Raw genomic sequence first — 131,137 nt, forward strand, 5'->3', positions numbered from 1 at the left:
CCTGCGGTCTCCTCTCCAACTTCTACCGCAGGGTGATTGCCTCTGTTCATTCTAATATATTTACATTGCGGTTTCGACCCCCACCCGCTACCCTTCTGGGGGGAAGGTGGCCATGACACTTCCGGCAAGAAACTTGTAGGGCCCCAAACTTCCCCTCCCAATAAATAGGAGGAGTCCCTTAGATGATTGGAAACCGCCCTAGCTAGGACCCACAAACAGAAAAAGAAAAGACACCCCTAGCCTCTTGGCAGTTGCCATCTCTGGGCCTGCCCGCTCTCCTACCTTGAAAGTGTACGGTTCTTAAAAAGCTTCTTTGTGCTTGCTGCCTTCCTTCTTAGCTGTCTTTATTCAAGCGCGGATCCTCAGGTTATTCTTTCGTGGGGAATCCAAGAACCGAGACCTCCATTCACACAATGCAGAATCTCCCACCGGTAACATGAACAACTCCTCAAGTTACACACGATTTCATGGTTCACGGTGGTCCGTACTTTTTGTTATTTAAACTAATAGCTGCATAACCCATGGACGTTTCCTTTGGGATGACTTCCTAGAACTACAATTACAGTTTTTCAAATCTCTTCCCTAAATGTCCAAACGTGTCCCTGGAGAAGCCGATACCGCAAGGAATTCTGGGGAACGTAGTTCTGGTTTGGGGCAGGCAAGACCTCGGCGCTGAGTAGAAACACTTCTGGAGGAAGTCGCTGTGCGTGAGAAGGAGACGAGACGATTTTCCGCAAACGTCGCTCATGTGCGCCTGCGCGGTGCACGGGGGCGTGACTTCATGTTCCCACGCGATTGGTCAGCCGTCTTCCAGGCACGCGCAGACAGCCCCCTCCCCCGCCCCGCCTTTCGCACGGTCCTCTGGGAGTTGTAGTTCAGACTCCTGCCCCAACACGGCCGCGGGTCGTCGGTTCGGACATCTGAGGCCGTCCTGGCCTTCGGCTCTGGGCTCGGAGGATGGATCCAGGACCCGGGACCGACACGGCGCCGCTGGCTGGCCTGGTCTGGTCGTCGGCTTCGGCGCCTCCGCCACGGGGATTCAGTGCGGTGAGCGACGTCGGGGGCCGGGGATCAAGTGGGGGGCACGGGATCAAGTGGGGGCACAGGCGGCCGCGTCGGGGTAGGATCCTGGCTCTGACTCCCGTCCACATCGTAGATCTCCTGCACCGTGGAAGGGACGCCCGCCAACTTCGGCAAGAGCTTCGCGCAGAAGTCTGGCTACTTTCTGTGCTTCAATTCTTTGGGCAGCCTAGAGGTAAGGGGCGCCCATCTTCGGAATCCCCGGGGTCAGCCCACTCCCCCGTCCCTTTGCGGGGCCCTCCGCCAGGGGCGCTGTTCCTGCTGCAGCATGACTGTCGCTGTGTCCTCCCCTTCCTCCCTCTCAGAATCCGCAGGAGAATGTGGTGACCGATATCCAGGTCCTGGTGGACAAGAGCCCCCTCCCACCGGGCTTTTCCCCGGTCTGCGACCCCCTGGACTCCAGTGAGGCCCGCGTCCGAGACTGGGGGCGGGGTGGGGGGCCGCGTTCGGGTCCCTGTGGGCAGGACCAGGGAGGGGCGGAGGGACGACAGGCACTTGTTTTCCGAGCCTCGACTGCCCACTCGATGCACTGGGTAATGACAGAGCCGGCTGAGGCGTGGAGCTCTGCTCCAGGGCGGGGCCACATGCCCTGCCCTGCGTAAAAATGTGCCATTGGCACAGCCTTTGTCCCAGAGTAAGAGTCATGACTTGTTTTATTACTGTTCCTGCTATATCTTCTTAACTGGTAGCCAAGTAGAACCCTCGCCATTTCCACGCCTTTTCATTCCCAGGCTTTTGCACACAGTTTTCCTCTGCCTGGAGCACCTGTCTTCGACTCTTGGGGCTAGTTAATGCTTGATTCTCCCTCAGGTCTCTGTTTAGTCCCCGCCCCTTCTGACTCCTATAGCCCTGGTGCTGCCCTTCCAGCCCTGACCACCCTGCTTTCCAGCCACCTGGCTCTCCCTGCCTCTCACTGTGTCTTGTCATGTGTATTTGGTTTTTTTTATTTTTTATTTTTATCTTTTTATTAAATTTTTTTTTTCAACGTTTATTTATTTTTGGGACAGAGAGAGACAGAGCATGAACGGGGGAGGGGCAGAGAGAGAGGGAGACACAGAACCGGAAGCAGGCTCCAGGCTCTGAGCCATCAGCCCAGAGCCTGACGCGGGGCTCGAACTCACGGACCGCGAGATCGTGACCTGGCTGAAGTCGGACGCTTAACCGACTGCGCCACCCAGGCGCCCCATATCTTTTATTTTTGAGAGAGACAGACAGAAAACTAGCAGGGGAGGGGCAGAGAGAAAGGAAGACACAGAATCTGAAGCCGGCTCCAGGCTCCAAGCTGTCAGCACGGAGCCCCACACGGGGCTCGAACTCACAAACCGCGAGATCATGACCTGAGCCGAAGTCGGACGCTTAACCGACTGAGCCACCCAAGCACCCCTTGTCATGTGTATTTGACTCTCAGGGTGTATCTATTGATATTAGAGTCGGCAAACATTTTACGTACAGGTCCAGATAGTAAATATTTTAGGCTTTGCAGGCCAGAGAGTGTCTGTTGCCTTTTCCCTCCATAATCCTTTAAAAATGTGAAAACCGTTCTTAGCTGTGCAAAAGCAGATCTTGGCGTCTTTTGGCTCACGGGCCAGAGTTTGCTGACCCCTGGATTAGAGGACTAAGGAAAAGTGAGGTTGGCAGGGCCAGGATGGGCACTCAGTTCCATCCGATCCCACAGCTACCCACCCTTGCCATAGGGGTGCACGGTCACCCCATGAATGCTTCTCCATGTCACCAAAGATAGGCCTGCGCCAATGGCCCCGAAAGGCTACATGGAGTCCCCTCCTACGGCTATACCATTCATGACTCAACCACTGACCTAAAGCTATCCAGGTAGCTGCCTTAAATAGCACCCTGGCAAGCGTCATCCTGGAGCCATCTTTGGGTCCGTTCTCTGCTTCTTTCCTCTTCTCACTCCCTTGCCCCCCACCCCCACTCCCAGAGGCCTCTGTGTCCAAGAAGAAACGCATGTGTATGAAGCTGGTGCCCCTGGGGGCTGCAGACACAGCTGTGTTTGATGTCCGGCTGAGTGGGAAGACCAAGACGGTGCCTGGATACCTGCGAGTAGGGTAGGGTCCCCCCCTTACCCTCCCCCCACCTCTGGCCTCCTCCCTTGCCCTCCAAGTCCCATATCTGCCCTGCTGACCCTCAGGGAGTCTCCTGAGGTCTCCTGTGCTGCCTTTTTAAAAAAAAATTTTTTTAAGTTTGTTTCGAGAGAGAGAGAGAGAGAGAGAGAGTGCATGAGGGGGTGAGGGAGGGGCAGAGAGCGAAGGAGAGAATCCCAAGCAGTCCCCGCAAACCGACCTGGGGCTCCAACCCCACACGAACTGTTGAGATCACGACCTGAGCTGAAACCAGCAGCGGGATGCTTAACCGACTGAGCCACCCAGGCCTTCTCGTGTGCCTTCTACCGCTTACCTGTGCCTCAATTTCCACGTGTTAAAGTCTCCTTACTTATTTATTTTATCTGGAGAGGGAGGAGGGGCAGAGAGAGGGGAAAGGAGAATCGCAAGCAGGCTCTGTGCTGTCGGCTCAAAGCCCCACGTGGGGCTCGATCTCACGCACCATGAGATCAGGACCTGAGCCGAACTCAAGAGTCCGATGCTTAACCGGCTGAGCCACCCAGGCACCCCCTCAATTTCCGCACCGTTAAAACAGGAGTAATTGTATCGATCTTGTAGGGTTCTTGTGAAGAGTGAGTTGATGGGTCTGAAACGCACACTGTGGTGATCTGACCCAGCAATATTTTTTTTTTTAATTTTTTTTTTCAACGTTTATTTATTTTTGGGACAGAGAGAGACAGAGCATGAACGGGGGAGGGGCAGAGAGAGAGGGAGACACAGAATCGGAAACAGGCTCCAGGCTCCGAGCCGTCAGCCCAGAGCCCGACGCGGGGCTCGAACTCCCGGACCGCGAGATCGTGACCTGGCTGAAGTCGGACGCTCAACCGACTGCGCCACCCAGGCGCCCCGAGACCCAGCAATATTAACTAGGGTGTTGCTCAGGGTGCGGGCTGCGATCCTGAAAGGAAAATCCCCCGAAGGGCTGGGGTCACCCCATCAGGCTAGGACCCCTCCCTACTTCTCTCTCCTTCTAGGGACATGGGAGGCTTTGCCATTTGGTGCAAGAAGGCCAAGGCCCCCAGGCCGGTGCCCAAGCCCCGAGCTCTCAGCCGGGACATGCGGGGCCTCTCCCTGGACCCACCTGCCCAGCCCAGGTGAGTCCTCAGGCTTGGGAAGGGGGCGGCCATGGGGGGAGTTAGGCCTGACCTGTGCTGTCCTGCCTCCACCAGCAAGGGCGGCTTTCCAGAGCGGACCCTGTCCCGGGTTGGCTCTCGGGCATCTACTCTGCGGAGGAGCGACTCCATCTATGAGGCCTCCAACCTCTATGGCATCTCAGGTGAGCGCAGAGCAAAAAACTGAGGCACGGGAGTGGGGGGTGGGGGGGGGAGGGCAAGGCTTACCCAAGGTTGAATAGCCAGGAAGGGGTGGAACCAGGGTTGGAACCAGGCCTGGGCCTCCCCCGTTTTGTAGAGATTGGGGGGTGGGGATGGCGCGAGCCTCTCTGCTTAGGGTGGGCGGCAGGCGGGCCTCAAGTCTCCTGTGCCTCAGCCTCTGTCCTCACTCGCTCTCCTCAGCCATGGATGGTGTTCCCTTCACACTGCACCCGCGATTTGAGGGCAAGAGCTGTGGCCCCCTGGTGAGTCTACGCTGGGCGCTGGGGACGCCTGGGTCTGCCCCTGTCAGTGGCAGGGAGGGTCATCCGTGCCTCCAGTGCCCCAGCACAGAGGTCCATGTTCCCGGGTTGGAGGAAGCTGGAGGGTCTCAGGCTCGGAATGGGGCATCAGGAGGGACAACCGGATACTGGTGGCCCCAGGCTGTGGCAGGAAGGGTGAGGGGATGTTCAGGCCAATACTGAGGGAGACCCTCCTTGAGGTTCAAGGAATGGGGGTTCCAGGTTGGGGTCCCCGCCCGGGACTGATCTGCCTCTGCCCGCCAGGCCTTCTCCGCCTTTGCCGATCTGACCATCAAGTCACTGGCGGATATTGAGGAGGAGGTGGGTGCAGGGCCCAGGGTGGCATGCTGGGGTGGGGGGGTTCTCTCCTCCCTTCCCGTCGCCCCAGGCTCCCCCAGCCACACCCCGTCTCCCAAAGGCTGGAGATCTCCGAGTCCCTAGTCGTTTCCACCCCCTCATTCACTCTGTGCTCTCCTCGCTCCGCCTCCCCAGTATAACTACGGCTTTGTGGTGGAGAAGACTGCGGCTGCGCGCCTGCCCCCCAGCGTCTCGTAGCCCTTCGTCAGCCCCAGGGAAGAGCCCCGCCCCTGCCGGACACCCGGGACTGGCAGCCACCCCGCCCCACAGCATCTTGGGAATCTTGGTGGCGCAGGGCATTTTAGACCCTCAGCCACGCCAGCGGAGCGACAGCCCTGGAGAAGGGAGCAGGACAGGTCCGCTCGGTGATGGGGTCTCTCGCCCCTGGGCCCTGCAGGGCAGGGGTGGGGGCTGGACGGAAACCAGTGCCTTCAAGTCATTTGTGTCAAAACTCTCTGGTGCCTGGAGGCCACGCGGGCGTCCTCCTGGCAATAAACACCGCCCTGCGCTCGCCGTCTGGAGTCCTGATCCCGGCCGCCGGTCCTCTGTGGCTCAAAGTGTTCACCACGCACGCGCGGCACGAGCCAGGGGGCGGAGGTGACCCCAGTGCAGGACATCTAAGGCGGCGCTGCCACCACCCGCCTTCTACAGAGGGGGAATCAGGCTCCGCGAGTGCCTGAGCCGGGGACGTGGGTCACGGAGAAGACCTGGTCCGCCCCTCCAGCATTGCGCAAAACGCGAATAATCGTTTCAGTCACATTTATATTGCGGGGACCCCAGCCCCAACACCTGATGCGCAGCGTCTCTTTCAGTCTTCCCGCACCCCGGTAGGAAGCCCCGGTTTTGTTGCGTTTTACGGAGCGGGAAATTGAGGCAGGGGCCGCTAAGGTCACAGCTGGGATCTGAACCCAGGGCCTGCTGTCTGAACTTTCGAGCTGCTCTACGTGTCTCTTTTCCTCTGCCGGGTGACGGGTACGTTCCGTCCATTCTCATTATTGGCGGTAATTAGGTCCCTTAATGTCAGCGAAAACTGAGGGAGTACCGGATTCCGTGGGGGGTTCCTACCAGCCTTTGGTCACATTTTTGTCAAGCAATCGGTACCGGGCCTTGTTTTGTGTGTGTTTCAAGACCCCGTGTTTAATACATACTGCTGATTAGTTAATGTTGAACTTCCCGCCGATAGCGCTGTTAACTTATGCCCGAACAAAGTTCATCTAATCCACACATTTTCTCCAGGAGGCACATCCCTGCCTTCTTGCGTGTGGGGACATTAGGTAGCACGAAGCACTACACGTGGGGACATTTTTATTTTTATTTTTAAGTTTATTTATTTTGAGGGGGCGGGGAAAGGCAGAGACAGAGGGAATCCCAAGCTGCCTCTGCCCTGACAGCACAGAGCCAAGTGCACGGCTTTAACCCCCCAACCATGAGGTCGTGACCTGAGCCAAGTCCGAGGCCCCGATCAGGCGCCTCGGGGGCTTTCTTAAACAACAAAGTTGCCGATGAAAAAGCACAACGATGTGAAAAGCCTGCCACTAGGTAGACCACAAAAAGGCCACCTGTTTACGGGTGAAAACAAGACGCCAGAGTGTCACCACGTTCCCCCTCAGCTGGGAATGAGTCCCCCAGTGATTCAAACTCCCCCCCCCCCCCCATGCGTGTCCTTGAATGGCCACAAAGTGTGCAAGTATTGGCTGGGGGGTGGGGTACAAGTGAATTTCAGCCAGTAGAACTCACAAATACGGAATCCGTGAAGAATAGGCTGGACCCATTTGTTAAACGAATAGCCCCAGACTAACACCATTTTTCTCCCACATCCGTGCTCCTTCCTTTAATGCTCTGTCTTCCCTAGGTCCCCACAGCTTCCGGGTGGCCCAGGTCCTGCTGCGGTCAGGAACATCCCCAGATCTCTGTGGCTTCGAAAGGCTAAGGCTTAGTTTTCATTCATCCCACGGGCCCATGGCAGAGCAGCCCCAGACTCGGCTGGTCACAGTCCCTGAAATCCGCCTGAAGGGGCTGCCACCATCCCCTGGCGACACTAGGGGGCGGACTCCAAAAGGTCTTGCACCATCAGTTAAATGCCCGGGCCTGGAAGTGCCTTTGTCAAAGTTCTGCTCACGGGTCATCGGTCAGAACACGCCCCACTGGGCCCCCAGAAGGGTTGTGCCACCAACTTTTTTTAAAATAATTTTTTTTTAATGTTTATTTATTTTTTTTTCAACATTTATTTTATTTTTGGGACAGAGAGAGACAGAGCATGAACGGGGGAGGGGCAGAGAGAGAGGGAGACACAGAATCGGAAACAGGCTCCAGGCTCTGAGCCATCAGCCCAGAGCCTGACGCGGGGCTCGAACTCCCGGACCGCGAGATCGTGACCTGGCTGAAGTCGGACGCTTAACCGACTGCGCCACCCAGGCGCCCCTTAATGTTTATTTTTGAGACAGAGAGAGAGAGACCGAGTGTGAGTCGGGAGGGGCAGAGAGACAGGGAGACACAGATTCGGAAGCAGGCTCCAGGCCCTGAGCTGTCAGCACAGAGCCCGATGCGGGGTTTGAACCCACGAACCGCGAGATCATGATCTGAGCTGAAGCCGGAGGCTTAACTGACCGAGCCACCCAGGCGCCCCTGTACCCCCCACTTGTACCCCCTGTCCTGGGGGTCTGAGGGGAGAGACAGCAAGCTGTCCCGGAGAGGTGGACGAGGGGAAACCGTAAAATGTGCCCCCTCCCCCATACACTTCAGCTGCCTTGGGAAAACTAGGCCTTTGGTCGAAGACATCGCCCCACCTCTCCCCTCACTGGGCACAGACAGCACCTGCCAGGTCCCGCCCAGGCTGCTGTGGCGCCGGCCGTGGAATCTGATCTGCCCGGGAAGTAAAGGCTGTTTGTTCTCTCTGGTCGCCTTCTTGGCCACCCTGAAATCAGCTTCAGATCACTTTCCAGGGCATCCGCGGGTGACCAGGGGCCCCCCAGATGAGCCGTCCTGGCCTAGGATCCAACTGGGCTTGCTGTCATCACTAGGCCAATGACCCTGCAAAATCCCAACCCTCTGGGCCCCACAGGGCCTCAGGACAGCCTGGGGAAGGTCCAGGAGAATCGCCATGGAGCCCACCCACCCACTCCTGACTTGGGCCACATCCATCCTGACTGCTATGGCTGAGCTCACATCTTGGGCTACAGAGAAGGGAGCCAAAGCTTTATCCTTCCTGCCCAGGCACTGAGACTGAGGCGTCACAGGGCAAGATGAGGTCCCAGCTGCACTGCTCACTAGCTGGTGACCCTGAGCTGTGGCTTAACCTCTCTATACCTCAGTTTCTCCATCTTTCCAATGGCAATCTCCATGGTCCTTACCTCTCAAAGGTCCTTACCTTACCTGACCCAGGGATCGAACCCGTGAACCGGGAGATCATGACCTGAGCTGAAATTTCATTGCTAGAGTTCATGGTATGGATGTACCAGTCTGGTCACCTGTTGATGAGCACGTGGGTTGTCTCTCATTCGTGGCCACTGAGCAAAACTACTCCGAGCACTGTTGTACGCGTCTTTTGAGGAACGCACTCATTCCCGTTGTGCAAATGCCCTGAGTGGAGATTGCGGGTGGTAGGCGAGGCCTGGGTTCATCTTCAGCAGATACAGCCAAGCAGATGTCCGAGGCTCTTTGGACCAACGCACCCCCTCACTCACAAGGAATGAGAGTTCCAGTGACTCCGTGTCTTCACCAACACTTGGCACTGTCCGACTTCGGCTCAGGTCATGATCTCACGGTGCGTGGGTTCGAGCCCCGCGTCGGGCTCTGTGCTGACAGCTCGGAGCCTGGAGCCCGCTTCAGATTCTGTGTCTCCCTCTCTCTCTGCCCCTCCCTCACTTGCACTCACTCTCTCTCAAAAATAAAGAAATAAACATTAAAAAATAATATGCTCATAAATTGTTTTTTTGTGTGTGGGGAGGGGGGATACGCCCCTTGCTGTGCTGAGCCATTTCCTTCAAGGTGGCCTCTGGCCTTCCATTCTAAATGTCATTAGCACAGAGGACGCCAGCTGCATTCTGCCACTTTCAGCAGATTGCATGTGCAGAAGAAGTGAAGGAGGGAGACCGGTTGCTGCCTCAAGGGGACAACAAGAGTGATGCCTGTGTGAGTCAGGCATGGTGTTTGGCACATGGTGGGCATCTAAACATCAATAGTTCTTCTCATCCAGAGATAGCGTGGTTAAGTGCTTTCGGTATCCCTCCCCCGCCCCACTCATGCCTACTGTTGCAAAAATGCAACACAGCTCAAGCAGATGCTATCTGTGCCCCCCCTCCCATCCATCCCATCCATGTTCCTCTCCACATGATGAATGTCACTCGCAGCAATTATCTGCAACCTTGCCTGGGGTTTGTGTGGCCACAGGTGTCCAGCTGGTGCGTAGGGAAGACCAGAAGTATGAGGGGTTAATCTCTCTCTAAGCAATGCCTGATGGTGGTCAGAGGATAAGCACCCCAGCCCTGATCCCTTGTGTTGGGACCACTCTGCTGGGTGTGCTCTATGCTGTCTGCCAGAGTTCCCCAGCAGGAGGGAACCCTGGTTGCCCCCCCCCAACCCTGGGCACTGTGTCCTCACTGGTGCCCCTGAAGGGCTCTGGGACTTCCTGGCATAACCTCCCACATAAGCAAACCACATCCCCCAAATCATCTCAAGGTGTGATTCTGAGGATCCCAATCCAAGGCTACGTCTTTGAGAGACGTTGTCCACACGCTAAGTCCCACCGGGATGCCAACCACTGCTTTTGTTTGCGTGGCCTGTGAACTGAATGGAGACATCGATACCCTTTCTGATTTGGTCCTCACAGCTGTTTGGTGGAGAAGGTTACCTGATTTTATTAAAAAAAAAAAAATTGTGTTAATGCTTATTTGATTTTGAGAGAGAGAGAGAAACAGAGCACGAGCGGGGGAAGGGCAGAGAGAGAGAGGGAGACGCAGAATCCGGAACAGGCTCCAGGCTCCGAGCTGTCAGCACAGAGCCCGACGCGGGGCTCGAACCCACGCACCGCGAGATCATGACCCGGGACGAAGTTGGCTGCTTAATTGACTGAGCCGCTCAGGCGCCCCCAAGGTTACCTGATTTTATAAAGAAGGAAACTGAGGTTGCAGGCTGCATGACTGTTCGCTGGGCCAGATCTGTCCCAGTTCCCGGAGCACCAAACCCTTATCGGGTACCCAGGACACAGAGCAACTTGAGCATCTGGTTCCAGCCCCGAGACAACCTGATTCCGGCTGAGATACGAGGACGCTTGGCACCCCTTCCAGGGCACGGCTGGCAAGGGGGGCACGTTTCGGCCGGGCTATGGGCATTGTTCCCAGCCGGCCTTCTGAGCCGGAAACTTGCATAGCTTCCCAAGAGGATGAGCAGGGGTCAGACTGGGATGAGGCTCGCGAGCTCGTGGGGTGCAACGTTCAAGGAGCTCGTTTTAGTTCAGAGGCCCATCTGCTCCCACAGGAGGCCTGAGAGCAAGTGCCTCCTTAATTATTATTATTTTTTAATTGGGGTGAAATTCACATCACACAGAACTCGCCATTTGAAAGCGGACAATTCAGTAGCATTTCGTGCACTGACAAGATCGTGCAGCCGTCACCACTGTCTAGTTCGAGAACATTTTTTTTTTCTTTTTTAATGTTTATTTTTTGAGAGAGAGAGAGAGACAGAATGTGAGCGGGGGAGGGGCAGAGAGAGAGGGAGACACAGACTCGGAAACAGGCTCTAGGCTCTGAGCTGTCAGCACAGAGCCCGACGCGGGGCTGGAACTCATGAGCTGAGAGATCATGACCTGAGCTAAAGTCAGACGCTTAACCGACTGAGCCACCCAGGCGCTCCTAGTTCCAGAACATTTCTATCACCCGGAAAGGAAACCCTGTCCTCACGAGCAGATAGCAGCATTCTGTTCCTCCCACCAGTCGTCCGTCTCTACGGATCTATCTGCTCTGGACGTTTCCTACGCATGGAATCACACACTGCGTGGCCTTTTGTGTCTGACTTCTTTCCCTCAGCGTGATGTTTTCACGGTCACCCACCTTGCAGTGCTGTGTCAATGCTTCGTCCCTTCTTACGGTTGAGTAAATATTCCATTGTATGGATCGATCATATTTTTTTACCCACTTACCTGTTGAGGGACACTTGGGTTGTTTCTACCTTTTGCGACCAGTGCTGCCGTGAACATGTTTGCGAAAGAGTTTGTCGGAATCCCTGTTTTCAATTCTTTTAGGCCTCCAATTTTGCACCCACACCCGGGTCCTTGCCCTGGGGACGAGGCTGAGGGGTCCAGCTTCTGGTTCCCCTGCCCGCTGCAGGAGATGAGGCACTCCTCCCTGGCAGACAGCTGTGGTCCTCCCTCCTCTGCTCCTCTCCCACCCTCTCGGAGCCCTCGGGGCCTGCCCCATTCCAGGGGATTCTCCGAAACCGCAGTTTCCAGGGTTTCTCGGTCACCTGCTCTGGCCTGGAGCCCACTGTGAACTTCCAGCCATCGCCACCACGTGGCCTCACAGCCTGGGCCTCGGTCTTCCCATCTGCAAGTGGGGTTGTCCTGAAGATTCACCGGGGCCAGGAAGGTGCCTGGCATGTGCCCGCAGAACCAGGCTTGTGAGAAGGATGGGACACTTATTCTTTTGTTTGTTTGTTTTTTAAAGTAAGCTCTAGGGGCGCCTGGGTGGCGCAGTCGGTTAAGCGTCCGACTTCAGCCAGGTCACGATCTCGCGGTCCGTGAGTTCGAGCCCCGCGTCAGGCTCTGGGCTGATGGCTCGGAGCCTGGAGCCTGTTTCCGATTCTGTGTCTCCCTCTCTCTCTGCCCCTCCCCCGTTCATGCTCTGTCTCTCTCTGTCCCAAAAATAAATAAACGTTGAAAAAAAAAATTTAAAGTAAGCTCTATGCCCAACGTGGGGCTTGAACTCACGACTCCAAGATCAAGAGTCACATGCTCTACTGACAGCCTGTCAGGGGCCCCAACATTTATTCTGGTTGTATCTTCACTGATATTTATCATGCTCCCCGAGAACCTATGTTCCTGGCTACCCCACATGTCAGGCACCCTGTGGAATGTTCGAGTGTGTTCTCTCCCCACTCCCCCAGCAAGGAGGTGTTCTGTGCAGCTTCCTGGGAGGTGGCAGCCAGAGTCAGTGGGCCACCTGGGTCTGGGTATATCTGATCAGCAGGGTCCCTGCCAGGGTCACGCTTGGGGACTAACTGCCTCCCCCCGCCCCCCCCCCCTGCCGCCACCGCTGGGTGCTGTCACCTCTCTGACCTTTGGAAAGGGTCCTAGGGGGGCTTTGAGCCACTATGTGGCTGAGTCACCTCTACTCCGCGAGCCTTGGAGTACCTCTGTGGTCCAGGAAGGGACATACTGGGAGAATTCTGGGGATATCTGTCCATTAGGGGTTGGGATGAAGGCCAGGCATCCATCCCCCACCCCCCAGTGAAATTTACATACATGAGGATTTGTGGGACCTGGGTCCCTGACTGAGGTCTACAAGGAACATACCCTTGCTCCCCACTTCTGCCTCCTCACCCCCACTCCTGTCACTCCATCCATCACCCCGGGCCTGGGCTTGGCCACACAGCATGTTTGGATGTGGCTCAAGTGACAAAGGAGATAGTGAGGGTCGGAGTTTATTTGAGGGTCGTGCAGAACGGGAGGGGGGGGCAGGGCCTCTGGAGACCCTGAGGGCTCTGAGTTATCCACTCCAAGCCTTGTCAGTTTCGTGAGCCCCAGAAAGTGGTCATGGACCCCGCCTTTTCCTGCCACCACGCACCCCACCCGACTGACAATGGCACAGGTTGACATGTGTGGAGGACCTACTGTGCACAGGCACCTGGAATGGCTTACACCGAGTCTCCCAGGAGCCCTAGGAGAAGAAGCTGCTTCTGTCCCCATTTTATAGACAAGGAAAGTGAGACACAGAGCCGCGAAGTCTCTGCCACAGCCAGAAGTCTGGGTCCAGCCCCTCAGGTTTACCCGTGGCCCTGGGTTGCTCTGAGCTCAGCACACACAGATTTCAAATGCTCACAGCCCGGAAGACGTTGCAGAGTCTGAGACTTGCACTGTCAGCAGCACGGGGGTTACAGAACCCAGGTTCAAATCCTGCCTCTGACGCTCAGTATTGGCCATGGGACTCCTGGTGAGTCACTGCCCCTCTCTGGACCTCGGTTTCCTCATCTGTAAAATGGATGGAGACATTTAGAGAACCACGGCATAAGCCCAACCCTCCCTCCTGCCTATAACATCTGGATAGCTACATTTCCCAGCCTCCCCTGCCGCGAGATGTGGCCATGTGACTGTTCTCGCCTGTGAGGTATAAACAGGAGGGCCCCCAGGCTTCCCGGGGAGATTTCCAGAAGATACCGAGCCTGCCCTGGCCTCTGCCTTTCCCTCTGAGAGGAGATGAAGGCTGGAGCCCTGGCAGCCATTTTGTGCCATGAAGCAACCTTCAGGACAAAAACCAGGGATGCTGTGAACGGAGAAATCAAGTCATACTGCTACTATGGCTGAGCCTAGACTTATCTTTACAGAATCCTCTTCCTGCTGCCTGATCCCAGGTCTCTGTCCCTGGTCCCTGGGTTCACACCAGGGTGGAGTCCTTCCCTGAGCCCCCTGGCCTGTGGCCCAGCATGCTGCGCATCTCATGGGTGATCCCTTCCCAGTGCCCCCTGCCAGCTGACAGTGTCCGGTGCATGCGGGATAAAGGCAGGCTGCCCTCCCAGCCTCCTCCCTTGGCCGTAGGCGCTGTAGCAGCACCCGTGGGTCTGACGGGGTCCCCAGGTTCTGGGAAGGATGAGTAGGGGGTCCGGTGGTGGGTACCCTGCTGGGGCTGAGCCCTGGGGCTGGCCTTGGAGACTTCAGCAGGACGGACAGGATCCTCTTCAAAGTGCGGTGGGGACAGTTCGTGGAGGCCACGGCGGGTGGCCCGGGCAGCTCGGACCAGAGTGTGGGTCAGTGCCGCCACCAGGACCAGAGCACCCACTCCGAGGATGGAGGCGGCGGCTGCACCTGTCTCGATCTCAAAGAGCAGCAGGGCGTAGATGGACAGTGCTGGAAAAACAAACGGCTCTCATTCACTTAGTCCACAAACGTTTGCTCCCCAAACCCTGGGAGAGCTCCCCAAACAGAGGGCAGTCACAGACACCCACACAACATGCTAGGCACACAGCTTCACCCATCTAATCTTCTCACATCGTTGTTACATCCATTTCACTATAAAATGGCAAACTTCCGTGCCTTATCATGTGTACTTGACTACAACTGAAACAACCCAGATCTCAGGCTTTCTGAATCCTGGTGATTAACTTTCAGTGAATCACAGCCCCTCTCTGGCCTCAGGTTGCTGGTCTGAACAAGACTGTTGCTGACCTGACCTTGAGGACCGACCTGTACTAGTTTTCTGTTGGCTTGTCCAACGCCCAGTTGGCATCATTCTTTTTGGTGAGGACCGTCCTGTGCATTGTAGGACACTGAGCAGCTTTCTACCCACGAGGCACAATAGCGTTCCCTCCTGCCCTGTCATGACAATCAAAGATGTCTCCAGATATCGCCAAATGTTCGCTGGGTCAGCAGAATCAGTTCCCATTGAGAACCACTGGTCTAGTGCTTACCCTCACCCTGATTGCTAACGTAAGAGCACTGACCCACCTCTCTGGCATCAGTGTTATGTATGGTACTAGGCTTGGCCAATCAGAGCATTGATTCCTCCGGTTATAGTGATTGGTGCAGGGCTAGCACATGATCCGAGCTCAGCCAATCAGAGCCTGTCCTGGGACTGCTGACTGGGATATGGGTAGGGAGGAATTTTCTTACAGCAGCAGCAGGGGACTTGGTGGTGGAGAAGCCCAGAGTGAATGGAAGACTTCTTGACACTTTGTGGGCTGTTTTTATGCTTTCTTCAGCTCTGCACTTTTGTTTAAAAAAAAAAAAATTGGGGGCGCCTGGGTGGCGCAGTCGGTTAAGCGTCCGACTTCAGCCAGGTCACGATCTCGCGGTCCGGGAGTTCGAGCCCCGCGTCAGGCTCTGGGCTGATGGCTCAGAGCCTGGAGCCTGCTTCCGATTCTGTGTCTCCCTCTCTCTCTGCCCCTCCCCCGTTCATGCTCTGTCTCTCTCTGTCCCAAAAATAAATAAACGTTGAAAAAAAATTTTTTTAAGTAAAAAAAAATTGTTTTTATTTCATTTTTCAGGGGGGGCAGGGGCAGAGAGAGAGGGAGATCTGAAGCAGGCTCCAGGCTCTGAGCTGTCAGCACAGAGCCCGATGCGGGGCTCGAACTCACGGAGTATGAGATCGTGACCTGAGCTGAAGTCGGACGCTTAACCGACGGAGCCACCCAGGCGCCCCTACACTTTTGCTTTTAAGATGCCACACTGCATCATGTTTGACATATTAAAATGAGGCCAAGGACCTTTTTTGCTCTAAACATTTTTTAAAGCGTGTGTGTTTTGCTTTGTTTTTTTAATTATTCTTTTGGCTCTGGTCAGCAACGATGGCTAATTGGATGATTGGCTGGACGTGGTCAGGAATTCTTGCTGAGTGAGGTCACCTAACCTCAAAAAAGAATCGAAATGGGAGCTGAACAAATTCTTAATTTAACACTTAATGAGGCTGACATGGTTACCTTTTTTTTTTCTCTCTTTGCGAGTTTTCTTGTATATTAGAACGAGCATATCTTATTCTCCAAGTCTCCAACTTTTTTTTTTTTTTTTTTTTTTTGCCAGCCTGTGAAAAGGCTCAAGGTCGTGGGCATCGTGTCAAAAGCACTTACAGACACAGGCATCTTTCTCAGGGGATAGCAGATTAACAGGTGACGCAAGAGGCATTTCCGATGACCGTGTTTGATCACCTGGGTCCAGATGCACCTGAGGCCAACCACCCGTGACCTTTACAGATACACGAGTCACCCCCTTCACTCTCCTTTTTTTTTTTTTAATTTTTTTTAACGTTTATTTATTTTTGAGACAGAGAGAGACAGAGCATGAACGGGGGAGGGGCAGAGAGAGAGGGAGACACAGAATCGGAAGCAGGCTCCAGGCTCTGAGCCATCAGCCCAGAGCCCGACGCGGGGCTCGAACTCACGGACCGTGAGATCGTGACCTGAGCTGAAGTCGGACGCTCAACCGACTGAGCCACCCAGGCGCCCCTCCACTCTCCTTTTTTTTAAAGAAAACTCACATCCGGAGCATTTTATTAAGTCAAGCAACAAAAGTTCTGCAGGGTTCCCTGCACGTGATATACCCGTATGTACCCCTGTATTCCCATAATGAACCCTAGGCTCGCATCTCACAAAGAAATATTTTAAGTATATCTTCTAAACTTCTGTTGCTCTGTCGCAGGAATAAGAGTGAGGCAATCATCGCAAATCCCTTGTTTTTCATTCAGCTGGAAATTATTTTCTTCCAGTAAAACAGGTCGCTTAGCGATCTAACGTGTGATTCAGCACCGAACCTGCAGCCCCATCAACACATTTTCCAAGATGAGAACAAAACAGAAGATGTCAGGAGTCTCTTTAAAGAGACTTGATGATTTGATTCCTTTACGAGCAAGCGTGGGTGAGAGACTGTTGAGCTAAGAAAAGTTATTACAAGTCAGGGAAGGAAAGCCAGTGCGGCACGTTCTTTCTTTTTGCTCTGCTTCCTATTTTGGGATTTACAACTGCATTTCTGGTTTATAAAGCAGTTTTTTTACTTAAGGCATTCTTGAGCTGGAGGTTCTGATATTTATAAGCAAATGGATTTTGCTAAGACCAACCTGTGAAACACTATCTCTAGAAAACCACCAAGGACATGGACACTTTTGTTCAAACCAGACGTCGAAAAGCTGATGAATCCAAAAGGGTTCTGAAGGCAACTACTGCTCGTGGACCCCCCCACCCCCACTGGAGTCAGATGCTTTCATGGGCTTTTGCGGGGTTTCACCCTGAATGCCCTCAGCGATTCTGTAAGGCGGGGACGGTACACGTCCCCACTTTACCGGTGAGGAAACCGGGACGCAAGGGAGTCTGCCGAAGGTCCCAGAGCAAGAAAGTGTGTCAGACAAAGCCACCCCAGCCCGGGGCTCTACCCCCCACATCCCCTCCCCCGGCACGCACCTGCTAAGTAGACAGAGACCCCGCAGCAGAAGAGGCCAAGGGCCACGTGTCTGAGGAGGCGGCAGTCATAGAGAAACCAGTCAGACCTAGGAGGGTGGGGGGGCAGGAAGAAAAAGGGCTCAGGGGGTGGGGCTGGTGGGGGGAAGCCAGGGAGGAGAAGGAGGGGGAGCTTTGGGGGATCTGAGTTCTGTGTGAGGACCTAACCATCTATCCAGCCATCGGTCTCTCCATCTACCCGCTCATCCATCCTGCCGGGTAAAGGTCCACTACCATTTACCACCCACTAATTTCCATCGGCTGTTCAACCACACAGCCAGCCAGCCATTTAGCAAGGCCCTATCGATCCATCCATCCACTTGTTTAAACAGCCACCGTCTGTCCATCCATCCTTCACCCACCCACCTCCCGCTCACCATCAGATCGATCCGACCACCTATCCACCTGGCCATTCATCCTTTGCTCACCACTCACCCATCCACCACCCATCTCCTGTGACCCATCCACGCACATCAGTCCATTCACACATCCAGCACTCACGAAGCAGCTATTATGCGGGGACCCTTGTTAGACACCTGCCTTCCGTTGTTTTACAGACCACAAACTTATTTGGGACACGAAGAGACGGAGCTCAACTTGCCATCAGAGGTGACAGAAACAGGGATTCCCGAGGGCTGTGGCGGACCGAGGACTTAGTTTTGAGCCTGGCCCTGGGCTGAGTGCTTCGCCGTGTGCATTCTTCCTTCCCCACTCCTCCAGGCTTAGGAAAGCCTCTGCTATCACTCACCTCCCACCGACACAGTGGAAGTGGCCTCCTCTCTGCGCTCACCTTTTTTGCACAGTGGCTGGAGGGGGTGATTTCAAACCTAAGTCAGGTCACATGCCCCTCCTTGCTCACAACTCTCTCAGGCAGAGTAAACCCCAAAGTCTGCACCACAGCACAGAAGCCCAGGATGGTCTATTTCCTCTGATTTCCTTACCCTTATCTCCCTCATCTCTCCCTCCAGCCACACCAATCACCTCGACCTCTAACACCCCAAGCTCATTCCTGCCCCAGGGCCTTTGCACATGCTGCCCCCCCTCCCCCCCATCACAGTCCTCCAGATCCACTGCCTCTTTTCCTCTTTCAAGTCTCAGCGCAAGCCTCCCCAGATGGTCCCGCCTCAACCACACTTACCCTTTCCGCTTCCATCACATCACCCCATTTTCTTCCTTTCCCAGCATTCAGCCTCACTTGACATTTCTGATCTGGCTTGCCTCTATTGTCTACCCCACCAGGGCCGGTCTGGGTCCACCTGGTTCCTGCTGTGTCCTCTATTTCCAGTGCTGGGTCAGCCCCCTGCAGGTGCCCAATACATATTGGTCGACTGACTCCCTGAGCTATCGAATGAATAGGTCTACTCCAAATGGTGGACGTTCCCATCTGCTCAAATCCATGGAATCCTGGACCAATGATTCTGGCTCTCCTCCCCGGGGCATCCTGGAGGGAAACACTTGGATGTGGGGCAGCCGAGTCCTTGACTCAAGGAAGGTCCCTCACTCTACATTCACTGCCTGCCCCCCGCCCCCTCCTCCCCCCCCCCCCCACCTCCCCAGGGTTCATGTTCCGGAGCTCAGATGCCCGAGCCAGGGCACAGGCTCTGTCTCTATCAGAATCAAATTCAAATCCAGTCCGCCCACTTCCAAATCAGGCAGCCCAGAGAGATCAGCCGACCCTGTCCCCTGTCGGAGCCGCAGTTACAAAGGCAGGCAGTAACGTTCAGCCGCCGCGGGGCGAAGGGGGTGGGGGGACTTCACGGAGCTAATCCTTGGAAAGCAAGAAGCACGAAGAGTTTGGGGAGCTAGCTGACCCTGGGCCCTCTATGAGCCTCAGTTTCCACCTCTGTAAAATTAGCACCTGCGGTAAATTTTCAACTACTATAGGATGGAGGGAGGGAGAGGTGATAGAAGTTGGGGATGGAGAGAGAAGGGAGGAAGGCAGGGAGGGATGGAAGAAAGGAGAAGGGGAGAGGGGATAAGGGAAGATCCACTCCCCCCGCCAAACCCCCCGCGCAACCTGAGGCCCAGAGAGGGGCGGCGGCTCGCGGGCTCGCCCAGCCCCCAGGCGGGCGTGGGGGTGGAGGGGCTTGTCCTACCTGCCGGGACCCGGCCCCCGCGCCAGTTCGGCGCCCAGGTGGCCGCAGAGCGCGGCGAGCAGAAGGCTGGTGAGGCCCAACACCAGGGCGAGCGCAGCAAGCGCGGCGGCCAGAGGCAGCAGCGCCCCGGCCGCGTCCTCGGGCAGCCCTGGGCCGGCGTCCAGCTCCGGGCCCAGCCCGTCGGTGCGCATTCCCCGCAGCTCCGCGCGGCCCGCCTGCAGCTGGAACAGCAGCTGCGCTCCCAGCGCCGCCAGCACCGCCGCCGGGATGCCCAGCAGGGTCATCGCGGCCAGCACCCGGCCCCCGTAAGACCGGGCCATGGTAGGGGTCCCGCGGGCCTGGGTGGGGGGCGGTCGAGGAATAAAAGAGATTTTTAGCGGCAGAGAAGTTGGGCGGGAGTCCAAGGGCCCCCAGGAGTTCCGAAAGGGGGCGGGACCGCAAGGGGTGTCTGAAAATTGGGGGGCCGTAGGGGGATTGGGACGCCGATCGCAGCGGGGATGAGGAAGCTCCGCGAAAACTTGGGACAAAGTCTTTTCTCCTCCCTCTGGGGTCCCTGCGGGCGCCCCCTCCCGGCCTCCAGGTCCTGGCTGGGCGGGGCCGGCGCGGGGCGGGGCGGGGCGAAGAAGAAACCGAGGTGGCCCCAAGAGCTGCAAAAGCTCGGTGGCCGGATCCAGGGAGCCCCACAAGTCCCTAAATTCATTAAAGCGACCCCCCACTCCGCCCACTGTCTTAAGCACCTGTTTCACTGTTTAAAACAAAAACAAACAAAAAAGGAAGCTTGAACAAATTTGTAAATCATTCACTTTTTAAAATTCTTTTTTAACGTTTATTCATTTTTGAGAGACAGAGGGTGAGTGGAGGAGGGGCAGAGAGAGAGGGAGACATAGGATCCCAAGCAGGCTCCCTGCTCTGAGCTGTCAGCACAGGGCCCGGCGAGAGGGGGGGGGGGGCTCAAACCCACCAACCCTGAGATCATGACCTGAGCCACCCAGGCGCCCCTTAAATAATTCACCTTGATATTTGGTCTCTTACCTGCAGTTGGCTGTGATTTCCCCTCTGTTCAACCTTTTTTCAAGGCTTTGCAGAAATGTTGCCTCCTGGGCGAGGCCCTTCTGGACCCCCCTTGAGTGGGCACCCCTATATCTTGCTACAAGTCTTTGGTTATTATTTATTTTTCAGTTTTAGAAATTGAGGTGAAGTTTACATGACATAAACCATGCTGAAGCGGACAATTCAGAGGCATTTAGTACATACGCAATGTTGTGCACCCATCATGTCTGTCTAGTGCCGGAATATTTTCATCATCCCTAAGGGAGACCCCCCTTCCCCACCCCCCTCCTCCAGCCCCTGGCACTGATCTGCTTTCTGTATCTGGGTTTGCCTGTTCTGGACATTTTCTATAAATGGAGCCCGACGGTATGTGACTTTTTTGTGTCCAGTTCCTTTCACTGAGCATGTTTTGGATGTTCATCTATGTTGAGAGCACGTATCAGTGTTTCATTCCTTTTTGTGGCTGAATCGCATTCCACGGGGGTGGACGGACCACATTTCGTTTATTCATTTCTACGTTGTGAAGATGCACATTCAGCCATTTGTCTGAGTCTGTTTTCATTTCTCTTGGGCGCCTACCTACTAGTGGAATTGCTGTTACCAGCAATAATGTGATAATTATATAGTTAACTTATCGAGGAACCCCCAGACTGCTCTCCACAGCGACTGCACCATTTTCCCTTCCCACCAGCCGCGCGCCAGGGTTCCAATTTCTTCATTTCCCTGCCAACGCTGGCTATTTTCTGGTTTTTGATTATAGCCATCCTACTGGGTGTGAGATGGTATCTCATGGTGCTCTTGATTTGCGGTTCCCTAATGGCTAATGATGTGGAGCATCTTTTCATGCGCTTGGTTGGTCATCTGTGTATCTTCTTTGGAGAAGAAACTGCCTGTTCATACCCTTTGCTTATTTTTGAATGGGTGGCCTGTCTTCTTGTCCCCCCCCCCCCCCCTCCGGGCAGCACTTTGAATCTTCTGAAGCCCTTCTGTTTCCCGGAGGTCTGAGCGCCCCTTCCTGTCCCCCCTCCCCCCGCGCTGGGGGTGGGTCCGCTGTTTCGGGGACAGCTGGATGTCTGCCTCAAGTGTCCACTGCTGTGTCCCTGTAGGCTCTGGGAGGGCACTCTTCGGGAAGTTCAGGCGTGTGCTCTGCGCAGGGGTCTCAGAACAGCCCCCCGTCCCCGCCCTCCGCCCCGCCCTCCCCCTCGGGGTCGCTCTCTCTCCTGGGACCGCGTTTGCCCCGAGCCGCCGGGTCCACGCGGTACTTGCAGCGGCGCAGCGGCTCGGTGAGGCTCCGGGGCGCGGGGTCGTCCAGGTCCTCGGGCTGCAGGAAGTTGCGGTCCAGCACCTCCGCCGCCTCCTGCCAGTTGGCGAAGCAGGCGGGTCCCAGGCGCCGGATCTCGTCAGTTGCGTCGCGGGTGAGCACGTCCCCTCCAGGCTTGAGCACCACGACAGCCGGCAGGCGCTCCACGGAGAACTGGCGCCCGAGATCCCTGCGGGGCGGGCGGGTGAGTCCGGTTGGAAGCCCGAACCCGCCCCTGAGCTGGGGAGCCACACAGCCCTCCTCCCGGTACTTACTGAGCACCTGCTGTGTGCACTACCCCGTGCCGGGCGCTGGGGGAGCCCAGAGACGGGACCAGGCCAGGCCTCAGTGGCCTCTGCACTGGGTGTCCAATACCTCAGACATGCTACCGCCTCAGGGCCTTTGCACTGGCCATGCCCTCTGCCTGGAGCACTCTCCCCGGACTTCTGTGGGTTAAGACCCTGTATGCTGGGTAGCCAACCTCAAATCTCAATGCCTCGCTCTCCCCTCTGCTGCGCTGTGCCTTTTAGCATCCAACGCACTGCACCCGTTTGTTTTTCCTCTTTTTTTTTTTTTTAAGTTTATTTATTTTGAGAATGTGAAGGAGAGTGCTAGCAGGATAGGGACAGAGAGAGATAAAAAAATCTCAAGCACTCCACACTTGTCAGTGCAGAGCCCGATGCGGGCTCGAACTCAGGAACTGTAAGATCATGACCTGAGCCGAAGTCAGATGCTTAACCGACTGAGCCCCCCAGGCGCCCCTATTTTTCCCCTTTATCATTTTTGCCCACCATAGAATGTAGCTTCACTAGGGCACAGATTTCTGTCGCCATTCACCTGGGTCCCCAGTGCCTGAAACAGTATAGGGCACAGAATTGAGGCTCAGAAACGGTGTGGGATGAATGAATGAATCAATACTGATAAATGTCATAAAGAAATACCAAGCTGGGTAAGGGATTGGTGGTCAGGGAGGGCCTCTCCAAGGAGGTGATCTTTGAGCTCAAAGCTGCAGGATGAGGAGGGCACTGGGCGGCCAGGGTCCCAGGCAGAGGACACAGCCGTGCAAAGGCCCTGAGACGAGAGGGAGATTAGAGTGCAGCCTTGATCAGAGGCCCTGCAGGCTCGTAGTAAGGAGTTTCCATTTTGTCCCCAGTATGAGGGGAAGCCAGTGAGGAGCCATCCACGATCCCAGGAGACCCCAGACCAAACCTCCCATCTGGACCAGAATCACGCACAGACATTCTGAAGTACAGGGGGAGACCACACTGAGCCCATCGTCCACAGTTGTTAATTTCCATCCACTGGGTTTTTGGGTGGCCCTTTTCCGGGCCTCTGCACAGAGAATGCATGGCACTTGTAAAGTCACACAGGACTTTACAGACTTAGCAAAAAGAAATACAGGACACCTGTTAAAGTTGATATAATAAATAAAATAAAATAAAATAAGAATTATATAACAACATGCAATATGCGGGACATACTTATACTAAAAACACGTACTAAAAAATTATTCATTGGGGCACCTGGGTGGCTCAGCTGGTTAAGAGTCTGACTCTTGGATCGGCTCAGGTCATGATCTCACAGTTGGTGAGTTGGAGCCCCGTATCACTGATCTTGTGAAGCCTGCTTGGGATTTTCTCTCTCTCTCCCCTCTCTGCCCTCCCCCACTCGTGCTCGCTCTCTCTCAAAATAAATACATAAAATTAAAAAAAATATTCATTGTTTTTGTGAAATTTGCTTTTAATCGGGCATCCTGTGTTTTATCTGGGGACCCCGTATGCGGGTAGGGTAAGGAGTAGGGCGATGGGGACTCGCTCACCCTCTGTCCAGACATCTAGCCCCATTGAAGGTTTGATTGAGAGGACCCTGCCTCAAACAAAGTCAGCAGGTCAGTGTTTGGCTATGATGCCCTCACAGCTGGCATTTCTGCCCTGGGTTAGGGAAATGTTACCAGTTTGCCAGAAAGATCCCCCTCGGCTGCAGAGGGGCCAGGGGGAGTGAGCAAGTGTCCAAATCTGATAATGTTGGATGGACAACGAAGGTCTCCGGAAACTTCCAACTTGTGGAACAAAATTAATGAAATCGGTAAAGTGTCACAAAGTCTGAGACGCCCGCTCAAATGGTTCAGTGCACGCTCCCACGTGTGCCGAGAAAGAAAATCTGGCAAAATGTTAACGATTGTATTGTTGTTTCGTTGTATGCTTCTTCCAACTTAAAAAGAATTTTTTTATTGTTTTATTTTATATTTGAGAGAGTGAGAGAGACAGAGCATGAGCAAAGAGATGGAGACAGAATCCGAAGCAGGCTCCAGGCTCTGAGCTGTCAGCACAGAGCCTGATGGAGGGCTCGAACCCCCAAGCAGTGAGATCATGACCTGAGCTGAAGTCGGACGTTCAGCCGACTGAGGTGCCGCACAGGCACCTCAAAAAGAAGGAAAGTTTTACCGCAGAAAAGGGGAAGATTCTTCTTCTTTTTTTTTTTAACATGTATTTATTTTTGAGAGAGAGAGAGAGAGAGCGGGAGGGAAGGAGGGGCAGAGAGAGAGGGAGACAGAAGATCCGAAGCAGGCTTTGCTTTTAGTTCAGCCTCGATGTGAGGCTCGAACTCATGAACCATGAGAACGTGACCTGAGCTGAAGTTGGACATTGAACCAACTGAACCACCCAGGCATCCCTGGGGAAGGTTCTAAAGTAGGAGCAAACTGCGATACCGTTTATTGGGCAGCTCGGTGCAAAGCTCGAATCCACTCACGTCTCTCTCTCCTCCGATGCCCTCCCTGGCTCCCAGCTACTCTGAGGACCACACTCATACTTGTAAAGATGCGTTTGTGGCGCCACCTGAGACCTGCAGACCTCTCACGCCTGTTACTCCTTACAGGTCCCCGAATTGGCTGTTCTTTGCCTGATGGCCTCCCAGCCTTTATCTGTGCCTTCTGCCTGGAAGCCCTTCCCTCGCTTCACTCTTTCCCCTCCTATCCTCCCTTGGCCTTGGGGTCTCTCTAAAGGCACTGCCTCAGGGAAACATCCCCTGACCCCCAAACCTCAGCAAGGTCTGCCCGTTATGTTCCCACGTGGTATCCTCCCTTTGTCCTCGGGAACACAACTGCAGTTTGTTATTATGTGTTTGAGTCTTTGTGTCATGTCTGTCTCCCCAGGTTGTAAGCTCCTTGGGAGCTAAATGGAAATGGGCATATGCACCCCTCCCCCCTGTGCACCCCCCAGGCTGGGTGCAGAGTGCCACACAGGCCGAGCTCATCAATTCCAGATGGAAGGGAGGCAAGAATGAACGAATACTTCACTTTCAGCAGAAATAGCTCCTCCTCCAGGAAGCCCTCCCTGGCCTCTTCTCCCATCTCACCTCCTCAGGTCATCCTCGAAGGGCAGGAAGAGCCACTTTTTCGGCATGTCCCTGAGGAACAGATCCTGCTCCTCCTCTGTGGGGTCCTGGGACACGTACACCAGGGCCAGCTGGGCTGCCCGCAGCACGTAGAACTCATCTGTGAGCCGCACGAAGAAGTCCCTGAGGATGGGTGCGAAGGCCTGGCACTGTGGGCATGACCCAGCGCCAAAGAACAGCAGCACCAGCCGGTTCTCCAGCCTGCGGCTGAGCTCAGCCTCCGTGTCCAGCTCGTCCTGGTCGCTGTTGTTGCGAATCAGGACGCGGCCAGAGAACAGGGAGGCCATGGCAGCCCCGGCCGGGAGCTGGGGACAGGGTGGAGGGACTCTGTGTGGCCCTGGGCCTGCTGGCTGGCTTCTGGTCCAGGATTAGGGATCTTTAAGGAGGCCAGTTCAGGACCTCACTAATCTGCCTACACCGTGACCTGATTCTGTGCTGCCTCCAAGGGCAGAGACAGGCCCCTGTGGGCTCCTTCTCTGGAGACAGCTAGAAACCCAATCCATTAAGGCACAGGATTGCAAAGGAAAACGGTCATACTGATATACGGGTGTGAAAATATTTTATTACGTTGTGACATAAAAATACATGTGCTTCTTTGTGAACTGAATGCATTCAGTAATCCTGATTCATGATGGGTCTACAAAGTATTGTGATTTCTTTTTTTGTTAATGTTTTATTTTTTATTTTTGACAGAGAGAGAGAGAGAGAGAGAGAGAGAGAGCATGAGTGGGGGGGGAGGGACAGAGAGAGAGGGAACGAACTCACGGACTGCAAGATCATGACCTGAGCTGAAGTCGGATGCTCAACCGACAGAGCCACCCAGGTGCCCCGAAGTATTGTAATTTCTTTTTTTTTTTAATTTTTTAAAAATGTTTATTTTTGAGAGAGACAGAGACAGAATGCGAGTGGGTTAGGGGCAGAGAGAGAGGGAGACCCAGAATCTGAAGCAGGCTCCAGGCTCTGAGCCGTCAGCCCAGAGCCCGACGCGGGGCTCGAACCCACGGACCGTGAGATCGTGACCTGAGCCGAAGTCGGATGCTTAACCGACTGAGCCACCCAGGCGCCCCAATAAATTATTTTTTCAGTGTAAAAATTAATAATGGGAAACCACACTAAAATGGAAGCGTGAGGCCAGAAGGGGGAGCTCACACCCTACCACTCCATATCAATTACAGGAAGCGGTGTCAATTTCAGAACCTCCAACAGGGGAATCCACAGGAAAGAATGATCAATTACAGTTCTCAACAGGAAAAGAGGGACATGCCCTCTCCTACAATAAGTCAACTACCCCTGAAACTCAGCCGATTAACCATCATCACCCTGAACTCCTGCTTCTCTTTGATGGACTTTCCTTCAAAACAGCCCCTCCCAACTTCCTCCTTCTCTATAAAATAATGTTCATCTCCTTTGTTGGAATAGCCTACGGTTTTTGCCATAGTTTGCTTCTCCCGAATCACAATTCTCTGCTATAGCAAATAAACCCATGTTTTTTTTTTTTGCTAGTAAACTGACTTTACTTATTTATTTTATTTATTTTTTTAATTTTTTTAACCTTTCTTTATTTTTGAGACAGAGAGACAGAGCATGAGTGGGGGAGGGGCAGAGAGCGAAGGAGACACAGAATCCGAAGCAGGCTCCAGGCGCCGAGCTGTCAGCACAGAGCCCGACGTGGGGATCAAACTCACAAACTCTGAGATCATGACCTGAGCCGAAGTTGGGCACTTAACCGACGGAGCCACCCAGGCGCCCCTGTTTATTTGTTTTAATGTTTATTCACTTTTGAGAGAGACGGAGACAAGAGTGTGAGTAGGGGGAGGGGCAGAGAGACAGAGAGAGAGGGAGACACAGAATCTGAAGCAGGCTCCAGGCTTTGAGCTGTCCGCACAGAGCGAGATGCAGGGCTCAAACTCACGGACCATGAGATCCTGCCCAGAGCCGAAGTTGGATGCTTAGCAGAGTGAGCCACGCAGGCACCCCACTAACTTTATCTTCAAAGTTAATAGAAGGTACTGAAAATAAACATGTTCAGGTTTTTTTCTCCACCTTCCTGAATTCAGTCTGGACAGCCCACCTTAAGATCCCTTGGTAAGGTTGAAGACCATGGCCACAGTATTTTGCAGCCCCTTCTCATTAGGAGGAGATGGAAACTAGTTCCCCTCTCCTTGAATCTGGACTGGCTTCGTGACTTGCTTTGACCAACAGAATGCGGCAGAAGGTGTGAGTTTGGAAGATAAGTCTTATCCTTACTTCCCACTTTGATTCTCTTGGAATGCTGCCTCCTGATGCCCCATGTAAGGAAGCTGATCTAGCCCAGGAGCTGACAAAGCTTTTCTATAAAGGACCAGGTGGTAAATGTTTTTGGCTTTGTGTGCCATAGCCACAGTTCCAATAGGACTCTCTACTTACAGAAGCCCAAGTTTGAATTTCGTAGGATTTTCACGTGTCAGGAAATATTAGTCTTTTGATATTCTTCAACCATTCCAAAGTGTAAAAACCATTCTCAGCCTCTGGTGAACCAGATGTGGTCTGTGAGCTGTGGTTTGCAGACCCCTGTTCTAGCCTATTGGATAAGAGGTCACATGGCGGTATTGACCTTAAAATGAAAACAATTATTTTTTTTATTTTTTATTTTTTGTTAAATTTTTTAATGATTTTATTTATTTTTGAGACAGAGACAGACAGAGCGTGAACGGGGGAGGGTCAGAGAGAGAGGGAGACACAGAATCCGAAGCAGGCTCCGGGCTCTGAGCTGTCAGCACAGAGCCCGATGCGGGGCTCGAACTCACAGACTGTGAGATCATGACCTGAGCTGAAGTCGGATGCTCAACCGACTGAGCCACCCAGGCGCCCCAGAAAACATTTATTGTACCAACAAAATGGGCTTGTTCAGGAATAACAGAGAATTGCAATTCGGAACAAGCAAGCTACGCAAAAACCACAAGCATGTCAGGCAAAGGAGAGGACTGTGATTTTTTGGAGAAAGAGGAAGTTGGGAGGGGTTGTTTTGAAGGGAAGTCCATTGGAGTTCAGGGTGATGATGGTGTCTCATTGGCTGAGGCGATTGAGTCCAGCAGGGGGACTGCCCAGGCAGACAGATACAGTTGATCCCTGTTGTATGAATCCACTCCAGTTCGGGGTGATCTGTTACACAGCAATAGCTAACTGGGACACCAGGTCTAGAAGATTTTTCCAGGTTTAGAAAAACATGAGAGACTCTGAAAGAAACTTCGGATTGGCTTTAAACAATAAGAAAGGAAGTCACAACATCTCCATTCCCAAGACGTAATTCATGTTGTCAAGGTTTTGTGAATGACCTCAGTCCCGATATGTCCTTGTTAGATTCTGTTTAGAAATGGTTTCCCCAGATTTTCCTCACTCCCAGGAAGTGAGGAACCCCCAGGAAGTCTTGTGTCGTGAGTGCAAAAGATGCACCAAGAGTAAAATGATCTCAAGGACAGAGGACTCTTCTATAATGTTTGTGAGGTGCCAGGCTTCTGTTCTCAGAACAGAAAAGAAATAAACATTAAAAAAAAATAAACAAATAAAAATGTCTCCAGGCATTGCCAGGTGTCTCCAGGGGCAGTTGAGAACTACTGCGTATTTATTTATTTATTGAGAGACAGTATGAGCAGGGGAGGGGCAGAGAGAGAGGGAGACACAGAATCAGAAGCAGGCTCCAGGCTCCAAGCTATGTCAGCACAGAGCCCCATGTGGGGCTCGAACTCACCAACTGCGAAATCATGACCTGAGCTGGAGTCGGACGCTTAACCGACGGAGCCACCCAGGTGCCCCGAGAACTACTGCTCTAACCCTTTATTCTGTTGTAGTGGGTTGAGTGGTGGCCCCCAGAGAGATCTGTCCGAGTCCTAACCCCGGAACCTGTGACCGTGACCTTATTTGGAGAAAGGGTCTTCGCGGATGTAATTAAGAATCTCAAGATGAGATCATCTTGGATTATGGAGGTAGGTCTTAAATCCAACGGCAAGTGTCTTTGTAAGAGACAGAAGAGGAGACACACGGGGAGAAGGCCACGTGAAGACAGAGGCAGAGTGACGTGGCCACAGCCGAGGAATGCGTGGATCCTCCCCTAGAATTTCCAGAGGGAGTGTGGCTGTTGACATTTTGATTTCGGACTTCTGGCCTCCAGAACTGTGAGAGAATAAATTTCTGTTGTTTTAAGCCACCTGGTTTAACACTTTGTGATACTTTGTTATGGCGGCCGCAAGAAACGAATACCCCTACTTGTGGTGGGCACATGAATTTGGCAGAGAGAAATTGTTCACTCCCACGCGGTGCTCATGGTCTGTTTATAATGAAACCCCCAAGCTATGATCTTTCAGTATTTTACTTTCAATGGATGCTTCATTTCTCTCCTTCTGGAAAGTTCTAAGAACTCCCTTCGCTGTGGCCTGCACCCCAGGGAGGGAGATGCACGGTTGGCTGTGCCCCTACACCCAGCATGTGCCTGGCCCATTCATTCCGCAGATGCGAAACCCCTAGTCAGCCGTGGCGCAGTGGTGATCAAGAAATATTTGATGCGCGGCGTTCCAGGAGGAGGGCATTATCACCCAAGGGCAACCAAGGTACAGAAGGGAGAGGTGACCAGTCCAAGGCCACCAGCTGGAGAGGTGTACAACCTGAGTCTGTCCCCGTCTCCAGGCCTCAGTTTCCATTTCTGTGAAATGGAGGTAAGACAGGGCTTCATCTGGAAAACCAGGCGACAGTTGTATTTCAGAACTGGGAGTTTTTGGTAGCTTAAGAAGAGTAATTGAGGGTGAAAGCTGCTGTATCTTACGTGATGCCCCTGGGGCTCTCGGGACAGCCCTTAAGCAAAGGGATACATAAGGGATAAACAGGGATACAAAGGAATAATTGACCACTGAAAGCAGTGACAGCAGACTGGGTCAGCACAGGGGGAGGTGGTCCCTCTGTAACCGGAAACTGGGTTCTCCTCCTGGTGGGTGTCCAGCTGAAAGACAACCAAGCCAAGAGTGTTTTGGAAAAGGAAGGGTTTTATTTGCAACAAGTAGGGAGACCACTGAGGATATTTCTCCCAAAGCACTGTCCCCGCCCTCCCCCAGACAACAAAATTGGGGAAGTTTGAAACTAAGGGTACATGCATATTCATGAAGGGGCTTGGCAAAGGAGAGCGCTGTAGAGAAGTGGGGCAAAAGTCATCGATGTTTGAGTGTTCCAGGGGTTTAAACCCTGCAAAGATTCAAGAGTGTGGTGGGTCCATCTTTCCCTCTGAAACAGCAGCGGGAGTTTTTTACCACCAATGTATTGTCTCTGATGTGGTGAGGTTGTCCCCTGGCCGGGTAGTGGCTGTTTTCAATTCCTTTTGTTCCTTTAAAATCGTTAACTACGGAGGTCTTGTGGTTTTAACAGACCCCAGGACGTTCTGCAAGAAATGTGGTTGGGCATTTCACAAAGTGGCTGGGGACCTAAAATGACTTCTCTTGTTAAGAAAGTTACGGCTTAGTTACGGCTTGTCTTTCTTTTTCTTAATGTTTTTATTTATTTTTGAGACAGAGAGACAGAGCATGAGCAGGGGAGAGGCAGAGAGAGAGGGAGACACAGAATCTGAAGCAGGCTCCAGGCTCTGAACTGTCAGCACAGAGCGTGATGCGGGGCTTGAACTCACAGACTGTGAGATCATGACCTGAGCCAAAGTCGGACGCTCATCCGACTGAGCCACCCAGGCATCCCAAAGCCTTGTCTTTCTTTTTTCGGGAACCTCTCGCCCTATTTGCCTACACCTACATCTGGAGTTCTGGCCTAAAGAAAAAAGTTGGGTTTCCAGAGCCTTTTGGATTTGGGGATTTCAGCCTGAGGACCCATAAGAGTATCTCCAGGAGCTGTGGGCACACTTGGGAGAGATTGCTTGTCTGGGGCACTATTTAGTCAGGTCTCAGTAAACTCTGTAAGATGGAGAAGAGGAGGAACGGGGAGAGGAAGAAAGAGGAAGAGGAGGGGGGAGGAGGAGGGAAGCCGGGAGGGCAGGGGAGGAGGTAAGAGGAGGGGCCGGGAGGAGAGGGATAGAACAGAAGAGAAAGGGAAGGAAGTGGGGCGGGGGAGGAGCAAAGAAGGGGGAGAGTGGAGGAAAGGGGGAGGGGAGGAAGAAACCTGAAGAGGGAGATGAAGAGGAGGTGAGAGGGAGGAAGTGGGGAAAAATGAAGGAATCTGGGTCGAAGGAAGGAGGGGGAGGAGAAGTTTGAGGAAGGAGAAAAGGGGAGGAAGAGGGAGAGGAGGCAGCGCAAGCCTCCAGCCCACGTTTGTGAATGAATGAATGACTCCCAACTCTAGCTAGTGTGACGGCTCCAGTCCTCAGTCTCTTGGCCTGTAAAATGGGGTGATCACAATAGTGCTGCCTGGCAGGATAAGAGTGCAGCTGTAGTTACCGGTCTCTGCTGACTGCTGATCCCTGCCCAAGGAAGTAGCAGACCAGTGGCTGGCTCTGGGTCTGTCCTCCTGATCAGCCTCCTTGCCCCCCATTCCACCCACCCTGGGCAGCCGCAGGCACCAATGGTAGCACGTGGGAGGGGTGGGAGCCTGCCCAGCCCTGTCCTCCAAATGGCGCTGGAAGCCGGCCCTGGCCGCCTCCCAAGGAGAGCGCTGGGAAGGTCGGCCAAAGCAAGGCAGAAAACAAGCAGGGGTGGGGGGGGCAGGGGGGCAGAGGAGGGGGAGCTTGGAGGGAGGGATCCAAGGCAGTGGCCTACATGGGCATAGCGCAGGCAGAGCGGGGCCCAGGAGTCTGCAGAAACAGAGGGTCTGGAGGACCCACCCTCTCGGGCTAGGTTTGGAGTTCTCTGTCTTGGCCTCATCGTCCCCGCCTGAGCTTCTGGGAACCCACGGGGAACCGGCCAAGACTGAGGGTCTGTGAGCCGCTCCAGGTCAGCCAGGGACCAGGGTGGTGGGCAGTCAGGCGGGCGCTAGCCCGTGCCTGATCGGGAGGAGGGCTTTTGGGTCTCTGGGTGGGCATTTAGGACCTTGGGTACGGGAGGGTGTGGGGACCCTGGTGTGCGGATTTTGCCCTCCCTGGGCTCTTGGGGTGTTAAAGAGATTTAACTGACGAGATTTTGCGATATAGGTTTGGGATTAGTTGGGTCCTTGAAATGGATCATTAAGACAGATGGGGTTTAGAACCTTCTGAGGGTCCTAGGCTGTGCGTTTAGGACTCTTCGGGTCCCCGGAATGTGTATTTAAGACCCAAGAGGCTATGGTGCTTGGATATAGGACAAACTGGGGCAAGAATCCAGTACACACAGGCCCTGAGTGTGAACTGGGATTTTCTGGTGCCCAGGGGTAGGAATCCGTGTGCCATCTAAAGCTCAACCCGAAGCCACGCCCCTAGGCTGCGGGAGCACGTGCTTTCTAAACGCCGCGCGGGGGCGGGCGGAGGGAGGGCCGTTTGGTCGTCTTGAAGACAGCTGCGGCCGTCTCTGGGCCGTTCTAGCCCCGGGGTCTCGTTGGCCGTCGTCTCTCTGGCCCGGGGCCTCTCTCTATGGTCGTGGCCTCCGGAAAGAGGCGGGCCTTGGCTAAGCGGCTGAGGAGCTCCGGCGCTTGACAAGTCGGAAGAGGGCCTTGGGGCGGGCCTGGGCTGGCAGGTGGGGAGGGGCCTAGGGCGCTAGGTGGGCCAGTGTGGGGCCCGGAGGGTGACGATTGGGGTAAAGCTCGAGGGAGGAGCCAGTGGCCAGGGGTGGAACCTGTGCCTGGGATAAGGGGCGGGCGAAGCCCGGGGCTAGGGGAGGGGCCTAGCGTGGAATGGGCGTGGTATGCATTTGTGGGCGGGACCAGATCGTTGACTGGGGGCGGGGCCAATGGGTGGCGGAGGAAGGGTAGAAGCGGGACTTCGGGGGAAAGCTCAGGACCTGTTGGCTGGACAGGCTTGGGAACGGGGAAGATCCTGTAACTGAAGACAACGGCTAGGTCAAGGCATGGGGAAGGACTGGTCAAGTTACGGGGAAGCGACTGGGTCCGTGGTAGGGAAGAGGTGGAGCCCATGCTTGGAGCCAGGTCGTGAGGATGGAGCTTGGGTTCAAAGTCCAGCCTCTAGGTCAAGACGTGGGGCAGGGCTTGATAGTGACTGACGGAGGGGAAGAGCTACGTCTGAGGGCGTGGCCTGTAATAATGATTGGCAAAGAAGCCTGAGGAGGGTTAGGAACCAGGAAGCCTGTATCCAACAGGGGATGGGGGCGGGGCCCTGATCCAGGGGCGGAGCCTGTCCGGAACACGGCCAATTCTAGGCAGGAGGGCGGGGCCCAACCCGAAGGCTGTGGCCTGGGCTCCCCGAAGAGGCGGAGCCGGGGCCGGGGGGCGGAGCCCGGTTGGCTGTGGGGCGGGGCCCCAGCGGCCCGCGGCCTCAGCGCTCTCCGCCTCCCCAGGATGCGGGCTCCGGGTGCAGGTTCGGCTTCCGTGGTCTCGCTGGTGCTGCTGTGGCTGCTGGGGCTGCCGTGGACCTGGAGCGCAGCGGCGGCGCTCGGCGTGTACGTGGGCGGCGGCGGCTGGCGTTTCCTGCGTATCGTCTGCAAGACCGCGAGGCGGGACCTCTTGTGAGTGCATTCGGGGCCTGGTCCCCCGCCGGCTGCGCGTCCTGGGGGTGGTCAGAGGTGGAGGTTGCAGCGGCGGCGTGGGGGGGGTCCTGAGGGCTTGGGGAGAGGGGTTTTGGATACTGGGGGCGAGGCTTAGGTGAGGGCGGGGTTAGGGGCGGGGCCGGGACCTGAAAGAGTGCCGGGTAGGGGGTCACTGAGGGGAGCTGCAGGGGACAGTTTGAGCGTCTCTGGAGGGAGATGAGTAGGTTTCAGGCTTCTAGGGGCTGCTTTGGAGACTTCAGGGGACTGGAAGGTAACTTGGAGATCTTTGGGGGAGCTGGTTGGGGTTCCAGAGAGCTGATTGGGAGGCCCTGGGTATTTGGGGGTCTCTGTGGGGACTTGGTGACTGTGACAGGCCTCTCGGGGCTCTTCAGGGATTCTGGTAGGTCCCTAGGGTCCCACAGTGGTGACCCAGTGGTCTCTGGGGGCTGCCAAGACACTTTGGGTTTACTTAGGGCTTTCTCGGGTGTGATGGATGAAGGGGCCTTTTGGGGTACCTGTAAGGGACTTTTAGGGTTCATGAAGGGTGTGTGTCTCCACGGGACAATTTACCGGTTTCTCTGTGGCAGGAGCGCTCTTTGAGAGTTTGGAGTTTGTGCAGGATTTGGGGGGTTCAGATTTTGTGGAGAGGTTGCTGTGTATTCCAAGACTTGTTTGGGGAATCTCTGGAGACTGTGATCTCACGCGAGGGGATTTTGGTGTCATAGGCAGGTATCCCTGGAAGAAGGTCTCTGGGGTGTCTCTGAGGGGCTTGCTTGAAGAAGCTGTTGGGGGGGGGTCTTCCTGGGTGGGGGGGAATAGGTGTCGTGGGGGATTCCCATCCGAGCAAATCTTGGTAACAGTCCCCACATGGGAATGCCTGAGCACCTGCTGTGGCTGCGAGGCTGATCCTTTCAGGGAGGTGGGGGGACTGACCCATTAAGGGTGAAGAAACAGGCTCTGTGAGCAGCAGGGATGGTGTGCAGCTGGGGAAAGTTCCACTGCCAGTTGACTGGTTCTGAACCTTCCAGCACCCGTCCTTTCCTCTCCATGCGCTGGCCCCTGCCTCTGCCTTGGTCTTTCTGACATGCACATCTGAGCATGCACTCTGTTCACCTACCCTCCACGACCCCCATCCTCTGCAGGAAAAAGACTCAACCTCCAGCTGGACACTGTGACCTATCCTGGGATCTGCCCACTCGCCACTCCCCACCTCTATCGTGTCATCTGGCCCTCATGTCAACTTGCCTTGTCAGGCTCAGGATGTTCCCTCTGCCTGGCACACGCTGGACCTCCTCTTGCCTGGTGATGCCTTATGATGTTGCCTCCCTCGGGACCCTTTGCAGAATTTTCCTACTCAACACCTTCCCACGGTTCCTTGTTGCCCTTAGAATCGACACCACCTGAGGTTCCTGACTGTGTCCACAACCTCTTCTCCTTTCCTTTGTCACTCTTCCAGCTACACTGGCCTTGCTGTTCCTAAACATGCTCGGCCCCAGGGCCTTTGTACATGCTGCTCCCTCTGCCTGGATCCCTCTTCCTTGCTATTCATTGTCATCATGCCATAGCTTAAATGTCATCTTAGGGAGCCCTCTCCTGACCCTGTGTCTCTGTACACTCTCCAACCTTGTTGCTCCTTGGCAGGATGGCCAATATTTGCTGAGTGCCGCTCCATGCCAGGCACCATGCTATAAACATGACTTCTCGAAGCCCTCCCAACAACCCTATGGTGTGGGTACTCTCTTGTCCCCACCTTACGGACGAGCAAACTGAGGCACAGCAAGGTTTCGTCGCTCCCCCAGGTCGGGGGGAGTAGTGGGGACAGGATTTGAACCCAGGCAGTGTGGCTCTAAAGCTTGACTTGTAACCGCTAGCGACATTCATCGTTTGTAATGATCTTGTGTGTCTGGTTTATTGCCTTTTAATTCTTGAGTCTCTTTCCCCCCACTAGACGGCGGGCCCTGTGGGGACACAATGGAGGCTGTGTTGGTCTTAGTGTCACTGTGGCCCTGGCCTCCACATGGGGTGGCACATCGCAGGAGCACAAGATATGTTTGCTGGCCGGCACGCCTTTCCCTACCCCCTTGGGCTCGCACAGGCCCCAGCTCTGCCTCATTGAGCCAGAGTGTCTGTGCCTGGCTGTCCCCCCTGGGAATGGGGCAGGAGCTGGGTCTACTCGGAGGCAGCCTCCGAGATGGCCCAACGTCCTGGTCTTTACATTCTCCTATGATCCCCCCTGCTTTGAGAGTGGGCTGGATCTAGAGACTTGCTTCTTTTTTTTTTTTTTAATTTTTTTTTTCAACGTTTATTTATTTTTGGGACAGAGAGAGACAGAGCATGAACAGGGGAGGGGCAGAGAGAGAGGGAGACACAGAATTGGAAACAGGCTCCAGTCTCTGAGCCATCAGCCCAGAGCCTGACGCGGGGCTCGAACTCAGACCGTGAGATCGTGACCTGGCTGAAGTCGGACGCTTAACCGACTGTGCCACCCAGGCGCCCCTAGAGACTTGCTTCTAATGAACAGAATACAGCAAAAGAAATGGGCTGTTACATCCGAGGTTTGTAATATGCACGACTGTGGTGCTCTCTCAGATCATTCCCTCTGGAAAAAGCTGGCTGCTGTTATGCAAGGCAGTCCTGGGGAGAGGCCGACGTGAGTGAACTTGGAAGTAGACTCTCTCCCAGTGAAACCTTGAGATCACCTCAGCGCCAGCCAATACCTTGATTGCGGCCTCATAAGACACTCGAACCACACCGCTAAGCTATTCCTGGCTTCCTGACCTTCAGAAAATGTGTGATAATCAATGTTTCCAGCTGGTAATTTTGGAGGCAATTTGTCACACAGCAGTAGCTAACTAACACAGCTTGTATGGCCCTTTCCGTGGACCAGGCCTTGTGTTCTCACAGTCCTATAAAGAAGGAAGGGCGCCTGGGTGGCTCAGAAGGTTGAGTTTCCGACTCTTGGTTTCTGCTCAGGTTATGATCTCGCAGTTCGTGGGATCGAGCCCCACGTCGGGCTCTGTATTGACAACTTAGAGCCTGCTTGGTATTCTCTCTCTCCACCCCCGCCTCTGCCCCTCCTACCTTCGCGCTCTTTCTTTCTCTCTCTCTCAAAAACAGATAATTAACTTAAAAAAGGGGGCACCTGGGTGGCTCAGTCGGTTAAGTGTCCAACTCTTTTTTTTTTTTTTTTTAATTTATTGATTGATTTTGAGAGGGACAGAGATAGCATGAGTCGGGGAGGGGCAGAGAGAGAGAGAGGAGAGACAGAGAATCCCCAGCAGGTTTCGCACCGTCAGCATGGAGCCCAGGGTGGTGCCCAAACCCACGAAACGGTGAGATCATGACCTGAACCCAAACCAAGAGCCAGATGTTCAACTGACTGAGCCACCCAGGTGCCCCCTAAATGTCCGACTCTTGATCTCTGCTCAGGTCGTGATCTCATGGTTCATGGGTTTGAGCCCCATGTCCGGGCTGTGTGCTGACAGTGCGGACCCTGCTGGGGATTCTCTGTCTCTGTCTCTCTGCCCCTCTCCTGCTCATGTTCTCTCACTGTCTCAAAATAAATAAATACAACCTTAAAAAAAAAAAAGGGATGCCTACTAACCCCATTTACAGGCACGGAGAGACGAGGTCCCTTAACCGGGAATGCACAGGCAAGGAGGGCAGGGCACTGGAGTTCATGTTCTTAACCCCTGTGCTGTGGCGGGGGAGCTGCCTTTAGACCCAGGGTTCAGAAAATCTGTAAGCACCCGACTCCAGTTCTCCCACCTCGTTCTGTATCCTGTATTCGCGGCGTGAAATCTGATCACATTTATTCTTGTTGGTTTCTTTCTGCCCGGGTGTCCTGGAGCTCAGGGTGAAAACATGAGGGGGCAGAAGGAACAGAAGGATGAGAAGAAGTCTCATTCAGGAAGGGCCCAGAGGCGCACAGTGGCTTCTTTGTCCCCAGGGTGGGGGTGGCTTGGGCTGCTGCCAGGCCGGGGCAGCCCAGGCATGTGGCTGGAGCTGAGCACTGGAGTCTCCTGTCTGCCCACGTGGGTGTACTCCGGAAAGGATGGGGGCGAGGGCAGGACGGGACAGGCGGTGAGAGCTGGGCCCATCCCGAATGCTCATGTAACCTGATCGTGACCGGCTATAGCCTCAATTCCTGTTTCTTGCAATATCACCGGTGGACGGGGTGGGGGTGGGGGCCCTCCTTGCAGGGGCTGCTTCCTGTGGTTCCCAGCCTTGCTGAAGGTCCTTTCCCCATGGCTATAAAAATAATACCAGCTTCTGGGGTTCTTGGGGTGCTCTGTCAAGTTCACTCACGGGAAGCTCTTAGAGGAGAGCTGGGTACCCGGTCGGTACTCAGATGCGTTGGTGCTGGTTGCTGTCGGCTGGTGGGGGGAGGGGGGGCTTGGTGGCTGTGTAAGCGGATGGTTGGGAGCTTGATGGCCAGAGCCAGGGTGGAGCTCAGCTCTGCCCCTTGCTGGCCCATGGAAAGTTGCCCTCTGAGTCCCAGTTCCTTTGTCTGCAAAAATAGTCCTTATGTAATGTCTCTCCCTCAAGAAGCATGAATTGAACACCTCTTGTGTGCAGCATGGGCATATGTGGCGAATGCTTTATTAATGCTTTGTTAGGCCTCAGGAGGAGCAGGGGGACCCTGGTGGGGGTCCTGGTTCTGGGCTTCTGCCCTGACTTGCTGTGTGACCTCGGGCATGTTAATGCACCTCTCTGAGCACCCGCCTCATCCCGTCATCTGTCGCATGGAAATTTTAGGACTCTGCTTCAGAGGGTGGCCATAAAGTTTGCACAGCGCCCGGCACATAGTAGGTGCTCAATAAATGCCGAGGCTGCTCACCTCAGCTAGTCTACTTATTACCGAACGGGTGGGATATCAGGATCTGACCAGGGAGGGCGTCTTCTGTCTCTTTCCCAAGATATAGTTACAGAATCTGCACAGACCTTCCTGCCGTCCGTGCCCACAGGTGGCCGCACATTCTCCGTCATATTTCTTAACTGGCACTTTCTTTCCGTTTTTACTTGTCATTTTTACTTTTATGAAAGTCATGCAAGCTTCCAGATGAAAGATTCTCAGCCCTCTACCTCATAAAGCCACTGCAAACATTGAATCAACAAATACTGAGCTATCATTCCTAGAGGAAATACTGGGTTAGGTTTCTGCAAACCTCCTGTCACGACATTTTTATCAACCAATCAATACATGATCTTGTTTTATGTTTATTCTATTTAAAGACACCTCATTTTATAGAAGTTCTTTTTATTTATTTATTTATTTATTTTTTTTAATATAATTCAGTGGCTTCCATACAACACCCAGTGGTGATCCCAGTGAGTGCTCTCCTCAATGCCCATCTCTTTTCGTTTGCTTTGAAGTAAGCTCTGGGCCCAACATGGGGCTTGAACTCATGATCCTGAGATCAAGAGTCACATGTGCTACTGACTGAGCCAGTCAGGCACCCCTATATTCCTTTTTTAAAAATATATATTCTCGGGGCGCCCAGGTGGCTCAGTCGGTTGAGTGGCCGACTTCGGCTCAGGTCATGATCTCACAGTTTGTGGGTTCGAGCCCCGCGTCAGGCTCTGTGCTGACAGCTCCGAGCCTGGAACCTGCTTCAGATTCTGTGTGTGTCTGTCTCTCTCTGCCCCTCCCCCACTCATGCTCTACATCTCTCTCAAAAATAAATAAAACATTAAAAAAAATACATATATGTATATATATACATATACATATATATGTATATATATACATATACATATATATGTATATATATACATATACATATATATGTATATATATACATATACATATATACGTATATATATACATATATATATATATATATTCTTGGGTCTCTTCGGTGGCTCAGTTGGTTAAGCGACCGACTTCGACTCAGGTCCCTATCTCGTGGTTCATGTGTTTGAGCCCCACATCGGGCTCTGTGCTGACAGCTTGGAGTCTGCAGCCTGCTTCAGATTCTGTGTTTCCCTCTCTCTCTGCCCCTCCGCCACTCGTACTCTGTCTCTGTCTCTCTCTCAAAAATAAACATTAAAAAGATATATATATATGTGTGTGTGTGTGTGTGTGTGTGTATATATATATATATATATATATATATGTATATATATTCATTCCTGATTCATTACCAGTGAACTGTTGGCCAACAGCATTATAACTCATGCCCGAGCAAAACTTATCTAAGTAAGGCACATCTCAGCCTTCTTGCACTTAGGAACACTAGATAGCACTTTAGCGTTATTCCTGGGAGCCATTTTAAGCTTCAAAATCACCAAAGAAAGGACAAAAATGCAAAAAAAAAAAAAATGTGGCACTAAATAGACTTCCAAAAGGATGCTTATTTACAATATGAGCTGAAACAAAAAGGCAGAGTGCTGTCTTGTTGAACTAACCTGGGAATGTGCACATTGGCAGCACATTTTGTTTTTTTTTTTTTTGCCACTCTGTGTGTGTCCTCAAATGGTTGTGAAAGGAATATGAATATTGATTTTTGGGGATACAAATAAATTTTAGTGAGCAGGCAAATTTGCAGTTAAGAAATCTGTGAGTAATGAGGATTGACTCATAATTTGGCCAGGTAAGTAATCAATATTTACATTGTTTTGATGGTAACAGTGTTCTTAGTTGAGCCACTAGTTTACTATGATCATTTTTTATTTCTTAACAACCTTTATGTGTTTTTGGGGGGGTTATTACTTGCCTTTGTATTTGTTAGTTTTCTTTGCATTCATCTATACTTCAAGACCAAATGACAGTTGTGTCTGTCTTCTCTCATGACTTTTATAGCATAAGATGGGCTTTCAGTTTCCCCTTTTTTGGAGAAGTCTCTCTTCTAGCCTCCAATTTGTCCAGGCTGGGCTACTGACTCTTTGCACCTGGTGAAAGCCGTCATTCCAATCTGGATTCTAGCCACCTTCCTAAGGATTGGCATTACGTCTGTCTTGGGTTAGATGCACTGTTTCCTGGGTCCCTGGTGGTTTCCTTCTTTGGTTTACTCCTTTGATTTGTTGGAGCACCTTCTTGTTAGCTTTGGGAGACATGTGGTTGAGAAGTTAATTTTTTGAGACCCTTTATGTATGAAAACATTTTTATTTCCACCCTCACACTTGATTGATGGTCTCGGTTTAAACTTCTAGGTTGGAAATAATTTTCCTTCAGTATTGAAGGCATTTCTTCTCACATAATTATTGTTGAGAAGTCTGAAACCCTCCTAATTCCTGATCTTTTATAGGGATCTGTTTTTCTTTCTGGAAGTTTGTGGGATGTTTTCAAGATGGTGAGCTATTTCCATCCATTGTATGGTCTGTTGTTTAGCTTCATGGCAAGAAAGTTTTCTTAAATGGTACTGATGATTTACTCACCTTTATTTCTTTTGTTCTTCTTGGAACACCTGTTATTTAGTACCTGGAACAGCATTTGGCTTGATAATTATTTGTTGAATAAATATTATGTTGGATATTCTGGGCTGGTTCTCTAATTTTCTTTTCTTTTTTTTTTTTTATTTGCCATCTCCATCTTTTTATCCTACTTTCTATGATAGTTCTTCAAATACACCTTCTAATCTTTCTGTTAATATTTGACTTATGCCTGCAAGTTTAAAATTTTTTATTATGATCATTATTTGTTTAAATTCATAGACTTTATTTTTAATTTTTTATAGACTTCATTTTTTTATTATCAGTTTTAAGTTTACAGAAAAATTGATCACAGAGTACGTAGAGTTCCCATATATCCCCTTCCCATTCCCCACAGTTTCCCTATTATTAAGATCTTGTGTGGGGCGCCTGGGTGGCTCAGTCAGTTAAGTGGCCGACTTCGTCTCAGTTCATGATCTCGAGGTCTGTGAGTTCGAGCCCCGCGTCGGGCTCTGTGCTGACAGCTCAGAGCCTGGAGCCCGTTTCAGATTCTGTGTCTCCCTCTCTCTGACCCTCCCCCCGTTCATGCTCTGTCTCTCTCTGTCTCAAAAATAAACGTTAAGAAAAAAAAAAAGATCTCGCGTTAGTGTAGTATACCTGTTACAATTGATGAACCAATATTGATACATTTTTATTTTTACTTATTTACTTTTTAAAATTTAAATCCAAGTTAGTTAGTATACAGTGTAATAATGGTTTCAGGAATAGAATTCAGTGATTCATCACTTACATATAACACCCAGTGTACATGTTATCAAGTGTCCTCCTTAATGACCCTCGTCCATTTAGCCAATCCCGTCACCCACCACCCCACCAACAACCCTCAGTTTGTTCTCTTATTGTTTGTCTCCCTCTCTGTTTTTGTATTATTTTTTGCTTCCATTTTCTGATGTTCATCTGTTTTGTATCTTAAATTCCACATATGAGTGAAATCATATGATATTTGTCTTTCTCTGGCTGACTTATTTCGCTTAGCATAATACACTCTAGTTCCATCCACGTTATTGCAAATGGCAAGATTTCATTCTTTTTGATTACCAAGTAATATTCCGTGTGTGTGTGTGTGTATATATATACATACATATATATATATACATACATACCCCACATCTTCTTTATCTATTCATCAGTTGATGGACATTTGGGCTCTTTCCGTGATTTGGCTATTGTGAATAGTGCTGATATAAACATTGGGGTGCATATGCCCCTTTGAATCTGCACTCCTGTATCCTTTGGATAAATATCTAGTAGTGCAATTGCTGGGTCATAGGATAGTTCCATTTTTAATTTTTTGAGGAACCTCCATACTGTTTTCCAGGGTGGCTGCACCAGTTTGCATTCCTCTTTCTCTGCATCCTCACCAACACCTGTTGTTGCCTGAGTTGTTAATGTGAGCCATTCTGACAGGTGTGAGGTGGTATCTCATTGTGGTTTTGATTTGTATTTCCCTGATGATGGGTGATGTTGAACATTTTTTCATGTGTCTGTTAGCCATCTGGGTGTCTTCTTTGGAAAAGTGTCTATTCGTGTCTTTTGCCCATTTCTTCACTGGGTGATTTGTTTTTTGGGTGTTGAGTTTGATAAGTTCTTTGTAGATTTTGGACACTAACCCTTTATCTGATAATGTCATTTGCAAATTATCTTCTCCCATTCCGTCTGTTGCCTTTGAGTTTTGCTGATTGTTTCCTTCGCTGTGCAGAGGCTTTTTATCTTAATGAGGGCCCAATAGCTCATTTTTGCTTTTGTTTCCCTTGCCTCTGGAGACATGTCAAGTAAGAAGTTGCTGCGGCCGAGGTCAAAGAGGTTTTTGCCTGCTTTCGCCTCTAGGATTTTGATAGTTTCCTATCTTATGTTTAGTCTTTCATCCAGTTTGAGTTTATTTTGTGTATGGTGTAAAAAAGTGGTCCAGGTTCATTGCTCCGCACGTTGCTGTCTTTTTCCCCAACACCATTTGCTGAAGAGACTGTCTTTTTTCCATTGGATATTCTTTCCTGCTTCGTCAAAGATTAGTTGGCCATACGTTTGCGGGTCCATTTCTGGGTTCTGTATTCTGTTCCGTTGATCTATGTGTCTGTGTTTGTGCCAGGACCATACTGTCTTGATGATTACAGCTTTGTAATACAGCTTGACGTCCGGGATTGTGATGCCTCCTGCTTTGGTTTTCTTTTTCAGGATTGTTTTGGCTATTCAGAGTCTTTCTGGCTGCATACAAATTTTAGGGTTGTTTACTCTCGCTCTGTGAAGAATGTTGGTGTTATTGCGATAGGGTTTGCACTGCATATGCTTTGGATTGTATTGACATTTTAACAATATTTGTTCTTACGATCCACGAGCATGGAGTGTTTTTCCGTGAATTCTTCAATTTCTTTCGAAAGCTTTCTATAGTTTTCAGTGTATTCTCAACAAGATACTAGCCAACCGGATCCAAAAATACATTGAAAGAATTATTCACCATGATCAAGTGGGATTTATTCCTGGGCTGCAAGGGTGGTTCAATATCTGCAAATCAATCAATGTGATACATCACATTAGTAAAAGAGAAGATAAGAACCATATGATCCTCTCTATAGATGCAGAGAAAGCATTTGACAAAATACAGCATCCTTTCTTGATAAAACACCCTCAAGAAAGGAGGGATAGAAGGATCATACCTCAAGATTATTAAAGGCTATATATGAAAGACTCACAGCTAATATCATGCTCGATGGCAAAAAACTGAGAGCTTTCCGCCTAAGGTCAGGAACACGACAAGGGGGTCCACTCTCCCCAGTGTTATTCAGCATAGTGTTGGAAGCCCTAGCTTCAGCAGTCAGACAACACAAAGAAATAAAATGTATCCAAATCAGCAAGGAGTACTCTATGGGGAAAACCCAAAGACTCCACCAAAACACTGCTAGAACTGACACATGAATTTGCAAAGTCACAGGATATAAATCAGTGCACAGAAATCCGTTGCATTTCTAGACACCCATAATGAAGCAGCAGAAAGAGAAATCAAGGAACTGGTCCCCTTTACAATTGCACCAAAACCCATAAAATACCTAGGAATAAACCTGAGCAAAGAGATGAAAAATGTATACCCTGAAAACTATAGAAACCTTTTGATAACGTTTTTATTAACTAAAGCTCTTTTTTTCCCTTAGGGTTTACTCTGTGTGCTGTGCATTCTGTGGTGCCCTCACACTGTAATTTTCCAGGATTTTTTTTCATTCCCTAAAGCTTTTTTTTTAATAATTTTTTTTAATGTTTATTTATTATTGAGAGACACAGAGACACAGAGAGTGAACAGGGGACGGGTAGAGAGAGGGGAGACACAGAATCTGTGTCCCTAGTAGAGGAAATCCCCAGGGGTCCGATAATCCTTGGTCGTAAATCTGGTTAGAAGCTCTCGGCATGGGCCTATGGGGGGCGGGGGGTGTCTTTTCAACTGCGAGCTTCATGATGGGGTCACCCGGCCAAGGGTGCTTTGCGCGAAACCATGCAGAGGAGACGAAGGCTGGGGGCTCATCATGGAATACGGTACAGACACTCCCTGGCTTCCAGTGGTTTGACTTACAATTTTTTGACTTAACGATGATGCAAACGTGATGTGCATTCGGTAGAAGCTGTACTTTGAATGTGGAATTTGGATCTTTTTCCCAGACGCCTGACAGGCAGTATGAGACTCTGTCCTGATCCTGGCCACCAGCAGTGAGCCGCCGCCGCTCCCAGTCAGCCGCACGATCACGAGGGTAAACGACGCATACAGGCGTTCTGTACCCATTCAGCCCTTCTGTTTTTCGCTTTCAGTACGGTATTCAGTTAATTATGTGAGATATTCAACACTTTATTAAATAGGCTTTGTAGGGGCTCCTGGGTGGCTCAGTTGGGTAAGCGTCCAACTTCGGCTCAGGTCATGATCTTGCGGTTCGTGGGTTCGAGCCCCGCGTCGGGCTCTGTGCTGACAGCTTGGAGCCCGGAGCCTGCTTCGGATTCTGTGCCTCCTTCTCTCCCTCTGCCCCTCCCTCCCTCTGTGTGTCTCTCTCCTTCAAAAATAAATAACATCAGAAAAATTTTTTTTGGGAAAATAGACTTTGTGTTCGATTATTTTGCCCAACTGTGAGCCAATGTGTGTTTTGAGCACGTTTAAGGTAGGCCAGGCTCAGCTATAATGTTTGTTAGGTTGGATGTATTGAATGCATTTTTGACTTACGGTATTTTCAACTTACGTTGCTTTTTTTGGGGTGTAACCCCACTGTAAGTCCAGGAAGATCTGTCTTACTGACTACAGTCCCCCTGTGGTACGTTACATCCCCGTGACTGATTTTATGTAGGGGCTTGGTTCCCAGACAGATTTCTACCCATTTCGCGCTGGAGTCCAGGATTCGGCTTTCTCCCACCTCCAAGGACCCCCGCCTTTCCCATTTTCCTAGTCTTTGTGTTCACACTTTTAAATTTTTTTTTTTTTCAACGTTTATTTATTTTTGGGACAGAGAGAGACAGAGCATGAACGGGGGAGGGGCAGAGAGAGAGGGAGACACAGAATCGGAAACAGGCTCCAGGCTCCGAGCCATCAGCCCAGAGCCCGACGCGGGGCTCGAACTCACAGACCGTGAGATCGTGACCTGGCTGAAGTCGGACGCTTAACCGACTGCGCCACCCAGGCGCCCCATTTTGTGTTCACACTTTTAAAAAATCCCTTGACTGGGGCACCCGGTTGGCTCAGTCGGTTAGGCATCTGACTTTGGCTCAGGTCATGATCTCACGGTTTGAGTTTGAGCCCCCCTTCTCTCTCCCTCTCTCTCCCCCTGTCTCCCCCTCTCTCTCCCCCTCATGGGACTCTCCCTCTCTCTCTGTCTGTCCCTCGCTCACTTGTGCCCTCTCTCTCTCTCTCTCAAGAAATTAATGAAAAGAAAAAATCCCTTTACTGGCTATTTTGGGGGGAAACAGGGAAATTCAATGATCAGTCAGTGTCTGGGTGTTTGACTTGCCTGCTGCCTTTGCATGAAATCACCCGCGACTTTTCTCACCTTGTGGCTCCTTCCTCATCCACCTGCGTCGGGGCCCCACAGCCTTCCGTTGTAACGATCAGCGGTTGGGCATCGAACCCCTCCTATACTACAGATCGTTTGGGCTCTTTTCCGTCTTCTGCTCATTGGAAGCTACAAATGAATAACAGTATCATTTCCCCCAGGTGACTTTAACCTGCCACGATCAATCTTCTAACTGGTGGAACGATCCAGAACCATGGAGAAAGTCCTGTTGCCGTGCAGTCTCCTCCCACTCTCTGCTTTGCTCACTCCTCTCTAGCCTGCTGGCCTTGTCCTTCCCACCTCCAGGCCTTTGCACTCACAGTACCCTCCACCTGCAATGCTTTCCCCCTACCGGCCGCGCTTTACCCACTGCTGGCTCCCTCCCGTTCTTTATTTTTATCATTTTTTAATTGTTTAAAGTTTATTTATTTATTTTGAAAGAGAGAGCACACAGGGGAAGGGCAGAGAGAGAGAATCCCAAGCAATCTTCGCGACGTCAGCGCAGAGCCTGACACGGGGCTAGAACCCACGAACCGTGAGATCATGACCGGAGCCAAAACCAAGAGCCCAACTGAGTGAGTCATCCAGGCGCCCCTCCTTCCCATTCTTTAACATGTAGCACAAATGTCGCTTCCTCAAAGTGGTCTCCCCACCCCCCCCCCCGCCCTTCCTGTGGATAAAGCTTTTGATCACATCATCCTGTTTCCTTTTTAGGAAACTTAGCATAAAACTATCATTGGATTGGGGCACCTGGGAGGCTCAGTTGGTTGAGTGTCCCACTCTTGATTTCCGCTCCGGTCATAATCTCACGGTTCGTGAGTTTGAGCCCCGCGTCGGGCTCTGTGCTGACAGCGCGAAGTCTGCTTGGGATCCTCTCTCTCTGCCCCTCCCCCCGCTCTCTCTCAAAAATAAATAATAAAACAGTAAAAACAAACTATCATCGGTTTTCTTCGCTTTTTCCTCGGTTATGAGTTCCCTTCCCCTCCTTAGATTGTAAACCCCATTTGGACAGTGATCACGCCCACTTTAGTCACCTGGGTGTCCCTGTCCCTGTCGTGATGTCCAGCACGTGGTGGTGCTCCGTGGAGGGATGGTGCACGAGTGGATCAGCCCCTCCAGGGAGCTAAACTCTCGAAGGAGGTTTTTGGCTGCGAGTAGCGTGAATCTCAACTAGGAGTGGCATTGGCAGTAAAGAACAGTTACAACCACATGTAACATGGAGTTTTGACATGAGATGGCTTCAGGTTGGTCAGTTCCCAGTGCAGCGTGTTGTCATTGACCCAGGTTCCTTCGGTCTTTATGCTCTTTCATCCTTGCTGCAAAGGCTTGGCATCTCCAGCCGGGTACCCTCATGCTCTCATGCTGCCTGCTGTGGTTCCAGCCATCACATGCCAGTGACAGCTTCTCTGGGTAGAGGAAAGGGAACACGGGACTGCCATGTCCCATGGTGCAGGGATTGTGGGAAAGGGGCTGATGTGTTGCAGGGAGGTGTATGGGCCGGGCAATGTTGGAGTTCAAGGAGCCAAGGGGGTCAGCAGACAGAGCCAGATTTCCAGGGCTTTGAACACTGAGCAGAGGAGTATCCTGAGCAAAGACCCTGCAAAGGCCCTTTTTCCACATGTGGTCACGTTCACAAGTTCTGGGGGCCAGGAATTGGGTCTATCTTTTGAGGACCACCATTCACCCCATTATGCAGGGAGTGGGGCCTGGCCCAGAGCAGACCCAGGAAACCACGAAGAGCTGACTAGGGCCCGGGTCCCGTTGTGTGCTGGTGGGGGCCAGGCCGGGCTGGTGAGATGGTCAGATTCTGGCCACTGTCATTTGTTCCATCCATCCCCAAGGACCTCCTGGGAGCCACACCCCATCTGGGCTTGGGGGGACGCCATGTTCACCGTGACCTGCTGTGAACGTGCCAGATACTTCTCCCGTCCTCTGGAGCCCACAGCCTAGTGAGGGAAGAGAATAACCGAGAAGGAAACGATGAAACATCAGACAGTGACCGGAAGGATCGAACATGTAGGGGCGAGGCGGGGATAGCGAGGGACTCCTTGAACCAGGGTGCTTAGGGCACCCTGCACAAGTGGGCAGATGAGAGGGGCCACCCTTGCCATGACCTGGGGAACGGAAGAGCACTCAGGTAGAAGAATACTTACAAAGCCCAGAGGCGGGATGTCTCCGGGCAGAGTAACAATGGATCCCTTCTGGTTTAGCCCTTCTTCTTGGTTGGGCACTTAACACACTTCACACCCAATAGGCTGAGAATTGCTGCTCTGGGCCCCACTTCCTGCTTGTAAATAAGGCAGTGGCAGGACTGGCACTTCGTTGAGCTGGATGGAGAACACCTTGGAGGTTGTTGGGTTCAGTCTCCTGATATTCCAAGTAAGGAAACTGAGGCCTGCAGAGAGGTAGGCGGTGGAGCAGGATTTGAACTAAGGCCATGAACTCCAGGCCGCTTTTTCCTCCCTCTGGGCTGCGCTTCTGAGGGCTCCGGGTATCTTCTGAGGGCTCCGGGTATCGCGCGACTTGTGACCAGGTCGCTCCAGTCTCTGCCTCTGTCTCCCCACGTCTCCTCCCCTGTGTTTGTGTGTTCTCTCTTAAAAAGACACCTGGGGGCGCCTGGGTGGCTCAGTCGGTTGAGCGTCCGGCTTCAGCTCAGGTCACGATCTCGGGCTCGGTGCTGATAGCTCAGAGCCTAGAGCCTGCGTGGGATCCTGTTTCTCCCTCTCCCTCTCCCTCTGCCCCTCCCCCACTCACGCTCTGTCTCTGCCTCTCTCAAAAAGTAAATGAACATTTAAAAAAAATTGTTTTTAGGCATTAAAAAAAAAAGACACCTGTCATTGGACTTAGGTCCCGCTGGGGAGCCAGGATGACCTCATCTCATACTTCCCTTAATTACATCTGCAGACACCCTACTTCCAAAGAAGGTCACGGTCTGAGGTTTCCGGTGGACACGAATTTGGGGGGACGCTCTTCAAACAAGTACAGTTGTGCGCAGGCAAAAGAGGCGGGGCTGCATTTGAGTCCGCCCACAGGATATACCAGCATCGTCCTTACGTTCCAGGTCCTGTGCTTCGTCCCGGAACCGTATCCCCGGACACAACAGAGAGGCAAACTGGGTGCTCGCTCTCGTAGAAATTAACAAAAAGTTCAGGAAATCGGTAAAGGAAGATGACGGGTTTAGAGTGTGATGACCGGCTCGGAAGGAGTGAAACAGGGCCTGGGAGTGTATCAGTTACCCGTCAGTTCCATGGCTGTGTAACAAATTACCCCAGAACCTAGAGGCTTAAGACAATGATCAGTATCCTTTCCTGTGACTTCTGTGGGTCAGGAATTCAGATGTCGCCAAGATGTCACCATCTTATCTGCTCTGCTGTGTCTGGAGCCTCAGGTGGAAGATTCAGGATCCGGGGCCAGAATTACCCAAAGCTCTGTTCACTCAGACATGTTGTTAGAACCCCTATACGTGGCCTCTCCATGTGGTCTTGGCCTCCTATCCTTACAACTCAGCGCTGGGTTCCGAGGTCCACTGTCCAGAAAGAGTGTGAGAACATCCGCGTGCCTGGAGGAGAGGTGCTGTCTCTGAGCCCCAGTCGCGGAAATCACACAGCATGACTATCGCCCCATTCTCTTCATTAGAAGCGAGTCCCTGAGTCTGCCCACTCCTGAGGGGTGGGGAAAATAGGACCTGACCTGCCTTTTGAAGGGACGACTGTCAAAGAATTTGCAAGCGTGTTTTCAAACAGCCATATAGTGATCCACGCTGGGCAGGGCTGGGGAGACCTCTCCAGGCAGGGGACATTGGAGCTGAGAGGTAAAGGATGTGTAGGAACCCTGATGGGGAGGGGGGAGGGGCTCTGGGGCAGAATGTTTCAACAGTGGGAACCGCACGGGCAAAGGTCCTGGAACGTTCCCATCTCCCCACAAGATGACTCCTGCCCCTTTGCCATCAGTATCCCTGGCCACCCCAGCCCCCGTCCCCTTCCTCCACCGATCTGACTTCTCACACCTGATCCCGATCAGCTTCGCCTGTGCAAAGTAGGTGCTCAGGTCTGGGGCCCTGAAGAAATCTGGGCCTCTGCACTGGTCGCCAGGGAGGGGCGGGATGCTGGGCTCCAGGGTCAGGGGCTTGAAAGCAGCCCTTCAACCTCTGTTTACTGAGCACCTACTATGTGCCAGGCTCCTGATCAGATGCAGATGTCGCTTCCCCTGGTTACCTCCCCTGGTGACGTGGTGGCCATCCTCCTGGAGTGCCGGCCTGAGTTCGCGGGGCTGTGGCTGGGCCTGGCCAAGGCGGGTGTGGAAGCCACACTGCTCGATGTTAACCTGCGGCGGGAACAGGGGCTTCGATGAGCAGGGCTCTCCGATTAGGGGTGTTCATCTACCTGGAGGCCGTCGTCACCCTGAGAGTAACAGGGCGGGCACCCAGAGGGAACCGGTTGGGGAGCAGCCTCCTCACAGCTGTCCCTATGCCTGCGCCCCTTCTCAGTGTGGCCTTGCCCTGAGACCGTGCTCACGTGTGGCGGCCTCTCCTCTCACCGAAGATCTTGCCAGGCTCAGGCTGCTCTCGTGGGCTGTGGGGTTCAGGCCCGGCCCGGGAGCTCCAGACGCCTCTCTCTCCCTCCAAGACTGTCCTGTGGGATTGCTTGTGGCAGGCTCACTGCGCTCCAGGAGAGTGGGGCCTTGATCTGTCTCCGCTGCTGTCTCTCCAGGCCCTAGAGCAAAGCAGACAGAAGTTCCTGTCACCTAGAGCAGAAAGAGATAGCCCAGGGGCAAGATGGTAGGTCTGGCATTTGACAATATAAGTCCTGTGTTGATAAGCGCAACAAAGCAGGGACCAGAGAGGGGGAGACAGGGGGGTGGTCAGTAACAGATGGGTGTCATTTGAGCCACGACCTAAGGGAAGTGGGGGAGGAGCCGCGTGGATGTTGGCAGAAGAGTGGTCCAGGCAGGGGGCATAGCGCATGCAAAGGCCCTGGGGTGGGAGCATGCCAGGTGGTGTCTTCCGGGAAACAGCAAGAAGGGCCCTGTGGCTGGAGTGAGTGAGCAAGGGGTAGGAAAAGGAGAAGGAGCGGAAGGAAGATGGAGGGGGAGAAGGGTTAGGTCTGGGTTACCGCTGGGTCTGTCTCGCCCATCGTGGACCTGGCACCCAGTAGGTGCTCATCATTTGGGAGGTGAGTGGAAGAATCTGCCTTTGTGTTGGCCGCTACCTCGAGTTCCAGGTTGGGAGACACGAACACAGTCCGGCCTCTTTGTGAATGGACCTAGTACGTACCGGGCATGCGGCCGGTGCGGATGTGACTTCCCCGGGGGGCTCACGACCCAGGGGCGGGGGGAACAGACCCATGACCGAGTGGCTCCGCACAGGGGCTTTGGTGGGGGAGCACAGAGGATGGGGAGGTTTCCCAAGGTGAACAAGAGAGCATTCCCTGAGCCCAGCCGGTGTCTGCCCCAGCCTGGCCCCGTTTGGGGGACTCTCCGCTTTGATGGGGGAGCAGTGGGCGCAGGGCAGGGGCCGAGCCCCGGAAGGCTTCCTGGAGGAGATGACGAGGACCCCAGGCTCGGGTGGGTGGAGCGTGAGGAGTCCAGGCTGCAGGTGCTCGTGGGGACTGCGGGAGGCTCTGGACGTCCCAGAAGAGAGAAACAAGGATGGTCTGTGGTACTTGCGCGTTGCCTGGTCAACAGCCCTTCTCACGCTCTCAGTCCCCCGAGAGACCCAGCAACCAAAGCGTCCTTATCGAAGCTTCGCCGTCCTCGGAGGTGCAGGGACCTTTCCCTCTGCTTTCTCCAGATGGAGATGCTGAGGCTTGGGGAGGTCTCCTGGAGGCCGGGCGGGGCACCCAGTGACGCCGGCTCCTCCCTTCCCCCTCCCAGCGGCCTCTCTGTGCTGATCCGCGTGCGCCTGGAGCTGCGGCGGCACCAGCGTGCCCGCCACACCATCCCACGGATCTTCCAGGTGGTGGCACAGAGGCAGCCTGACCGCCTGGCGCTGGTGGACGCGGGCAGCGGCGTGTGCTGGACCTTTGCGCAGCTGGACGCCTACTCCAATGCCGTGGCCAACCTCTTCTGCCGGCTGGGCTTCACTCCAGGTGACGTGGTGGCCATCCTCCTGGAGGGCCGGCCCGAGTTCGTGGGGCTGTGGCTGGGCCTGGCCAAGGCGGGCGTGGAAGCCGCGCTGCTCAATGTGAACCTGCGGCGGGAGCCCCTGGCCTTCTGCCTGGGCACCTCGGGTGCCAAGGCGCTCATCTTCGGAGGGGAGCTGGCAGCAGGTGAGGCCGGGCGCAGCTGGCATCCTGAGGGGGGGGGTGCCTGGGGCCTTCCGGGGGGCGGGGGCGGCGAGATGGCGTGGTACATCCCAGGCCGCCCTTGACCGTGACGTCTGTTCTGGGCTACAGCGGTGGCCGAGGTGAGCGGACAGCTGGGGAAGAGTCTGCTCAAGTTCTGCTCTGGAGAACTGGGGCCTGAGGGCATCCTGCCGGACGCCCGACTCCTGGACCCGTTGCTGAAGGAGGCCTCCACCGCCCCCCTGGCACAGCCCCCTGACAAGGGAATGGATGGTGAGGCTGGCACGGGACACCCGCCTTCCTTCCGCTGCCAGTGCCCCCCGCCCCCCACCCCCTCATCCTCGGACCCCAACACATGCGTCTCCTGCAGATCGACTCTTCTACATCTACACGTCGGGGACCACGGGGCTGCCCAAGGCCGCCATTGTAGTGCACAGCAGGTGAGGGGGGCCCGTGGGCATCACCCCCGCTTTGGAGAGTGACTCCCGCTCGCCTCTACGGCCGACCCCTTCCCTCCGCTCTTGTTGGGATCTTGGGGACATTTCTGTCTTCACCCCGCGGAAGACGCACGGCCCATCTCAGGACACTGCCGCTCCGTCCGCGGGAGGGTCTCAAATCCTAAACCAGACCGCCCCCCCCCCCCCGTGCCGGACTTCCCTGTACCTGCCTTGGCCCTCAGAGTAAAATCCATGCCCGCGTTGCGCGCCCCCTGCCAATTCTCATTTTCCTCCTCTCCACCCCTCCCTCGTGCCCTCTCAGCTCATTATGCTTCCTCAACTCGGCCAGGGCCCTTCTGCCCTCCGGGCCCTTGCACAGGCTGCGCTCTCCACCAGGGCGCTCTTTAGCTCAGCCCCCATAGCCCTTTCTCACCAGATCTCAGCTCGTGTGTCACCTCCCCACACCTCTCTGGCTGTCGCCTCCGTGTCCCTGCTCTCTTGTATTCCTCCTGGCACCTAGCCCCACCGGCAAGGCAATTACGTCAATTACGGGGCTGCAGGTTCGTCTCCCGCCCAGCCCCGCTGTGAGCTGGGCTGGCTCTGCCTGGGTCCCTGCTGTGTCCCCTCCCCCGCCAAAGATTACCCCCACTCCCATACCTTGGAGGACATAAGCCCCAGCCCCTGCACTCCCTGCCCCCACCCCCCCCGCAGGTACTACCGCATCGCAGCCTTCGGCCACTACGCCTACAGCATGCAGGTGGCAGACGTGCTCTATGACTGCCTGCCCCTGTACCACACGGCAGGTACTGTGGGCAGGCCGGGCGGGGGTGGGGCAGGGACTGGGGACCCCTCACCGAGCCCGCCCTCTGCAGGCAACATCATGGGCGTGGGGCAGTGTCTCCTCTACGGGCTGACGGTGGTCCTCCGCAAGAAGTTCTCAGCCAGCCGCTTCTGGGATGACTGCGTCAAGTACAACTGCACGGTCAGGCCCCGCCCCTCCCGCGCGCTGCCCCGCCCTCCACCTGCAGGTCCTCCGCTGTGGGGCAGCCACTCCCCCGACCCCCTGTTCTCCAGGGCCCGGAGGGGGACAGGAAGGTGGCCCGTGCTTCTTGAGCACGTGCTCCGTGTCAGCCCCAGGCTAACCTTACTTCGACATGCAAACTCCATGGAATCTTAGGACTGCTTGAGAGTGGGCAGAGGCATCGCAGAGTCCATTGTGCAGGTGGGGAAATTGAGGCCTGTAACGCATCTGGAATTGGGGCCAGGCTGCCTGAGTTCTCTAACGCGCTGCCCTGGGCCCCAGCAGCCTTCCCTGCTGGTGGCTGCAGGAAATGAGGCCTGTGGGTGCAGTCACCGCCCTGCGCTGGTTAAGGCCACAAGGTGTGGGGCTCAGGTGGGGTGAGGACATCCACAGTCCTGTAGAAAATGAGGGGGGGTGGCGCTAGGACCCGGTCCTCCCTCTCTTCTCCCCTCCGCGTTGAGAGGAAACCAGGCTTCAGATTTCAGTGTCCTGATGAAAATAGAAATACAGGTGCTATTACCTGCCTCCAGGAAGAAGGGGTGAGGAGAGGAGAGAATGGGATGTGTCCAGGGACTGGCAAGTTGGCAGGTGCCCACCTCACCTTGGATGGGTGGGGCCCAGAGAGGTTAGGCCAGCTGCCCAGGTCACACAGCTAGGCAGGGTGGGGACTCTGGGTTGGCATCTTGTGAATACAGATCACCCCCCACCGCTTTCTGAAAGTTCCAGTGACAGTGCTTTGCTTTGGGGAAAGACCTACATCAGTACCTGATTTCACTAAGGAGGATTTTCTCTTTTGCACCTGTCACTGGCCCCAGGGGCCTTCAAACACCCCATCCTGCCCCCTCTAGCCCCACCCACATCCCTCCTTCAGCATCATTGTGAAACAACCCCCAGAGAGCAGTGTGTTTCCTACATCGATGTTTCTGGAAAACCTCTGAAAGATGAGGACTGTTTTGCTTTTGAGGCAAAATTTGTATGAAATAAACCTTTTTTTTAATTTTTTTTTTTAACATTTATTCATTTTTGAGACAGGGAGAGACAGAGCATGAACAGGGGAGGGTCAGAGAAAGAGGGAGACACAGAATTTGAAACAGGCTCCAGGCTCTGAGCTGTCAGCACAGAGCCCGACGCGGGGCTCGAACTCACAGACCGCGAGATCATGACCTGAGCCGAAGTCGGACGTCCAACCGACTGAGCCACCCAGGCGCCCCGAAATAAACCATTTTTAAAGCGGACAGTTAGTGACCCTTAGTGCATTCACCATGTTGTGTAACCATCACCTCTAATTCCAGAACATTTCCATCACGCCCGAAGGAAAACCCGGTATCAGCAGTCATTCCCCAGCCCCGTTCCCCGCCCCCCCCCCCCCCCCCCCCCCGTGCCTGGGGTAGCCACTAATTTGCTCTCTATCTTTATGGATTTGCCTGTCCTGGACCTTTCTTGTAAGTGGGATCAGATACTGTGTGGCTTTTTGTGTCTGGTGAGGGCTGTTTCTAGAACAAAAGACGTGAAAGCAGGGTCTCCAAGAGATATTTGCACACAAAGGTTCACAGCAGCACTATTTACAAGGGCTGAAACATGGAAGCCAACGGGGCTGCCGGAGGGGGAGGGGGTGGGGACCCAGCGTCCAGTGGGGACAGAGTCTCAGTTCTCCAAGAGGAAAGGAGTTCCTGTAGATGGTGATGGCTGGCTCCCAGTGTGAATGTACTTAATACTACCGAGCTGTGCACTTAAAAGTGCTTCAGATGGTCAATTTTAGGTATACGTGAATACAACAAGAAAAGAAAAAAAACCCTGTAAGCTCAGCACTGCCATCACAGCCAGAAAGTGACAGTGACCCCCGCAGTGTCATCAGGAATCCCGGCAGCAGCTCAATCCCCAGGGACTCGCCTTGTCAAAAAGGTGGTCTTTCCCCTGTTTCTAGAATGCGGACAAAATCCGTTTTTAGAGGAGACCCACGCATTTCCACCGTCGATGTGTCTCATGGGAATCCGTTCATCTGTAGGAACCTCTTGTTTCTTTTTTTTCCCCCATCTTGTGTGTATTTACTGAAGAAAGGAAGTTGCTTCTCCTGTAGTGTTTTCCCGATCTGGAGACAGTGTCTCTTAACGTGTTCCTCTGTCCCTGGCATTTCCTGTCCATTGGGAGTTGTTGGGTCCAGCACAGTGTTTCTCCACCGTGATGCTTGGGATATTTGGGGCTGGATCAGTCTCTGCTCTGGGGGCCATCCTGTGCACTGCAGGATATTGACAGGCATTCCTGACCTGACATCACTAGAGGCCAAGAGCATCCCACGCATCCCCCCCACCCCCAGTCGTGACCGTTCAAAATGCATCCAGATGTTGCCAAGTGTTCTGGGGGGACAGAATTGCCTGTGGTTGAGAACTCCTGGTCTAGATATTTGATCAGCTTCAAGTTCAACTTTTTTGGCAAGGATTCCTTGTCAGTGGTGCTGTGCCCTCCCACTGGGAGGCCCATGGTGTCAGGTGGTCCCCCTCTTTGTCCTTGACATGCCGTGCTGCATCGGGCATCATTCACCATCTCTGGACCCTTGGTAGTCTGTTTCTAAGAAGGGGAATTTCTGTGTCTAAAAGAAGGTACGTGCTAAACACTGAGGGGCTCTTTAAGGAATAGAGGACGGAATCCTCAGAGGTCAAGGACTCAGAGGTTTAACAAGGACATTGACAAAACAAGTGCATGCATTTGGGTTCGGAAATCCCATCCCTTGGCTGTTGGACAGGGAAACTGCTTGGCTGCTGTTTACTTGCAGCGGTGGCCCCAGGCCCAAACAACAGTCCATCCGTCCTCAGGGGAGGCAGCGGGCTGTCATTTAGAGCCCCACTTCCGGGGCTCCTGGGTGGCTCAGCTGGTTAAGCATTCGATTTCGGCTCGTGTCATGATCTCCCTGTTCGTGGGTTCGAGCCTCGCGTCGGGCTCTGCACTGACAGCTCGGAGCCTGGAGCCTGCTTCGGATTCTGTGTCTCCCTCTGTCTCTGCCCCTCCCCTGCTCACGCTCTGTCTCTGTCTCTGTCTCTCTCTCAAAAATAAATAAACATTAGAACCCCACTTTCTTCGCTGTGTAGCAACAGACGGGCAGGGGACAGGTGACTCCACCCCTCCTCATCCCTGGGGGGGCTGAATGTGTGGTGCCTGTGTCTCTCCCTGCCCACTGGGGTGAGTGGGCACCCTGACGCGGGGGGAGTTGTAGCAGGGTCCCTGGTCGATGATCTGCTCCCAGCCTCTATCTAGGTGCCCCCGTGCAGGCTGGAGGTGTTGGCATAGGCCATCTGATGTCTGCCTCTCTGAGCTGACCTGAGTTGTCTTCCCTTCAGCCCTGGGTCTGTCCCGGGGTCCAGGCAGAGGTAAAGATCAGCTGTTTGCTTTCAGCGTGACACAGACTCAGGGCCATGGTTGGGGGTTGGGGGGACGGTGTCATTGTCTCCCTCCGCTGCCTCAGTCGTGGCTGGGTTGTCCCTCCCCTGGCCTGAAGAGGACAGCTGAGAGCTGGACAGCTTCAGGCACGACCTGATCCAGGAGGTGCTCTGTCTGTGTCCATTTCTGTTTTTCTCTTTCCTAGGTGTGCAGCTTCCTTCTTAGCCCTGTTCCTTCTGGCAGGTTTTCAGCAGCTCAGGTAGCAACAGTCTGGGGCTGATTCTCATTGGCCTAATTCTGGTCATGTGCTCACCCTTGAACCAATTACTAGCTGGGGACGGACTGGGCTGGTTGGCCCCGCTGTGTCTTAGGTTGGCGTGGGCTGGGCCCCCGGCAAAAGCACTGACCTGAGCCTAGGGACCGAGGGAGAGAACTCCCCACCTTCAGGCTCTGACCTTGCCCCATCCTGGGCTTGCCTCGTGTCCAGCAGCTGATGATCTTGGACAGGCCGTTTCCCTCTGTGAATCTCATGCCTTCCTGTCCCGCGTGGAGTGTTGGGAGAATTGAACGGATGAGCTCTGTGTTTGGCGGTAGAATACTCAGCACATGTGTTTATTCATCAGGGATTCAACAAGCACTGTGCAGGGAATGCCTCTCCGCGGCAGTGATATTTGGCCCAAACCCTGGGGACCCAGATGCATCCCTGGGGAAGGATTTTCGCTCCAGGCAGCGGGCACAGCATGTGCAAAGGCCCTGAGGAGGAGCCCTGTGTGGCACAGGGTGTTGGTGCGAAAGGGAAGGAGGGAGGCAGTGAGGGCGGGGGGGGGGGGGGGGAGCGAAGGGAATTGACCACTGGCAGAAATTTGGACTTTATCCTGTTGGTGAGGGGACGCTGTGAACACTTTGGAGCTGTAATGATCAACTTGGCGCTTCATCCTGAGCGTGTAACTGTTTCGTTCATACTCCGGCGGCGATGCCCAGATTCAAATCAAGCACTATCACTTACCAGCTTTGGTCCGGTTACTTACTGTCTGTGACCCCTAGTAAAGTTGCTGGTGGTGGTGATGGGGGTAATCCTTAGGAAGTCAAACCTCAGATAAGGACTTGAAGGCACCTGGGGTATCTGGGAGATGACTCACCCCCACCCCCCCCCACCCCCGGGGGTGGACCCTTGAGACGGGGAGGGAAGGAGCCCTGCGGAGGGGGGGCGGGGCGCTGAGGTTCGGGTCAGAGAGGCAGTGTGGGGATGGACGGAGCGCGGAGGGGCATGGGGGACGCTGACCGCATCCTCTCGGCCCCTGCCCCTGGCGTGGATTCGGGCGAGGGGCAGGCGTAAACGGCCTGGGCTGTTTTGTTACCATCGCCCTTTAAGAGCGCTTTGTTCCCAGCGCCCAGGTTGGAGGGGTGGCTCCGGGGCTGGGGCCCAGCGTGGCCGCCCAACCCTCGCTTCCCCCCCCTCTCCCGCCCCCAGGTGGTCCAGTACATCGGGGAGATCTGCCGCTACCTGCTGAAGCAGCCGGTGCGCGAGGCCGAGGGGCGGCACCGCGTGCGCCTGGCCGTGGGCAACGGGCTGCGGCCCGCCATCTGGGAGGAGTTCACCGAGCGCTTCGGCGTGCGCCAGATCGGCGAGTTCTATGGAGCCACCGAGTGTAACTGCAGCATCGCCAACGTGGACGGGAAGGTGGGCGGCGGTGGGGCGGCGCGGGGCAGGCTCTGACCTTCCGGGATCGCTGCTACCTCTGCCTCCCCGGCCCCGCGTTCTCCCAGAGCAGCCTGATCCGCTGGGAGGGCCCGGCCAGGCGGCACAGGGCAGGGGAGGTGGCGGGGCGGGAGGGGCGCCTGGGACTGCCAGGGCGCGCGGGGGGTCCCTCTTCCGGCATGCACAGTTGGTGGCTTGACGGTGCCCCTGAATTCAAGTCCTCGGTGAGGCCATGTGTGCCTTGGGCAAAGGGCTCAGCCTTTTCTGTTTGCACCTGTGGAGGTGGCCAGGGGAGAGCGGGACTCTGGGGGATCCAGGGGCCAGGGTTGGGGTGCCCATCCCCTCCTACCGGGTAAGTCACTCAGACTCCTTGGGCCTTGGCTTCCTCCTCTGTACGTGGGGAGGACAGCCCACTGGGCCTGTTCTAATCACCCAACGTAATCACGAGCTCAGCGCGGCACCCCCAGGTTGCAAGCTCTCTGCGGTTGCTTTTATGATTCGCAGTTAATGTTTCCGTCCTGCCTTAGCAGGACCCTGCTGCCTTATCGAACTCCTCCCATCCTAAGCCAGGCACCGCTAATGAGAATAACAGTAAAGCAAGCACCGGAGGGGCAGTGATTTGTTTGCTGTCTGTCTCTGTTTTGGGTCCTCCGGACCTGAGAACAAGGCACTGCCCCCACCGTGCATGTCTGTCGAAGACACTCTGGGCTGCATTAACACCAGCTGCTGCCGTAACAGACGTACCCAACAGCACACGGCAGCACAGACCCATTAGACAGGGATTTGTGCTCACTGGACTGAGCCAGGCAAGGTGGCATGCAGCGGGGAGCGGGCAGAAGCTCTGCCAGTGTCCCCACGTGGCTCCGGGGTTACCCCAGGCATCCACTTCCTGCCAGCATAGAGGGTTTTAGGGACCAGGAAGTGGTGACCAGTCAGCAGGTCTCCTCACGAGATGATGGCCAAAGGAGGCCGGGGAGATGGGAGGAGGGGCATGAGTCCTGGGAAGGCGGCACTGCCCTCAATGCCCCCTTTTTCGGATCGCCCAAGGCCACAGAGTTCAGGGACACGGCGTGCTAATTCCAGGCCCTGGGGCAGGAGAGGCAAGGTGTCAGTGGGGGGGGACACCATGCCCCACGGGGTCCTCACCGACGTGGCTCGCCCCATCCCAGGTCGGCTCCTGTGGCTTTAACAGCCGTATCTTGCCCCACGTGTACCCCATCCGGCTGGTGAAGGTCAACGAGGACACCATGGAACTATTGCGGGATGCCCAGGGCCTCTGCATCCCGTGTCAGGCCGGTGAGCCAGGCCCTGCCCAGTCCCCTGGGGAGCCGGGGCCCCCGCCCCCTGCCCACCCAGCGCAGCCTGAGGGTGGCCTCCTCTCCAGGGGAGCCTGGCCTCCTCGTGGGCCAGATCAACCAGCAGGACCCGCTGCGTCGCTTCGATGGCTACATCAGCGAGAGCGCCACCAGCAAGAAGATCGCCCACAGTGTCTTCCGCAAGGGCGACAGCGCCTACCTCTCAGGTGCGAAGATCCTGGGGGCTGGCTGTGGGGATGGCGGGCCACCATCTTACCTCTCCTCCTCCCCTCTGCCAGGTGACGTGCTGGTGATGGATGAGCTGGGCTACATGTACTTCCGGGACCGTGGCGGGGACACCTTCCGCTGGCGTGGGGAGAATGTCTCCACTACTGAGGTGGAGGGCGTGCTCAGCCGCCTGCTGGGCCAGACAGATGTGGCTGTGTACGGGGTGGCTGTGCCAGGCAAGCTGGGTTTGTGGGGGTGGTCCTAGGGTATGGCAGCCCCAGAGGAGCCCAACCTGCATGAGCTTGGAGGTACAGGTGCTCTTGGGCAGTGCTCAGCTCGGATAACTGCGCATAGCAACCTGCGTCGGGGCACTGGAGCTGGAGTTACCCCTCCTGGATGATAACCCCTCGGTTTCCTTATCCAGTACATGGGATCGTGAAAGCGACTGTCTCAGAGTTGCAGCGAGTACAGCAAAAGCTCAATAAGAATAATGATTGCTGCTTCAGCAAGCGTTATCTCAGATGGAAGGGACTAGAGATCAGAGACCAGGGGCCTCTGTCTGAGGGTGTATTCAGTCCTGCGGCGGCACAAAAGGTGGGGTGTTCTCAGTGAAACCTCTATCTCCAGGAGTAGAGGGCAAAGCGGGCATGGCGGCCATCGCGGACCCCCACGGCCAGCTGAGCCCCAATGTGCTGTACCAAGAGCTGCAGAAGGTGCTGGCGCCCTATGCCCGGCCCATCTTCCTACGCCTCCTGCCCCAAGTGGACACTACAGGTGCGGCCTCTCGCCTCTCCGTCTGTCCGTCCATCTGTCTTTTGGTTCAACAACCATTTGCTTATTTGTCCTGGTTCAGATCCTTGTGCCAAGTCTGACACGATGGTTCGTGGCCAGCAGGCACGGTGGGCTCACGCAGGGCCTTTCTCTTGTGTTATTAGCATCGTTATTTATTTCCATTCCTCGATCCTACCCCCACTAGGCATTCTGCAGTGTTTGGGGCATTTCTTCCATTTCCTGCATTTTTTCTGGTGACTAGGAACTTTGAGCAAATCATCTTGTTATCTAGGAGGTTTCCTGCTTCTGTAAATTGCCTGTTTGTATCTTTTGCCCATCTTTGTATAGCCTTGCTGTCTTTTTCTTTTCGATTTGTGAGAGTTTCTCCTAATCGTCCAGATGTTAATTCCGTAGCAGTTTCGGACATCAGAAGTCTTCTATTTGGGGAGTCGAACCGTTAACCTTGTTTATGGGGCTTTTGTTGAAAAGAAGCCCTTAATTTTGATACAAACTTACCCCCCCTTTTTTTAATGTTATGGTTTATGCTTTTGAAGTTTTATTTAGAACAAGACACCTCAACTCTAAAGCATAGAGGTATCCATCGTCCATTTTTTCCTACTAGCCCGAACCCTTAGCTTTATCTTTTTTTTTTTTAATGTTTATTTACTTTAAAAAAAAACATTTATTTTAGCGTTTGTTCATTTTTGAGAGACAGAGGCAGAGCATGAGCAGGGAAGGGGCAGAGAGAGGGAGACAGACACAGAATCCGAAACAGGCTCCAGGCTCCGAGCCATCAGCACAGAGCCCGACGCGGGGCTGGAACTCACGAACTGTGAGATCATGACTTGAGCCGAAGTCAGATGCTCAACTGACTGAGCCACCCAGGCGCCCCAATGTTTATTTACTTTTGAGAGAGAGAGAGAGAGAGACAGAGAGAGCAAGGAAGGGGCACAAGGAGAGCGGGACAGAGGATCTAAAGAGCACTCTGTGCTGACAGTAGAGAGGCCGATATAGGGCTTGAACCCATGAACCTCAAGAGCATGAGCTGAGCCAAAGTCAGATGCTTAACCAACTGAGCCACCCAGGTGCTCCTAGGCTTATCTTTCATGAAACCTTCCTTTACTTGTTCATTGTAGGGAGTGCAAACTTTTCCTTAAAGGACCGGATAGTAAATATTTTTAGTTTTGGGGCCATGCAGTCTCTGTCCCATACACCTCTGGCTCTGTGGTATAAAAGCTGTCCTAGACAATGTGTAAATGGGTAGGCATAGCTTCATGCCAATGAAACTATTTACAAAACAGGTGATGGGCCATATTTGGCCCTCGGCTACAGGCTGCTGCCCCCTGACCTACCGTGTGACAGACTCAGCCCTGCTTTGGTCTCGGGGCTGTCTGTGTGACCAGGCAGGGAGTACACAGAGTATGCGGCTGTGATGGGGGTAGTCAGGGAGGCCTCCCTGGAGGAGGAGGCATGAAGTCAGGCTCTGAAGGGCAAAGGAGAATCAGGCAGACAAAATGAGGAAGACTGTTTCCAGCCGAGGGGATGGCCTGTGCAGAAGCCTGGAGGTGTAGGAGAGGATGGTGAGTTGGGGGTCCCTGGAACCCCCTTGCTGAGTATCCCCATCCTCACCCCTACAGGCACCTTCAAGATCCAGAAGACTCGGCTGCAGCATGAGGGCTTTGACCCACGCCAGACCTCGGACCGGCTCTTCTTCCTGGACCTGAAGCAGGGCCACTACCTGCCCCTCGACCAGAGTGTCTATACTCGCATCTGCTCGGGTGCCTTTGCCCTCTGACGCTCCTCCTCCGCCCACTGGAGACTCCCAGCCCGGCCCTGCCAGGGAGGCTGGGGGGCTGGCCCAGCCATGCCAGGTGGGGCCACCCTGGTGTTCAGCAGCACCCAGGAAGAGCCCACGGCTCTGCTACCCTCTCTCTCCTCTCTCCTCCTCGGGGCTGTCTCCTGCCTGAGTTCCCGTGCCTGTGGCTCTGTGCGTCTCTCTCCTCCCTGCTTCTCAGCCTCCCCGCTGTCCCGTATGCCCACACCTCTTCCCTCTTTCTTTTCCCCTGCTCTCTCCTGAGATCTGCGGGCATGCAGGGCCCAGCTGTCCTCCCTGCTGGGTCATGGACCCAGAGCGGAGCTTCTCAGCCTCCCGAGTCTCAGCTGTGCCTTAAGGAGCGACAGTCCGCGCCTCCCCAGGCTGCTGGGCCCCAGGGCGTCACAGGCCAGTCTGAGCTCCAGACAGACCCTCTATCACCCTTCCCGAGCAGAGGATCCACGTGGTTTGCCCCGCCCACCTGGGGGTCAGGGGGGGTCATTGTCAAGGGACCTCCAGGCCAGCTAGAAATCTCTCCCAGGCTGGGCCAGTTGCCTTTTGCACTTAACCGTCTTTGGTGGGCCTCCCTCCTGTCCCCCGTCTGCCCTTCCTGATGCCCGGAAGCTTCCACAATTGACTGTGACCCCTTAGACATTGCCCCTGCCCAGATGTCTCCTTTTAGGTGCCTCCACGGAGCTCTTGCTAGAGGAGCCTTGAAGACTGCGCTGGGTGGCTGTTCGGCTCACCATCCAGACACTCACCCTGGCAGAGGACTCTAGGGGGTCCCCATCTGACGCCGCTGCTGGTGGGACCCACAGGAGTGGCAGCGGTGGTGTAGGGGGAGGTCTCCCGCCTGGGGGTGGTGTCTGAGATGGACTTCGGGGCCTTGGAAGTTCCAGCCCGTTGAATATCCCCAGTGGCTTTGTTGGTGACAGTTCAGACCTCGTGTTGGTGGTCGGCCTCATTGGTGGCTCATCTCGGACTCATCCCGGACTCCTGGCCACTCAGACTGTCCGTCCCGCCCCCCAATTCTGCAGTAGCATACAGCCCCTCAAACACTGGGGCCAGTGCTGTTGCGCATGGGCCTTTCCAAGCACCAAGGTTTTGTTTCCTAGTTGAATTGAAGAAATAAACCTGCAGAGTGTCCAGTGCCTGAATCCCAGTTATTTACTGTCTGTCCCCATGTGGCACAGAACGCTTTCGGAGTTTCAGAAGGCAGGACTTTCGCTGGGGAGCTCATGTTCACTAGGCAAGAGCCAGACACACGGCTTTTTCTTGCTGTCCCCTGTTGCCTGTAAGCCCATCGGCACGGCCTCTGGGGCCTCGGGTTAGTGTTCTCACTGCCTCCCTGCAGCCTCTGGGGCCTCACGAAGCCCTGCGCCGGCCCCGGTCCCAGAGGAGGTGCCTGTAGGTTCTGGCGGGTGCCCGGCGTGGCCGTAGCTCTGAGTGAGAGCTGCAGAGGTGGCTGTTGGAGCTGGCATTCTAATCCAGGACATCCAGCGCCAGGGTCTATCCACGTAGCCCCAACTTCCGCTGTTCCTCCAGTATTCTAACATCTGTCTCAGCTCGTCTCCGCTTCAGGGGACAGAGGAGGAAAGGTTTGTGGTGACTGGGCATTTGCTGGGTGGGTGCACTGAGCGGCGGCCCTGGGGACGGATCAGGCCCTGGTTGGCTCAAGAATGAACGAACCATCGATGGGTGGGGCTGTCCTTGGATGCCCACAGCCGGCCAGGAGAAGAAGGCGGGGGAAGGATCCTGCCTCTGGGGGTGCAGCGCCCCTGGTGTGCTGACCAAACAACTGCATCCCGTATAACGTGCCGCGAGACCTCAACCGCCGTGGTCCCCATTGTACAGGTGAGGAAACTGAGGTACAAGCAGGGGAATGGAGTCAATGCCAGCAGCTCCCGGTGCGAAAGCGGACCAGCAGGACCTTTCTTGGTCCAAAGCTTGTGAGTCCCAGAAGGGTAAGACGCTCCCTCCGAGCTGACAAGAAAATAATCCTGCGTCAGGCTCTGTGTCTGTCTTTTTAATTAATAATAAACTTTATTTATTGGGGCAACGTCAGGTTTATTAAAAAAAAAAAGTGGAAAGTACAGAGTTCCTATATACTCTTGTCACCCCGCCCCCTGTCTCTCTTACCATTAACATCTTGTATCACCACCCTGCATTTGTTAGGGTTGATGGGCCTTGTGTCCGTGCATTCTTCTCTCAAGCCTACGGTTTATGTTAGCGTTCACTCCGTGTTGTGCATTCTGTGGGTTTCAAAAATGCGTGCACCCGTTGTGATAGTATCCTAGTTTCTCTGCCCTAGACGTCCCCGGTGCTCCGTCCCTCCGCCCCTCCTATCCCAACCCCTGGCGACCGCCGATCTTTTCCCCGTCTCCATAGTCTTGCTTTTTTCCAGGTCACGCGCTTGGAATCACGCAATGTATATAGCCTTTCCAGACCAGCTTCTTCCACTTAGCCGGATGAAGCTCCACTCAGGCACCCTCCACGACGTTTCATGGCTTGAGAGCTTTGTACTGTTTATGCCGGATGAGACGAGTCGGTCTGGGACGCCCTCTCCCCACCCCCGCCCTGCCCCAGGAACCGGGGTTAAGTCTGGGAGGAAGAGCTGGGATCAGGAGGCGATCTGTGGCCTCAAGCCTCCCCTTCACGGAGGGGCCCCGGCAGGATGTGTACGGAGGGGATGTCCGTCCCTGTGACGTGGGAAGAGACTCGTCCTGGTCCGGCATCGGCACGTGGGGTCGAGCAGTGGTGTGTGAGGGACAAGGAGGGAGAAGCCGTGCCAGAGAGGCCGTGTGAAGGAGGGGGAGTTGAGGACACGAGAGGCTTCCAAGGAGAGGTAGCTGTGGGCTGGGACCTTGCCTCCTACCCTCTGAGGGTCTCCCTCGCTTTGGGAAAGAGTCCAGGCTCCCTGGCCGGAGCTTGCCATCCTATAGGCTCTTTTCTTTCCACCGCGAGTCGTCATTCCCAGCTTGCGTCTCCCTTCGGTGCCTTTGCACCTGCTGTCTCTTGTGCCTGAACCATTGTTCGTCCGCTGCATGCCTGGCCAACTCCTACTGTTTTGTTTTGTTTAAATGTTTGTGTATCTTGAGAGAGAGCGCTTGTGTGAGAGCAGGGGAGGGGCAGAGACAGAGGGAGAGAATCCCAAGCGGGCTCCATGGTGTCACGGCAGAGCCCAATGCAGGGCTCAGTCCCACGAACTGTGAGATGACGACCTGAGCCGCAATTAAGATTTGGACCCTTAACCCACTCAGCCACCCAGGCGCCCCTACTGACTTGTTGTCAGTTGAGGTGTCATCCACATACCTTAAAATCCATCTTTTTAAATTGCCCAATTTAGTGGTGTTGAGTGTTTACGAAGTTGTGCAGCCGTCACCTCTCTCTGGTTCCAGAACACTTTGATTCCCCTAAAAGGAAACTTCATACCCATTAGAAGTCTCTCTCCCCAGCCCCTGGCAGCCACTAATTGGCTTTCTGTCTCTATGGATTTGTCTGTTCTGGACGTTTCATGTAAGTGAAATCATACAACATGTGGTCTTTGATGTCTGGCTCCTTTCGCTTGGCGTCATGTTTTTAAGATTCATCCAGGTTCATTCCTTTTTATGGACAAATAATATTTCGTTGTATGGATGGGCCACATGTTGACCATCGACCAGTTGATGGACATTGAGTTATTTACCCTGTTTAGCTATTGTGATAGTGCTGCCGTCAACATTTGTGTACAAGTCTTTGTGTGAACATATGTTTTTAATTGGGGTGGGGGTATAAACCAAAGTGTGGAAATACTAGGTCATATGGCAACTGTTTCATATTTTGAGGGACTGCCAGACTGTTTTTCAAAGTGACTGCACCATTTTATGGTCCCGCCAGCAGCTGTGTGTAAGAGCTCCAATTTCCCATGTCCTTGCCAGCACTTTCTTTGGGAAATATGTCTATTTCAGACAAAACACGGGCAACAAATGGACCTGCGTGTTCTCTCCAACCTGCTTCCGTGTTTCAGTTAGCTTAAGCTCCACCAGGCATCTAATTCAGTAAGCTCGAAACTCGGGACTCAATCCTGATTCCTCTTTTTCCTCATACTCCTTGGCCCATCCATTAGAAAGGATCAGGTTAAAAATTAAAAAAAAAAAGAAGACGACACACTTGGAAAGCTTTCATACTGAACACCATGATGAAGCGACGCTGAAAAACATCTATCCTGAAGTCAGATCTATATTGCAAACTTAACAGTGGGGCTATTTGAGGCTAACCTATCCAAAGAAGCATTTGCTTCCTTGAATTTTAAGTAGATCTTTTAAAAAGCAATATAATGGGGCGCCTGGGTGGCTCAGCCGGTTGGGCATCCAACTTCAGCTCAGGTCATGATCTCACGGTCTGTGAGTTTGAGCTCAGGTCATGATCTCACAGTCTGTGAGTTCGAGCCCTGCGTCAGGCTCTGTACTGAGAGCTCAGAGCCTGGAGCCTGTTTCGGATTCTGTGTCTCCCTCTCTCTCTGACCTTCCCCCGTTCATGCTCTGTCTCTCTCTGTCTCAAAAATAAATAAACATTTAAAAAAAATAAAAAATGCGATATGAGGGAAGGAAGGAAGGAAGGAGAAGGAAGGAAGGAGAAGGAAGGAAGGAAGGAGAAGGAAGGAAGGAAGGAAGGAAGGAGAAGGAAGGAAGGAAGGAAGGAAGGAGAAGGAAGGAAGGAAGGAGAAGGAAGGAAGGAGAAGGAAGGAAGGAAGGAGAAGGAAGGAAGGAAGGAGAAGGAAGGAAGGAAGGAAGGAAGGAGAAGGAAGGAAGGAGAAGGAAGGAAGGAAGGGGAAGGAAGGAAGGAAGGAAGGAAGGAAGGAAGGAAGGAAGGAAGGAAGGAGAAGGAAGGAAGGAAGGAGAAGGAAGGAAGGAAGGAGAAGGAAGGAAGGAAGGGGAAGGAAGGAAGGAAGGAAGGAAGGAAGGAAGGAAGGAAGGAGAAGGAAGGAAGGAAGGAGAAGGAAGGAAGGAAGGAGAAGGAAGGAAGGAAGGAGAAGGAAGGAAGGAGAAGGAAGGAAGGAAGGAGAAGGAAGGAAGGAAGGAAGGAAGGAAGGAAGGAGAAGGAAGGAAGGAAGGGGAAGGAAGGAAGGAAGGAAGGAAGGAAGGAAGGAAGGAAGGAGGGAAGGAAGGAAGGAAGGAAGGAAGGAAGGAAGGAAGGAAGGAAGGAAGGATGGATCAGGAGCCTTGCCTCCAAGACAGACCCTAAACCCACCAAACCCAGCCAGCACTAGATTTCTCTAACCCACTAAACGTGGCTCCTGGCTGGCCTCCCTACTCCCACCCCTTCCCTCCACAATCCCTTTATGTCGTAGCCAAAGTGATCTTTTAAAAACATACCCCAGGCCTCTCCCCTACTCAAGCCCTTCAGAGGATCTGCTAAGGGGTGTGGCCCTTCCCTTCCTGGTCTCATCTCCAGTCTGGCCTGGGTGGTCAGTCTCCAGTCACACATGCCTGCCTTCTGCTCTCTCAAAATAAAGAAATACACTTTTTAGAAAGATTTATGACTTTGTTTTCTTCTAAGGGTTTTTCGTTTCAGCCCTTAACATTTAGGCCTTTGATCCATTTTTTTTTTAATTTTTTCTTTTCTTAACGTTTATTTATTATTGAGAGACACGGAGAGAGATAGAGCATGAGCATGGGAGGAGCAGAGAAAGGAGGAGACACAGAATCTGAACTAGGCTCCAGGCTCTGAGCTGTCAGCACAGAGCCTCATGCGGGGCTCGAACTCACAAACCGCCAGATCATGACCCGAGCCGAAGTCGGACACTTAACTGACTGAGCCACCCAGGCGCCCCCTGATCCATTTTTTTAAAGTGATCTCTACACCCAACGTGGGGCTCAAACCTACAACCCCGAGATCAAGAGTTGCATGCTCTATTGACTGAGCCAGCCAAGCGCTCCGATCCATTTTAATTTGTATATCGTGTGAGGTGGGGGATCTTTGTTTTCCAGTGCAGATTAACAAATTACCGCAAACTTACTGGCTTAAAATGATAACACCAATTTATCATCTTCTAGTTCTGAAGGTCAGAAGTCAGAAATGGAGCTCACTTGACTAAAATCAAGGCATTGGCCTGTGGCTGCCTTCCCTCTAGCGGTTGAAAGAACCCACTTGCGTGCCTTTCCTAGCTTTTAGATGCCACCCACATTTCTTGGTTCATTGCCCCTTCTTCCATCTTCTAGGCCAGCAACAGTGGGTTGAGTCTTTCTCATGCTGTCATTCCTCTGGTTCTCCCTCATCCGCTCCCTTCTTCCATTTACAAGGACCCTGGTGATTACATGGGGCCCATCCAGGCTATCTATTTTAAGGACAGCTGATCTGCAACTTAATTCCATCTGCAACCACTATTTCCCCTTGCCAAGTAACCTAACGTTATTCACGGTTTCTGGGGATCATGGTGTAGACACCTTTGCCAGGAGCGGTGGGGTGGGGGTGGGGGCGTCCTACCGTTCTGCCATTATAGGATCTAACTTCATTCTTTTGCATGTGACTATCCAGGTGTGCCATTTGTTGAAAAGACCATTCTTTGCCCATTGAATGATCCCTGACACCCTTGTTTTGTAAAGATCCACTGACCATGGATGTATGGGTTTATATCTGCATTGCCAGGTTCTAATACATTGATAGCGCTCTCCTTATGCCAATACCACAAGGTCTGGATCATTGTAGCTCTGCAAGCAAGTTTGGAATCAGGGTATGTGAGTCCTCCAACTTTGCTTTTCTTTCCACATTATTGTGGCTACTTGGGGCCTCCTACGATTCCATTCGCGTTTTAGGATCAGCTTATCAATTTCTACCCAAAAGAAGAGGTATGAAGTTTGATAGCAACTGCGTTGAATCTGTAGACCAATTTGGGGAGTACTGACATCGTAACACTATTAAATCTTCCAATCCATGAACAGAAGATGTCTTCCCATTTACTTAGATCACCTTTAAATCATTTTTTTGCGAAGTATTGTAGTTTTCAGTGCACAAGTTTTGCGATTCTTTCATTAAGTGCATTACTAAGTATCTTACTCTTTTTGGTGCTTTTGTAAATAGACTGTTTTCTTGTTACTGATTTTATTATTTTTTAATTTTTTTTCAACGTTTATTTATTTTTGGGACAGAGAGAGACAGAGCATGAACGGGGGAGGGGCAGAGAGAGAGAGGGAGACACAGAATCGGAAACAGGCTCCAGGCTCTGAGCCATCAGCCCAGAGCCTGACGCGGGGCTCGAACTCCCGGACCGCGAGATCGTGACCTGGCTGAAGTCGGACGCTTAACCGACTGCGCCACCCAGGCGCCCCAACTTGTTACTGATTTTAAAGACGCACTACCCATGCAAGTCTCATGGCACTTATCACAGGCTCCTGAATTCTCTGACCCGGATAAGTGGCCCAGCTGGCCAGGCCCACCAGGTCTCCTGCTTCCAGTCTTCCCTGCCCATGCTATTCCCTGGAATACCCTTTCTCATCAGCCAAGACCCATTTGCCCCATTTTAGGAGGTCCTCCAGCCAAGAGCCAGGGTAGAGGCCTCTCAGGGTCCTCAGGCACACAAATCGCCAGGGAGCATCTTCAGAAGCAATTCAACAAGAATGTTTCCAGCCCCAATTCTGCAACAAGCATAGTTCAGGGGGCTTTCGGGACACGAGTGAATAAAACGCACCCTGCCCTCATGTTGTTTGTACTTTAATGAAAGAGGAAGACAACAACGAGCAACGAGATCAGTATGTTAGAAGGTTCAGGAACTTCCAAGTCCACCAAAACGCGCCCTCCTCCAGGAAATCTCCCATCTCCTCCTTCCATTCCACCCCCACACCACCCTCTTGGGGACCCCAGATGTGGGGTCCTCTCTCCGACCCCGCCCTGACACCGCGAGGCTGAGATCAACCGCACCGGTTCCGCCTGCCCCGGCCCAGCAAAGAGCTCAGGCACAGCGTGCAAAGAATCAACGAGCCCCTTCGGATCGACCGCCGGGACGAGCCGCGACTTCACTCGCGGGAGTGCGCATGTGCCGTAGGCGGCCGCCCGGAGGTACTGACAGCAGTGCGGCCGGGCCAGCCTTCGCGCAGGCGCGCTGGCGGCTGCCCGGGGCGCTTCCGCCTCCCCGCCGCCGCCGTCGCCATGGCCGCGCCGGCCCCGGGCCTCATCTCGGTCTTCTCGAGTCCGCAGGAGCTGGGCGCGTCGCTAGCGCAACTGGTGGCGCAGCGGGCGGCGTGCTGCCTGGCGGGGGCCCGCGCCCGCTTCGCGCTCGGCCTGTCGGGCGGCAGCCTCGTCTCGATGCTGGCCCGTGAGCTGCCCGCCGCCGCCGCCCCCGCCGGCCCCGCCAGCCTCGCGCGCTGGACCGTAGGCTTCTGCGACGAGCGCCTCGTGCCCTTCGAGCACGCCGAGAGCACGTACGGTCTCTATCGGGTGAGAACTACGGGGGCCGCCGGGGGTCATGCCGCCGAGAGGACCGCGCCCACCGCCTGAACCTGACTACGGGGGCCGCCGGGGGTCATTTCAAGAAGGCCGCGCCCACCTCCTGAACCCAGCTGTGGGGGTCACGGAGGGTCACACTATCCCCTCTGCCACTGTCTGGGAGGGGTCTGCTGCGTGCCCTGAACTCCCACCTCCACTGCCACCCGAGTGGGCCCGTGGGGGCCTTGAGGTCCTATAATGCTTTATCCTGTGGCCGGGCAAAGGCGTGGAGGTAAAACAGAGTGGCTCATGCCAGGGACCTAGAGAAATTCAGGCGCCACACAGCCTGGCAACTTGCAAGGGCAGAGGTAGGGAAGGGCCAGGCAGGAGGTATCTGGTGTGGAGCTTGGGCTTCGGTTTTCTCATCTCCAGCCTGGATGTGTTCTTGATGTACCTCGAGCTACCTCGAGCTTTTGGTGCTGATCACCTCCAGGGGTGGCTATGCTTGGCTTGTGGCCTCAGAGCCTATAGAATCCGGGAAACCGAGGCTTGGAGGGGGTCGTGGCCTGCCCTGGGGTTCCCCAGCTGCATCTGAGCTCTCTCCTCCTGCCCTAGACGTGGAAAACGCGCCCAGGGAGGTGTGGAAGGGGCGGGCGTGCCCAGAAGCTTCTGGTCCCTCAGGTCCTGGGTGTGTTTCCCCCTCTTTAGGTAGAAGTTGGAGCTGATGATTTTCTGTTGTCGTTGTTTTGTCACAAGAAGGAAGGCTTACTGATTACCAAACATTTTAGCCACATCAGCTCACGAAATTGCACGATAACCTATGAGGTGGGGGCTGTTAGTTCCTCCATTTCATAGGTGGAGAAACTGGAACGAGAAGAGGAGGAGTGCTTATGTGCCAGACTAGTAGGGAAGCCAGAGTTTGAAGGGACGCCCCGGATAGCACTTGGGACACGTCTCAGGGGCGGGGGCCTCCCTGTGGGTCTTTTTCAAGAGTTTAATTAAAAAGTGGACTCATGTTTCTTCATTTTAGTTTGCATAAATTTGAAGAACTTTACTTTTTTTTTTTTTTAAGTTTATTTATTTTGAGAAGGGGGAGGAGGGGCAGAAAGAGAGGGGGAGAGGGAGAGTCCCCCGCGGGGCTGGATCTCACGAACCTTGAGATCGTGACCTGAGCCGAAACCAAGAGCAGGACGCTCAACCAACTGAGCCACCCAGGCGCCCCAGAACTTTTACTTTTTTTAAATTAGGAAAACTGTGTTTGCTCTAGTAACAAAATTCTAACGAAACGGTAAACAAAAGTGTTGCGGGGATGTTCCTTGTATGTCTCTGTATCCAACGCTGGGGACACGATGGGACGCTGGGCCATTCTCTCATGGGGCTCCTAGTGGGGCATCGGGCACTGACAGGGCAGGAAATGAGGGGAAGCCCCGCAGAGTATTCTCGTAGTGCAGTGTGGACAAAAGATAATTGTGTGAGATGATAGAAAGAGCCCAGGGATGACCTTTCAGCCAGGATGGTGGGGGCTGGGGGAGCTTTGAGGGGTGATGTTTGAACTGAGGCCTGGAGGTATGAGGACCTGGCCATGGGCAGAGCTGGGGCGGAGGTTATGGCCAAGGCCTATGCTTTGCCGCGGGAGCAAACGTGGGGCCAGGATTTACTCCTTCTGGGGGAGTCACGTGAGTTCCCTGGGGCTGCTGTTAACAAAGGACCACAAATCGGGTGGCTTAAAGCAAGGATTTATTTTCTCTGTCCCGGAGAAACCTGAAATCCAGATGTTGGCGAGGCCACGCTCCCTCCGGACGCGCAAGGGGAGGATCCTTCCTCGCTTCTTCCGTCCTCTGGGGGCTCCGGGTGTTCCCTGGCCTCCAGTCTCTCACCAGTCATTGGATGTAGGGCCCACACCAATCTACTATGAAGTCAGCTAATCACATCTGCAAAGACCTGCTTCCAGATAAGGTCACATTCTGAGGTTCTGGGTGGGCATGAATTTGGGGGGGGGGCACTGGTCAACCCAGTATAGGGATGCAGAGGCGCTTCTGTCCTCAAGGACGGATCTCGCGTACCCCGGGGCTCTGTCGGTGTGAATGTTCTGCGCACCCTGCGTGCTCCGTGGGTCTTCTGCTGCTGAGGCCAGGGCTTTGTCTCCGCTGGAAGGATTTGCAGGGGCTGCCTTCGGGGGGAATGGTGCCTCGGTGCCTGCAGAATGTCAAGAGAGAAACAGTCTGATCGACCAGCAGTTCTGCTTCCGGGAACCTGTCTGCCTGACCCTCCACCCCTGAGCTCCCTGGAAGGAGCCCAGCAGGAGGGGGAGGGAATGGCTGTGAGCCCGTAGGGGAAGGGCAGCTAAGGAGACGATCGTGGGACAGAAATAGGTCCCTGATATTCCCCACTGGCTTCCTTAGTATAATCCCCGAGCGTGTGTATAGATGGGGACCTTGGACAAAGCAGAGCGGTCTTTCCGAGAACAGATCTGACCGTGTCCCTTCTTAGCTGACACACCCTCCTTGGCTCCCCATTACCCTCAGTATATTGCTCTTACTCTTCAGGACTGTGTGTCTGGCCTGTTTTCTCTAAAATTATTATTTTTTGGGGGCGCCTGGGTGGTGCAGTCGGTTAAGCGTCTGACTTCAGCCAGGTCACGATCTCGCGGTCCGTGAGTTCGAGCCCCGCGTCGGGCTCTGGGCTGATGGCTCAGAGCCTGGAGCCTGTTTCCGATTCTGTGTCTCCCTCTCTCTCTGCCCCTCCCCCGTTCATGCTCTGTCTCTCTCTGTCCCAAAAAAAATAAATAAACGTTGAAAAAAAAATTTAAAATTATTATTTTTTTAATTTTCTAAATGTTTATTTATTTTTGAGAGAGAGACACACACAAGTATGAGTGGAGGAGGGACAGAGAGAGGGAGATGCAGAATCCGAAGCAGGCTCCAGGCTCCGAGCTGTCAGCACAGAGCCCGACGTGGGGCTCGAACCCACGAACCGTGAGATCATGGCCTGAGCCGAAGTCAGACGCTTCATCGACTGAGCCACCCAGGCGCCCCTGGCCTGTTTATGTCCCTGTCACTTTCCCCCTCTAATACTATATTTTTGCTGCTTCCTGCTTTTCCTTTGTGACTCAGCTTGGCGCTGCGTCCATGGGCTAGATCCTGTGTGAAGGGAGGCACCAAGGTGGGGTCGCCAGGGTCCATCCCAGAGCAGATCAAAGGCCCTGAGGTTCACCTGGGGAGACGAGGGAAAGGGCCAGAGCCCTCCACCTGGCAGGAGGCCCGACTCCGGCCGCTTCCACAAAAATTAAATCCATTTTGCAGAGGCCAGGGTGCGTGCTATCACGGGGCGGGGGGGGGGGCAAGGTCAGCTGGGTGTCATGGAGGGCAGAGAGGGGCTGGGTTTTATCCTGAGGTCCAAGGGACCCTGGGGACTTGGAAACAGGGCTGTGATGTGGCCACACAGGTGCAGGCTGGGGCCAGGAGGCCCCCAATCATGCGGGCCTTGAAAGACTCCTGGCGGAAACGCCCCCGGGATCCCGACTCACCCAGGAGGTGGGTGTATGACAGTCCTGTCCTGGAGGCATCTTCACCTGGAGAATCCAGGTGGTCACGCGTGCAAACCTTGTGCCTCTGGGAACCATGTGTGGCTGTTGGTGACTTTGTCCCTCCTCTGCTGCAGACGCACTTGCTCTCCAGGCTGCCCATTCCCGACAGCCAGGTGATCACCATTAACCCCCAGCTTCCTGTGGAGGAGGCGGCCGAGGACTATGCCAAGAAGCTGAGACAGGTGAGTCCCACGGTGTGGCCCCGGGGAGGCCTGGTCCATGCGGCGGTGACGGAGCAGGCCTGTGGGTGGCACTGTATGATTATCACCAGCAAAAACTAGCGCCCGCCCCGGGGGTGGTTGCAAATACGGCCCCACCCTGGACAGATGCCTTTCAGGACCACCCCCGCTCCCCCTTCCCGGGAGTCCACAGCCCCACCGTTGGGTCCCTGAAGGTAGCCCAGCCTCTGACACTCTGGGAGCAGGTCTGGGACAGTTGTGTCCCCAGGCTTTTGGCCAGTCACACGGGTGAAATGTGGAGCCTCACAGAGGCCCTTTCATGCAGGTGAGGCTGCGTGTTGCTCCCTGTGTTACAGCCACTGTCTCTTTGTGTCCTTTGAGCCCCACCCCGCCCCCAACCTCTCAGGACTGTGTTTTCCCCGCCCAGGCCTTCCAAGGGGACGCCATTCCGGTTTTTGACCTGCTGATTCTCGGAGTGGGTCCTGACGGCCACACCTGCTCACTCTTCCCGGACCACCCCCTCCTCCAGGTGAGCACACCCACATGGGCCTCTGCCGACTAGAACTTCCGGAGGGAGGACCACTTTTGGGGGACCGGGAGGTGCCCACAGCAGGGTTTGAGTCAGCCTCTGCCAACTAGCAAACCTTAGCCAACTCTGGAGCCTTGGTTTACCCATCTTAAAATGGGGATTTATTTATTTATTTATTTATTTTTAATTTTTTTTTTTCAATGTTTATTTATTTTTGGGACAGAGAGAGACAGAGCATGAACGGGGGAGGGGCAGAGAGAGAGGGAGACACAGAATCTGAAACAGGCTCCAGGCTCTGAGCCATCAGCCCAGAGCCTGACGCGGGGCTCGAACTCACGGACCGCGAGATCGTGACCTGGCTGAAGTCGGACGCTTAACCGACTGCGCCACCCAGGCGCCCCCACAAGATTAATGGTGGGGGTGGGGTGATGGAATGATGGACAGATCATGCCTGGTGTATGTGGGTGCTCGAGAAGCTGAAGTGACATTCCACCCCGGGGCCTCCCTCCCCCAGGAGCGGGAGAAGATCGTGGCCCCTATCAGCGACTCCCCAAAGCCACCACCAGAGCGTGTGACCCTCACGCTTCCTGTGCTAAATGCAGCCCGAACGGTCATTTTCGTGGCAACAGGAGAAGGCAAGGCAGCTGTTCTGAAGGTAATGGCTGAGGGCCCCATTCCCAGGAAGGTCATGGCATGTGGGCCCAGGGATGGAATATGGCCCCAGACATTATTGTGCTAGAAGCACCAGGCCCCAAGGGACTTGAGTAATTCTCGGTTTGAAGGGGAGATGGCCACTATAATTACAGGCTACTTAGGAATAAATAATTATGAAATGAAGTGAAATTGATGAGATGAGGCCAAAGCTGCACTCAGAGGTAAATTTGTAGCTTTAAGGTGTGGTTTCAAAAACTAGTAAATAAGGGCATGACTCTTGATCTTGGCGTTGTAAGTTCAAGCCCCACATTGGGTGTAGAGATCTCTTAAAAATACAATTTTTAAAAACATTATTAAATAAAAAAACAGTTAAACAAATTGAGTGCTTTACTCTAGACTCAGGAAAAAGAACAATAACAAAAATCCAAGAAAAGTCAGTGGAAGGAATAAGTGACATTGAAGTCAGAAATTAATGAATTGGTTAATATTCTTTTTTTATATGTTTATTTATTTTTGAGAGAGCATAAGCAGGGGAGAGGCAGAGAGAGGAGGACAGAGGATCTGAAGTGGGCTCTGCGTTGACATCAGTGAGCCTGATGTGAGGGTTGATTCACGATCCATGAGATCATGACCTGAGTCGAAGGCAGACACTCAATCAACTAAGCCATCCAGGCACCCCTGGATTGGTTAATATTCTTAAAAGCTTAACGGTAATAGATCCCAAAGTTAGACCCCTGGCAAAACTAATCAGGGAGGGAAATTATGCAGTAGGAATAACTAAACAAGGAGGAATAAGAAAAAAAAGTTTACTTAATATTTTAGGAACATATAAAACAAGATATTAGAAGTAAACTAAAAAGGGGCGCCTGGGTGGCTCAGTCGGTTAAGCGACCGACTTTGGCTCAGGTCATGATCTCGCGGTTCGTGAGTTCGAGCCCTGCGTCGAGCTCTGTGCTGACAGCTCAGAGCCTGGAGCCTGCTTCGGATTCTATGTTTCCCACTCTCTCTGTCCCTCCTCCCTCCCTCCCTCTCTCTCTCTCTCTCTCTCTCAAAACTAAATAAAACATTGAAAAAAATTTTTAAATGTTTATTTTCGAGAGAGAATGTGTGCGTGCACACACACACACACACGCAGGGGAGGAACAGAGAGAGAGGGGACAGGATCTGAAGCGGGCTCTGCACAGACAGCAGAGAGCCTGATCTGGGGCTTGAACTTGTAAACTGAGATCATGACCTGAGCTGAAGTCAGACACTCAACCCACTGAGCCACCCAGGTACCCCAGAAATATATATTTTTTTAAATTAATAAATAATAATTATTCCTCCCAAACTGTTAAGCCCAGATGTCCTCACAGGAGTGGCTTGGGTTGGGATTAAGGGTTCAGACTGTAAAAAATCCAACAGGCCAGCATCCCTGCCTGTGATGTCCAGCATGGCCTTGGGCAGCCACTTAAGCCCTCAGGCCTCAACTTTCCCATCTGCAAGGTGGGTCGGGAGGGCCCTTCCGTGTTGTCCTCCTGAAGATCAGTGCAGCGGTTTTAGCTCAGAGTAGGCTCACGTAAGACTGCCCAAGCCTCAGGCTTTCCCTGACTGTAACATGGGGGTGGAAAATGAGGCGACCTCACAGGGCGATGGTCAGAGGAAATGACAGAGGGCATGGGGGCAGGCCTGGCCATCAGAAAGCAGTATTTGTAATTCCCACTGATCGTGAGGTCACATCAGGGGATCAGCACAGCACAGCCCACGGGACCACATCCTGCCGCTTGTGACAGCGGGGCTGAGTAGTTGTGACAGAGACAGGGTACGACCTGCAGAGCCGAAAGAGTGACTCTGATCTGTGCCGGAAAGGTGTGCCAACCCCGGTATTACACAGTCCCCTGCTGATCGTTTAAAGCCAGGACAGCCGGAAGGGTGACATCACATTCTGAGAGTAGGAGAGTCTTGTCCGTGGGGGGTCCTGGGAGCTCCGAGGGGTGCTGGGGGTGCGGGTCGGGGGCCTCACGATCCTGCCTTTTTTATGCAGCGCATTTTGGAGGCCAAGGAGGAGAACCCCCTCCCCGCCGCCCTGGTCCAGCCCCACACGGGGAAACTTTGCTGGTTCCTGGACGAGGCCGCGGCGCGACTCCTGACTGTGCCCTTCGAGAAGCATTCCACTTTGTAGCTGGCCCCGAGGGACACCGCAGCTGGGACCACAGACGGCCCCCGTGGGCCGGGACCTTCCTGGGCTGGGCCCCGCTGCCCCCGCCGCCGCTCCAGGCTTCGTTTTCGAAAAGCCGCGTGGTGCCTCCAGAAGCCCCTGGGGTCCAGCCACCGGCCCGGCCCGGGGGCCCTCAGCCCACCGGCCGTGGCTCTGGGTGACCAGATATTAAAGGGCGCGTGTGCTTGAAGGCTGCACTGTCTCGTGGTCCTTGGTGGGCAGCGGGATCAGGGATGCCCAGGCTGTGCGTGTGACCTAAAGCCTTCGTCCCAGAGGGTTGAGGGCAGGGATGGGCACCCTGGGCTGCCGGAGCAAAGTGCCACAGAATGTGTGGTCCCCAGAGCAGGAGGTCAGAAGTCTGAAATCGGGATGTCAGTAGGGTTGGATCCTTCTGGAGGTTCTGAGGGAGAATCTGTCCCATGCCTTTCTTCTGGGTTTTGGTGGCTGCTGGCACTCCTTGGCCATCCTTGGCTTCTAGACACATCACTCCATGTCTGCCTCTGTTGTCATGTGTCCTCCCTGTGTGTCTGTGTCCTCTCCTGTTCTCGTAGGGACACGGGTCATTGGCTATAGGACAACCCTAAGTCCAGGATGAATTCTCAAGATCCTTAGGAATTACACCTGCAAATAAGGTCACATTCTGAGGTTCGAGGGGTTAAGGGATGGACATATCCTGTGTGTGTGTGTGTTAAAAACCAAGTAACAGGGGCTCCTGGGTGGCTCAGTGGGTTAAGCATCTGACTTCAGCTCAGGTCAGGGTTTCACAGTTTGTGAGTTTGAGCCCCGTGTTGGGCTTTGTGCTGACAGCTCAGAGCCTGGAGCCTGCTTCGGATACGGTGTCCGTCTTCCTCCCTTCCTTCCTTCCTTCCTTCCTTCCTTCCTTCCTTCCTTCCTTCCTTCCTTTTTTGAGAGAGAGACAGACAGAGCACGAGCAGGGAAGGGGCAGAGAGAGGGGGAGACACAGAATCGGAAGCAGGCTCCAGGCTCTGAGCTGTCGGCACAGAACCCAACGCGGGGCTCGAACCCATAAACTGCCAGAGCCTGACCTGAGCTGAAGTCGACACTTAACCGACTGAGCCACCCAGGTGCCCCTCTGTGTCTCCCTCTCTCTGTCCCTCCCCTGCTTGTTCTCTCTCTCTCTCTCTCTCTCTCTCTCTCAAAAATAAACATTTAAAAATAAAACCACATAACAAAATTTACCATCTTAACCATTTTTTAATGTTATTATTTATTTATTTATTTATTTATTTATTTATTTATTTATTTTGAGAGCGAGAACGCACACATGAGCCAGGGAGGGGCGGAGAGGAAGAGAACCCCAGGCAGGGTCCTCGCTGTCAACACACACACACAGCGCGACTTGGGGCTCAATCGTGAGATCATGACCTGAGCCGCAAATCAAGGGTCGGACGCTTAACTGACTGAGCCACCCCGGCGCCCCTCATCCTAACCGTTTTTTTTTTTTTTTTTTCCAACGTTTATTTATTTTTGGGACAGAGAGAGACAGAGCATGAACGGGGGAGGGGCAGAGAGAGAGGGAGACACAGAATCGGAAACAGGCTCCAGGCTCTGAGCCGTCAGCACGGAGCCCGACGCGGGGCTCGAACTCCCGGACCGCGAGATCGTGACCTGGCTGAAGTCGGACGCTTAACCGACTGAGCCACCCAGGCGCCCCTGATCCTAACAGTTTTTAAGTGTCCCGTGCAGTGGCCTTAAGTACGTCCACACTGCGGTGCAGCTGTCCCCCGCCCTCCGTCCCCGGAACACTTGTAGATCGGAAACTCTACCCCTGTTAGACAGCTCCCCACGCTGCCCTTTCTCAGGCCCTGACACCCGCGCTTCTCCTTTCTGTCCCTATGACTCTGACTACTCTGGGTACCTCCTATGAGTGGAGTCCTACAAGATGTGTCCTTTTGCGGCTGGCTTATCTCAGCGTAACGTCCTCACGGTCCCTCCATGTTGCAGCCTGGGCCAGAATTGCCTTCCTTTTCAGGGCCCAGTCCTCTTCCACTGCGTGCGTGCGTCACGTTTTTTCCCGTTCGTCTGTCGAGAGACGTTTGGGTTGCTTCCACGCTCTGTTTCTTGTGATAGGGCTGCTGTGAACGTGGGTGTGCAAACGCCTCCTCAAGAACCTGCTTTCAGTTCTTCTTTGGGGGTATTCCTAGAAGTGTAATTATTGATTCACATGGTAGTTCCGTGTTTAAATTTCAAGGAGCCTCCGTAGGGTTTTCTGTAGCGGCTGTGCCCTTTTATATTCCTGCCAACAGGGCACAAGGGTTCTAGTTGCTTCGCATCCTCACGAACGCTTGTTTTGGCTTTTTGATAGTAGCCTGTGGACATATCCTTTTGGAGCACAGGGTTCAGCCCTTTGTACACTTGACCGGGCTCTCCCGGCACACGTGGGGCCGGCAGCAGCCGCTGTGTCCCCCTGGGCTGCGGACCTTCTCAGAGCCTTGAATGTGCCAAGACACCTCCGTCTGTGATGTGCCTGCGCCGTAGCATTTTCCCAGAGCGTGACCACGCGAGGGTCACCTGTCGGCTTTGTGGCGTTAGGGGCTGCAGTGGGGGAGGCTGGTGGGTGCACGGGTGCCTCTCAGCCGTGTTTGAGCTTTGCCACGTTTGGGGGCTGGGGGCGTCCCGCAGAGGCACCTGATCGGGGCCATGGGGATTGAAACCCCGAAGCCAAAACCACAGAAACTGAACTTTCCTCCAACATCTTGTCTGGGTCAGTCACTCAGATGTGAGAGTGAGGAAGTGGGCCGGGGCCGGAGCGGAAACATGAAGAAAAGCAGAGAAAGCAACCCAGCCGTGGGCTCGGGCAACAGCAGGTGGCCGTGACCCCAGTGCTGCAGGCAGAAGGCAGGATGGGGGTGCCAAGAAGCAAAGGGAAGTGATGAGATGGGCATGGGGACGCCATGTGGGGGGCCTCTTCCCTCTGCTCCTCTCCCTGTAGCCGCAGCGATCCAGACATGTTTTGCCTGCCCCTCACTTGCCTTCCTCTAGCCCACCCACCTCGGGCTATACCGGAACCTGTCAAGCCCGTTCCCACCTCAGGGCCTTTGCTTGTGCTGTGCCTGCTCCCCAGTATTCTTTTTCCTCCAGCTTTTTGCATGGCTCGGGCTGTCACTTGCTTTAGGTCATGGCGCAAATCATGTCCCCGATCCCTCTCCACTCCTGGTATTTTCTACCTCTTCCTGTTCCAGTTTTCTTCCTCACCCTTCTCGTTACCTGACGGTTTTGTTGGTGTGCCAACGGATGGTCCGTGGGGGCTGGACCACGGTCTGCTTTACCCACTTCTGCATCCCTGGCACATAGTTCAAGGATGACACTCAGGCTGGCAAGGAGTGATGTTCGTTGACAGAAGAAACGAATCCGAATCCGGGGGCATTGGTGAGGGTTACAATCAGATGTCCCTGGTGGCTTCAACAAATGGAGGGTTAGCTCTTTTTCTGGAGGGAGGCCGCCCAGGGCCGGTGGAGCAATGTCATGAACTCCGGGGGGGGGGGATCCCCGGTTCCTACACCATAGTTGTGCCATTGTCGGTATGTGGGTTTCACCTCACGGCCCAAGGTGGACTGCACCTGCTCCAGCCATCACATCCACATTCTGGCCACGTGCACTCAACACTCTCCTCATCTGAAAGCCTGCAAAACTCCCATTTGATCATATTTCAGAGTGCAGACTCTGCTTCTCCCCTCCCTCCCTTCACTAAACTGAGGGCTGCTGTCTGCTAGGCACTGGAGAGACAGGTTAAGGGGTAGGGAGACCCAACTAACCCAACCCAGTCCAGTGCTATGTGCACTGATGGAGGACAGGCTGACAAGACAGGAACACAAGGGACATATCCCATCAGTCCATGGCATACCGACAGCTCCCCGCCCTCTCCCCCTGCGCCAGCCCTGACCCCAGGAACTGAGGCTGTCAGGCTGGGGGCTGCTGGGGGCTGGGCCAGGGCCGGATCCTCTCAGAACCCAGCACCACCCAGCAAGGGGTTGGCAGAGTGGGAGCGGGCACCAGGATTTAGACACCCCGTCCCTGCCCATCACCCCAACAACAGCTACTGGTCCCACCGGGTGTCTGCCCTGCGTCCCTCCTCCAACGCCAGCTGGGACTCTTGTCTTCCATACCCCCAAAGCACCCCCGGGGCTGCCCCAGCAGCCCCTGTAGAAACCAGCAGCTCTGGAGGCCTTGGTCCCAGGAGGACGCAGGTGCAGGGTGGGGCAGGGCAGGGGTGGGCATTCCCCACCGAGCCCAACAAACGCACACACCCACGCAGGGCCTGTGTTCTGGCTTCGGAGCCCAGGCGGCTGGTCTCGGCAGCATCCAGGCCTCTTACGGGCTGTCCTGCTCCCGGGGTGCCCCTGAGCCCAGAAACCTGGGGGTGGTGGGAGGGAAGGGAGTGTCTGCTTTGCTCTCGAGGGAGCCCCCAGTGCCTGCAGCAGGATGGGTGGGCGGCCCTCGAGCCCCCTGGACAAGCGGCGGCAACAGCACCTGAGAGGTGAGCCGGCACGGGGTGAGGTGGGTCGGGGGCCAGGTGGGGTTCAGGGCCAGGTTTGTCCGACGCGGTGGCTGACCGTAGCAGGATGCCCTACGTTCCAGATAAGCAACGAATATTCTTGTTTCGTGTGAGTATGTCCCACGTTTTGCCTGGGGTACATACTTATGCGAAAAAATGACTCCTCGATTCTCTGAATTTCTTCTGAATTTCTCTGAAATTCAAATTTCATCGGCGTCCTGTACTTTTACTCGGTAAATCTGGTAGCCCTATTCAGGGCGTGGGTTCGGGGTGAGGTGGGAGGTGTCCCAAGCCCAGCTAGACCACCTGGGACGAGTTTTCTGCGGGGGACACGGTGGGGTCGAGAATCCTTCCGCCCTCCTGGACTCGTGATCTAGACCAGGAAGGAAAGCCAAGTTATCATTTCAAGAATGGCAGTTGATTGATGAGCACGGCGGAGAACCCCCACGCTCCCCACATCAGGGGAAGAAGGAGGGGTGGGCAACTGCCCACTGAGATGAGGGCCAAGCCGGGGCTGGAGGGAGGTGACGGAGTTGGTGGGCAGATGTGGGAAGAGCATCCCAGCTGGGGGAACAGCATGTGCGCCGGCATGTGGCGTGTCTTACCAACACCCAGACCATCCAAGTTCACCCCACGGCCACTTACTGTGTGACCTTGGGTGAATGACTTCATCTCCTAGGTCTCATTCTCTTATCTGCAAAACAGGGATAGCAACAATGCCTATCTCATGGAACCATTGTAAGGATTCAGTAAGTTACTCTATGCCGTGTTTTTCTTTTTCTTTTCCTGTAGGGGCTTAAACAAGATAAAGATTTATTTCTCTCTCCTATAGGGAGGTACAGTGGCAGGCAGGCTGATACAAGTTAGACACCTGAACTCCTTCGCTTCGTCATTCTCCCATGCGTGGCTTTTGTGCCTAAGGCCACCTCATGGTGCATAATGCCTGCTGATGCTCCGGCCGTTGGGTCCACATTCCAGGCAGCAGGATGGATTCATGTTTTACATACAGCCAAGTGCACACATCTTAGCGAAACCGCTTGGCGGACTTTAACACTTGTGTGGTCGCTCCCTAGATCGGGTCACCCCAGAAAATTCCCTGGTGCTAGGGTGAGGCTCTTAAAAGATTTTGAAAACCTCCCCATGGAAGGGGCAAGAGGGAACTCGGGTGGGATGGCTCCGTTCACCACCTCGATTGCGGCGATGGTTTCTTGGGCTGTAAAGGTGTCAAAGCTCATCAGATCGGAGGCTCTATACGATTAAAATTTATTGTGCGTCTGTTATAAATTAAGCCCGGGTCACCTAAGTCCCCCACCCCCTGTTCCCACGTGGATGGAAACAGTCTGGAGGGTTGAGGGTGAATGGAATTTGGAGCACCTCTTGTTGGGCAGCTTTGGGGCAAGGGTAGGAGCTCACAAGCGGCCCCCCTGCCTGTTCGGCCCTCCCCAGGCAGGTCTGATTCAACCGCCTGAGTGTCCCCTTGTCCCTGCAGGCCAGGTGGACACCATGCTGAGGGACTTCCTGCCCTGCTACCGCGAGCAGCTGGCGGCCTCTGTCCTGCGACAGATCTCCCGTGAGCTGGGGCCCCAGGAGCCCACCGGATGCCAGCTGATGCGCAGTAAAGTGGGTGCCACAAAGGGAGGGGGCGCCGGTTCAGTTGGGGGCCCTCCTGACGCCTTCGCCCCTGCTGGCGCCGAGACCCGGGAAGACTGTTAAAATGCATCCTTCGAACAAACACGCACTGGGCCCCTACTGCGTACCACGTCCTAGGCCGGACGCTGGGGGACACAGTGGCGGTGGGGGTGGGTCCTGCCATGCGCCCCCCACCCCCCACCCCCGGCTCACAGCGTGACGGGGAGAGGAATGACAGACGACTGTGTCGTGTTGCAGCATCATTGCCGATAGGTGCCGTGAAGACAAGACGAGAGGCAGTGCTGGGGGCGGGGGCGGGGAGTCGGGGGGCAGGGAGGCCCCCTCTGAACGGAGATGTACAGGACGAGAAATTGCTGGACGCGGAGCCCCGGATGAGAAGGGGATTCTAGGGGGAGGGCACAGCCAAATCCTGAAGTTGGGAAAGGCTCGTCTTGTCTACTGGGCATGAAACACGCCCCTTGGACCCTCGAGCCTTTGCACGTGCGGCACCCTCTGCCTGACGCGCTCTCCCTGTTCCTCCTCATGCTTCGGCCACCGCTTCTTCCAAGAAGCCTTCCTTGATCAGCACAGCCCCTCCCCGGGCTGGGTGCCTCCTCTGGGATCCCCGTCCCGCTGTGTATCCAGGGAAGCCTTGGGTCACACGTCTGCCTCCCCCATCTCTCTGCCCTGGGAGGGCAGGGGCCAGGCTTTGTCCCCACCCCCCCCCCCACCCCACATCCCTTGCGTCCACGTGGTGCCTGCACCCAGTAGGAGCTCAGGACGTTTCTTGATAGGACGTAAGAGCCTAGAGCTGCCTGGCCCCAGCTCCAGATGTTGCCAAGCCAACAAATGACTCCACATGCCCTCTACCACACACCCTGTCCTCACCAGCCTGGGAAATGAGTCTCTGACTAGTGAGGAAACTGCAGCACCCGAGGTCGCCCTGCCAGCGGGGGGCAAGGCAGGATTTGAGGGGCGCCTGGGTGGCTCAGTCGGTTAAACATCTGACTTCAGCTCAGGTCATGATCTCACGGTCCGTGAGTTCGAGCCCCGCGTCGGGCTCTGGGCTGATGGCTCAGAGCCTGGAGCCTGCTTCAGATTCTGTGTCTCCCTCTCTCTCTGCCCCTCCCCTGCTCATGCTCTGTCTCTGTCTCTCAAAAAATAAACATTAAAAAAAAAACAAACAAACAAAACAAGAGGCAAGGCAGGATTTGAACCTGGAGCCCATGCTGGTTACTGACACTTCCCCGATCAGGGCTCTGAGTTGTTCCTACCTCTCTCAGATGACTCCTTTTTCAGCTCTGCCTGCCCTGGGGTGGAGGCTTCCCGACACTGTGGACACAGAGCCCTCTCTCGCCCGGGACTCTCCTTGTCCTGACTAAGGCATCATGGGACCGCGGGTGTGGTCCCCCCCTGCCCCTTTACCGCCTGTAGGTTCCGGCCACGGGGGCCAGGGCACAGTTGACGTTGGGGCTCGGCAGTGTGGGGGCTTTCCCCTGGCTTCGGTTTGAACATCTTACAAAACGCTTATCATATATAATTTCTAGAATCATGTTTTAACAATATCACTAGGAAAAATCTCAGACCTCAGAAAAGGTTTGGAGAATCATTTAACCAACACGTGACTTTCTATCAAAGAATGAAAACATCACAAACGCAGTTAGCATATTCACAGAGTATTTATCGAGCACCATCTGGGTTACCGGGACTTGCTCTGGGACCCGGTGATGAAATAAAAGGCACACGGTTCAGGTGGCCAGGTAGTGAGAAGAGTAACAAAGGTGATAAAACAAAGTGATGCCCCATCCTGCCCAAGGGAGGGGTCTGTGGGCAGAGGACTGGCTGTTTCTCCCATGAAGGTAAACTCCACCAGCTCCACGGCCCAGCAATCCCACTTGTATCAGTTAGCTAATGCCGCATAACAAAACATCCCACAACCAGTGGCTGGAAACAACACACACGTATTACAGTTGCTGTGGGTCAGGAACCCAGACACAGCCTCCTGAGTTTCCTTCTTTCAGGGTCTCTCACAGGCTGCCATCAAGAAGTCGGCCAGGGCTGGGGCGCCTGGGTGGCTCAGTCGGTTAAGTGTCCGACTTCGGCTCAGATCACGATCCCGCGGTTCGTGAGTTCGAGCCCCACAGCGGGTTCTGTGCCGACAGCTCGGGGCGTGGAGCCTGCTTCGGATTCTGTGTCTCCGTCTCTCTCTGCCCCTCCCAGACTTGCACTCTGTCTCTCTCAAAAATGAATAAACCTTAAAAAAATTAAAAAAAAAAAAAAGAGACGTTGGCCAGGGCTGGGGTGGCATCTGAGGCTCAGGGGGGAAGTGGGGACAAGGTGTCTGCCCCCAGGACTGTGGGGAGGGCTGAATCCGCGTGTATTTGGAGCTGTCCCAAACAAGTGCAGGCTTAGAAAGGTAGCAGGGCCACCTCAGCAGCACCCGGGCGCCCTGGATTTGGTAGAGCCTGGGAGGGGGGGTGTGGAGTGGGGTGCTCTCCAGGCGGTCTGGACGTGGGGACACCGGTCTGTGCCCCTGACACCCACTGGTCCCTCTTCCCGCAGAAGCTTCCCCGAGTCCGTGAGCACCAAGGGCCTCTGACCCAGCTGTGGGGCCACCCGCCTCGGTGGCAGCCGATCTTCTGTGTCCTGCGGGGGGATGGCCGCCTGGAGTGGTTCAGCCATAGGGAGGTAAGGAAGCGGCTCTCCTCCCTTCCCTCCTGGCCTCGCCAGGCCACGCTCCTCGGCATGGGTTCTGGGGTCCAGCTCCCAACATGGTCCTCTCTCCTGTCTTCAGTCACTGAATCGAGGGTCCCTATGAGATGGGCCTGGGGTGGGCAACCACCCCCCCGCTGGGCTGGGTAGGAAAACCGAGGTCCAGGCCAGGAGTCGCGACTTCCTCGTGGTCATCAGCAGAGCTGAGGTTGAAACCGAGAGGCCTTCGCACATCACGCCTGGCTGGGGAGCTCGGGCAGGTCATTTGTGCTCCTGGGACTCAGTTTCCACCTCTGTGAAATGGGTTGGTGCTGGTCCCCGTCATGTGGGGCTGTGAGGATTCAAGGAGATAACCTTCGTATATTATTTAGGACTGGCCTAGCACCCAGTGGGTACTGGGTGCTCGACTACAGGGGAGGGGGGGAGGGAGGAGGGGTGGGGGACTTCCCTAGCTAACCCCAAGCCTTCCCCTGATCCCCCAGTTAGGACACGGAAGCCGTGGTTTAGACCTGTCCCCAGTTGGTTCTCTGGATGCCTTTCATAGGAATATGAGAATGGGGGCCATCCCCTCAGCTCCGTGGCCTTGACAGGGTATACTGTCCTGACTTCCCAGCGTGAATATCTCTGCCTGTTGGATGCTCTCTGCCCAGTCTCCTCAGGTAAGGTTCCCGAGATCTCAAGAGCACGTTTCTTAATGTCAGAACTGTTGACAGTTGGGGCCAAATCATCCTTTGCAAGGGGCGGGGCACCCTATACATTGATCCGTGGCCTCCACCCACTCGATGCCCGTAGGACACCCCCACCCCCCGCGAGGTGTGACCATCAAAAATATCTCCAGACACTATCAAGTGTCCCCCGGGGGCAGCATTGCCCTTTGGGTGAGTACCCCAGCTCTAGCAAGAGAAATATCCACTCTTACTAGAGTGAGAAGGAGAGCTGGGACACTAGACCGGAACCAAAGTAGCGAGGGTAAAAACAATAAAACCCGATGTTAGCAAGCATGTGGGGAGATAGTCACGGGTGGGTGGGACTATCACAGAGATTTGCTGCAGGGGGTACTGTCCCACCCTCCCTCCCTTCCCTCCTCCTTCTACTTCCTCTCTCTACCCCCCTCTCTCTTTCACGACCACAATACCGTGCAGGAATAGGGAAAGGAACCGCATTATCGGACCGGCATATGTATGACGAGTGCTCAGCGCGGGGCTCGTGTGATCTCACTGAGCCTGCCCAGAAGCCGGCCCCATCGCTAACTACCCCATTGCACAGATGAGGCCACTGAGGCTGAGGACTGTCACACAGCAAGGGACAGCGCCAGAATCGCATTTCTGCTTCACTGTGGCGCTATCCTGCCACCAAACGATGCAAAGAGGTAGCAATAAGGACGGTTTGCAGAAATGTCGGTGCTAGCGGAAGGAAGAAAAGCTATCCGAATACCCGGCCCTCAGGGGTTGATGAAATCAATTATGGCCCAGCCCTGAGAAAGGAAAGCTGGGTGGCCGCTGAAGGCGCCCCAGACGTATACAGGAACAAAAAGGCCAGTTATAGACCGGAAAAGTCCACCTTCTCACTCAGATGCACATCGTGCGCCTTGTGCGGACTTTAAAATCTGGGGTAATGCCCCCCAACAAAGCGTTAAAGGCTGTTATTGCCTCCGGAGGCTGCCGTTGAAGGGCCGGGATGCCCAGGGGTTTCCACCTTCTGGATTCCTGCATTTTGCTGCAGTTCTGGAAATCAGAAGAAAAAAGTGAGGATTTAGGCCCCCCCCTGGCAATAAATTAACCCCCTCCCCCAAAATTCACTCACCCTGGCTCCCCCACAGTTCTCCCAACGGGTCATCGATATCACTTTTAGGCCCATTTTATAGGCAGGGAAACCAAGGTCCAGGTAGGAAAAGCGTGCCCTACACATAGAGCTAGCAAGTGACTTGGCCGGGTTTGAATCTGGCCCTGGCTGACTCCCAGGGCAAGCAGGGCTCAGATGACGACGTGCCAACTCAGACAGACGGGTGGTGGCTGTCCAGGCCTCCGTGTTGAGGAGGATGCTGAGGCTCAGAAACAACGCTGGGATGGCTGGCTGATGTCTCCCCTGGGCGCACCGCCCCCTGGGACCGAGCCAGAATAAGGATCGTGCAACTATGTTAGCAACTGCCCGTGCGGGCGGGGGGGGGGGGGTATTTTCATGGGTGTTTTCTTCCAGCGAATGAACGATTGATTGTAGAGCGAGTGAGTGAAGGATGACACAGCCTCCTCCGTCTGCTTCCAGGAGAGCATACCCAGGAAGAGCCCGAACCCCTCCTGGAAATGCCCGTGAACTTCCCCCTGTTCCTGCAGCACCCCTTCCGCCGGCACCTCTGTTTCTCCGCGGCCACGGGGGAAGCGCGGCGGGCTTGGAGGCTGGCCCTCCAGGGTGGCATCCGGCTCCGTGGGACAGGTGGGTCCCGGGAAAGGTCAGGCAGCTGCGTGTCCTGGGGTCCGAGGCGAGATAGCTCCGCCCCTGCTGGCTGTGGGGTCCTCTCCCAAGTTTCCAATTTACTTACGAAATGGATTCTGGGGGGAGACAGACGTGACAACAGGCTGTGATGGGGACACGGCCCTGTGGGAGCTTAGCCTGGGAGATCAGGGAGGGCTGCTCAGAGGAGGGTGTGTTGAAGCTGGGGCCAGCCAGGGGAAGAAGGGGAACAGGACCAACATGCATGTTGAGCAGGCTGTTGAGCGCACAGATGTGCCTATCAGGAGGGGCCGTGCAGCCCGGCCTGTGACTGCCCACAGGGGATGCTTTTTCCTAAATCGGAGTATCGAGGTGCCTTATGGGCCGGTGATGGTCCTGGGGCACCATGTTCCCTGCAGAGGGCCCTGCTTGTGCAAGCGTCTGGAGATGGGTGAGATTTAGGTGTCTGGGGACCTGGTGAGGAGGTGGAGGGCTTCCTGCCCGGGTGAGAGGGAGCCGGGCAGAGGTGAGAGCAGGGGAGAAGTGGGCTGGCACTCAGGAACCGCCCCCTCAGTCTTACAGCGCAGTCAGGCCCCCGCAGCCCGTGCCTTCCTGGACGCCTTAAGACTCTATCGGCAGCGCCGAGGCCACTTTGGCGAGGACGACGTGACCCTGGGCTCGGATGCCGAGGTCAGTGCGGTGCAAAGCCGCCCCTGGGACCCCTCTAGGCCCGCCGCGGGCACCTACGGCCCCCTCTCCCGCAGGTGCTGACCGGGGTGCTGATGCGGGAGCTGCTGCCGGCGCTGCGAGCCCAGACCCTGCCCGGCCTGCGGGGGGCCAGACGCAACCGTGCCTGGGCCTGGACCGAGGTACACGCGGGTGGCCGCACAGGGGGATAGGGGCCGGACCCTGGGGCCCGTCTTCCCCCTCCCCGCGACTGTCCCCTAAACTCTCTGCGCGTCTCTCTGGCTCTCCGTCTCTGTGTCTCTCTTCCCCCATCCCGCCCCATCTCGGCTCGCTGTCGCGCCTCTGGCCCGTGTGGGGTCCCCTTGGCCGGTCCGGGCAGCTCCTAGACGCAGTCCACGCTGCCGTCCTGGCCGAGGCCTCCGCCGGGCTCCGCGCCTTCCAGCCGGAAAAGGACGAACTGCTGGCGGCCCTGGAGAAGACCATCCGCCCGGACGTGGACCAGATTCTGCAGCTGCGGGCGCGCGTGGCGCGGAGGCTGCGGGGTGAGACCTGGGGGCGGGGCGTGGGCCGGGAGGGGCGGGGCCAGGGCCGGGAGGGGCGGGGCCTGGGGCCTGACTGGTAGGCGGGGAACTGGGTGGGCGTAAGGGGTGGGGCCGAGGATCCGGACCCAAGACCCAGCGGGACAGGGCAGGACAAAGAAAGGGCGGGGCATGAGGGGCGGGGTATAAGTTGGAGTATGGGCGTGGTCTTGGGCCAAGGCTGGAGGATGCCAGACAAGGGCGGGGTCAAAGAGCGAGGTCGCGGCCGTGGAAAGGCGGCGGGCTAGGGGTGGGGCTAATGACATCCAGTCGGGAGAGGGGTGGAGGCACAGGTAGTGGCAGACCTGACCCGGGTTGTCCCGGTCAGACGGCGGAGGCTCCCACTCCGCTCAGTGACAAAGACAACCGGGTTGGAATCCAGACTCTGGCCTCTCGGGCGTACGGCTTTCAGCTCATTGCTGCCGCACGCAAAGCCTCAGTTTTCTCACCTGTAAAATGGTAGAAGAGGGCGCTCAGAGTCTGAGCCCCTGTCCTCCTCGTGCTGAGCCCCGGGCCGCCTGCGCCCCCTTTGCGGAGCACCTTGCGGAGGAGACCCGGGCTAGTGTCTTCCCATTCCAGTGGAGGTCGAGGGCCCCCTGGAGTCCTGCCTGCGCGGGAGGGTGGACACACAGCTGTCCCGGGTCACGCAAAAGCTGCTGAGCACCGTGGAAGCCGTGCTCTCAACAGTGCAGACCCTCCTAGCCCAGGGCATGGACCGCCTGTCTCGCCACCTGCGTGGGAGCCCCTCTAGCACCCGCTTGCGCAAGGAGGTGAGCTCCCGGGGTGGGGTTCATTCGACGGACGTGCGGCGTGTTAACCTCACAGAAGAGTTGCGTGAACCCTCTCACTTTCTGTTTGAAAGCCTCCTTTGAAAACTGTTTCCGAACTTTGCCCTAGGGTGCTTTTTTTCTTATTGTAGACCACCATGCTCTGGTCGTTGAGGGGTACAGTTTGAAACACGGTCGGGGGGGGGAGCAAAATGACAAGAGGAGGATTTTAGCAACATGCGTCTGGAATCACCTACCCTCAAATCCCTCCTCTTCCCGTTCCTCTGTTTGCCAGAGCCCACCCCCCCACCCCCTAAGCCAGTGACTTCTGCTCCATGCAGGTCGCCACTGTTCTTCTGATATTAAATGAACACCTACTAAGTGCCAGGAAAACTTCAACTCATTAGGCCTCCGTTTCATAATCACCTCCTCTAGGAACTTTCCCTGCTCCCTCTCTGCATCCACAGCTACCTGCGCTTCCTTCCTCACAGACACATTTATACACCTCTGTAGTCGATTGTCGATAGTTTATCCTCCCCAACTTTTCTGTGAGCTCCTTGAGGGCAGAGACCATATGGGGTTACTCCATTTCTGTGGCCCCAGAGCCAAGGACAGAGAGGGGATCGGGTGATGGGTGCGGGTGTGACAAGGGCTGGTGTGCCTGTTGCCCCTCAGTCGTGCCAGCACGGGCGTGTTACCCATTCCTTCCAGGTTTTACCATTTTATGTCCTACACCATACCTGTTGTCTTTAGTACGCATTTTGGGGGTCATGGCTGAGGTGGGATGTGTTTCCGTTTGCATTTCTCTTGCTACGAATTGGCTGTGAGGTCCTTGGCCCGGCTTTTCCATCGACTGATGGTGTTTTTCTCACCTGACTGCCATCGGGGCACAGGTTTACTCGTTTGGGGAGATGCCGTGGGACTCAGAGCTGATGCACGCCTGCTACCGTGAGGCTGAGCGAAGCCAGAAGCGTCTGGGGCAGCTGGTGGCGCCATTTGGCTTCTTTGGCACACGAAGCCTGGTATTTGGGGCCCAGGATCTCGCACAGCAGGTGAGGGCGAGTGGGGGGTATCCCGCGCACATCAGCCCATAAGCAGGCTGTGACCACACGTGGTGGACAGGGCCGTGGTGCTATGGGAGCTCTGAAGAGACACTCGATTCATCTCCAGGGTTAGGAGGACCCCCCCAGGAGGAGAGGACTTTCAAACTGCAGCAGCGGTGGGAGGAATGGGGGGTGGAATACGTCCTGGGTAGAGGGAACAGCCCTGGGAGGTGAGGGAGTTCGTCTGCATTTGGAAGCCATTTAGAGACACTGGGCTGTAGGCTCCAAGTGAGGGCAGCAAGGCGGGAGATTTGCCGGCAAGGTGGAGGGGCAGGTGGGTCAGGGACTTGAGTATGGGGTTAAGGGGCCAGGCTCTGTCCTGAGGGCCATGGGGAGCCACAGCAGGTGTGTGAGCAGGGGAGGGGCGTGACCAGATTCAAAATTTAGGAAGCCCTACCTGCTGTGGGGAAGAGAGGCTGTTGGGGGCAGGAATAGAGGAGGCAGGAAGGAGGCCTGAACCAGAATGGGCACTGTTGGTGGAGAGAAGTGGCGTGTGTTTGAAGGCCAAGGGAACGGGGCCTGCTAATTGACATGGTGAGCGAAGGAGACGGGGATGGAGAAGACCGAGTGCTGCCTGGTACAGTTGTTCAAGTCGTACGCTGCACAAGAGCGCTCAGCCAAACGAGGCTGAACTCTGACCGGCTCTCCGCTCCCCAGGCCGAGCACCCAGGCACCATCCTCCAGAGCGGAGGGCACTTTCTGCTAGATTACACACAGATCCCCACTGATTGGATGGTGCCCCAGTCCCGAGAAGAAGGGGATGCTGTTTCCTGAAACGAGAAGGAGGCTGGGGAAAAGTGACTGGTCGGGTCAGTCTGCGTGCTGAGAAGGGTCAGCCAGGCAGGCACGGGGCTCCGTCGGCCGGAGCGTGATTCTCGGGGTTCTAGCAGTTACTCTTCCCGCAGCTTATGGCTGACGCCGTGGCCACCTTCCTACAGCTGGCGGACCAGTGTCTGACCACAGCTCTGGACTGCACCCAGGCTGCCCAGCAGTTGGAGAAAGTCAGGGGGCGTGTGCTGAAGGTGAGGTCCACCGGGAGGGCATGGCAGATAGCAGATGGCAGTGGGCCCGGGCGCTCAGAGGGCCACTGGACTGGCCGCTGCTGCCTTCCCCCCCGCAGAAGTTCCAGTCGGACAGCAGCTCAGCGCGGAGGAGGTTCATCCGTGGATGGTTGCTTTGTATCTTCTTGCCCTTTGTGTTGACCCAGCTGAAGAGTAGCTGCAAAGCGGTGAGTAATGGGGCACATACACGCAGGGCCCAGAGGACAGCCATGTGCCTGTGTCTTTCTATAAAAGTGGGCAGAATGCTCTCTCTCTCAGAGACTATTGTTCCCTGAGCCCTGTGGTTGGGTTGGATGGGGGGGCCCATGCATTGTATCTCAGCGAAGGGAGGAGGCAGAGAGGGAATGTGGGGGGGGGGGGAGGGGTCGCCAGGTGGCCAGGGAGGCTCTTCCTGAAAATGACACCTGCGAAGCAGTGAACTGATGGCATGAGCCATGTCCTGGCCAAGACACAGCATGTGCAAAGACCCTGAGGTAGGACTATGCCTGGTGCGTTGGAGGCAAGCGTGGCTGGTGCTCAGTGAGTGAGGGGGTTGGAAGGCAATGAGAGAGGACGTCACAGGGGCCCGGTCACACGGGGCCACCAGGCAGGGGTCTGCTTCAGGCGCTCACACGATCCTCTAGAAGAAGAAGCTGGGGAGGGGGGTTGGCCAACAGAGATCCCCGCACAATTCCCATTGAGATGTGCCGTGCTGTGGTTCATCAACGCCCGCAGCAACCTGAGGGCATATGGATCCAGGAGTTCATTTAAAAAAATTTTTTTTTCAACGTTTATTCATTTTTGGGACAGAAAGAGACAGAGCATGAACGGGGGAGGGGCAGAGAGAGAGGGAGACACAGCATCGGAAACAGGCTCCAGGCTCCGAGCCATCAGCCCAGAGCCCGACGCGGGGCTCGAACTCACGGACCGCGAGATCGTGACCTGAGCTGAAGTCGGACGCTCAACCGACTGCGCCACCCAGGCGCCCCCAGGAGTTCATTTTAAAGATGAGGAAACTTAGTCCCAAGGTCCCCCAGCTGATCAGGGTCAAGGTCGCAGCCCTCTCCTCCAGCCCAACCCCTCACCCACCTCTGTTCTAGGAGCTGCCTGAGTTCGAAGGGGAGGTCCTCGCCGTGGGTAGCCCGGCCCTGACCATCGAGGGTACCTATGAAGACGTTGTCCGTGGGGTCCTGCTGCAGAGGATTGATGGAGGTGAGCCCCGTTCCTCTATGGCTCAAGGAGGCCTGGTGCCCCCTGGCTGTATATACCAAGCTCTCCCGGGTTCCCCATCACCTCTTACTTCCTGTGAACACTAACCTTTGACTGAATGTTAGGACTGGGACAGATGGGGACTAGGGTGAGCGAGTCTTAGAAGGGCAGTGATGGAGGTTCCCTAAAGGAGGGGGCACTGGGGCAAGGCTGTAAGGGGTGTGTAGGAGTTCTCAGGCTGAAGGCAAGGAGGCAAAATTCAGAAACTGGGGATAGAAGACACATTGACCTTTATTCATTCAGCAACCACTCCCTGTTTTCTTTTTTTTTGTTTGTTTTTTGTTCTTTGTTTTTTTTCTGGGCTGGCGTTGAAGCCCCGAGAGTCCTTGGATCTTCTGGGCTGGGAAGTGGTTCCAGAACCATCTCTTCTCCTTCTTGCTTCTTCAGTTTGCTCGTGACCCACTGCCTGTGACTGAAGAGATGTGTGCTCGGATGAGCCATGTGACTTTCAGGGAATGTCATGGCATCCCCGTGGCTGATACAGAGGATATGAAGGGGAACGGAAGGAGAGGAGGCAGGAGGCTGCTGGGGCAGGTGTGCAGGGCCTTGAATAACAGGCAGAGGAGGTTAGGCTTTATTGGGCAGGCAATGGGGAGCCATGGAGGGTGTGTGAGCAGAGGGCAACACCGGCCACACCGGAAGCCAGGGGAGGAGGTTGAGGGCACAGTCCTAGAGGCAAAGGATGGACTGAAGGTGCAGCACACAAGGGGATAGAGCCCAGGCGTGAAGCTGAGGTGGGAGCCTGAGGTTGTTGGGCGTCACCGAGGGCACAAGAGGGGCCACGACACTGGGAATGGTGTTTACAGGGAAGAGTGGAGTCCTGGAGCGCCTGTATCTGAAGGAGCAAACAGGAAGTAGGGACACAGAAGGAGCAGTTGGAGGGGGGGGGGACCCAAAGACAGTAGGGTTCTAGGAGCCAGGAAGTAAGGGTGACAAAAAGAACTAAGTTCCCTTAGAAAAGGGGCATTTTAAATGGAAGAAGGCTGTTCTCTAATTGGAAACAAACAAACAAAAAAACCCGGAAACAGGTAACCTCAGAGAGTCTCTATTCCTAGAGGGGTCCTTGGTGGTGTTTCATCCTTAATTGACTTGTAATGTCTGCTTGGAGTGTTGTGTTGGCAGGTAGGGTTGGTAGGGGGCTCAGTGAAGATGTGGGGATCGACTAGCAATGTCTGTCATGGCCACAGGTATGGAGAGAGGGTTATTTGAGCCACTTGTTTTGGGTTCCTGGTTGAGACATTTCCTGCCATCCTTTGCCCTCTTGTGGCCTCTCTGAGAGAACGCATGGCATCCCCAGATGGGTCCAAAGGTTTATCTCTTGCTTTAGAACTGAAAAAGGCCCTTGGTGTCAGCGACACGTCCTGCGCTCTGGATGGCTGCTCGGAGGCCCCATGGGACCCGACAGGAGCAGGTGAGGATCTCACAAGCTCTTGGGCCATCCAGTGAATTGTTGGGGGGACGGTTCTTAAGTGTGGATTCCTGGATGGAACGGCGTATACCTTATCTCCTGACCCAGCCAGCTTGGCCAAGCTCACGGTAAACAAGGGCAGTGGGGAGCCACAGTGTTTGTCTGAGCCAGAGGTACCCTCTGACATGCACATGAATTTGTGTCCTATCGCATATTGCCAGGCCTCTGCGGAGCCTCTCCCAGTAGCTACCGGTTCCCAACACTGCAAGGGGAGCTCATGGCGATGGGAGCCTTGGGCTCACCACAAGCCAGGGCTGCTCTGGGAGAGGGGTACAGGGAGCCATGCTCAGCACCGGGGCAGCCTGACCTCCTACTGCAGGATCCTACAGCGAGCGCTTTGTTGGAGCAGTAAATGCATGTAGGACTGAGGCTGACACTGCTGGGAGGTGCCGGGGTCCTCAGCTCCAGCTGTGAGATGGAAATGTGTCATGGGGACTTCCCTGAAATGGGGCAGAAAACAACCGATCCAACCAGAAGCAGGCCAGGAGGCAGGACGGCTATAATCTGTATGTTCAGCACCCGGGGTAGGGGCAGGGATTCTGGAAGAGCTGACAGCTCAACCCCCTTGGGTATTACTGTTACGAGAGCCTTATGAGCCCACCCAACTAAGCAGTTCCCACATTTTTCACCCACAGAAACTCTGAGATCATGTGTGTTGTTTTTGGCTGCTCACTTTTGTGTGTGGGGGGGGGTCATTTGTTACACAGCAGCAGCTCACGAATACACCACTGATCTGGGCTAGCATCCCATAGTTGGTCAGTGCAGATAAACTGAAGGATATTCACACTTGCTGGCGTAAATGGAGATTCAACAGTCTTAGAAAGCCTCCTGGGTGTCAAAATATTTGGGGATGTGCAATTGAGGATGAGGTCTTGTTGAACGGGCCCCTGAATGTTTTTAACCGGAATCTAACCAGTGATGGTTATTTTGCTTCTAGTCTTTTGAGCTGTTATTGCTTCAGGAAATGACCTTGAACAGACTTTCCAAGCAAGTGCGGGTCTCCGGGTAAATCCCCTAATACGAAATCTCAGGGTTTAGAGCATTTGTGTTTGTTACTTCAACGGCAGTGTCCAGAGCATTCTCCACCAAGGTGGTCCCACCTGGTGCCCCTCACCTGTATGCAGGTGGCCCATTTCCCCATCGGCTGCACAGGCTATCCGCTGACTCGGGGTTTCTCAGATCTTCTGAGTGAATAATGGTGTCTGGTTGTCATCTTAATGAGCATGTCTAATTGGAGAGGAGATTGAGCATCTTTTCACGTGTGTATGAGATGTTTTTAGCTTCTTTTTGGTGAAACTTTGCTCCTCTCCTTGGCCCATTTACCTTCTGGGTGCTTATAATTTCTGCTCAGTTTCTTTTGCTAGGCTTACATTTACTGAGCATTTATTACGTGTCATGCATTTGATGTATTTTCTCTTCCTTATGACGCTTTCTATTTTACAGATGAGGAAACTGAGGCTCAGAGAGGGACTTGTCCCAGGCAACCAGGCTCTGGTGCCGAGGTCCAGCCGCTCTGCTCACGGCCTCCTCCAGGAACATCCACAGCGGCGTCTCGACCGCATCTCTCTTCGTTCCCATCGGACAAATAAGTCAAAGCATCCACACCATTTCAAGGCTTTTATTTTTCTTTTATTATTAAAAAAATTTTTTTAAATGTTTATTCATTTTTGAGAGACAGGGGCAGAGTGTGAGCAGGGGAGGGGCAGAGAGAGAGGGAGACATAGAATCTGAAGCAGGTTCCAGGCTCCGAGCCGTCAGCCCAGAGCGCAACACGGGGCTCGAACTCATGAACTGTGAGATCACGACCTGAGCAGAAGTCTGACGCTTAACCGACTGAGCCACCCAGGCGCCCCTCGAGGCTTTTATAACCCTCATCTCTACCTCGTTCCTCTCCAGAAACGCTGGGTTTCTTTACCCTCCCACCAACAGCATTTGTGCACGTTCTCTGTATCCTTTCCAAACACTAGGAATGTCCATAAGAGAAAAAAAAAAGTCAGTTGGAGGGACGCACACATTTCATCGTTTCACTTTGAATTTCTTTAATGATTGAATTGAACCTAAAAATAGGCTTATTGCCATTTTTCTGTTTGTGCTTTTTTTTTTTTATTTTTTAAAGTGTATTGCCAGTTCATGGCTTTGCCTACTTTTCTCTTCAGTAGATTTTCTCTTTTTCTTATTGATCCCTAAACACTCTTTGTATATTGAAGATATTAACGCTTTGCTATACGGTACAGGTTATTATTTATTTATTTATTTATTTATTTATTTACTTACTTATTTATTTAATTCGCAGCATGCTATAGACCTTTCGGATTTATTTGCTCCAAATCTTAACTTGGTATCTAGTTTCTCAGCTGAGAGTGAAGCACTGATTGACTTCCCTCTGCCTGCCAGAGAATCCATCTGTGGCCTGGCAGTTGACAGCTTCATTGTATCACAAGCCTTACAGCTGCTTCCGGAGCAGGTTCCGGAGGGATTTCCCCCCGGGGGCTTCTGGGTTCAGCTTTCAGAGGGGGAGATGCAGACTCCCCGTGGAGATGGTTCCGCCTCTTTCCGCCCTGGCGTTTTCAGCCTCCCCACAGAGAGTTTCTTCGCTTTTCCTGACTTTACCCTCCAGCTCCAACTTCTGAGATAACATTTGTGCTTCTGCAGCCTTGTACAGCTGTTGTTGTAGTTTTTAAACCCAGGATGCGATGTTAATCCTGCAAAACTGGAGACACAAGAATTTGCCATCCAGTCCTCCTGGAGAAAATCGCTGTTTGTCTTTGGTCCGAAAACCTTCTAGTCTTTTCTCAGTTTATCAGGGTGTGGGATACATCTTGTCACTCTGTTTTTCTAACTTAATATGATTGCTCTGGCCAGGTTCATAGAGTGCAGAATTGTTTTTGCCATTTTATTACAGAAAGTCTCTAACATACCCCTAAAGCAGAGCCCCAAGTGTGCCCCTACTCGGATTCAGCAGTGACCAGTGTGGCCAGACCCCCTTCCTCCACTCCCTTCCTCACTCCCTTAGTCAATCATGTAACCAGTAAATTTTAGGTTGCGCTTCCAAAACATTCAGCTAAAAACTGAACTTGCACAGATGATTATTGTAGAAAAAACTGGAGAACAGAAGAAAGGAGAGAAATGAATTTGGAAGAAGCGGATGGACAAGGAGAAGGGCATCGGGAGGAGGAAGGGCAAATATCACGTGACTCGGTTAGCCGCGCGCCGGGAGCCGTGAGGCTTTTTGGGTCAAGCCCACCGCCCTGTCTTACTTAAATTCAAGCCCTACAGTCCCCTGAGCACAAGGACACACTACAGTGCCCCGAATTTCACTTAACAATATTGAATCTCCTCCTTCCGACTACCATACTAAGAAATGTACACCTGAGCATCCTTCTTAAAACTTAGTTTTTAAGAATGGCCCAGAAACAAGCAATCGTAAAGTACATTGATAAGCGTCCTGGGAAACAATTCCCTGATAGCATTTCTCTGGAAACTCCCACCCTGCCCCCAGATCGCGTGCTCAGCATTTTCAAGTATCTGGCTCCAGCAGCCGCCAGCCTTGAGGCGTCGGGAAGACCCTATAGTACAGATGGACAAACTGAGGCTCACACTGGGAGCCCACGGTGGGGGCTGAATTTGAAGCCAGGTCTGCAGGACGCCAGGGGCCACGCGCGCTTCACACCCAACAGCCCTAGACGACGTCCCCGTGAAACCTGGTCCTAACTAGCCAGCTCCGCCTGGAGGCACCTCAGGCGGGGGCAGGTGTCGGGAGGCAGGGCTTGTTCTGAGCTCCGGCACCTTGAAGGCACCAGAGTCACGTCAGATTGGAAGGCTCCGGGCTCTCTGTGCCTTTAAGGCCGTCCTGAGGGCGGGGCCTGGGAAACGGGCCCAGACGGCTGATTCACTCCAGGCGCTCCTCCCCTTTAAGACGCGCGGCAGGGCGGGGCCCCCCACTGGCCTCTTCAAGGCGCGGTCCGCGTCCGCCGGCAGAAAAAACGGCTTAAAGGCGACGCGTGGCGCGATGGCGGCGGCCCCACGCGCGTGCAGGCGGGGCTGGCGGCCGCGCCCGGTGCTGCTGCTGCTGCTGCTGCTGGCGCTGCCGCCCCCGGGGGGCCCGCCGGGCGCCGCCGCCTACTTCCCCGAGGAGCGCTGGAGCCCGGAGTCGCCGCTGCAGGCGCCGCGAGTCCTCATCGCGCTGCTGGCGCGCAACGCGGCCCACGCGCTGCCCGCCACGCTGGGCGCGCTCGAGCGGCTGCGGCACCCGCGGGAGCGCACGGCGCTGTGGTGAGCTCGGCCCCCGCCCGGCCTGCTTGTCCCCATTCGGGGGGCTCCACGCCACGCGCTGCCTGCTGCCCCGGCACCGGGCGGGGCGGGCCGGACCGGACCCACGCGTGGCCCCCGCTGGCTTCCCTCTTCGGGGCGGGCCGGGCGCGCGGGCCCTTTGCTTTTGCCGTCCCGCCCCTCCCCCTGTCCCTTCCCCGCCGCATTAGGACTGACCGACCGCGCTCTGCAGATCCGGGACCCCTCGCGCCCAGCCCAGGGCTGGGCGGCTCTGCCTGGGACTAACCCTCAAACCCGCTTCGGAGCACCCACAGCCCCAAAGAAGGGGAACCCGGGGTCCCCGCGGCCCACACGGCACTTCCGCTAACAGAAAGACCTTTCGGCTCCTGCTGCCTTGGATCCCGAACCCAGCCGGAGTCAGATTCCCTGCCCTCTAACCAGCGTGGGTGGGTGGGTTACCGGACCCTAGTGGCCAAAGGGGGAAGTGGCTCTTTCCTGGCAGGGGAATGGGGCCGAGTTCCGCCTGACTGGTGACTTCCCGCCTCCTGCCTCAGTTTCCTCATCTGGAAAATGGGGGGCCTTAATGTCACTGCGGTTGGGTCCGTCTCAGAAAATTAACCAGTTAATGCCTGTGAAGCCCTTGTGCCTGGCGTCTCTGATTTGGTGCCCGATGGGCCAGAGCTGGGACTAGTACTCTTACCCTTATGTTGTCATTACTAATCATCACTGCTGTTGTTGGCGACTTCATAACAATTTTTTTTTGGTGGGGGGATAGCTCTCATCTTTATGGTTAACCTGAACTCTTAAATTTTTTTTTTTAAGTTTATTTATTTTTGAGATAGAGAGAGACAGAGCATGAACAGGGGAGGGTCAGAGAGAGAGGGAGACACAGAATCGGAAGCAGGCTGCAGGCTCTGAGCCATCGGCCCAGAGCCCGACGAGGGGCTCGAACTCTCGGACCGCGAGATCGTGACCTGGTTGAAGTCGGACGCTCAACCGACTGCGCCACCCAGGTGCCCCTAAATAAAAGATTTTTAATGTTTATTTATTTTTGAAAGAGAAAGATCGAGTGTGAGTGGGGAAGGGGCAGAGAGAGAGGGAGACACGGAATCGGAAGCAGGCTCCAGGCTCTGAGCCATCAGCCCAGAGCCCGACGTGGGGCTCGAACCCACGGACCGCGAGATCGTGACCTGAGCTGAAGTCGGACGCTTAACCGACTGAGCCACCCAGGCGCCCCAAACCTGAACTCTTAAATGGCTCTCACTCCTCCACCCCAGATTGCGTAGCCTGGATAATCCAAGAAATTGAATTAATAAGTAACCACAGCCCACTATAAGGTGGTGTTGCTCATAAGAGACAATTGAGGAAGGGGGGGTGAGCGTATGTGATATACTGGCTACATTTTAAAATTAAATTGCACAGGGGCGCCTGGGTGGCTCAGTCAGTTAAGTCTCCGGCTCTTGATTTTGGCTCCAGTCATGATCTCATGGGTTCGTGGGTTCGAGTCCCCCCTCTGGCTCTGTGCTGACAGTGGAGCCTGCTTGGGGCTCTCTCTTTCCCTCTCTCTCTCTCTCACACACACACAAAATAAATGAATAAACTTTGAAAACATGGTAAAACTAAATTGTACCTATTTAGTACTTGGGGTGGTTATAAGATCCTAGATGCTCAATCGTACTAACGACGTCTGATGTGTTTTTCCAAAATGAGCTCGTTTGATCCCCTCTGCAGCCCAGGGAAGTGGGTCCAGTCCTCCCTCACCTGTATTTCAGATGAGGAAACAGGCAGCGAGGGGGGGAAGCGTCTTGCCCAGGGCTATAAGCTAGTGGGAGGTTGGCTTGGGGTCCGGAGTCTGTTGTTGCCCTGCTGCCCCGGTGGTCTGCCCTGCCTCACCGTCCCCGGCCTCACGCTGCCTGTCCTGCTCTGCCCGCAGGGTGGCCACGGACCACAACTCAGACGATACGTCGGCTGTGCTGCGCGAATGGCTGGTGGCTGTGAAGAGCTGGTACCACTCTGTGGAGTGGCGGCCGGCGGAGGAGCCCAGGTGAGCTTCGGCTTCTGCCCGGATGCACCCCCCCCCCCGACGCCCCAACAGTCGGACTGGGCTGCGCCCTTATCCGCACACCTTTCCTGATTCCCCTTTGTCCCAGCTCTGCAGCCTTAAGGGCTGGCCTTGGCTGCTCTGATCCGCCTTCAGCTTCAATGGGCCGTAATCCTCCAGCTGGACCTTTGCCCCAGAAATTCTCTTCCCCGCAGTTCCCTTGGGCCCTTGTCCTCCTGGTGGTGGGGACACCTACTGCTTTGTCCCCAGTGTCCCTCTGTGCCCTGGCACGAGCTCTACTGCTTAGCTTCCCCATGATCCCCTGGGCAGTGCTGACCCCTGGTTTCTTTAATCCTTTCAGGTTTTTTTTCTTAACCCGTCTGCTGCCCAGACCAGATTCCGAGTCTGGGAGGACAGGCTGCAAGTTTGCTTCTGCGGCCCCTCTTACCCTCAGGAATGACCCTGCAAGGCATAGAGGCCCCCCAGCCCCCATCTCCAGAGCTTTCTTCCTCCTCTGCAGCTGGCCCTGGGCTCCCTCCCCCAGTTTTCTCCTCTTGCTTCCTCGCAGCCTTCAGATCCAGCCCACACATCCCCTCCTCCAGGAAGCCCTCTCTGACCACTGCCCCCTGGGTTGCGATGGTGCCCCACGCTTCCCACAGCACAGCTGCCTCTCTGCAGGTCCTACCCGGACGAGGAGGGCCCCAAACACTGGTCCGACTCGCGCTACGAGCACGTTATGAAGTTGCGCCAGGCAGCCCTGAAATCTGCCCGGGACATGTGGGCCGATTACATCCTGGTGAGTGTCTCGGCCAGCTGCCCCCAGATGGCGGGGGAGGTCTGGGCGGCCGAGGGAGGCCGGAGCAGTGGGCTGTAGAGACCAACTTTAACCCCCCCCCCCATTTACGGAGGGAAACAGGCTCTGAGAGGGGGAGTGAGTTGTCAGAGGTGACACAGCTGGGTAGCAGAGTTGCTGGGATTCAGGCCAGGGCCCCCTGGGCTCTTAGTCATCAGGTTGTGTTCCTAACCGTCCCCTGTGGTGGGACCCTTGGGCCACCTCCTTTTTATTGCCCCTCCTGCACGCCCGACGATAACATCCTCTGGGCGAATTCCGAGAAGCTAGAGGATGGGGTGGGGGGCTGGGGGGCACTGGCGATGGGGCCTGACTTTCACTTCCTTCTGGGCCGGCCATTGCCTCTGGAGGGAGGGACGGTTCAGGCGCAAGTGCAGTAATGTTAAGGTATCTCCCCACAGGCCTGCGAGCCCCGTCAGCCCATCCCCTTGATCTGGACGTGATCTCCCCCCTGGTGCGGGTGGGGGTGGATGGCACTGAAGGCTGGGCCTGGCTCCCCGTGGAGGCTGAGTGCACTCATGCCAGCCTGACGTACCTGTGGTTGGTCTCCATCTACACGCCGGGCCCTGAGCTGCGGTCTGCACCTTCCTTATTTACTTAGTGGGCAGACGTCTGTGAGCCTCTCCCCTGCCCTCCGTCCGCGGGCCGGACCCCGAGGACACGGTGAGGGTCAGCACGGGCTGCACTCTGCCTTCCTAGCGTCCCCGGAAAGGTGGACGGGACCAGAAAAGGAAACTGAGTGAGGACGTACCGAAAGGCAGCCAGTGCTGCGATCGTACAAAGGCAGCTGGTGGCGGGTCGGTGTCCTGGGGCTACGGTGATAAAGTAGCCCGCACTGCGGGGGGGGCTTAAAATGATGGAAGTTTATTGTCACGCGGTTCTGGAGACCAGAAGTCTGAAGTCAAGGTGTCCACGGGGCTCTGCTCCCTCTGAAGGCTCTAGGGGAGGGTCCTTCCTCACTTCTTCCAGCTTCTGGGGGCTCTGCATGTTCCTTGGCTTGTGGCCACATCGCTCTGTTGTCTGCCTCTGGGGTCACACGGACTCCTCTCTCTGTCGCTTCTTATCAGGTCGTTAGTCATTGAATTTAGAGCCCACCCTACTCCAGTCTGACCCCCTCTTAACCTACATCTTAGTTACATGTGCAAAGACCCTATTAAGATCACAGTCACAGGTTACCAGGGGTCAGAATTTCAACATATCGTTTTCTGGGGGCCCCCGTTCAGTCCACAACAGATGGCATAATCAGGGTGTTGTGATGAGTGAGCAGGGTTGGGGGCCTCCCTTAGGAGGGGACCCTGGCAGTGGATCCGAAGGAAGAAGGAAGCCAGCCTCTGGGGGGACACTGGGGGACAGTGTCTGAGGCAGAGGGAACAGAGTAGGTCACAAGCGTGGGGCATACAGGGACTGGCGAGGAGGCCGGTGTGGCTGGAGGGGTGATGGAGGCGGTCCTGGAGTGGTGGGTGGGGGCCAGACTACGCAGACCAAGGGAGAGATTTTGCTTTTACTTTGAGGGTAATGGGGAGCCATGGAGGGTATGTGAGCACAGGAGAACTGTGTTCTGATTTATGATTTTCAGAAGCCCCATGGCTTCCCCCATGGGGAAGCAGGGTCTGTTGGGGCAGGAATGGGGTTAGCAGGAGGCCAGGGTAGAGGCCAATATGGAGCAGGAGGAGTGGGGAGTGACTGCAAATGGATTGGGGATGCTTTTTCAGGCTGAGGGGACAGGCTCTGTTCAGGGACTAGATGTGAGGGTGCCAGGAGGACCCCATGTCCCTGACCTGAGCTCTGCAGAGAGGGTGGAGGAGAAAGAATGGAACACCCTTTATAAATTACTTTTTCTTTTCTTAAACTGAAAAAAAAAAAAAAAAAAAAGAGAGACTTCTGGGAGCCCTGTAGGTTGATGTCTTATCAGCCCATTTACAGATGGGAAGGTGGAGGCTCAGAGAGGTAGGTGACCATGTGCTGGGTGCAGTCTCGGAACCAGTGAGGTGCAGAGAGGAGACTGGACCCTCCTGGAACCATCTAGCACAGAGCCACCTTGTCTGCTTCCCCAGGTTCGAGGCTGGCTGGCTTGCACTTCTCTCCCTCAGCAAACTTGGGGGGAACTCAGTGTGTTAGTTTAAAGCTAAAGAAACAGGGGCGCCTGGGTGGCGCAGTCGGTTAAGCGTCCGACTTCAGCCAGGTCACGATCTCGCGGTCCGTGAGTTCGAGCCCCGCGTCGGGCTCTGGGCTGACGGCTCAGAGCCCGGAGCCTGTTTCCGATTCTGTGTCTCCCTCTCTCTCTGCCCCTCCCCCATTCATGCTCTGTCTCTCTCTGTCCCAAAAATAAATAAACGTTGAAAAAAAAATAAAAATAAACAAATAAATAAATAAAAAATAAAACTAAAGAAACAAAAACAAAAACTCAAAGCAGCTTTCGGCATACCAGTGTCTTTCTGTGACTGGGGTCTTTGGAAATCCATACTGGGATGTAGACCCCTTTGTCCGGTGTTTTAAAATTGTTACAAAAAGGATCTCTCTGAAGGAAGGAAGGGAGGGAGGGAGGGAAGGAAGGAAGGAAGGAAGGAAGGAAATAGAAGAAAGAAAAAGGAAGAAAAGGACCCTCTTTTTTCCTCCTTTTGCAAGCGATATAGGTGTTACTGGTGTGAAAATACACAAGAAAAAAATAAGAAATTTAGGAAAGAAAAAAAAACAAGCAAACCTTATAATCTTACCTCCCAGGGAGACTCACTTTCTGGCTGCTTTTCTGTGTTTTCTAATTGAGGTGCAATTTACATAACATAAAATTAACTGTTTTAAGGCGGACAACTCAGCGGCATTTAGTACATTCATTATGTTGTGCAACCACAACCTCTGTCTAGTTCCAGAACATTCCCAGCACCCCAGAGGGAGACCCTGTCCCCATGAGCAATCACTCCCCACTCCCCCTCCCCCAGCCCCTGGTACCCACCAGTCTGCTTTCTGTGTCTATAGATGCGCCCGTTCTGGACATTTCATGTAAGTGAATCATAACACCACGTGGCCTTTTGTTCTCAAGGCGCATCCATGTGGTAGCGTGTGCCAGAACTCTAGTCCTTTTTGTGGCTGAGTCATGTTCCTTGAACGGAGGGACCACGTTTTGTTCATCCCTTCTGCCATCGACGGACACTTGGGTCATTTCCGCCGTTTGGCTGCTGTGGCCAATGCCACGGGGAGCCTGGGTGTGCAAATGTCTCATCCCTGTTTCTCGTTGTCCTGGAGCACGCCTCGGAGTGTGGAATCGCATCGTGACCTGCGTATCCCCGGTGGACAGGACCACCCTTACCCGATCGTTTTCTGCGGCGCGATTCCCAGCCGTCTTGGCTCACTCCGCGGTGGGACGCGGCCCGAACCCCCCTGGCTGGTTCGCCACCACCAGACTCTTGGGTCGTCCCTGGGTTGTGTGATAAATAACACTGTGGTGAGCATCCTGGCGTGGCCTTGCTGGAGAGTGTTGGTGACGCGTGGTTTGGGGTGGGGGGACCAGCAGGCACCCCTCCCCCCCCCCCCCATGGTGACGCTGTTCCCGGGCTGGTAGATTTCATCTGATGCCGCAACAAGGAAGTCACCATCTTTTTATCCCAACATTCGAGGCATTAAAGGAAAAAAAAAAGGCTTATGTGAAGGTCTGATTTTTATACGCTTTTTATCAGCATCTAATTGACGTTAGGAAAAGCGTGTGTTCCTCCCAGCCACTCCGCACGGAGGTGGCCTCTGCTCCGACTGTCCTCGTCCTCCAGCACTGCCCGTTTTGAAAGTTTCCAGTGCTACATCTGGGACCCATTTATGCTGCTTTGTGCTGTGTGGTCTGTCCCTTCTCTTGCCGCGTAGTGTATTGTATGAGCATGACTTGGCTTGTCACTTGAGGAACCAGGTGGCTTCCAGGGCCCCATCTGCTGCTCCGGGATCCCAGGCACCCCTCCCCTGTAGGACTCTGGCTGTTCAGAGCCGTGGCCCAGCCCAGGTCAGTCCCGTGACCCATGCTGATGCTGTATTGGGTGTTTTGCAGTTTGTGGATGCAGACAACCTGATCCTCAACCCTGACACACTGAGCCTCCTCATCGCCGAGAATAAGACCGTGGTGGCCCCGATGCTGGATTCGCGGGCCGCGTACTCCAACTTCTGGTGTGGGATGACTTCCCAGGTCAGGGGGCTTCTGGGGTAGGGTGTGGGCCGGGGGTGGGAGGGGTGAGCAACTGGGGGCTGTGGCTAGAGTCTAACCTATCATACCACCTCATGTGAGCATCTCACAACATCATTGTGATAATCCTTAAGTAGCTCCTCTGGGGAGGGGCTGTGATTGTGCCCTCTCCTCCCCACCCTCTTCCCAGTTACTGAAGCAGAAATAGAAACACACAGAGGAGTTGACTTGCCTAAGCTCACACGGCTAGGAAGGGGCGGTGCCAGGATAGGACTTCAGGCACCACTTGATCTAGGTATTCAAACAGCATTCCTATCTTCCTCCATCCTTTGGGTGGCTTCATTTTCAGACTCTTGAGGCATGATCCCAGCACCATCTGGCCAAAGTCCACTTTGGTCCCTGTCTAGTCTCCTCCTACACCTGAGCCAGTTACTGAAGCCAGGAAAATGCCAGGTTCGGATTGACCAAGCCTGGGCCACAAGTCCCACCCCAGGGTTGAGGCTGGGGTTGCAGGCAACTCCAGGGGGAGTGAAAGGGTAGGTGCTGGAGTGGGGACCATGCCAGCGGAATGGGGTTTGGTGGCTGGAGCCGGGACCCCTCTTGACTCTGCCTGTCTTTTTAATTGTTGGGTGATTCACATAACATAAAACTCAGCTTTGTTTGTTTATTTTTATTTATTTTGAGAGAGAGAGCAAACAGGGGAGGCAGAGAGAGGGAGTATCCCAAGCAGGCTCCGCACTGCCAGCATGGAGCCCGACGTGGGACTCAAACCCACAAACTGTGAGATCATGACCTGAGCCGAAATCAAGAGTCAGACGCTTAACCAACAGCTACCCAGGCGCCCCAAACTCACCATTTTAAAGTGAACAATTTCACGGTTTCTATTTGTTAAAAATATGTCGTAGAAACCTAAATGTTACACTCTAAGAATTACAGTTTGTAAAGGTATGATGAAGAGAGAGACCAACCTCCGACTGTTACGTCATCTTTTCTAGAAGATTCCCCCCCAACTTCCTTGAAGTTGTCCAGCGTAAATCAAAGGCTCACAAAGATCCAGCCCTTTCTTGACTTTCTGATTTCCTCCTTCCCTAATGTCTCCTGTCTTCCTTCTTCTTTTTTTTTTTTTTCTAATTTTTTAATCTTTCTTTATTTTTGAGAGGGAGAGTGCTAGCAGGGGAGGGGCAGAGAGAGAGGAAAACAGAGAATCCAGCGCAGGCTCTGCGCTGTCCGTGCAAAGCCCCACGTGGGGTTCGAACTCACGAACCGTGAGATCATGACCTGAGCCGAAGTCACTGAGCCCCCCAGTGGCTCCCTCCTGATCTGAAGTGTGGAGCTAGGTCTGCGGGTGGACAACCGCTTCCCTTCCCTTATCTGCCACCCACCCCCCCGCCCCGGGTGGCCGAGGTTCTGGTGGGGGGTGGGGTGCAGATGAGGCCTGACCGCACCCAGAGCTTTGCACTCAGCGAATACCCACTGCGGCCAGAGGCTGGCATCTGGGTCTCGCTCTCTGAGTTGTTCCATGCCTCCCGTTGTCCCAGGCCCCCCGCCTCACCTTTAGGGACCCCCGCACTCTGCCCCTCTCCCTGCAGGGCTACTACAAACGCACACCTGCCTACATCCCCATTCGCAAGCGGGACCGTCAGGGCTGCTTTGCGGTTCCCATGGTGCACTCGACCTTCCTGATCGACCTGCGGAAGGCGGCATCCAGGAACTTGGCATTCTACCCTCCTCACCCCGACTACACCTGGTCCTTTGACGACATCATCGTCTTTGCCTTCTCCTGCAAGCAAGCAGGTGAGCCCGCAGGGAGTTGGCCATCACTGGGGCGTCCGGTTCATTGGGACGGTGCCGAGCCCACAGAAGGTTCACAGAATCAGAGCTGCAGAATGCAGGGATGGCTTCAGGTGTGGCTGTAGCCAGGTGTTAGGCGATATCCTCAGGACCTACTTATTTTCCAGCCCCAGCTTTGCTGGGGCGTTTCACTCCCCAGGTGTTTAAGACCTATTTATTGAGGGTTATTCCCATCTTGATATTCTCCTGTGTTCTCCCAGTTTTCTGTAGCTGAGCATAATTGTTCCCTAACTGTACAATTAGGGGGAAAAAATTAAAAAAAAATTTTTTTTAACATTTATTTTTTGAGGGACAGAGAGGAAGCGGGAAAGGGGCAGAGAGAGGGAGACGCAGAATCCAAAGCAGGCTCCGGGCTCCGAGCTGTCAGCACAGAGCCCGGCGTGGGGCTTGAACCCACAAACGGGGAGATCATGACCTGAGCTGAAGTCGGACACATAACCGACTGAGCCACCCAGACGCCCCCCCCCCCCCACCAAAAAACATTTTAAAGAGAGAGAGAACACAGCCAACCATAGCTGACTTGTCGTATTTTTAAAACCACCGTGCGGCCAGCTATGACCCATGGGCCAAAGCCGACCCACCATCTGCTTTCCTGTAGCCACGAGCTAAGAATGCCTTTGGTTCCTGGACCCAACTGCATCATGTATGTGTGCGGGGGCGCGTGTTGTCCAACAAGCAATTCTCGGACACCAGCATTGTGTCCTATCATTCAACTCCGTTCTGACACTGTCTACCCAGAGATAGCGTCAGATTCCACAGGTTGAGGGCTCGGTCCTACAAGACTGCCCCCCCCCCCGCCCCCAACTTCACATGCCAGCCACCAACCCATGGTCTCACCATTAATTTGCCAGAGCGGCTCACAGAATTCAGGAAACCCCTCGACTCACTAGATTACTGATTTATTATAAAAGGATAGAACTCGGGAGCGGCCACGTAGAGGAGACGCCCAGGGCCAGGTACGTGGGAAGGGGCGCCGAGCTTCCTCGTCCTCTCCACGTGCACTGCTCTCCCCACATCTCCACGTGTTTACCACCCCGGAAGCTCTCTGAACCCCATCCTGTCGGGTTTCTATGGAGGCTTCCGTGACATAGACGCAGTTGATTGAATCGTTGGCTCTTGGTGATTCAGCCTCTACCTCTCTCCTCTGAAGAATCCAACCTTCTATTCATGGTTGATTCCCCTGGCAATCAGTGTGTGTGTGTGTGTGTGTGTGTGTGTGTGTGTGTGTGTGTGTGTGTGTGTTGGGGGGGGTCCTCTTTAAATGCTTCTCAAAAGGCACTTCTTAACATAAGAGACACTTTTAAGCTCTCAACATTTAGGAAATTCCACGGGTTTGGGGAACCGTGAGCCAGAAACTGTGAACAAAGACCAAATATATATAAGAAGTACATAGTTGGTCATCTGAATGGAAAAAAGTGAAAAGAACAAGAATATTCTGTGACATCTGAAAATCATATAAAATTCGTATTTCAGGGCCTATAAATAAAGTTTCAGCGGCACGCAGCCACGCCCATCCATTTAAGCATCATTTATGGCCGCTTGCGCGTTCCAACGGCAACTGAGTCATTCAGACAGAACTGTCTGGCCCACAAGCGTAAATATTGACCATCTGGCCCTTCACAGAAAAAGTTTAACCAGTTAAAACGAAAAATCATTTTCACCGGGTTTTTTGTTTTGTTTTGTTTTTTACTTAAGGGAAAAAAAAAAAAAAAAAAGATTACACAAGATCCAAAGATGTAAACCACTCAGAAAAGGGCGAATGCAGAAGGCTCTGATGTAACTAATGTTTTGTTCAGCTGCAGCCCCTTTCTGGGCATAAGGGTGCATCTGGTGGGGTCCACCCGCTGTTTGGCGGTTTGGTTTGTCATGGAATCCTGCGGGGACTGAGTCCGTGGCCGCGCAAGGCGCCTGTTGACAGCTCTGGAGTTTGTCACGGGCTTGCGCGGCAGCGTGAGCCCCTCCTCTGGCTCCTGGCCCCAGATGGGGAGCTGAGGAGCCTCTGCTGGTTGCCAGGAGCAGCGGGACCTGTCTCAGATCCAGCCCCACCCGGGGCCGTGCGGCTTCACACCATTTGCACTTTTTTTTTTTTTTTTAATAATTCGTTTTAACGTTTCTTTATTTTTGAGAGAGAGAGAGAGACAGAGCGCGAGCAGGGGAGGGGCAGAGAAAGACGGAGGGAGGCACAGCATCCGAAGCAGGCTTCAAGCTCTGAGCTCTCAGCACAGAGCCTGACGCGGGACTCGAACCCACGGACCGCGAGATCACGACCTGAGCCGAAGTCGGACGCTCAACCGGCTGAGCCACCCGGAGCCCCGCCGTTTGCACTTCTGATTGTTGTTTCCTTGGCCCCAGAGGTCCAGATGTACGTCTGCAACAAGGAGGTATATGGTTTCCTGCCAGTGCCGCTGCGGGCGCACAGCAGCCTCCAGGATGAGGCCGAGAGCTTCATGCACGTGCAGCTGGAGGTCATGGGTGAGTCCGCCCGCGCCCAAGTCACCTCCCTTTCTCCGCCACCTCGCACCCATCCCCCGACGCGAGCGTCTGCCGCGCGCCAATCCTTTGGCTGGGGGCAGGGGGTACCCGGCACGAACAGCTTGCAGGTAGCTGCGCGCAGCCTCCCGAGAGCGGTCGGGGTGGGCTTCCCGGAAGAGGTGGCATTGAGATGCAGGGTGGACGGGAGTTAGCCAGGAAGAAGATTGCAGCCGGAGGAGCAGCCCTCGCAAAGGCCAGGAGGCTGGAGGGGACGTGAGCCCAGCGAACAGCCAAGGTTGACGGGGCAGAAATGGAGGTGGTGAGCTGGGCAGAGCTGGCAAGGCGGGGCCGGGGCAGTGGCCTCAGACACTAAGCTGAGGAACAGGCCTTTTTCCCCCGGTGGCAGGCGGGAGCCATGGAGGGTGTGGGAGCCCAGGGGCAGCAGCTTTTCACTGATAGACCTTCATGTGCATGGTAGCGTCTGGGACACTGTCATCTTGAGCCGTTTCCTCATCTGTACCCCTGCCAACCCCCAGACCCACCATTCTTTGTCTTGTATTTCTCTTACATGAATGCTTTTATTTCCCCCACTTGAATAGATTTATTTTAAAAAGGTATTTGTATCATAGTTGCAAGCTCACGTCTTTCTAATATGTATGTACATATACACATCAATCCATAAACTGTTAAGCCAGCCGTCCCTCCAGTGGGCCCCTGAGGTGGGACAGGCACGCAGGGCTGAGCTGCCCTCGTGGTGGTTTGAGCAGCTGGGGGATCTCCAGAGCAGCCAGCAGTGAGACACTGGCCACCTCCACGGGGGCCTCGCCCTGTGCTGGCCACACACTCCCCCAAGACGGCCTCTGAAGCGGCATGGCCACTCCTCCCACTGCACAGACGGGGAGGAGCCCAGCTCTGGGGCTCCTTTCCCACTCTGCCCACGCTCTAGAAAGTTCTGTCTGTGGCACCCCCTGGTGGCTGAAGGTGGAATGGCACCCTGCCTTCTGGGGCAACTTCTGGGTATTTGGAGGTGACATCTGGAGGCTGCAAGGTGACCAGGCCGAAGACCAACCCCCTCCCTCCGCCCCGCATAACGTCTGAGCGTCAGGGACGGATGCCCACACCCGGCCCAGCAAACCCCACCAGACTGCAGTCACAGGAGGTAGATCTCTGCTTGTCACCAACTCCCACTGGCGACTAGACCCTGAGAAATATCTCCGAGGCTTCCGTAGCTTTCCTAGTTTAAAGTTTCACAAATATTTCCAGTGTTGTCTCCGGTCAAGAAACCATTCGCGCTGCTGTTAGAAACCGAAAATGACAGAGGGGCGAATATTTCCCCGTTTCTCAGGGGCCAGAGCAAAGCATATTGAACGAGAGGAAGGAGGGGCTGGAGGTTTCAGGTGTTGGTGCAAATCCTTCCTTCTGGTCTGAGTGAAAACCACGTGTCCACGCGTGGGCGCTTGGACTCAGGCTGTGCGTGTGATTTTTTTCCCACGCATTCAAGTCTGTCTTACGGCGAAGCTTCAGACTCGCAGAAAAGCTCCGCGAGGTCCCTGAGTATGGGGAACCCGGAGACTTGCTTCCTTTCCCCACCGCCCCGCCCCCGCCCCCGGACTATACGGCATCTCTCCCTGTCGGCCCCGTAAACCTTGCTCGATATAAGTCCTGTCCGTCGAGCTTTAGCCACACGGCGGCGACGGGCGTTGTGTGTGTGCGGGTGATGATCGCTTTTGTATCCTGTCACCAGCCACAGCCCGGGCCCTGGCCTTCCCCTGGCCCTCCCACCGCCCCTGTTTCCTCAGCGGATGGGTTTGGGCTGCCTGGTGCTTCTGGAAGTGGAAACGCTCGTCCCCTGCCTTGCTGCCCGGTGTTACTAGTTCTCTTACTTCTTAGACCAGTTGCAGAGTCCGTGGGTCCCTGAGACCACACTCGGGTCTGATAATCCGCTAGAAGGACTCAGGACTCACCGGAAGCTGCTACACTCACAGTTACGGTTTATTACGAGTGAAAGGACACAGATTACAGTCAGCAGAGGGAAGGGGTGTCTGGGGTGGTATCCAGGAGCGTTCCATGCATGGAACTTCCAGTCGTCCCCTCTCTGTGGGGTCGTGTGGCCAGCTTGTACTTTTCCCAGCACCAAAGTGTGAACAACACGCATGGTGTACTGCCAGCCACGGGTGCTCCCCTGAGCCTCGGCGTCCAGGGTTTTTACTGGACTCACAGGGACCTGGCTGACTGCCACATGGGTGACCTCCACGTCTAGTCCTCGCAGAGGGCGAGCTGATTCCACATGGCGCCAGATCCTACATCACACTGTCGGCATAGACCACCCAGTGTGGCCCAAGACCCCAGGCAAACAAAGATAGTCCTGCCAGGCAGGATGTTCAGAGGGCTTCCGCCTCCCAGGAGCTGGGGACAAAGGCCAGACCTCTCTTTGGGAAAGTTCGATTATTCACCCCACGATGGGTCTGAAGGTGTTAGGTTTTTATCACCACTGTGATGTGACTTTCTGGAAAGGCTGCATGGCTTTGCTCCTTCTGGATGCCCGATGTGCTCCATTTTCAGGCCAGGGGAGCCTGGGCCCCAGGGGAGGGGCAGAGGCTCAGAAAGAGAAGGGAAAGGCACCTGGAGTTTGCACCCGGATGCTCAGACCCCAACATCTTGCCCTTGGTCTCCGGCTCCCCCAAAGAGGGCAGGGGGTGGTCAGAGCTGTGTAGGGCCCCCAGCAGGCAAAAAAAAAAAAAAAAAAAAAAAAAACCAGGATGTGGTGTCCCTGGGGGGCCCAGGTTGGCTTTGGGGCTCGCCCAGGTCTGTCCCAGACAGAGGGGCCTGTGTCTGTCCCTCAGGCTCACATAGGGCCTGTATTCTTGACGGCTGCAGATGCCGCACTGCCCGTGAGGCTGGGCTCCTCTGGGCCAGCCCAGTGGGCGTGCAGGAGCCTCCCCAACCCCCCGTCCACCCGCGGATCTGATCCTTCTGAGGGAAACCACCAGGGGTGTGCCAAGACAGGGCCCCAGGGACGTGGTCTGAGCGTCGTTCACTGCAGCTGACAGGGGAGTGGTCATGGCCACTCTGAAGTCCTTGGCATAGCTTGGCTTGTAGGCGCTCCAGTCACACGGTCACCATCCCCCTGCACGTTTCCTGTGGTCCTCTGCGCGTGCGTCTGTAACCAAAGTTCCCATGTTTCTAAGGATCCCAGTCACTATTTTCACTTGACTATGTCTTTAAAACCTTACCTCCAAATAAGGTCACATTCCGAGGTACGGGGGGTAAAGATGCCAACATACTGGGGAGGACACAGTTCAACCCATAATGTGTGTCGTTTCGTGGCATCTTTTCCTGAAACCTCTGGGAGGAGGAGGTTTTTAAAATCGGATCCCATTTTAAAGAATTTTTTGTTAGTGGTTTTTATTTATTAGAGTCCCATTTTATAGATGAGGAAAGCCAAGGCCCAGGCAGGTCAACGTCACACGGCTTGCCATCATTCCTGTGCTCGTTCTACGAGTAATTATTGAGTGCCTGCCGCGTACCAAGCGTTGGGCACTGGGGACTCAGCGTGAGTGGACAGACCTGGTGTCTGTTCTGTGGGGCACACGGGAGACAGGAAACCAGAGAGGTAGGACTGCAGGATTGGGGTTCGATGGCAGAAGCCCAGGTGTTGTGGGAGCCAGGAGGAGGTGCCCCGCTCCAACTCAAGAGGCCGTCTTAGAACTCAGGGGATGGAGCAAGGGAAGGAAAGGGGTTTCAGGCAGAAGCCCAGCGTGTGCAAAGGTCCTGAGGTAGGAAGGGGGTGCATTTGGGGCAGTGCCGACAGCCCGAGTGAGTGGGGGTGGGGAACGAGACTAGCACCAGAGTTGTGAGTGGAGACGGCTCAGGCACAGCCTCCAGTGCCAGGCTGAGGAGTTTGGGGTGACGGGGGGTCACACAGGGGCTGGGGTAGGGAGGTTGTTAGGAGGCCACGGCCCCTCCCCGAGGGACCCCACCGACCCCGTGGCCTCTCTCCGCCCTACAGTGAAGCACCCACCGGCGGAGCCCTCCAGGTTCATCTCCGTGCCCGCCAGGACGCCTGACAAGATGGGCTTTGACGAGGTGAGCCAGGCCTTCCTTCCCCGGGGGCAGCGGTGGGGGCGGGGGCCCGGCCTGGAGTCTCCCACTGAAGCTCCGGGCCCGCAGGTCTTCATGATCAACCTGAAGCGACGGCAGGACCGGCGGGACCGCATGCTGCTGGCGCTGCGGGCGCAGGAGATCGAGTGCCGGCTGGTGGAGGCCGTGGACGGCAAGTGAGTCCCACCCCGGGGGGTCCACACGCACGGGTGTAGACCGCTCCCTGGCGGGTGCGGACGGTGGGAGGGGGCGGGCTGACGGCGGGATGGCAGGCCGAGCGGGCTTCCCCTGACCCCTGCTCCCTGCCACCAGAGCCATGAACACCAGCCAGGTGGAGGCGCTGGGCATCCAGATGCTGCCCGGCTACCGGGACCCCTACCACGGGCGGCCCCTCACCAAGGGCGAGCTGGGCTGCTTCCTCAGCCACTATAACATCTGGAAGGAGGTAGGCCTCGCAGGGGAGGGCGGGCCGTCCTCGGGTCCTCAGGCTTCTGGCCCCTCCGGGAGGGGATCGCTGGCGCCCCCTGCGGGCTTCCGGAACTTCACCGGAAGTCCCCTGAACCCTGGGTGGGGCAGCTGTTGTCCCTCCTTTGTGCAGACGGGGAGACAGACTAGGGAGGGAGGGGGAGCCCGGCTCCCACAGAAGGTGGGGTCTGAGACCCAGGGCCCCCAGTTGAGGCCTCTTCCCACCCAGCTGCTGTCCAATGTCTCCGGAGCCTGGTCTCCGTGCTCAACATTTACAATTAGAAATGACGGCTGCGGGGACATTAACCAACGCCGGCCCCGTGTCAGGGGCTCGGCAGCCCCCCTCAACGGGAGGGAGGTCGATCCAAAAGATGGTGAGGAAGGTGCCTGTTTGCTTCTCTCCGGCTGCCCCAGGGCCTTTAAGCAGAGCTGACTTCAGGGTCGGGTCTGGCCTTGGTCTTTGTGTGACGTGGGCAGGGCGTCCTCCCTCAGGTGGTGGACCGCGGGCTGCGGAAGTCGCTTGTGTTCGAGGACGACCTGCGCTTTGAGATCTTCTTCAAGAGACGCCTGCTGAACCTCATGCGGGACGTGGAACGGGAGGGTCTGGACTGGGACCTCATGTGAGTCGGGGGGTGGGCGCAGGGCTGATGGCGTGGTCCGGGGCCCAGTTTGGGGTGCGGTGGAGCTGGAGCCTGGAGCTCAGAAGGGTGGCCTAGAGCCTGTAGGTCTGGTGGCCTTTGCAAGTTAACAGTCTGAGCCAACTCTTGGGGGTATAGCAGAAGAGGCCCCGCCCTCCCCGGATCTGAGAGCAGCCGGGGCTTGGGGCGTGGCCTGGGGTGGGTGTGGCCAGGGCTTGGGAGTGTTCCCAGAAGCTGGGGGCCTGGCGGACTGTGGGGGCATAGCCGGGGAGCCTGGGTCTTGGACCAGCTCGAGGTGGGGTGTGGCCCGCGTATTTCTGGAACAGTCCTTTGGAATCTCCTCTAGGTCACTTGGACCCTCCTCCCTGCCTCTGTCCTTTCTTCTCTCTCTCTCTCTCTCTCTCTCTCTCTCTCGCTGTCCTGCTGGATGCAGGGCCCTGATGCAGGCTCTAGGCCCCAGACTGTGGACCATGTTTGTAACAGGAGCAGCAGCCGTACCCCTTCGTCCCTGACCCCTCACCACATTCCCGCGCCTTGCCCAGCTGCGCCACAGCCTTGTGAAGTCAGAGCAGCTTCCCTCCCGGCCCCACTCCTTCCCGTGGTTCAGCCTCAGCCAGGGTCCAGGACGTCCTTCCCTTCCCAGCTCCAGATCCTCCCGTGGCTCCCCGGTGCCCTTGGAAAAACCCAGTCTCCTCCCTGCATACCTCAGCCCCTGGGGTCCTCCCTGGCCCAGCCACTCCGGCCTCCCCATCGCTCCCCAAACACACCACGCCTGCCGCCACCCCGGGGCCTGACGGAGGCTCGCTAGGTCTCTGATTTGCTCGCTGGGCGTCCTCCGGCGGGCGGGAAGGAGGGGGGTGACAGGGCCCTAACTCTGCACCCCAGCTACGTGGGCCGGAAGAGGATGCAGGTGGAGAGGCCGGAGAAGGCTGTGCCCCGTGTGAGGAACCTGGTGGAGGCCGATTACTCCTACTGGACGCTGGCCTACGTGATCTCCCTGCAAGGCGCCCGCAAGCTGCTGGCGGCCCAGCCGCTCTCCAAGATGCTGCCTGTCGACGAGTTCCTGCCCGTCATGTTTGACAAGCACCCAGTGTGAGAGGGGGTTGCGGCGGGCACGCGGGCCGGGCTCTTGCCGTGGGTCTGTCCTGGGTGGGCTCTTGCCGTGTGTCTGTCCCAAGGGTGTGTCTTTTCCTCTGCCTGCTTCTTCCCCCGTGCTACCCCCACCCTCCGGCTCCACGTGATCCCCCCCACCGCCCGCCACTGCCCTGCCCACTTCCGTCTCAGTCTGTCCCTTACTCCCAACCCACTGCTGCCTCTCCTCTCGCCGCCCTCCCCCAGGTCTGAGTACAAGGCCCACTTCTCGCCCCGCAACCTTCGCGCCTTCTCGGTGGAGCCCCTGCTCATCTACCCCACGCACTACACAGGGGACGATGGCTACGTGAGTGACACGGAGACCTCGGTCGTGTGGAACGACGAACACGTCAAGACCGACTGGGACCGTGCCAAATCCCAGAAGATGCGCGAGCAGCAGGCACTGAGTCGCGAGGCCAAGAACTCAGACGTGCTGCAGTCCCCGCTGGACAGCGCCGCCCGAGACGAGCTCTGAGGGGCTGCGGCCGAAACACCAAAGCAGGCATCGCTGGCCCAGCCTCCTTGTGCTCGCCGGGGACAGAAGGGCCACCCCCCCAGCCCCCTGCGGACCCCTGGCCGGCCGCAGAGGGCCCTCCACGCAAGGCGGTATCCGGCCAGCTCTTGTTCAGCAATCACGTGCACGCAGGCAGCTTTAATGGAGTGCCTACTGTATGCCGGGAACGGGGCCCGGAACCGGGGGGATCAGATGGGAACGAGACACCTTCCTATCTTCAGGGGCCGAACACCTGAAGTCCCCGCTGTGTCCCAGGCTTCTGTGTTAGCGGCAGTGAGCGAGGCGCAGTTATTCCGTAGGCCAGTGATCGATTCAGTCGTCAAGGTTCTACCGACCGCCCCTCCCCCCACCGCCCCAAGAATCAGCACTAGTGATACACAGTCATTGTTTTGATTCATTCAAGTATTTATTGAACGCCTACTGTAGGCTGGGCACCAACCATCCTAGGCTCTGGGAATATTGAGATTGACCAGCCCCTTTCGTTCATTTCTTCCAACAACACATCCGAGCACCCACTCTGTGCCTGCCTGGTACTCGTGACACAAAGACAAGTTCTCACTGACTCAGCATTTATCGAGTGCCTGCTGTGTGCTGGGGATGAAGAGAAACAAGGTGCTTTTCATGCTTCGATCGGTTTCCTCCCCCCCACCCCCCACCCCATCTAAAGAGCACCTACAGGCATTAGTCATACAGTGTAACACTCGCCGGGTTGGCACCGGGTCACCTACGTGTGTGCCGGGCCACGTGCTAAGTGCCGGGCCACCGAGATGCACAAGACGAGTCTTTTATCTCTTTGTGCAGCGGGCATTTATTGAACGCCTGCTGTGTACCAGACCTCATGGACTCCCAGTGGGACTGGGGAATGATTGGCTGAGTTTGACCCCTGCCCACCCCTCCCCACCCCGATCACTCAAGCTCGTGGAGACAAAATCCCCCCCCACCACCCAGGAGGGAGGGTGGCTCTTCCCTCGCGGGGGGCGGCTGTGGGTCCCAGTGACCGCAGGGCCACACGCAAGCTCCCCTAGACCCAGCCCCCCTGGAGGGGGCAAGGGATGAATACGGGGGCTGGGTCTCCTGTGCTCACCCCTGCTCCTGTTTAGACCCGTCCCCCTGTTGGCTCGACCTCCCTGGCCTGCATCCCACGTGTGGGTCCTGCCTGCGCAGTGGGGTTCCTGTGTTCAAGCCTTCGGTGGGGTTGTTTGTGTGTTTGGGGCCTTGCGTGGGCTCAGCTGCCCCCCCCGGGGGTCCTGCCCGAAGCCTGGGCAGGATGTCCCCCAGCGGGGGCTGGAGGGCTTGCTGTGTCTTTGGCCTGGAATGAATGTCAGAGCCAGGACTTTGCTCTCGTAGGGACGACTGCTCACTGGGTCAGGTCCTGGATAACTTGCTTATTTTTTTATTAAATGTTCCTGGTTGGTTTTCACATAAATCTGTGTTCTTTTCTTGGTCCACTGCTCCACTGACCACCAGTGCACAATCACGCTCCCCGCCCCCGCTGCCGGCCCGTGTGGGAGGAAGCCAGGTGCCGGAGAGAAACCCACTGGTGGAGTGAATGCGGGTGAGGGTGTAGTGAGAGCCCCATAAAACTTCCCTGGAATAGCCTGGGGACGGTTGGCCAAGTGCGCTGTGTCCTGTGGGGTCGACCGCGGGGTTGCCGCCGACGACAGATTGAGGAGACAGGCTGCCGTGTTTTGGGGTCTCCGGGAAACTCTTCTAAGATGAGGATTTGAGTTGTCAGAGAGGTGACTCCAGGAATCCCCGAGGGGGGGTGGGGACGGGAGATTAGGATGCCAGTGAGCACTTGACTCTGGACAACTGGGGACCTCAGGAGACCGCATCAGAGCAGTCCCACCCCAGGGGCGACGGAGGTGGGGCGTTGATCCACACCCAACCGCCCTTGGATCTCCTTTGTCCAATACTTAAAGGTCCTCAAGATTCTCAAGCCCTTGGAGCGCGTGGGCACCTACCCAGGCCTTTTACAAAATAACACAGATAGTGTGTGATCCTTGCAGAAGAAGTAGAATGTAAACATGCGACAAGATCGCACCCAGTTTTTCAGCAATTGTCTTTTTTTTTCTTAAGTTTATTATTTTGGGAGAGAAGGAGAGAACGCGGGAGAGCAGGGGAAGGGCTGAGAGAGGGAGAGAGAGAATCCCAAACAGGCCCCTGCACTGTCTGCAGCGGAGCCCGATGAGGGGCTCGATCTCACGCACTGTAAGATCACAACCGGAGCCAAAGTCGAGAGTTGGAGGCCCAACCGACTGAGCCACCCAGGTGCCCCTCGGCAGTTTCCTTTTGAAATGTCACAACATACCGTGGACACTCTGATCAGTGCAGACGTCTACCAGTTCTCTTCCGGGTCGTCACATACAAAGTTCCGCGATGGTGACGGACCGTGCACTCGGCCGGTCCAGCCCAAGAGCGTCCCGGCCCCACTGAGAGCGGTGTTGCAGGACGCATCTTCCTGCTGGAGCTCCTACTTCAGTTGGGTGAGTCGATACAGGTGAAAATGCTGGAAGGATGGGTGTGTGTGTTTCCTCGTGCGGCTGCCATATTTACTCTTCTCGTTAAGTCCTGACCGTTCCCCGTGTGTTTTTTTCGGAGGCGGGTGATGCGAGCGTATTAACCGATCCCCTCTCGTGGAACCTCGGAGTCACTTCTCCGGTGTTCCGGTTACTCGGGGTGTTTCTAAATCTTACTTCCAGATCCACCCAGTGGATCTCAACTGGGTGTTTTTGTTCCTCGGGGACATCTGGTGATGTCTGGGGACGTCTCTGGTGGTTACGACGGGGGGTGGGGGCTGCTACTGGCATCTGGTGGGTAGAAACCAGGGACGCCACCGAATGTCCTACAATGCACAGGGCGCACCACGAGAAAGACTGCTTTGGCCCCAAAAGTCCACAGTGCTGTGGTTGAGAATCCTGCACCATTCCATTCAGCGTCTTGGGGACAGGAGTCTCTAGAAGGGTCTTTTTGTGTGTGTGTGTGTGGCATGAAGGGAAGTTTCCTTTGCTTTGACATTTCTCTGGTTAAAACATAGATTCTCAGGCTCTGCCGCCGGATTGAAAGGGTTAGAAGCTTAGAGGTGGCGCCTGGGAATCCCAATTTTATCTCGAATAAAATCTCCAGGAGAATCCTATCCTTCCTTCCGAAATATGTATATTTCCACGTTCCCACAGATAACGCGTATATATCAGAAGGTACATTCAGGGGCGCCCGGGTGGCTCAGTCGGTTAAGGTTCTGACTTCGGCTCAGGTCCTGATCTTGCGGGTTCGAGCCCTGCATTGGGCTCTCTGCTCTCAGCAGTGGAGCCCGCTTTGGATCCCCTGTCCCACCCCCCTCTGCCCACTCCCTGCTCTCTCTCTCTCAAAAATGAATAGAAATTAAAAAAAAAGAAGAAGTGAGGGGCGCCTGGGTGGCTTCAGTCGATTGAGCGACCGACTTCAGCTCAGGCCATGATCTCACGGTTTGCGAGTTCGAGCCCCGTGTCGCGTTCTGTGCTGACAGCTCAGAGCCTGGAGACTGCTTCGGACTCTGTGTCTCCCTCTCGCTGCCCCTCCCCCACTCAGGCTCTGTCTCTGTCTCAGAAATGAATAAACATTAAGAAAAATTTTTTTAAAAGAAGTTATACTCAGAAGTCTGGAATCCGTTTCACTTGAGGACAGTCAAGATGTCAGAAGGCTCAGTTCCTTCTGGAGGATTTAGGGGAGAATCCAAGTCCTTGTTTTTTCCAGCTTCTGGAGATCGCGGGCGTTCCTTGGCTCACAGCCACTTCCTGTATCACATCTCCTACTCCTTCCTCTGACCTTCTTCCATCCCTCTTACAGGGAGCCTTGTGATTGCCTTTAGGGCCCACTTGGATAATCCAGGAGAATCTCCCACCGTCTCAAGATCCTTAATTACGTCTACAACGTTCCTTTTGCCATCTATGTGCATCCTTGTGCAGGGGCCGTGCTAATCTTCTCTGTATCATTCCAATTTTAGGATACGGGCTGCCACAGAGAACGCTCCTTTTACCATTTGAAATACCATTCACACTTTCTGGGCAGTAGGACGTGGGTATCTTTGGTACAGGACACTATTCAGTCCTCCACATTCCCCTGTAGCATGCTGTAATTGCGGCTGGGTCTGTGGATGTATCAAAAATGTACAAAATGTACAAAAATGTATCAAAAATGTAGCATATCAGTCAGGATTAAGGGTGGGAAACAAACTAAGAGATCTTTTTTTTTTTTTTTAAGTCAACTATAGGCTCAGTGTGGGGCTTGAACTCATGACCCCAAGATCAAGAGTCCTATGCTCTACTGACTGAGCCAGCCAGGCGCCCTGAAAAACCGGTTGAAGTCTTAAAAAAAATTTTTTTTTCATGTTTATTTATTTTTGAGAGAGAGAGCAAGGGAGGCGGGTGGCGGGAACAGAGAGGGAGACACAGAATCCGAAGCTGGCTCCAGGCTCCGAGCTGTCAGCACAGAGCCCGACACCAGGCTCGAACTCACGGACCACGAGATCATGACCTGAGCTGAAGTCGGACACTTAACCGACTGAGCCACCCAGTCTTTCAACAGAAAGGGTTTAACACAGGAAACTCTGCTGCTGTAGCTTGAAAGCAGCGCAGGCTGCGCCGAATGAGTAAATGGATGAGCGTGGCCATGTGCTAATAAAACTTTATTTACAAAAACAGGCAGTGGGCTGGATTTGGCGGCGGCGGGGGGGGGGGGGGGTGGGGGTGGGGGTGGGGATAGTTTGCCAACTCTTGGTGCCCAGGAGCGGGACCAGGACTGGGCCTCCAGGAATGATCCTGCAGAACTTGCTCACCAGGGGAACCGAAGCTCCTCGAAATCAAGGCAGAGAGTCAGGTGGGCCTTGAAACCTCCCACGCTGGGCACACACCCTGTATCTGTGATCCAGAAATAGAATGCCGCCTTTGCCTCGGCCACAACTGCTTTCCGACGCCCTCCAAGCCTGTCACCGGACAAGGGGATGCACCTTCCAGAACAGCAGGTGTTTCCGTGCCCGGCAGCTGGCAGAGCGAAGGGGAAGCAAAAAGCAAGACAGCTCTGGGTCTCTCCTGGCCTTCCAGACTCCCCCAGGCATCTGCGTCGGTGGACCTGAGCACGCGCCCAGCTGCGGGGAAAGTCCGTGAGCGCGGCGACAGCTCGGCAACCTCCGCCTGGAAAGGGGCTGGATCGGGGCGGGTTCTGATGTCAACCCACCACGTCCTCCTCGTTTACCGCTGTACGTTATGGCGATGGTAAGAATGATTGGGTAATTGTAGGATGCATAATCATGGAGCCTATTATATGTAATTGCAGGATTAGGAACAGAGTAATTATCACGCAGTGTAATAAATTATGTAATGAAATGGAATCGTACATGGGTCATGAATCACATAATTGGATTACACCCTCCAGGAACCTGGTTATCTTACTTACGTTCCCTGGATGGTCCCTGCAGGTTGGCAGGTGGAGTGATGAGAGGGTGTGGGTAAATGGGGTGGGATTAGGGTAGATTGAGGGGGGTTGGGGGCAGAGCAGGAGGACAGGGTGAGGTTGGGGCTGGGGCTTCAGGTGACAGGGGCGGGTGGGCTGAACATGGGGATGGTTGCTGAAGTTTAGCCCAAGGCGAGGAGAGGTGAGGAGAAGCAGGAGGGGAAGTCGAATAATGGATTAATTAGGTCAGAGGTTGGCAAACCATGGCCCAGGGGCCCCAATCTGCCCAGCTGCCTGTTTTTCTTCTTAGTGTTAAAAATTGAGGGACACCTGGGTGGCTCAGTCCGTTGAGCGGCCGACTTCGGCTCAGGTCATGATCTCACGGTTCGTGAGTTCGAGCCCCGCATTGGGCTCTGTGCTGACAGCTCGGAGCCCGGAGCCTGCTTCGGATTCTCTGTCTCTGCCCCTCCCCTGCTCACACTCTGTCTCTCTCCCTCTCTCAAAAATAAATAAACATCAAAAAAGTAAAAATAAATAAGTAAAAATTGAGATGAAACTCAGCATAAACTTAGCCGGGCGAAAGCGTACAACCCCGTGGCATTTAGCACATTCCCAATGTCGTGCAGCCATCACCACCATCTGCCTCCAGAACTTCTCTATCTTCCCAAACTGGAACTCTGTCCCCGTTAAAGACGAACCCCCCCATCTCCCTCCCCCAGCCCCTGGCGCCGCCCCCCCCATTCTACTTTCTGTCTTTACAGATTCGGCTACTCAAGGGACCTTCTGTAAGTGGGATCATATTTATTTGTCCTTTTGTGACTGGCTTCTTTCACCCAGCATAGTGTCCTCAAGGCTCATCCATGTCGTAGCCTGGGTCAGGCTTTCCTTCCTTCTTAAGGCTGAAGAATATTCCAGAACGTGGATAGACCGCGGTTTGCTCATCCATTCATCTCTTGATGGACATGCTGCGTTGCTTCCACGTTTTAGCTCTTGTCACCCATACTGCTGTGAACACGGGTGTACAAATATCTCTTCAAGACCCTGCTTTCAGTTCTTCGGGGAATGTTCCCAGAACCCGGATTCCTGGCTCACCCGGGAATTGTATTTTTCAGCTTTTTAGGGCCCTCCCGACCGTCTTGCACAGCGACTTGCACCGTCTTCCATTCTCACCGGCAGGGCACCCGGGTGCCAACTTCCCCACACCCTCATCAACACTTGCTGTTTTCTTTCTATGTGTTTTTTTTTTTAACGTTTTATTCATTTTTTTGAGAGACAGAGCGCGAGCAGGGGAGGGGCAGAGAGAGAAGGAGACGCAGAATCCGCAGAATCCGAAGCAGGCTCCAGGCCCTGAGCTGTCAGCACAGAGCCCGACGCGGGGCTCGAACCCACAAGCTGCGAGATCACGACCTCAGCTGAAGTCTTGGAGGCTTAACAGACTGAGCCACCCCGGCGCCCCACGACTGGGTTTTTCTCAGTCAACATCACGCTAACACTTATTCCCGTCCTTGGTCGGAGAAAAGCCTCCTGCAGAGAGAAGGGCAGGGGTGGGCCGGCCCCTCGCCCACAGGTATGGCCTTGGCTACAAGACTCGGTGGATCCCGAGCCAGCCCCTTCGGTTCCCACAGCACAAGCAGCAACGTGAGCCCCTCCCCCCCGCCCCGCCCCCGCTCCCAAGCCTCGAGGGTGACACGATGGACCCCACGTGCTGAGGGGACACGGGGCCAAGGGCTGTAGCGAGCTGCCAGCAAGCCAGCCCCCTCTGTCAGGGAGCGAGCGAGCAGTTACGCAGAAGACACGCTGTGTAGACCGTGCGCCCAGCTACGGAAACTGCCGGGTGTCAGGGGAGAGGAGCTGCAGGGGCCCCGGTGGCCTGCGTCTTCTGACACGACGCAGACAGTTCTGGCTTGGCCATTTTCACCGCTCATACTCCCCCGTGTGAACCCCACCCCCGCCCCCTCCAAGGCTGCTTCCGGCCTCCCGGCCCAAGTGCGAGGCTCCCTGAGGGCGAACTCGGAGGAGAGCCTCAGGCCTAGGAAACGCTGCTGCGGGTCCTGCTTTTAGCTTTTTCTGTTCCTGGTAGCTCAGCGCCCTCAGGGAAAGCCGCTCCCGGTGGCCGAGCTCACGGCCCCTGCCCTGGCCACTCAAATGCGGAAGCCACCCCAGATCTTAAGAGCGGGATCCTCAAATTCACCCAGGAAACCCTGAGCTGGGTGGGTGAGGTTCCGTTTCTGCCCCCTGGTGGGATGGGGGCTCAAAACAAATTAAAAGGAGCTGCAGAAAAAGGAGGGTTTGTTCTCTGCATATGCGAGTTTATGAAATGAGATTCTTACCTGCTACGTTCGAGAAAACAACAGCAGACAACAGACGGGGCTGTAGGTTGAAGATGAGTGTGTCCCAACTTGCTTGAGCTAAGAGCGACAGCTACCGCATGAATGTCGTCGGTTCAGATCCCGGATCTTTCCTTCTCTGCAGTATCTTTTTTTTTTTTTTAAGTTAGCCCCCCCCCCTTTTTTTTTTAACGCATATTCATTTTTCAGAGAGAGAGCGCAAGCAGGGGAGAGGCAGAGAGAGAGGGAGACCCAGAATCCGAAGCAGGCTCCAGGCTCTGAGCTGTCAGCACAGAGCCCGACGCGGGGCTCGAACCCACGAACCGCGAGCTCATGACCTGAGCCAAAGTCGGACGCTTAACCCACTGAGCTCCCCAGGCGCCCCCTTTTCTCTGCAATATCTTGAGTCGCGTTCGTGGGTGGGAAGTGTGTTCAACAGCGTGTGTGTGTGTGTGTGTGTGTGTGTTAAGTGCTAGGCTGTTTTTGTTGTTGTTTTTGCTGATTCGGGAGCGAAAGGAAGCCACCACACGTCTGAGGCTTTTTGATTTTTCTATTTTTTTTAATGTCTGCTGTTAATAAAATATTTTTACAGAGACCAAAAAGTCAGAATAGTGCAAAACATCTCAACACCATGCATTCATGACCGCTTCTCGTTGGGTTTTAAATGTTTGTTCCAAGTCACGTATTTACAGAGAGATGGGGGCATCTGTGCCGACGCCAGACCAACGGGATGGAATTAAAACAAACGAACGAACAAACAGCATTTTGATTTCACATTTGCAATCACATGCTAAGAGAAGGTGTGTGGAGGAATGAACTCCCCTGGACTGCGTGGCCGGGTCTGGGGGGAGGGGGGGCGGTCTCAGGGTGCCGGGGTCAGGGGTGAAGCGTGAGTCCCCCTGGCCGTGTGGCCTGGGATGCGCAGGGGACCCTCCGCCTGTGACCTGGGTCTCGAGAGAGCCACCGCGGTTAGGCAGGGGTTGGGGAAGGGGGAGGTCTTACTCGACACCGTCAACTTGATTTCTCTCTTTAAAAAAATAAAAGGCAAAGAGAAAAGCAACACGTGTCAGCGAAGACGACTTTGGTCCTTGACGATTCTTAGGAAAGGATGTTCAGGGGGCAGGCGGTGTCGTGATACGAACCCGAACCCCCAGCGAGCTCCCCTCCCTCTCCACCGGGGCAGCAGAGTGTGGGGCGACTCTGGGCTGTCCCTGCTCTGCCCCGCCCCTCAGTGTCCCCATCTGCAAAATGAACAGCACAGGGTGTGGGGGACAGAAAGGTCTCTGAGGTCCCAAAGATTTCTAGTTGGGTGTTAAGTTTTTTGCATCTCTGATGGGGTCACGGTGAGGTGTCAGGCTCTGGAGCCTGAGAGGGATTGCGGGTCAAGGCCAGGCACCTGCTCGGGTAACATAAATCCTTCCAGGCTGGACCGGGGAGAGCCAGAGAGACCGGTGGGTTCCTCTTCCTTCTAGATCCCTGATTTCCCTTTCTCCCCATCTCCGAGTCTCTCTCTCTCCATCTCAAGGTCTCTCTGTGTCCTCTTACCTTCTCTCTCTCTCCTTCCCTCCTCTTCTCTGTGTCCTTACTCTGGGACACTGTCCCTCTTGTGGGGGAGGGGTGGATGGGGAGAGGGGATCGGCTCTGTCCAAGATACAATGTTGCACTCCCCCTACCCGACTAGGGGCCAGCCCTACTCCACCCTTTCCCTGACCCCTGGAAATCTAGGGCCAGGTCGTGGCGTGAAATGGGTCCGAATAAAACCCCTAGACCCCACCAGGGCTCAGAACTTCGGGCCACCCCAGGTGAGGTGGTGAGTGGCCTTGGGGAAAACCCTGCTCCTCTCTGAGCCTTGTTCCAATACAGGAACTTCCTAGTTCCAGAGGCTTCGGGCCTCCTAGACTCCTTTCCTTTCCTCTCTCCTCCTCGTCTGCTCTCGTCCTCTCTCCCCCCTGTGTCCTGCGACCCAGTCACAGGCTGGCTGGAACGCCTTCTGTGTGCCCAGGTCTATGTGGGAGGGGAAGGTTGGTATGGCCAGACATGGATAGACACGCAGGCGGACCCTCCACCCCAAGACCGTTCAACTAGGCATACCCTTCCGTCATCCCCCTGTGCCCGGTCTGTGCTGGGTGAACTTGGGGCTGTCAAGAGGCCTCAGACCCCAGTCCGGGGGGGGGGGGGGGGACAGGGCCTGTCCCATGACATCAGGGACAGAGGGGTGGGGAAGTCCTGAGGAGGAGCAGGGAGGGTTTTCTACAGGACAGGATATTGGGGATGAGTCTTGAGGGATAAATAGGAGTCCCCTGGGGGAAAGAAGAGGGAGGAAATTTCTAAAACAGCTCTAGCCTGGGAGTCAGGGGAAAAAAAAAAATCATTCAACAAATACTCCCTGAAGCTCCCTCCACGTGCCTGGCCTGGTGCTGGGGAACTGGACACACACACACACACACACACACGCAGGTGCGCGCACGCACGTACGCACGGCGCGCGCGCGCTCATACATACACGCACACACACGCAGGCCTTGACCAGAGACTCCCAAGGATCTTTTGGGAAATAAGTTGGCTCGCTCAGGCAGAAGCTCAGCTCCCCCTTTTCTTGCTGGTCACCCATAAATCCCGCAGGGCTCACCCCAAGTCACGTTACCTCCCCTTTGGCTGTTGGCTGGTGTTCTCAATCCACCTCACTCCCACCCCCCTACCCCCGTGGCCAAAATTTAAAATCTGCCCCTCAGTCCATGTGACAGAGATTCTCAGCTCCCCCCTTGCCACCTCCCAGCCTGCCCCTGGCCCCTGCCCCTCCCCCACTGTCCTGTATGAGAACCTACATCTCAACCTCTGGTTCAGAACCTTCAGTCACCCACAGCTGCCGAAACTCAGGGGACATATGCAGCACCTCCAGGTAACGCAGGAAATGGTGCCACTTCTCCCAGACTTGTCCACGTGCCGGGAAACCATCAGTATAAACACACAACTCCCAGCACCTAGGATTTGCACATGGCCTCCTTAGAAATGCCAGACCCTTGGCCAGTGCACAGCAGAAACAACTGTACCCATCGGCCCTGGGCTCGTCTAAGGGGTGGGTTTTTGTTTTTTCCTTTTTACTCTATCTCCCAAAATCTTTCCAGGAATTAATTTCAATATCCCGAAAGCACTCTCTCTCTCCCCCAAACTGCATTGGTCCATTCTCCATGAGGTAGCCAGAGGGAGCTTCTGACGCCTGAAATCCAGACTGTTCTCAGCTTTAAGATCTCCTGGGGCTCCCCAAATCTCTTCGGGTAAAATCAGAACTCCCCAGAGCAGCATACAAGGCCCCGCCCGGTCTGATATCCCTGCAGGTCTCCCCGACATCAGCACCTTCTCCCTGTGGTCCCCCTCGCCAGCCACAGTGACCTCGCTGCGCTTCAAACCTGCCCACCTCAGCCTCCGCACCTACGGTTCCCTCTGGTGCTTGGTCAATCTGGCAGGAAAAGCAAACGGCCCATAAGCACCCGTCCAACATGGAAAAGCAGATTCTGGGCAAAGACAAGCCGTGACAACCTTTACCAAAAGATTCTGTCTCCGTGAGCTAAAATGGGGGAAACTTGACTCTGGCCAGATTGCCCCACCAACGCCTGCTGGAGGAAGAGCTTCAGGCAGGTGGAGGCCCCTCCTGGGGGTATCCTGCCGCACGGTGCCTGAATGAATGAATGAGATTTTGGAGACTAAGCTCCGAGCATGTTGGTATATTTACACACACACACATATATACACACACCTAGAGTTTCTGGTCTCTTTCTCGCCTGCCTGGAGAATTCTGGGAGAGGAAGAAGGGGTTGGGGGGGGCGGTGCCTGGGTCCAGGGAGTCCCAAACCCTCACTCTTTCTTGGTGGGAGGTCAAGAGTTCTCAGGGAATCTTCCCACAGGGTCCCAGGGGAAGGGCTGAGGGCTGGGGTCTTGCTTGGCAGCCAGCCGTGGGAGGGGGCAGTGGGGGCCTTGGCCCAGAACCCCCATCCCTTGTAAGGAATGGGGGAGGTCCCCTGAGGAGGGGTTAGCAGCAATGGGGAGCTGTGTCGGGTCATCCGATTTCAGCCCACCCT

At 54.8% G+C, this 131,137-nt stretch overlaps 7 protein-coding genes and 1 non-coding gene across 15 annotated transcripts; 5 read left to right on the top strand and 3 right to left on the bottom strand.

Annotated features, from left to right (window-relative positions):
• Positions 1-873: 873 nt before the first annotated feature.
• MVB12A (multivesicular body subunit 12A) lies at positions 874-5,683 on the top strand. Of its 2 annotated transcripts, XM_047095778.1 has the most exons (9): positions 874-1,047; positions 1,157-1,255; positions 1,386-1,482; positions 3,020-3,146; positions 4,175-4,294; positions 4,370-4,476; positions 4,715-4,776; positions 5,077-5,133; positions 5,305-5,683. In XM_047095778.1, exons 1-9 carry the CDS (start codon positions 958-960, stop codon positions 5,365-5,367), a joined length of 822 nt encoding a protein of 273 aa, XP_046951734.1. In that variant the 5' UTR covers positions 874-957; the 3' UTR covers positions 5,368-5,683. The 2 variants fall into 2 exon arrangements, with proteins under 2 accessions (XP_046951734.1, XP_046951735.1); XM_047095779.1 differs by lacking the exons at positions 5,077-5,133; positions 5,305-5,683 and adding an exon at positions 5,035-5,075.
• Positions 5,684-13,754: 8,071 nt separating this feature from the next.
• On the bottom strand, positions 13,755-19,714 carry TMEM221 (transmembrane protein 221). The gene is made up of 3 exons (XM_047095517.1): positions 19,395-19,714; positions 17,263-17,348; positions 13,755-14,224 (listed from the first exon to the last, which is right to left on the bottom strand). Exons 1-3 carry the CDS (start codon positions 19,712-19,714, stop codon positions 13,755-13,757), a joined length of 876 nt encoding a protein of 291 aa, XP_046951473.1.
• A 1,889-nt stretch (positions 19,715-21,603) lies between these two features.
• On the bottom strand, positions 21,604-25,427 carry NXNL1 (nucleoredoxin like 1). The gene is made up of 2 exons (XM_047094710.1): positions 25,102-25,427; positions 21,604-21,934 (listed from the first exon to the last, which is right to left on the bottom strand). The coding sequence occupies exons 1-2, from the start codon at positions 25,425-25,427 to the stop codon at positions 21,604-21,606; spliced, it is 657 nt and encodes a 218-aa protein (XP_046950666.1).
• A 7,548-nt stretch (positions 25,428-32,975) lies between these two features.
• On the top strand, positions 32,976-64,233 carry SLC27A1 (solute carrier family 27 member 1). 2 transcript variants are annotated; one of them, XM_047095298.1, is made up of 12 exons: positions 32,977-33,692; positions 52,031-52,425; positions 52,552-52,713; positions 52,811-52,880; positions 53,589-53,680; positions 53,750-53,859; positions 58,742-58,951; positions 60,139-60,265; positions 60,354-60,491; positions 60,564-60,728; positions 61,120-61,266; positions 62,901-64,233. In XM_047095298.1, the coding sequence occupies exons 1-12, from the start codon at positions 33,526-33,528 to the stop codon at positions 63,056-63,058; spliced, it is 1,941 nt and encodes a 646-aa protein (XP_046951254.1). In that variant the 5' UTR covers positions 32,977-33,525; the 3' UTR covers positions 63,059-64,233. The 2 variants fall into 2 exon arrangements, with proteins under 2 accessions (XP_046951253.1, XP_046951254.1); XM_047095297.1 differs by having other exon boundaries at positions 32,976-33,692; positions 60,354-60,728.
• Positions 64,234-71,185: 6,952 nt separating this feature from the next.
• On the top strand, positions 71,186-78,811 carry PGLS (6-phosphogluconolactonase). The gene is made up of 5 exons (XM_047096024.1): positions 71,186-71,488; positions 75,137-75,244; positions 75,669-75,770; positions 76,285-76,425; positions 78,448-78,811. Exons 1-5 carry the CDS (start codon positions 71,201-71,203, stop codon positions 78,583-78,585), a joined length of 777 nt encoding a protein of 258 aa, XP_046951980.1. The 5' UTR covers positions 71,186-71,200; the 3' UTR covers positions 78,586-78,811.
• A 4,068-nt stretch (positions 78,812-82,879) lies between these two features.
• Positions 82,880-98,471, top strand: NIBAN3 (niban apoptosis regulator 3). Of its 6 annotated transcripts, XM_047094916.1 has the most exons (15): positions 82,880-83,119; positions 84,627-84,757; positions 87,329-87,454; positions 88,023-88,137; positions 89,741-89,908; positions 90,480-90,595; positions 90,670-90,774; positions 90,972-91,134; positions 91,750-91,940; positions 92,831-92,989; positions 93,946-94,062; positions 94,161-94,268; positions 95,181-95,292; positions 96,677-96,760; positions 98,261-98,471. In XM_047094916.1, the coding sequence occupies exons 1-15, from the start codon at positions 83,065-83,067 to the stop codon at positions 98,404-98,406; spliced, it is 1,896 nt and encodes a 631-aa protein (XP_046950872.1). In that variant the 5' UTR covers positions 82,880-83,064; the 3' UTR covers positions 98,407-98,471. The 6 variants fall into 6 exon arrangements, 5 of the variants coding, with proteins under 5 accessions (XP_046950872.1, XP_046950873.1, XP_046950874.1 ...); XR_006964922.1 differs by lacking the exons at positions 82,880-83,119; positions 98,261-98,471 and adding an exon at positions 95,664-95,883 and having other exon boundaries at positions 83,149-84,757; XM_047094915.1 differs by lacking the exon at positions 82,880-83,119 and having other exon boundaries at positions 83,153-84,757; positions 93,979-94,062.
• A 2,292-nt stretch (positions 98,472-100,763) lies between these two features.
• COLGALT1 (collagen beta(1-O)galactosyltransferase 1) lies at positions 100,764-120,734 on the top strand. The gene is made up of 12 exons (XM_047094919.1): positions 100,764-101,089; positions 103,020-103,130; positions 103,806-103,923; positions 108,005-108,139; positions 109,726-109,930; positions 112,340-112,459; positions 116,469-116,545; positions 116,630-116,736; positions 116,873-117,005; positions 117,518-117,645; positions 118,549-118,755; positions 119,002-120,734. Exons 1-12 carry the CDS (start codon positions 100,827-100,829, stop codon positions 119,267-119,269), a joined length of 1,872 nt encoding a protein of 623 aa, XP_046950875.1. The 5' UTR covers positions 100,764-100,826; the 3' UTR covers positions 119,270-120,734.
• Positions 120,735-123,205: 2,471 nt separating this feature from the next.
• On the bottom strand, positions 123,206-123,314 carry LOC124525210 (U6 spliceosomal RNA). Its single transcript, XR_006965431.1, has one exon. It is a non-coding gene; the product is annotated as a U6 spliceosomal RNA (small nuclear RNA).
• Between the last annotated feature and the right edge of the window lie 7,823 nt (positions 123,315-131,137).

This window comes from Lynx rufus, unplaced genomic scaffold (genome assembly GCF_022079265.1).
Source record: "Lynx rufus isolate CCGP_SWC_20201006 ecotype Redwood Valley unplaced genomic scaffold, mLynRuf1.p SCAF_4, whole genome shotgun sequence".
Classification (NCBI taxonomy): Eukaryota; Metazoa; Chordata; class Mammalia; order Carnivora; family Felidae; genus Lynx; species Lynx rufus.

Excerpts from the sequence above, each read along its gene's own strand:
- PGLS (XM_047096024.1), top strand. The coding sequence starts at position 71,201 with ATGGCCGCGCCGGCCCCGGGCCTCATCTCGGTCTTCTCGAGTCCGCAG. Across the intron at positions 71,489-75,136 it reads GCACGTACGGTCTCTATCGG|ACGCACTTGCTCTCCAGGCT; the intron begins GTGAGAACTACG and ends CCTCTGCTGCAG. Across the intron at positions 76,426-78,447 it reads GCAAGGCAGCTGTTCTGAAG|CGCATTTTGGAGGCCAAGGA; the intron begins GTAATGGCTGAG and ends TTTTTTATGCAG.
- NIBAN3 (XM_047094914.1), top strand. The coding sequence starts at position 84,467 with ATGGAAACAGTCTGGAGGGTTGAGGGTGAATGGAATTTGGAGCACCTC. Across the intron at positions 91,941-92,830 it reads GCACCCGCTTGCGCAAGGAG|GTTTACTCGTTTGGGGAGAT; the intron begins GTGAGCTCCCGG and ends ATCGGGGCACAG. Across the intron at positions 94,269-95,180 it reads TGAAGAGTAGCTGCAAAGCG|GAGCTGCCTGAGTTCGAAGG; the intron begins GTGAGTAATGGG and ends CCTCTGTTCTAG.
- TMEM221 (XM_047095517.1), bottom strand. The coding sequence starts at position 19,714 with ATGGCCCGGTCTTACGGGGGCCGGGTGCTGGCCGCGATGACCCTGCTG. Across the intron at positions 17,349-19,394 it reads CGGGGGCCGGGTCCCGGCAG|GTCTGACTGGTTTCTCTATG; the intron begins GTAGGACAAGCC and ends CCACCCTCCTAG. Across the intron at positions 14,225-17,262 it reads GGTCTCTGTCTACTTAGCAG|CACTGTCCATCTACGCCCTG; the intron begins GTGCGTGCCGGG and ends TTGTTTTTCCAG.
- NXNL1 (XM_047094710.1), bottom strand. The coding sequence starts at position 25,427 with ATGGCCTCCCTGTTCTCTGGCCGCGTCCTGATTCGCAACAACAGCGAC. Across the intron at positions 21,935-25,101 it reads TTCGAGGATGACCTGAGGAG|GGATCTCGGGCGCCAGTTCT; the intron begins GTGAGATGGGAG and ends CCCGCCCCGCAG.
- MVB12A (XM_047095778.1), top strand. The coding sequence starts at position 958 with ATGGATCCAGGACCCGGGACCGACACGGCGCCGCTGGCTGGCCTGGTC. Across the intron at positions 1,048-1,156 it reads CGCCACGGGGATTCAGTGCG|ATCTCCTGCACCGTGGAAGG; the intron begins GTGAGCGACGTC and ends TCCACATCGTAG. Across the intron at positions 1,256-1,385 it reads ATTCTTTGGGCAGCCTAGAG|AATCCGCAGGAGAATGTGGT; the intron begins GTAAGGGGCGCC and ends CCTCCCTCTCAG.
- SLC27A1 (XM_047095297.1), top strand. The coding sequence starts at position 33,526 with ATGCGGGCTCCGGGTGCAGGTTCGGCTTCCGTGGTCTCGCTGGTGCTG. Across the intron at positions 52,881-53,588 it reads GCCATTGTAGTGCACAGCAG|GTACTACCGCATCGCAGCCT; the intron begins GTGAGGGGGGCC and ends CCCCCCCCGCAG. Across the intron at positions 61,267-62,900 it reads GCCCCAAGTGGACACTACAG|GCACCTTCAAGATCCAGAAG; the intron begins GTGCGGCCTCTC and ends TCACCCCTACAG.
- COLGALT1 (XM_047094919.1), top strand. The coding sequence starts at position 100,827 with ATGGCGGCGGCCCCACGCGCGTGCAGGCGGGGCTGGCGGCCGCGCCCG. Across the intron at positions 108,140-109,725 it reads GGTGTGGGATGACTTCCCAG|GGCTACTACAAACGCACACC; the intron begins GTCAGGGGGCTT and ends CTCTCCCTGCAG. Across the intron at positions 117,006-117,517 it reads ACTATAACATCTGGAAGGAG|GTGGTGGACCGCGGGCTGCG; the intron begins GTAGGCCTCGCA and ends GTCCTCCCTCAG.